This window comes from Candoia aspera, chromosome 1 (assembly GCF_035149785.1).
Source record: "Candoia aspera isolate rCanAsp1 chromosome 1, rCanAsp1.hap2, whole genome shotgun sequence".
Taxonomy (NCBI): Eukaryota; Metazoa; Chordata; class Lepidosauria; order Squamata; family Boidae; genus Candoia; species Candoia aspera.
Genome location: NC_086153.1, coordinates 35987193 through 36109088, shown reverse-complemented (window position 1 = coordinate 36109088; position 121896 = coordinate 35987193). Strand labels below are relative to the sequence as shown.

Sequence of the window (121896 nt, the reverse complement as noted above, 5' to 3'; positions counted from 1 at the left end):
ATTCATATAATCGATTTATCTTCCCACTGTATGTACACATATTAGTCATTGACTCTTACATAAATTACTCTTTCAACACACACACTCACACACACACGGCTGTGGAAATCTGGGCTCAGGAATCATAAACCACTAGATGCTTACTTTACATCAAGTCCCATGAGTTCACTGAAGTTCCTGGGAAGGATGCATTGGTTGCTGCTTTGTTTAGCTGATCTATTTAGCTCAGCTTATTCCATATAAACTGCATTGCAAACTGGGGAAGTGGGGTACTGATCTGTTTTTTCCTTTCAGTTTGCAAAAAGGAAATGGGATGTGGAAGTCTGTGCACTGGGCTATAAGCACTCAGAAACCTATACATGCTTATTCTGTAGTAAGTTGTTTCTTCCACTCCCAGATATGTTTGGGACTTAGGTAGGATACAGTCAACATGCTACCATCATTCTCCTCTCATTGTACCTCATGACTAGAGGATGAGTGCTTGCAATTGAAAGCCTCTTTATCCATGGCAACCTCCCACTGATTGAGAATCCTAATCTCCCATGGTGCTCATTCACATGAAGAGCCTTTATGGATAGAGGTGGCTCTTCTGAGCAGATCTTCACCCTCCAGATGTGGAGGGGTACAAGACCCCTTGAAGTAATGCAGTGGCTTCTTCTTGTCTTCTCCTGCCTCCATTTTAGCAACTTGCTTTCATTATTTACACCTCTAAACCATTTGTTATTTTGCTTAATAGTATATTGCTACATTCTCAGTAAGATGTTTTGCCTGATTCACAGGTAATTTAGGGAAAAAACCTTGTAGTCTTGCTGGGACATACGTATGGTATTATGGTTATCAAAATATGAACAGTGCTTATTAGAGTATACTGCAGTGCTTTCACTACATTTCATTGATGTATTTATATACCGACTTTCTAAATAAGCATTTTTTCCAGAATTCATGAATAACCAGGCTAGAAACCAGGAGACTGAGAGTTCTAGTCCCACCTTGGGCATGAAAGCCGGCTGGGTGACCTCCGGCCAGTCACTCTCTCTCAGCCCAGCTCATCTCACAGGTTGGTTGTTGTGGGGAAAACAGGAGGAGGAAGGAGTATTAGATATGTTCACCACCTTGAGTTATTTATAAAAAATAATAAAGGTGGGATTAAAAAATCTAAAAAAAACCCCAGGCATATTAAGTTAGTGATAATCATCTCCCATGTTAAATTCCCATTGAAACTATCAGGAATAGAAAACAGAAATATTGTCTATATTTCTAAAAATATATAAAAGTCAAATTTTACTGATATTTATGACTTACGGAATAAAGTGTTGGAATACCCAGTAATGGAACATCAATTTTAAAAAAATGTTAAGTTTGTCTCTTTGGACATAAATCTCAAATGAATCTATCAAAAGATTTTATTTTGAGTTTATTGGGCTCCTCATATTATATATCAGAAAGGATGGACTCTTAATTTTCTTTGTTGGTGATGTCAGAAATTTGAGCGTACATTAACCCATGGTTGGGTCACATCAGGTTTTAGTTTCTTTGGGGAACAATATTGTAACATATATTAGTATTTGTATGGATAAATGTTTTCAAGCTAAAGATGTCAATGTTATCTTCAGTTATATTCCAAAGTTGTGGAATCTGACTGTTTTTGAGGAATATTGGTAATATTGAGCATGGGGAACAGCCAATAGAATTATATTGAAAGACTGGAATAGTACTATTAGCCTGATAATATCGCTATTATCAGATAGCAAAGTCTAGGTTCAAGAAATGTGTAATTTATCCATTTTTGAAATGGCTATCAAAAAATGACACATACATTTCTATTTAGCATAGATTTCATAATATTTTACAAGAATAGACATTTGTGTGTGTAATTTAACATAAACAAGCAAACAAACAAATAAATCTTTATTATGTCAAAGACCAGCATAAGGAGGGTGGGGTACAGTCAGTTAAAAGCATAGCAAATACATTAAAATCTAATATAAAAAGCTAAAACACAAAAGTCTAAAACAAAAGGGGAAAAAAGAAAATCTAGAGGGAAGGGTAGAAGTATTAGATGGGTGTAGGGGAGCATAAAGATTAGTGTATCTGTAAGTAATTAGTGTGATTATTATCACACTAATACTCTAGTGTGATAAAATAAATGCTAGTTTATGGCCATCATCTGGTGAATTGCTGCGCAGAACCTGGCAACATTGCACATTGTAGCAGGGTTGGTATCTGACAGCAGCAGGGAGGTGTAAAATTGTCCTGAGTGCCCTGGGTATTTATACAACAATGGTAAGATGAGGCTAGTATGAATGTCTCTGTAGTACAGGCACTGGAGATGCACATGCTCTGTTGTTTCTGTGCGTCCAGAGTCAGAGGGGCATTGTCTCTCCAGGTAAGGAGTCTTCCTGTACCGGCCTTCAAGGACAGCTTGAAGGGGAGAGTGTGATGTTGTGCCAGAGTAAAGGCCTTCCGATGATTGGTACCTCGAGTTTAGTTAAATGTGTCATATGGGATGCAGAATACCTGCTGGATTCACTGGCAGTAAAAGTTGGGGTCCTGGCTAGATGCAATTGGTGCTCTGTGTCTGCTACACACTGTTTAATGAGTGCTTTGGCCTGATTGTATCCCATGCTGAGTAGAAGACCTGGAGAGAAGCCCAGGGATGAGGTTTTAGTTGCCACTGCCTCTTTCCATGTGGATTGAAAATCATCACTCATAGTTAAAGGGGCAAGGCCAAGGGGAAAAAGGGATAATCTGAGCCAATAGTTGAGTATGACCTCCCACACCCTAGACTCCACTTTCATGAGGCCTGTCTCTAGTCTCAGGGTGGCATTAGAGACACGTTTTGGGACTTGAAGGGCCTTTCTTAGAAATTTGGATTGCACAAGTTCCAATGGAGCAAAATTGGAGAAGGGGCCAAAGTGGGCACCATACAGGAGTTGTGCTATAGGTTTGGCTTCGAATAATTTGACTGCTGCAGGTATATAATCGGAGGAGGAGGAGTCTGAAGACCTGGTTCTGCCACCTCGCTTGGGGCGGAGAGGGGAATAGATCGACATGGGGATGGCTGCTATAGACTACTCCTCCCATACTTGGGCTGTTTTAGATTCTTTTGCCACTTGGACTTTTTATTTTTTACTCTTATTTATATTATTTATTGCTGTAATTTTATATTGTATATTCTATTCATTGTATTATTGTTGTTTTAATTGATTATTGTAAACCGCCCAGAGTCCCCCGATGGGAGGAGATGGGCGGGGACAAATTGGATAGATAGATAGATAGATAGATAGATAGATAGATAGATAGATAGATAGATAGATAAAGGCCACCTCTTGACTTGAGGTATTTAAGAATGGCAGATGAACTCCTCTGTGCAATTTCAGCAACAATTTAATATATTTTTATTAAATTATTATATGAATATGTGATATATTTAGGTGATTTATAGTAACTTAGTAGGTTAATCTTTTAGAATTTTTTTCTATTTGTTTTTCTGTTTGCTTATTTTATTTTTGTTTGCTTCAGTATTCATAACTAATTAATATATTGGATGTGCGTATATGACTATTTTTCTTCTAACTTGTGTATTGGTTTATCCGTATTTCTTTTTTAAAATTGCGATCACATTTTTTAAAAGAAACTATGTTTTTTGTGATAACTATGTTCTTTTGTGATGACTTCTAATTTGACTAATTTGTCCCATTAATTGCAATCCATTGATTGCAATTAATGACAAGATTAATGATTGTATTGATGGAAGACAAGTTCATCAATGAATCCCCAAGGAAGATGAGATAATATCTGAAGATTGCTTTGCCAGTTTTGGAAATTGGAGAATCTTTTCCTAGGCACTTTATTTGTTCAAGTTAATATTTTATTTTGCTAGGATAGCATTTATTTTTAGGTCTTGAATTGTAATTTTATGTTTCTCAGAAACATTATTAAACATTTATAACTTTATATGATGATGTAGTAAACATCAAGACTTTACCAAATCAGCATGGTATCAAATTTAACCAGCATAAACTAGTAAAGTTAGAAAAAACACATTCCTTCACACACATACCCCTTTAAAAGTCCATATCTTTTAAAATATTATCTTTGGAAATGGATTCAACTGGGGATAACAGACTAATGCATAGAAAAGTGACTGTAGAATGTGAGCCGCTTTGTTCAGATTTTGTTTTTCTAATGCAAAATGCACACAATTGTAGTTTTGACCTACGGTATAAAGTTCTCACCACGTTACCCTTTAAGGACAGAAGAACAAGCCTGTCTACTTGCTGTGCCGTAGTGCAGAATAAAATCTCAGGCAACCTCGACAGACATGCCTCCACATACATGGTGAGATAAATGGTCAGTTCTGATTTTCTTTCTGGGATACTCCCATTACCTTCCATCGTAAAAACCCACACAAGTCTTCCCTTCTGCTTCAGTGTTTTTTTTACAGGCAGCCATGAAATCCACTACTGCATTCAAATAATGAGTCAGGAGCTGGTTTTCTTTCTTTTGGATGCCTTCTTGGAGTGATGTTTTGGGAGACCTTTAGAAAACAAAAGTAAGAGAAAAACTAAGCAGTGCGTGACCTGAACATGGCTATGAATGAGAACATGTAAAATCTGAGAATTAAGGATTTTCTGCTTTGCTGTGGGAACAGCTTACATAACCACCTTCTACATCATGAATGTTTTACTTTTTTTCCAAACAAAACAAACAGGAATGCCTTTCCTGCTGCCTGCAACTTCATGCAGTGCTCTAGAAACTTAGCCCCTTCGTATGCATTCTTGGAACTGCTGCCCATCCTATGATGTCAGTTTATTTGGAGGGCTGAATCATGGTTATTTTGACTTTGCACCAGTTTACCTGGAATGAGAGCAAAGCTGGACATTTTGGCAATAGAAGAGAATATATGTAACTCATGGTTGAAGAACGTCATCAGTGCTAGTGAGCGCAGGGTTTGCTCCCTGTTTATATAGTGTTGGGGGGTGTGGTTTTCTCCTTGGTGGTTTTTTGGTTATGAACCCAGTGGCTGGGTTCATGCAACACAATAAACCCTAAAACTTGATTTATAAACCACAGTTGCTGTGTTTACATAAAATGCTGTGTCTGAACAAATAAACCGTATCCTGCTCATTTGAGAATGCTCATAATATGGTTCATAGAGATGCTAGTACAGTGGCTGGTGGGGTTTTACAATATGCTGAATCACAATCAACCCAGCCCCATTTAACCTAGTGAAAGTATATTGTATGAACCCAGCTGATCCAGTTCCAAGCAGGCCTACCCAAAATTGGCCTGAAGAGACAGGAGGCAAGTATAAATCTCCTCACCATTGCATTCTGTCCTTTTTCCATCTGTCCTGCATCTTACCTATTTGCACTGACAAGATTGAAATCAGCAGCCTCTTCTCCAACATAACAGATGGGCAGCAATTGTAATTATACAGTACTTAATTCAACGATGGTTAAATGAAATAAAATTTTCAGATTGAATTAGTTCCTTAAACCATAAAGTAACCATGCTGGCTAGATTTGCACAGTATAGTCACAAACTAGCCAACCATGTTTTAGAGTAAAGTATTATGCTAATCCATCCAATGTTTAAAGGAACATGCCTGTGGTCAAGGCTGATTGTTTTGCTACAGTATCTTTTATGTGCTTTCTGGGAGAGCCATATCATAAATAACTAAAGGACCAGGATTTGAAATGCATCATGGATGAGATCCAACAGTATTATATGGAAGTCTCTGTATGTTGCCTTAATTTCAACCTAACTTATGGAGTAATTTAGATAGTACCCCAAAATTCCCTGGAAATTTCTTGTTCTAGGCTCAGATGAAACATGCAATTTAGATGATGGGAACTGATGAAACAGTATGGAAAAATGGTTCAGCCAATGGACAGGGCCTGGAGAGATCCAGATTCAAATCTCCATTTGATCATGGAACTTGTTGGGTGACTGTGGGCTAAATTTCAGTTCAATATATTTCATAGGGTTGTTGTGTTGGTAAAATAAGGGAACCTTCTTGTGTGTGATGTTTGGGTTCCTAGAGAAAAGGCAGGATATAGATTCAATACATCAATTTTTAAAATAATATACCTATGGTTATTTGGATCCAATGAATGGTATATTCTAGTTTTTCTTATGTCTCGGATTACATCTCACGTAACCACCAGGCTGGAATTTAAGTCCATCACATTTGGAGAGAGCCAAGTGAGAAAAATTGAATTTTGCTGTCTATAATCTGAGTCTTCAACATGGCACCCAGTGTCACTTATAGTGGTAACACTCACCCTACTCTTGGTTCCTTGGTGTACTGCAAAGCACCATTTGCAAGCATAACACAGACTAGGGAAGTATCCTTAGAAAGTAAATAGTAGGTGGATGCAGTTTATAGTACTTGTTGAAAATGTGCCCTCCTGCTCAGAAAAAAAAGTAAGCCAAGGTGGAAGAGAGGCTGGAGGACAAATTTTATTAGTTTGGTTTATGGTAAAATGGATGTTCTGTATTTGGTCACACTCACCCTAATCGTTCTTTTGTTAGAGTCCTCATAACGTATTTCAATAAATTGAATCCACTATTTGGGGGACACCTTGATTACCTTATCTGGAATAAGAAAGCATGCATTTATTTATCTCTGCATTTGTGGAGTATGGAGTCAAGTAATACTATGGGGCACTGAGGCCTTCAAATCTGCTGAAGCCCTACCACCTTTGGGAATGTTTCCAGATTTAATCCACTTGGTGGGGAATTATGGGAATTGCAGGTCCAACACATCTGGAGGTTGCCAGATTAGGGAATGGTGGGTTTATATGCTACATTCTTGGGCTCATTAACATGGAAGGTTTCTGGTGCTACCAATCAAAAGTTTTTATGCAGCCATTTAATCTTTTCTTTCACAATATATATATTTTTTTTAGGGAAGGAAAGAAGAGGCAGGGTTGTAACTCAATAAAAGCCCGAAAGTGTCCTCATCTGGCACTTATTCTCAAAACCAAGAAGATGAAGGTGTTATTAGTGGCTGGCTAAGAGAGCATTTCTTCAGCAAAGGATCATTACCTTGTCGTGGTGCTGGAGCTTGAGCACCTCAATGATGCCATGAGCTAAACCGTGAAGGGCCACCCAAGACGGGAAGGTCATGACAGAGAGGTCAGACTAAATGCGATCCCTGGGGAAGGTAATGGCAACCTACCCCAGTATTCTTGCCGTGAAAACTAAATGGATCAGTACAACCAGAGATATGTCGGTATACCATCGGAAGATGAGACCCCCAGGTCGGAAGATGGTCAAAATGCTACTGGGGAGGAACAGAGGATGAGTTCAACTAGCCCCAGACGTGATGACGCAGCTAGCTCAAAGCCGAAAGGACGGCTAGCGGCCAACGGTGCTGGTGGTGAACGGCGAATCCGATGTTCTAAGGATCAACAGACCAGTGGAACCTGGAATGTAAGATCTATGAGCCAGGGCAAATTGGATGTGGTTATTGGGGAGATGTCAAGATTAAAGATAGACATTCTGGGCGTCAGTGAACTGAAATGGACTGGAATGGGCCACTTCACATCAAATGACCACCAGATCTACTACTGTGGACAAGAGGACCACAGAGGAAATGGAGTAGCCTTCATAATTAATAGTAAAGTGGCTAAAGCAGTGCTTGGATACAATCCAGAAAATGATAGAATGATCTCAATTCGAATTCAGGGCAAGCCATCTAACATCACAGTGATCCAAATATACGCCCCAACCACAGATGCTGAAGAAGCTGAAGTAGAGCAGTTCTATGAGGATCTGCAGCACCTACTGGACAACACGCCTAAAAGAGATGTTATTTTCATCACAGGAGACTGGAATGCTAAGGTGGGCAGTCAAATGACACCTGGAATTACAGGTAAGCATGGCCTGGGAGAACAAAACGAAGCAGGACATAGGCTGATAGAATTTTGCCAAGACAACTCACTCTGCATAACAAACACTCTCTTCCAACAACCTAAGAGATGGCTTTATACATGGACTTCACCAGATGGACAACACCGAAATCAGATTGACTACATCTTTTGCAGCCAAAGGTGGTGGACATCTATACAGTCAGTAAAAACAAGACCTGGAGCTGACTGCAGTTCAGATCACAAGCTTCTTCTTGCACAATTTAGGATCAGACTAAAGAGATTAGGGAAGACCCACAGATCAGCTAGATATGAGCTCACTAAGGAATATGCAGTGGAGGTGAAGAATAGATTTAAGGGACTGGACTTAGTAGATTGGGTCCCGGAAGAACTCTGGACAGAAGTTTGCAACATTGTTCTGGAGGTGGCAACAAAATACATCCCAAAGAAAGAGAAAACCAAGAAGGCAAAATGGCTGTCTGCTGAGACACTAGAAGTAGCCCAAGAAAGAAGGAAAGCAAAAGGCAACAGTGATAGGGGAAGATATGCCCAATTAAATGCAAAATTTCAGAGGTTAGCCAGAAGAGATAAGGAATTATTTTTAAACAAGCAATGCGCAGAAGTGGAAGAAGAGAATAGAATAGGAAGGACAAGAGACCTCTTCCAGAAAATTAGAAACATCGGAGGTAAATTCCAGTCAAAAATGGGTATGATCAAAAACAAAGATGGCAAGGACCCAACAGAAGAAGAAGAGATCAAGAAAAGGTGGCAAGAATATACAGAAGACCTGTATAGGAGGGATAACAATATCGTGGATAGCTTTGATGGTGTGGTCAGTGAGCTAGAGCCAGACATCCTAAAGAGTGAGGTTGAATGGGCCTTAAGAAGCATTGCTAATAACAAGGCAGTAGGAGATGACGGCATCCCAGCTGAACTGTTCAAAATCTTGCAAGATGATGCTGTCAAGGTAATGCATGCTATATGCCAGCAAATTTGGAAAACACAAGAATGGCCATCAGATTGGAAAAAATCAACTTATATCCCCATACCAAAAAAGGGAAACACTAAAGAATCTTCAAACTATTGAACAGTGGCACTCATTTCACATGCCAGTAAGGTAATGCTCAAGATCCTGCAAGGTAGACTTCAGCAATTCATGGAGCGAGAATTGCCAGATGTACAAGCTGGTTTAGAAAAGGCAGAGGAACTAGGGACCAAATTGCCAATATTGCTGGATAATGGAAAAAGCCAGGGAGTTTCAGAAAAACATCTATTTCTGTTTTATTGACTATTCTAAATCCTTTGACTGTGTGGACCATAACAAATTGTGGCAAGTTCTTAGTGGTATGGGGATACCAAGTCATCTTGTATGCCTCCTGAAGAATCTGTATAACGACCAAGTAGCAACAGTAAGAACAGACCACGGAACAACGGACTGGTTTAAGATTGGGAAAGGAGTACGGCAGGGCTGTATACTCTCACCCTACCTATTCAACTTGTATGCAGAACACATCATGCGACATGCTGGGCTTGAGAAATCCAAGGCTGGAGTTAAAATCGCTGGAGGAAACATTAACAATCTCAGATATGCAGATGATACCACTTTGATGGCTGAAAGCGAAGAGGAACTGAGGAGCCTTATGATGAAGGTGAAAGAAGAAAGTGCAAAAGCTGGCTTGCAGCTAAACCTGAAAAAAACAAGATTATGGCAACCAGCTTGATTGATAACTGGCAAATAGAGGGAGAAAATGTAGAAGCAGTGAAAGACTTTGTATTTCTAGGTGCGAAGATTACTGCAGATGCTGACTGCAGTCAGGAAATCAGAAGATGTTTAATTCTTGGGAGAAGAGCAATGACAAATCTCGATAAAATAGTTAAGAGCAGAGACATCACACTGACAACAAAGGTCCGCATAGTTAAAGCAATGGTGTTCCCAGTAGTAACATATGGCTGTGAGAGCTGGACCATAAGGAAGGCTGAGAGAAGGAAGATCAATGCTTTGGAACTGTGGTGTTGGAGGAAAATTCTGAGAGTGCCTTGGACTGCAAGGAGATCAAACCAGTCCATCCTCCAGGAAATAAAGCCAGACTGCTCACTTGAGGGAATGATATAAAAGGCAAAACTGAAATACTTTGGCCACATAATGAGAAGACAGGACACCCTGGAGAAGATGCTGATGCTAGGGAGAGTGGAAGGCAAAAGGAAGAGGGGCCGACCAAGGGCAAGATGGATGGATGATATTCTAGAGGTGATGGACTTGTCCCTGGGGGAGCTGGGGGTGTTGACGACCGACAGGAAGCTCTGGCGTGGGCTGGTCCATGAAGTCACGAAGAGTCGGAAGCGACTAAATGAATAAACAACAAGAGAGCATTTGGTACAATACTTAATGTTTGTTATTTAAGGGGGGATTTGAAGTATAATAAACATCCACAATAACTTGGAGACAATAGTAGATTGTGCAGGCATTATAGAAAGAGATAGAAAAAAGCTCTAAATGGACCCCCTTCCAAAATATCAGACTTCAAACAGCTCAGATTTATAGAAAGAATGTTATTCATTTTACAAGTGGAGTACCTTCTACTTCACTGTCTTTTTTTAATCCAGTTATTCCCATTAAAATGAATGCATAATTGCAGAAAGTTTCTACCAGGCAGCTTTATTTGCTGTGGTTCCTTAAGTTTACACAGTCAGTTGAAATGATAAGTACAAGAGTCATTTAAACGCATTCTTGTTACGGAATTGGGATTCCTGCAATGGGCTAATTCAAGGCTGCACAGCTAGTGAAAAAGGAATGCTGATTCTATTAAAAGAACATAAATATCTCCTGTGAGATCTGATCCAATGGGAGATTTAATGCAGATTAAAGTGTACTTCTGCCTGGGTGGGAGACTTCTAACACTGAAGCTATTTTACACAAGGTGCATCTCAGTAAAGGAAGTGTGCCCTGTCCACTCTTCCCTGTTGGCCTAGCATGGAACCAGGATCTGGACTGAAGGAGGAAATAGCTAAAAGGAAGAAATCTGGAAAATCTCCTATCTCTTTAAGAGGTTTGCAGTCACAGAGGAACATATTACTAACCATCTGATCATCTTTCTGTAGAATAGAATAACAGGGGCCAGGGGGTCACTCTTAAATGCAGCAAGCTAAATATCTATTTCCCTTTAGTACCTTTCAGATGTACAGTACTAATAGCTTTGTACCAGTATAGCCTAGCAATCAGATAGAGGAAAAGCAGTTTCCTCAAAAGCCCAGAGTCCCTCTGGTGGGAGGAGATGGGCGATGACAAATTTATAAATAAATAAATAAAATTATGCTTGGCTTGGGGGAGTATATAGAAGAGGTGTAACATGTTCTGCATTTTATAGTGTGCTGCTACAACAGGCCTGCCCTGATCTGCTCTCTTATACTGTGAGAAGTCTCTGTTTAAAATGACTTATTTGACAGCATTGAGCCTTTTATTGCTAGTGAAGGAAGTTTGTCAGGTGATGAGCTTTGAAAGAGCAAATTTAATTTTTTTTTAAAAAAAGCTATAGGACTAATACAGAAGCAGATTCTCCAAATTGTAGACAAAATTGTAAACCTTTTTTAAGAAAGGAAAAATGATAAATTCCAAGTTGTATTATTATTGCATCTTTGAAGGCAGGGTTCAACCTTGGGATGTGGGCAACAACAGTGATAAATAAGAGCCATATTTCCCTTTGAGAGTAGGTTAATTTTCATGGAAAATCAATCAGAATTTTTTATTTCAAAAATAAAGTATTGCCTATGCTTCCAAGCTTAGAAAGAAAGAAGTTTTATGTTACACCTGTGCAAGGGGTATCAATTTCCTATATACCTGTGGCTCTCAGGAGAACTGGAGACTCTAAGGGATATCACACTAAATATGGCTATTTAATAATATGTTTTACCTAGTCCTAGCTCATCAGTCTCCAGTTACCTGAATAATTTTTAGCAAGTAGTGGTTGTTTCCATGTAAGAAGGTAAAGGTATTTCAAAATTCATGCTTGTATATTCTTGCATCCTTCCCCTCCCCTCCCCATTAAGTTAAAGTTGTGGGCATTAATTTAAATGGTTTCATGTGCAAGACTAAGTTGTGCTGATGGGTGAAATATTAGAAGTAAATAATGCTCAAGGTAGTAATCATGCAGCATCTTTCATAAATTTCATGCATTGCAAGCCCCAAGAGAAGCCACCCCTTTAAAAAGAAGTGGGAAGCATATAAATAAATATTTAATTGTGGTTAGTTGAATAAATAGTTCATATTATGTTATTAAGATCTTTGTGCAATTATGATGCATTTAATAAACTATCTTACATCATTTGGACTAATATTTTTCCTTCTACTACATGCACCTCACCAGGAAAAATAGTTTGAGAGGGCTTAAATCATGCTAAGTGGATTATACAATATTGGTTTTGGGGGGGACAATGGTGGTGACCTCCTTGGACTCCAATAATCAAAGAAGCCCCAGCCAAAGTATGCTTCAAGAAGTGAAATGATTGGGTGGCTCAACATTTTTCATTTAGGGCAGTATAATAATCAAGATATTATCCCTATTTATTTCTGCATACATTGCACCATTTTAGATTTCAGAAAAGGGCACAAATAGATCTTAACTGGTAGGGAGATGGGGAAAGGGCTTAACAATCTATTTTTAGATCAAACTAGAAAGGAAGAATGTAAAAGACAAAACATACCCCGTGATGAACCTAGACATTTGGGTGCTTCAGGCAAAGGATATAATGGGAAATGAATTTACATCAAGGTAGATACATACCTAAACCACTGAGGTGAAGAAAGCAAAGCATTTTCTTGTTAAAATCACTGAAGAATGGCTATGGTAGACTGGCACTAGTAAAAATGCATCCATGGGTTGTACCACCTACAGTCGCTATGGTAACAATGAGGCTATTGTTGTGTTGCACCCTGCGTTCCACATATTTTGCAATGATATTCCTTCTTTCTCAGGTCCTTTGCATCGCAAACTAACTGTTGACCCTCAAGGAAGGTCACCTGGGAGATCCAGAGCATGTCTTACCCTGTCCATGTCAGGGAAAGAAGGGGATTTGCAACCTCCCCTTTCACAGGGTCTCACTCATTATGGTTTCAATGAAATATTACTTTAGGTTCCTGATGGCTGAAGGTTGGATGGAAGATGTTTTGCTACTAGGAACAGTGGCTTTGTTTTTATAAGTGGCCCTCTGTGTAGGGAAATCAGAGCAAAAAAAATCATCCTATTTTATCCTCACAAAGGCCCTGTAAAGGAGGCTGGATCAGCAGAAATGAGATGTCACGGAGAGATTTGAATCTAGGCTTCGTTCAAAACTGTCCATTGTATATCTTTCCTTTACTGCTTGAAGTGTTTGTGAAATATTTATATGCTTGCTTATTCAGTTAAAAGTATGTTCAGCCTTACTGTTTAAACAACAACCAAAACAAAACAGAAGACAATAATTAGTGACATTACAGTTTCAGGCCAGTTGGCAAGGGAGACAGCAGACATCTCTTCTATAAATATAAAGCACAAACCCCAAGGGAGAAGATTACAATCCAGCACAGAAGTGGAAACCTGGATCTTCGGGTGCTTGTGGGAATGATTCCCGGCATCCCAAATGTTTGCCCTGCTGGCTAGGGCTGCTGAGTGCTATAAGAAAGCAAAGGGCCAAAGGTTCTAGACAAAACATGAAGGCACAGTTCCATACTGTGTTTAATCCTGATATTACATAGTTTATACAACTAGCAAGTTTGAACTCAACTTTGCCACTTGGACTGGGCTGCATTTCTTTGCTGAGAGCTGGGTTTATTCAAAGTAAACTGGTTGTGGGAAGAGCCAGAGCCAAGTATGGTTAGCTATGCTTCTTTTTGTGCTACTTCCTGCTTCCTATCCCTTCCTCTTCCTGTGCTGATCTATACTGAGCAGTAGTTCTCCAAGTGATCAAGCAGATTTTCTCCTGCATTTCCTGGAGGTGGCCAGGACCTTCTGATATCAAATGTAGGCTCTGTAATTGCCCATATTCTTGTGTGGGGACTTCTTCAAAAAGCATCTCTAAAGGCTGGTTTCATTTACAGGCTTTAGATTAGGTTTTAAATGTTGGGCAAATTAAAAATGCTTAGGTAACTGAAAATTGATTCATTTGGTGGTATTCAAGAGCATACTTAAATGGTGCAAGGAACAAGCTGGCTTCCACTGCAGAAGATCATGCTGTGAACTAATCTTTACAATGTATTATTGAATAGAGCCTTGAATTCCAATGAGTGCTGAGGATCAATTCCATCGACTTCAAAAAGTCTTTTGACAGCGCACACAGAGAGTCATTATGCAACATTGTCAGGAGCTATGGCATTCCCCAGAGATAGGTCAATATTTTCCAGAGTCTCTACCTGAATGCCAGTTGCTGCATAAGGACTGACAGAAGCACTATGGAGTTCTTCAACATCAACACAGGAGTTCAACAAGGTTGTATTCTGTCACCATTTTTGTTCATTTTGGTTGTGGACTTTGTTCTGAAAAGAGCCATGAAGCAGCCAAACTTTGGAATTCCATGGAAAAATACTTCTTGGCTTATAGACCTCAGTTTTTCAGATGATATTGCACTACTAGCAGAAACCAGAGAATGCCTGCCAGGCTTGACTGATAAGCTGGAAATTGAGGCTTCTAAAGTTGGGTCACAAGTTAGTACTGCCATAGCAAAGGTGATGCAAGCAGGAAATGGTAGAGGGACCCCACAATTCTTTGTAGGATGTGAACACATCAAAGAGATAGAGCACTTCACCTCTCTGGGAAGCACACTTTGCAGTGATGGAGATGCTGAAGTAGACATTAAATCCAGTATTGGAAGAATTTTGGCAGTATTTCAGCAGTTGTGCCTAATTTGATCTATGTCAACTATTAACATCAAGACAAAGCTCTAATTCTACAACAGTATTGTTTTGCCAACTGCAAAATATGCCCGTGAAATGTGGAAGATGACATAGCAAGTAGCACAAAGACTCAACATGTTCTAACAGTGCTGTCTACGAAAGATCCTTGGTATTACCTATCGCAGTAGTGTTACCAATGCTGACATCTTACAAAGAAATGACTCACATTGGATTCAAGACAGTGTGGCAGAATGCTGTGTGACCTTGGGCTAGGCTTAAGAAGAAGGCACCACCACCAACAACAACAACAACCCCACAATCCTTTAAATTGGTTAAACTGATGGACACCGATTAGTCCAAAAATACACAGTAGGTTTTTGACTGAATAAGGACATGAACTTGGATCTTGCCAGTCTTAACCCATCCCTTGAACCACTACAACAAAGGTGGGCAAGCAGCAGTTTCCATGCAGTCCCTGCATCCCTGAAATTCAGTAGCAAAATGATTGTATTTTAGCAGCACTATTTTAGAAGATTGTTCAATTTTTGCCAGGGGTGGTAGTTAAGGGTGGACATCCCACTTCCATTCTCACCCTTAAAATCATAAGAAAATGCCAGAATTGAATAATTAATTAAGCTGTTTTAATTTTCATTTGTGAAAAAATAATGCATCACTTTTCTAAAGATTGCACTATGTCACTGTGGTCTTCTAGAAGGTTAAGGACCTGAGTTATAGTCCCAACCACTGAGAAGTAACCCATCTTTTCAACACCAACATCATTAGATTGGACTGTGAGCTGGCTAGAACATGTGCTCTATTTTGGTTATTTTTTAAAGATCTGCATTGGAGAAGGAAGATTCAAATTTGAAATCACAATATTTTACAAAAGCATTCTCTTCTGTTGGGATTTGTGCACTAGCGAATCTAAGTAGATAAATATTGTGCTACTCCAATATATGTTTCTAGATAAGGCTTTTATTGGTGCAATTCTCTTGTCTCATTCATCGTTTCAATTTGTAACCCTCTTGGGTTTTCCCATAAACAATCCACTGAGGAGAGAAAGATGGAATAGCTCAAAAGCTAAAGATGGAATAGCACCACAAACTAAAAATGCTTTTTGGTTTGTAGTGCTAGGAAATCCCTTTGAAGAAGCTCTGCTACCACCTTTGAAGACTAGGTGGTTGCTAAAAAGGCTGGATATTGTTCTACTAGATTGCTATAGTACTGGACTTCCTTTGGGAAACTCATTTATCTCCTGAAAGATATGAGGGCTTCCCATTTTGAAATAGTTTCTTTAGTAGCATGATGTTTTATTATAATTTTGTTATGCATCTAATCTAATGTTGTGCTAAAATCTGTTTTGTAAATTCTCAATAGTTTTTTTTTCCTTGTGAGAGGATATTCTATTTCTCAACTCTTTTGTCTATGTGCTTGAGAATACTTTCCATATGTCTCTTCTGGGTGTTTTTGATCTTATTTGGCCTCTTACAACTAAATAAGTGCAAGAACTCTAGGCCCACCATACCTGGAATGCAAAATCCTATGTGACCACTAGAGAAATTCTTTGCTGCCATATAGCAGTTGTCCAGGTTTTTGCAACCTAGATATGGAGGTAGACCTAAAGAACATGACATTTGATTTATCAGGATTTCACCAAAATTTTCTTCTCCCTTGGAAAAAAACCATGAATGCAAATTCTCTTCCATTAAATGGCATGGAAATTGGGGGTGGGGGGGAATGCAGGGTACTTTTTCTGAAGAACATGAGTTGAGTCCAGTAGTGATTTTGTGCCTGCAGAAAATGAAAATGGAGGCCAAAACTTTTTCCTAGATTTTCCAATGCACTGCAGCATTTTGTCTCATCTTCATTATTTTTCTTGGAGTTCAGGGGGCAGCAGCTTTATGGAATCCTCACAGAGGAGGCAATTGCAATGAATAAAAGGGTTTGGTTTTAAAAAATGGTGCCCTCCTTTACACAGCTGGAAGCATGTGAGAATGCATTCCACTTTATTTTTAAATTTATTTAACAGAGATAAACACTGATTTATAATTCACCTTGGGTTTTGTGCTGGAAAAAGGGTAAGGGAAACAATAGCTTTAACAAAAATAAGGCAGATCAGCCATCATTTACCACTAAGGAAAACTGTCATGTCAACTACAGTATGGATGTTATTCATACATTCAACTTGGTGTTACTAAATGATGAAAATGAAGCAAAAGAGGGAGATAGAGAGCAAAAACTGAGGCTTAGTCCAATGCAACATGAATAGTAGAATACTTTCTTCCCAAATTCCATTAGCTGGTAGCAGTATGGTGGAATATTACAATTTATGCTAGCTTTGCTGGATCAAGAGCTTGTAGATGGTTCTGTTCCTTTACTGTTTATTGAAACTTCTGTTGCTCACAGGTGCCAATGCTGGCTTTGTTTTGCTTTAACCTCTGTACAAGGAATCACATTTCTAGAAGGAGAGATATTTAATATTTCTTTTTTATAAAGTGGTCAAAATCCAGGCTTCAGCACTTTGTGCTTGCCTTCATCAGGCACACATATTTTTTCTGGGTCAAGGGCACTCTTGGCCTTTCAGGGACAATAGTGTTGGAAGAAACCTCAAGGAACTGCAGTACATGAAAGGGCCCTAATTCACTTCACCTCACCTCACCTCACCTCACCTCACCTCACCTCACCTCACCTCACCTCACCTCACCTCACCTCACCTCACCTCACCTCACCTCACCTCATGTCACTGTACTTTACATCTTATGCCTGAGTGTGTATCAGGGGATTGCATGTATTTCATGGTCAGTGGGATGTGGGCAACAGTGTGTTGATTTGCAAGATAGTGTCTGAATTAGAGATCCTAGCATGCATGGAAGTGTGCATGCTAGGATCTTTATACTTGGGATAAAATTGGACTTTGTTTGCACTTGTGGCATAATGGCTAAAATATGCCCTAATTTATTGGAACTGCCATTATCATTAGCATGTGGCATGGTTACAACTAGGAATGGTAAGTTAGTTTGCTTCTCGATCTTACTAAAAAGTGTTATTCAAAAGCCTCAGTTGACCAAAACCAAGATGGGCAGTGGAGGTCAATACTAAAGGCCTTCCATCTGGTGATGCAAGACTGCTGGGTGGAGTTATGTTAGAGATATGTATGGGAATGATAGTGATGGGTTGAAAAGTGGAATTGAAACAAATATTAGCGTTTGAGAAAAAGGGATGAAAAATAGAGCATGTTGCATGTAAAAAAAAAAGAAGGCTGCAGGTATAACAAGTGTAAAGGGAGAAATGTTAATTAATTGATTAATTTAACAGTGAAATATTTGTTAAAAGAAAGTAAAATGGATATACATAGAAGCAAACTTTAGCCTACTTTGTTACACAGAAAGGAGAGTTGGGTATGTCAGGACAAATAATACAAGAGCTAGAAGGGGCCCTGGAAATCAACCCCTGTGCAATATTCCTTGTGGAAAGCCATACAGTCTCCACCACCTTCTCAGGCAGTCTGTTCTGTTATACAGTATCACGGCTCTTACTTAAAGGTGATGTTCAGTTGAAATCTGCTTCGTTGTAATTTAATCTCATTGTTCCCTGCCTCAGGTTTTGGAACAACACTGAACAAGTCTACTCTGTCCTCCACACGATAACCCTTCAGATACTTGAAGGCAGCTATCGCATCTCCCACTGAATGCACTGGGAATGGGTTCTGAAGAAGTGTGTGCGGTAAAACAAGAAATGAGAGGATAACACATGCATTGGTGCTGTATGAATGCAGACTGAATACAAAAATGAATGATCAGTATGAAAAAGTACTTCGAGGTGTCTTGGTCATATAGAAAGAATATTTTGTGATTCAGTAATCATTCATGTTCTCTGTATGACCAGAGAAACTTCTTTCTTACTGGTTACTCACTTTTGTGAGGGAAAATAGAGTGAATGGATTGAGAGGAAGGTGAAGACTGAAAAAAATGTGTTTCGATAGAGGTCATGAGATCCTTAAAAAGAGAGAGATGAGAAGTTTAAAGAACAAAAGGCAATCTTATGCCTTCATTTCTTTCATTTATTATTTCTTACTCCTCTTCTGCTCTTCACATAATATTGCTAAAACTAAAAGAGACTATAGGGTGATAGTTAACTATCCATGTAATTTATCAAAATCTTTTACCATATTTATTCCCCTGGTAGTTGAGGAAAAGTTCTACTGTTGCGATTTTTTTCCTCCTGAGTAAGTATGTAGAAATTTAAGAAGATATACTAAAGTATAAACAATCCCTATGGTTTGGGCAATCCTACTATGAAAGAGGCTTCAGGTTCAACCTCCTTGCATGTGTGACACAATAAACAGAGGTGGGATTTCAATCACATGGTTATAGCCACCATCTCAACATTTTTGACCCCTCTTGTGGATGCTCTTGGGTAGATAATATTATACTAGATGGAGAAATAGCTGGACCTGCTATAAGGCAACTCTCAGTGACAAAGACTGATGGTCACATACTAATAACAATTTTCTAAATCAAAATACTAATACCCTACTACTTAGTTGCATTACATGTCTGGTTAAATTCAGGTCAATTGTGCTTTGTAATCCCAGCCAGGTTTCTTGCATTCTTTAAATGCTGTCCACTTATTTCAGTCAATGCTGGATTCAAAGCAGCCTTCTGAAAGAGCAGAAATGCAATGCTTAATGTACAGCAAAGGCTGTGCAATCCACAAAACAGCAAAATCAAGACAACCCATGAAACAGATTCTTCAGGTATTCTGGAAGGAAAGAAACAACTCCTGTGTTATGGCAAGAAAATCAGATTGGTGGAATTAATTTTGCTTTCTGTTTTGTAGCTTGCTATTCAGTTTTTTTAAAAATGTCCTTGTGCTTTACATTCAGTGTGAAAGATTCCACAGGCTGTTGGATTTCCTGTAGCTGTCAAAGCAAAAGACATCGCCATCCATATTGGCAGTAGGAGTAGATAATGAAGACAGCAGGTGCTTGGAGCTGTCACCTTGGTGCAAAAAATTGTAGCCTGCAGCCTAACATATTAAAAGAAGAACAGTGGTTGCAGGCCAATCTGCAAGACATTTTGGAAAGACTCCTTATGTTATGGGAAGCTGTACAAGAAATGAAATCCAGACAAATTGGGGCTGTAGTAGAAAGCAAAGGTATCAGTTAGTCTGTGAGCACCTATGATGCTAGGGACCCAGTACAAATCATCCTCCCATGCCTTGATTTTTATAAAGCCCTTCATGAAACCAAAGGTTGCTTGAATATTGTTACCTCTGGTTTGGCTCACCATGCTATACAGGTTTTCTAACTTAATGCAAGCTCTGTATAAATGCCAAACTGGCCTTGGGTATTCACATATTGATAATCAGTTTTCATTTCAAAACAAAGAAGCTTCTACCCGTTAAGTTTATTAAGTTTGTAAGATTTAATAGACACATGTGTTGGGAATGGCCCTATTTCTGATTATTATTACTGTTTATGCTACTGCTCAGGGAATGTATCCCATTATTATTGTGATATACTGTACTTCAATATATTGTTATTGTATTGCAACAGGTTCAGGTTGTATATTTTTAAAAATCCTATACCATTTTAAAACTGAAAGTATGCCATAGGATGTTAGGTGTTCTCTTTGTTAGTTGATGAGATAGAGAAACCATAAGTGATGGAAGTCTAGAGAATTTGCAAAAAAGTTAAATGAAGGAAGCAGATGTGGCTTGAGATGCCTGGATGAGATGGCGTCCCTTATAAACTTTACCATTGTTCTTGAGAAAGGGTAATTTATCCAGGATGGGCACAAACTGCTGAGCATGTATGGATCAATCATGTGATGAGGGTGTCTGATTAGGGCTATGAACTCTACCAGGGAGAAAAGGAGGCCCAAAGCAGCCAAGTAGTAAGCCAGGATGGTGGAACTGGCAGCCTGGATGTAGGGAAGATAAGAAGAATTGTATTTTGGTCAAGGACCCAGAGTTTTCTCATCACTGCAGCAGCTTCCATACATATTCCCCTCTCAGCAGCACCCCTGTTTCCTTTATCAACATTTCCAACTCAAGTCACTGGGATTTTAGTTAGATTGGTCACCTAGCTCAATCCTCAAGCTAGTGAGCCCCCTCTTCAAGAAACCATTGCTGGATCCAACTCTTCTAGACAGTTATCCTGTCTCTAACCTTCCCATTCTTGAGAAGGTTGTTGAAAAAAGGTGGTTGGACAGTAGTTGCAGAGGCTGTTGGAGGAAATGGATTATCTGGGCCCATTTCGATTAGGTTTCAGGCCAGAATACAGTAGGGAGACAGCATTAATCTTTCTTGTTGATGACCTTTGGTGGAGCTGGGTTGGAGGTAGTGTATCCATGACCTGTTCAGTTGTGGAGTGCCTCAGGGCTTGATGTACTTGTCACTCCTGTTTAATATCTATCTGAAACTGCTGAGTGAGGTCATCCATTAGTTTGGGGTCCAATACCATCAGTATCATCCGCACGATCCAGATGATGTTGCCAATGTCCTGACCCAGTATCTGGAGGCTCTTTGGGCCTGGATGGAGAAAAATAGACTCAGGCCCAATACCATGCCTTAGTCACCTGATGAACTGCATTAGTTGTCAGTTGCAATTCAAGGTGCTGGTTATCACTTATAAAGCCCTTCATGACATAGACCCTGATTGTTTGAAGGATCTCCCATCTCTGTAGTTTCTGCCCATCCATTCTGCTGCTCCAAATCAGACAGAGTGGAGATGTTCCAAGTCACTACTATTAAACAATGTCATCTAGTGGACCCTAGAAGCGTACTTTCTGTATTGCAGTGCCTGCCCTCTGAAAAAGCACCCTCCCTGGAGATTTGCATGGCTCCTACTCAGCTATAATAAAGAAGCTTGGCTGGGGATATCCCAATGCTTGAATGCAGATGATGTTGTTAGAGACTGCAGGAGTCTGATAATTTAATCAGCCAGACCTATGACCCTTAGAAAGACACATAAAAACCAACAGAACAGAATAAGCCAGAAAGATAACTGGGAGTGACTAATTATATTTGGAAGCACAACATAATAAATGAACCTCTGGCTATCAGTATGCTTAGAGATTGGTTTGGTCGAATGATTAGGCATTGGGACAAGCTGTTTTGATCTAACACTTACTGTAAAGGTAGCAGTAAGAAAAGCAAGTGCACTTCCACTGTTGTCCATGCATGGAATTTTATTAGCCCAAAGCGATTACCTTGAAACTTCAGGCATGGTTATGCAATCCTCAGTTCCCATTTTGACCTCCCCCCTTCAGTGCACCTCTAGATTACCCTTCCAAATTTAGAGAATGAAGTAAGTATTTGGTGGTGTGATTTTCTTCTGTACTTTCCCCACAAATTTAAGAGTGGAAATGAATGAACTAAGCTTCTGTGAGGGAAAACACTTCCATTTCAACCATTACATTGACCAAACTCTCCAATAATTCCCCCAAAGTCCAATAATTTCTAGGACTAATCATCTTGTGACATTACCACGTTGAAGATCCAAATATAATCTTTAAGAAAGTGTGTTTCCCAAACCAAAATGTTTGTCTATCCCTGGGTCTTTGATCTTGTGAGACTTCATAGAAAAAAAGGGAAGGGACTTGGTTTGATCAGGGAGTGAAACTTCGCTGCACAATTCCTTTGCTGGCCAGCCAAGTCCGAATGAATCCAAATGATGTAAGTTGGCTTAATTTCCAGTAAAAACAGATCATATGTTTACCCAGTTTTGAACAAAAGTAGCAAGCGAAAGAAAGTGATTAGGAAACACATGTTGTTTAGTAGCTGACCTGGTCAGTGGAGGGCCAATTTCAAGCACTGACAGTTCAGTTTAGAAAAATGTTCATGTCTCATGGTTCCTAACCATGGTTCTGCACCAGAGGATGGTCAACATGCTAGGGCAAGTAGACCGGTCTTTCCTAACCTGCTGCCCCCCACAACCTATATATAGAGCTAATCAGCATGGCTAAAGAAAATATTGGGAGATCTAGTCCCAATGTATCTGAAGAACATCAAATTGGGAAAGGTAGAATAGAACATACTGGGTAATATACACACACAGTGCCTGAAGTCAAAGATAGCATCTTAAGTACTATGCTGGAAAATCTGATTTCTTTAAAAGGTTGTTTGGGATCTCAGCAGCATGAAATAGACAACATGGAACACACCCACCCTTAACAAAAGTATCCATTGGTTGGAACGGGTAGGCAACTTATTAGATCGGTGCACACACAAGGTCTCAGCATATGTAGTTTGAGAAGATCAGGTGAACATTTGCCACTGAAGACACTGCATGAAAAGAAGATTGTGCCAAATGGCTGCTAGTTTTAATATTAGCATAAATTAAATTAATTAGTACTAATACAATCAGTGATACTTGTGTTATTGCTTGAAATGATGATAAATGCTCTTTGGCTCCATTCTACTGGAGCAGAAAATCAGAAATCTTTAGACATGTGCATATTAAAGAGAGTTTTGCTCACTGGATTTAAAGCTGGACTTGAATTTGGAGTTCCTGAGTTTCAGTTGCAACTCTCAATCTATAATGTAGGGTGAAAAAGGAACTGTCTTGGAGAATTATTATACAAATTTTACTTTTTAAAAAGTGTTTAAATAAATAGAGTGCATATCCATATTTCTTTGCATCTCCAATTCATGACCTCTACATAGAAACAAAACAGATTTGCAATTGTTTTGAACTACAATTACTTCATTTTCATCCTTTAAAACAATTAAACTTTTTCTTAGCTTAACAGTATACTTCAGTACATTCCCCTTAGTCAACGATGCACTCAATTCTATCAACTTCATATTATGTGTAGTGGCAGTTAGCTGGATGCGGGTAATAAGAGTGAAAACCCTGCCTCCTGCTTATGAGTAGCAGCAGGGGTATATGCAGGGTATGGTCAAAAAGTCAAGATGGCATCCATGACATTGTGACTGCAGCTTGGCCTGTTATGATCCACATAAAAACAGGAGGAGCTTTGACTGCACCATCATGGATGCCATCTTGACTTCTTTTTACCTTGCCAGTGGGCACCCCTGAGGATCAGTTAGGGAATGCCTCAAAGGATGTGGCAGGGAAGCATCTCTACCTCTACCACTGTGCAACCAAGTGCTTGCTGGCTGACTAGCCATCTTCTGCAATAGTCCAAGCTCACAGAGTGAAAGGCTGGCTAGTTAGAAATTACATGCTTGCATGCGGTTATTTGAGGCTCCTCCTACCTTCAACACCACTGGGATGGCTATGACTGAGGTTGGGAGTTTGCTTCTTTGCTTCTTGAGTGCTCTGTAATCTCAGTGGTATGTACTAGTGACCTGCTTGGTTGGCCAATGATGATTAATTGTTGTTCCTGACACTACTGGTGAAAGTATTACAAAACTTAAGAGGATAAATACTCCTGCACCCCTCTTTAAAGGCCTCTTTAAAAATCTTAAATAAACAGCTTTTAAAAACAAGCAAAACATAAAGCCTTCCAGAAATTTGCCCTTGAGAGGTAATTAATAATTTTTAAAATATCATTTTATTAAATAAAGAATAAGAAAAAGTCTTCATGTTAGAGAAGGTAATTTCAAAATTTCTACCTAGAATCACTCGTTTCTGCCAGTCTATTGTTCATGATCGCTAAAGCCCCAACTCCGCCTGAAAAATCATTTTGCCTGGTGCTGATGCAGACGTTCCGGGGGTAGCCATTGGCTGTCTCCGATAACTGCTTCTGCAGAAGCGCCAGGGAGACTTTGTTAGAAGCTGTGAGATCCCTCATGGAGATCATCTCACCCGAAAGCCTTCTCCCCTCTGTGTCACTATCATATTGTCCATCTGTTTCTATAGAGAAATTGTGCCGGCGGAAGCGGGATCCAGGTGTGATGGCATTGCGCCGCCCAAGGCGGGCAGTTGGCTTATTGCAATCTGGGCAACATCTGCACCGAAACTTTCTTAGCATCCAGTTTAAAACCTGCTTGATTACAATTGAGATGACGTTAAAAAGAGAATATATGCAGCATACCCCCATTAATATAAATGTGAAATTCCCAAATCTGTATAATCCCTGATTTTGGTAGACAGCATTTTGACTGCTCACCAGATCACCAAATCCGATGGTGCTGAAGGTGACAAAACAATAGTACAAGGAGTCAATGTAATTCCATCCTTCCACAGCCGTGTACATGGCAGAGGCACAGCAAGAAAGAGTAATGGCAAAGATTCCCAAAATTAGCATCACGTGATAGACCGATGGCTTCCACCCAACCAGGCTGTCCACATCAGACACGGTGGAGCCCCTTCGGCAGGTTGGAGGTAGAAGGCCACTTCTTCGCAGCTGTCTCTCACGGCAAGCCTTCATGACCAAAGCCAAAAGTGAGATAATCCGTTCTAGAAAGAGATTGAAGAACAAGATGGTTCCAGCACACCCAAAGAGACCATAAATGATAAGGAAGGCTTTACCCGCTACTGTTGCTGGTGTGGACATCCCAAAACCTGGAAAAGAAAAGAAATAATGAAGCTGAATAAACAGATGTGGTCTAAGATCACTTGATTCTTGAGGCTGAGAAGTCCATTGTCCATTATTTTATTTGTTTTTATCACAGAGAGGTAATCTGCTGCTATTTAATGGCATTCCAAAACTATGGCATCTAAGGCAGACTGGCTATGCAGCCATTTCTTGTAACTAAGGCCCTCACTCAGTGACAAATTGTAGTCACTTGATTTGAGAGGATTAACAAATTCATTAAAGCAGCACATGAATCTTATTGTTTAAGTCAAGAGAAGGCAAGCGTTATGGGGACAGTGAATGTATTTGGAATTCTGTGTAATTCACATCCTCATAATATGGCTTCTGGTGTGTGTTGTAATTGTAAGTATCAGCCAACCAGGGATGGGTTTAAGGATTAAACACATTCAGAGACTTTTGGAAGAAGTCTTGCCATTTGGAAGGCGTTTTGGAATTTTCCAGATTTAAGATAAAATGTGGGAGGTGCCACTTCTGAGATCATTTAACGTGCCAGAATTATGACTCTGATCCATTCCATCCCACAGAGGTCTTAGCTGACCTGCACTTTAAGATGTAACCTTTATAGTGAAGGATGGTCCCTTATTTCAGAATTTAGTCAGACATCCCTCTGCAGCATTTCTTACAGCTAGATTCGTATCCGGCAACATTGCTATGTTTTTTAAACAGTGACAATCCAAATGCTTAATTCAAGAGGTTGTTTGTGCTTGTGTGGCTGTTGTGGGGAGGAACGGGAAGTCTTTAATAACACCCTGGTGGTGGATGAATCAAAACATGCAGCTAACCCCCATATTGAGGAAGCAAAGCTATGATAATACACTACCAGGGAGTCACACAGCTGTAGTGACTTAATGCTCTTGGGGGGAGAAAAATTACACCCTTGTTTGACCTCCACACCAATCAAATTCTTTTCTGTGGTGCCTAAACAACTCAAGGACAGTTAAAAAAAAAAGGGCATTGCCAATTATGTTTTTGGATCTTTTACTAGTAAATCATAGTGTGAGTCTTCAAAAGCAGCTTTATATGCCATGATGGAACTCAAGAACGGATTCTAAGAACTGCAAACCACAGAGATGTCTCCTAAAGGTTTGCTGCGTGACAGCTGCAGCTGCAAGGAGGAGTGATGTTGTGTAAGTCTCTGACAATGTTGCAAGGCAAGTATAATTCCCCATATCAGATCATTTCAGATTTGCAGATTTGGCAGTAGGTCTGCCCTTCAGATTAGACCAGACTAGGGAACCAATGCCTTGCAGGCATTGTACTACTTCTATTGTAAAGCTGTAGTAACAGAACCTTGAAAGTCTGAATGTACTTCCCCATTCCCTCCCTTTATCTTCCTGTCAATTAGGGAGGGTTTTGTCTGAGACATTTACTCACGTTACATTCTTGGCCTGGGCTCAGGCCCCTTTTATCTGACTGTTGCCCTGTCCTTCAAGACCATTCCCTCTGCCCTCTACCTAGTGTAAGGAAAGCACTTTATCAAGTGATTTGAAATTTCAAAACCCTGCCATAATACAGGTACCACATAATAAGCCTTTAGTGGTTATTGATTTTCAAACTCCAAGCTCACATATTAGCTCATTGCAAGCATGGGAGTCACTACTGTAAAACCTGATTCTATGATAACTGGTCCCATCATATATGGTTAAAGGAAACATATGGGATGAGTGCCTGGTTTACTATGCTTGCTTCCATGAATCTACAGTGTTATACCATGGAAATCAGCTGATTCACTGAGAATTCCACTTCCCTAGAAAAATCTGGGTCTGTTGTTATATAGTTATATAGCTCAGTGAGAGTACACATGCTTTGCATGTAGGAAGTGCTTGGTTTAGTCCCTACCATCTGGAGATGACATTGAGAAAGGTAAGGATACAAAACCCTGAGGGAGTCATTGTTATGCAGTGTGAAGAATACTCAGCTGAATTGCCCAATATTCATTTATTTATTTATCCATCCATTCATTCAATTTATATAGCCACCATCTCACATGTATGCCTCTGGGTGGCTCACACAATTAAAAACAAAAAACTAGTTACAAATAAACAACTAAAATGAAAACCATTAGAAAAACCAATTAAAACAGTTTAAAACTTCTGATTCAGTGTAGGAAGGCTTCCTCTAAGCCAGGGTAGGAATCTAGAAAAAATAATTCGTGGAACTTTCATCACACTGTAAATTAAACAGTACAATTTGAACCCTAATACTCATGAAATGGAATAATATGCTTGTTGTGCAAGTAAATAACCAACGATAATAAAAATGTATCAAACAATTTTTGTAAAGGGAACTGCTAACTTACAAATCAAATATATTCAAACAAGCCTAGCCTTTATTATTTTATTTATTTTATTGCTAGGTTTGCTTTTTTAATCATATGAAATTGTGTTCTTTCTTCATCAGTCTAAGGTAAGGTCAGAAACCTCTTCTGCTTTTTAAATTAGTCATGAGGATTCTGAAGAAAAATCAATCTGACCACTCTAGAATTAGACACAACTCCCTGACTTGTTTTAGAAGTAGCAACCAAGCCGTGTGGCAACATGAACAATTTATAATCATGGGAAAGCAGACCTGTTGGTGGGCCAGTTGTTAGAATGAAGGCACAGTAGATTAACTTCACATAGCCACCAGGAAACAGAGAAATCAGAGGCAAATGTGAAGGCTTAGGGCTTTTCCCTACTTCTGAGTTGAAATACTCCCCTTCCATCCTTGAATCAAGAGAAAGTTATACCAATGTGAAATTTGTTCTCCCTGGTGTTAGTTCCTTTCTGGTCTCTATTGCCTGAGTTCCCAGCCAGTACCAGTCACTTGACCTCTCCAAGATAATGAGACACAAAATCTAATGGATTTTACACACAATGAGTCTGTTGGTGGTGGTGTTATAAAAACTTCTGCACAGCTAAGGACAGTTTAAGACTATCATAGTCATGGTTGGATATGAGATGAAGGCAATGCCAAGGGGACACGGTAGGAAAAAATACATTGCCAGGGCATGTTTGTGTTGTAGATAGGTCCAAGGGGGGAAAGATCATTAGGGTGCTCAATGGGACCAAGAAAATGGTCATGGCTACCATGTTGATTCACTTTACCATAATAATTTACATGCATGCTTTTGGAGAGCCACTTTGTAGTGGTTAAGGCACCAGCTGAGAAACTGGGAGACCGTGAATTCTAGTCTGACCTTAGGCACAAAGCCAGCTGGGTGACCTTGGGCCAGACACTCTCTTTCAGCCCTAGGAAGGAAGCAATGGCAAGCCACTTCTGAAAAACCTTGCCAAGAAAACTGCAGGGTCTAGTCCTGGCAGTCACCAGGAGTCAGCACTGACTCAGAGGCACATACACATGCTTTTGGAACCATTCGTATAGAGGGAAAGCTTTTTTGGGAGAAACTGGAGAGAATTGGTAAGTGGGGAACTGCTCATTTCGCAGTTCTAAATTTCACCCTCCTTCAATACCTTTTCCTTTCTTTCTACTCAGCTTCAATTTTGTCTCAGTCTTCTCCAACAAAGCTGTATGTTTTACCAGGCACTTGGAGAAAGCAGAATGAAGGAATGGGATTGAAGTCTAGGACAGAAAAGACTAGAGAACCAGATGCCTGGGACAATGAGTCAGGGAGAGTTGTCCTGTGTCCTTAATTGTTTATGCTTAAATATCCATGTTTTATAAATTAAAACCAATGATCACTATCTCTGAAGGCAATATTTATGAAATATTTATTTCATATCTTAGGTGGTACCTGACTGTTTTCATAAATACTGGATTGGTGTTGGACTTGCTATTTATTGTGAAAAAAGGCGAAAGGTCCCCTGTGCAAACACTGAGTCATGTCTGACCCTTTGGGGGGGGGGGAACACCACTTTTGTGATGTTTTCTTGGCAGACTATAGCGGGGTGGTTTGCCATTGCCTTCCCCAGTCATCCCCTTCCCCAGCAAGCTGGGTACTCATTTTACTGACCTCAGAAGGGTGAGAGGCTGAGTTGACCTGAGCAGACTACCCAAGAGAGAATCCAGCTTCTACTGGGATCGAACTCAGGTCGTGGGGAGAGTTTCAGTCGCAATACTGACGCCTACCACTCTGCACCACACGAGGCTCGGCTATTTATTAGGCCTATCTTATTTGGGCTGCTAAACTCCAGATTACTAAATGGCATCAAAGAGTCACTCAATGGCCATCTAGATTTTTGCTACACAAATATGATAGCCTTAATAAATAGTCCAACACTTGAATTTTGTGAAAGCTGCATCTTTCCAGGTTTGTAATATTGTAGTAACTTTTGGTAAACAACAGCAGCATCCTTTCTGCTGGATTCTCTCTGGCTTTCCCAGTTCCACTTTATGGAAAATGTCTCCACTATGGAACACAAGCCCTCAGAACTAATTTGTTTTTGCATATATTTTTGGAAAAGATAAGAGAAATTTAACTCAGTGCCAAACAGCTCATAGCATCTAAAATTTGCGCTGTATCCTTGCATATAGCAAAATGTTTGTTTTATTCTTATGAAACGATACAATTGTTTAAATGCTCCAAGCTAAAACTCTTCCTGAGGAATTGTGAGATCTGGAATCCTGACACTATGATTTAAGCACTGAATCAGGTTGAATTGAGTTAATTTTCCAAATCATTGAGCTGATTTGAACATTTCCAGTTTCATGTAATGATTCAGTTTATTTGGAAAGACTATTTAATTCAAAGATCCAGTCAAATTGACTTCAGACCAAATCTTCTAAATGAAGCCCTACTAAATCCCCACAACCTCTAGGTGTGACGATCCCAGTACCAAGATCCTACTTAGAAATTCTCCAGACAGTCCATCAGAAAGCTTAAAGAATTCTTTATTAAGGATCCGATTAACACAGGATAGTAATCAAAGCTCCAAGTGAGATTTTGGCACCAAGACATTCAAAGTGATTCTTTCCTTCCTCTGATCTCATCCCACCTCCCTTTCTTGCAAACAAGCTGTTTCTCACTCCTGAGTTTCCCCCTCCCATCTCGGCAGTTCGTTAGAGTGATTAACAATGCAGGTGTCTTATCAGCAGCAGAGCATCCTTGGCTGAAATGGCTGAGGCAAAGGAATGTGAAGCTAACATAGGTTGGTTCTCTGGGAATGCTGTGAATATGTGAAGCCAGCTAACACATGTAGAAACCTTTAATGGCAGGTGAACCAAGAGAAGGGAGCCTGGCACTAGGTTACAATAGTTAGCTTGCCTGTAGGAGCAATCTAAGACTTTTCACCTCCATAGGCAAGAAGGCATCCCCCTGCCTGCAAATCCATATAAACTAACCAGATTGGTAACTGAATTGTACTTCAATTAACATTGTCCACTGCATCTAAGATAACTGAGTAGTTTAGAGGATACAGAATAAGCTGTAGTCACACACAACTGCCTTCCTAGAGCTTCCTGCTGCTTTCCATCCCTTCCCTCCTATAGATACAGTATAATCTAAGTGGGATGCTTCCCTCTGCCTACTGGAGCATATCCACCATCTCTGCTGCATCCCCAGTCATTGTTACTCGACATATGGCCCTTCTAATACAATCTGTGTTTGGTCCAATAAATTGGCTGGAATAATTTTGCATTGGCTGTCATGTTACTACAGTATTTATGCTAAGATGGTTTAATGGCCAATAAAATATCTTTACTATTAGACTAGAATAGTAACATGTCCAGTTCATTTTCCAACTGCATATTAAATTTCTTTGTGTGTAATTTAATCAATGACAGAGCATCCACCCACTCAAGAGGTCTAATTAAGGGAGACAAGTTAGAAGCCTCTAAGGAATCAGGCCAGATTGGAAGGTACAAAAATGTTCAGGATATGACACATTTTATATCTGTCACATTTTAATTGTGTTAATCAAATGTCAGCAAGATCAATGATTCAGTAATGACCGAAGCTTTCCTATTGTACTGTTCCCAGTTAGGGTCAGAATTCTAAACTACGTCTTGGCCATAAACCTGACTATATAAGGCTTAATTTGTCTGCTGGGCTCAGACTTAGTTGAAGTTTCTGGCAGGATAAGAATCTTTATTGCAAACTAAAATGAACAGTTGATTGTTCTGGTTATTATAATAATTGAATATTGGATTGTTGATTATACTGTATACATTGTTGGTATTTATTACTTTCTGTTGATATTATTGTTATATATGTTAACTTTTTAAAGCTGTTTAGATTCCATTGCTTCAAGCAGCACAAAAACACCTATAATAAATATAATAAAATAAATAAAAAATACAAAATGTTAAAATCTCTCAATTGCCTTTGCTTCACAAAGAGGATTTTCAATCTGCCCAGTTGGAAACAAAATTGTTTGAAGTTTTGTTTCATTTTAAAAAGGTGACACTGACTCATGACTTTACATGTAACATGTCATAGGTGGGCATTCAGAGTATCCCTCACCCTCTGCTATGGTCATGCATGGATCAAGTTTAGCCCTTTACACCTGGCACATTTTGCATGAATTGTGCTTGAGACATATTGTGTCTTTCCTTCTTAGACAAAGGACTTCTACTGTTCCTGATATTTTAATTTATATATGAAGGCCCTTATCTTTCAAGCTTCTTTCTAAGGTTTTGTTTCCCAGACTAAATTAAGTAATACTGGTAACATTAGCCAGAGACATTGGGAAGCTGTCGCCAGAAAAGCTAGACTTGATAAATCCAGGACCCTAGATGTGATGGGGCTTTGAAGCCCAATGGTCAAATCTAATCTAAGGCAACATTTTATGCTAACTGCAGAAAAGTGAATGAGCATTTACTAACATCTCAGCAACCATAATTGAATATCTCAACTGACACCTTTAAATTTCTCCTAAGATCATGGTTAAAAAAGTAAAACTTGTATACTCTGTCTCCTCTCTGAAGTAGCTGAGTTGCTTGGAAAAATGCTGAAAGTTTGTTTGGATCAGATTTTTTTTTTTTACTAGGTACATGTTCAGTAGAATTTATTTCTGAAACAGAAATTATTCTGGGACAATTCAGACGAGCTTCAAGGATTCTCTATATACTTGCCATCCAGGCAAAGTTTCTTAGCCAAATCATTATTAGTTTCCCTTTTTGGTTGAGGAGAGACACATTGCCTGCTCTCATCTTAGGTGGTAAGATCTGGGCGTATTTAACAGCACAATTACTACACTTAAAAACTACACATTAGTTACTGCAGTTTCTACAGTATTTGCAGTAGCTGCTTCCTTTATATTATGCAGTAATTATACAGGTTTTCCCTAACTGTCTTAAATAACAAAGTTTATGGATCAGATTGTTAAAACATATTTAAATCCAAGAGAAAGAGGGCAATCAGGAATCTAAATATTTGTTAAAATTCACAGATTTACATGTTTTTTGTGGGCAAAATATTCATCTGATCAAGCAGTGGAAGATTGCACCATGCTAGGGTAGGATTTTAGGGGGGAAAATATTGGCTTGACATTATATAAACTCCTCCAATTACTAAATTACAACTGCCCCCAGTTAACAGATGGATCTTAACAGTAAATATGCTGCTTGCCTTCAATTTCCATCTGCAGAACTTCACCCAGTATCCATTTCCCAATTTATAAACACTGTTCTCTTTCATGCTCGTTCTACAATAACAGCAAACACAATATCTCCATAACAACCAAACACACTACCACCTCTTGAAAATTAGACTAGCACTATTACAATGATCTATTTTACAATTCTGAAAGTCTCAACTCTCCCTCTTAACTGCTGCCCCCACTCCAGGCTTTCTTTAGTTCCAATTGTTCTTCCAACTTTTCTAAATGATGCAGCTGAATCCCAGAGATGCTAAATAAGGTTAGCAGAACATACTAGATCAGTCTAGATGGGAATTATACTCAGAAGTAGAAACTGTGTCCAGAAATAGCTCAAGAAATCCCAGGAGAAATCAATGGCTAAGTAAAGCAAGTAGATAAAGGAAACATAGCAGACTGGAACAAAATCAGACCAGCATATTAAAAAATGATGCTCTGAGAAATATTTTTGCTGCTTTACTGCCAACTCCTAATGATCTGCTGAGGGACCTACCCATTTTATACATGCTGTGTGATAGACCTCATGAGGTTTCAAATAGAAGTTATGTTTACAGAGTCTAGCAGGCTCACTGTTGGTAGAAAACTGTTCAAAAATTGCTTTCCAATGGCTGGCAGAGATCTGGAGAGAGCTCTATTGTGGAGTTTGAAACTGTTCAGAGTTTTTACCACTGACTTAGAGACTTTCCTCACTAGGCCTCCTTAGCAGGAATCAGTCCTTGTGATGTTGCCCATGGCATGTATTTCCCACCCTCATTCCTAAAATAAAGTCACCCATAACAATATCATCTTGGAATGTGAATTGGCCAATCAATATATTTCCCTAAAAGGTAGAGAGAGACTATGAAATGTTCCATCCCTGGTGCTATGGTGGCTTAAGGGCTTAAAGACAAAAGGTTGAATGTTCTCCAAAATTTGAAACCATGGGATGAGACCACTTAAATTAGGAGAACTGTCAATGTCATGTGAGTTGGGCAGGGGGGAGAAACTGGGCTGTTCAGATGGCAGTGTGAATTGCAAATGCAGGCAAGCTCTGGATGAAGAAGTAGAGGGAGTCATTATCACAAATGGGACAAATAGCTATAGAACTGAAATGACAGTAGCATGGAGAATTGGGCCAAAACTAACACCATGGAATTTAATAAAGGCAATTGCAAAGGTTTACTTGAGCAAACAATAATAATCCTTAAAAACAAAAAACACAGGTCTAGGATGTGGTGGTGGTGGTTGATGGGAATATCTGCTTGGCACAATGCAAATGAAAAGGATTTCAGGGCCATAATCACAACAGGAGTCATGAGTCTGATGGAACTGCAGAAAAGGCTAATGGAATTTTAAACTGCATTAATAGAAAATAATTTCCAAGTCAAAGGAAGTAGCAATTCCACTTTATCTTAGGCTAATCAGGTGAACTATATACAGGGCAGGGATCTTTATTTTAAGGAAGCAAAAATCAGAAAGGAATTGAAAAAATAAGAAAGGAACCAGAAAGGAATTGAAACAATGAAATAATTAAAAGGAATTAAAAATCAGGAATTGAAATAATCAGGGGGCATGGAAAACAAGAGCAAAGAAGAGGGTGTATTGATTGTGGGGAAATGAAGATTGAAGACATAGTACATTTAAAATATCACCAAAAAAGAGGTTAAATGAGGCTAGATCTCATGTGCTTATTTTATGAAAGAGTAGATTTTATGCACTGAGATGCTTTGAATGGGGAAGCAGTATATAGAATAAACCAACCAACCACAGTTTTCCTCAACCTGGTGCCATCTATATATGTTGGACTACAATTCTCTTAATCCATAGAAAGCCTGGATAAAACTGAGGCTGGTAAGAAGTCTATTATGGCCCAATCTGCAAAATATTTCGTTGTTATATAAGCAAATAATGAGAACCACTTCTAAGAGTCCAGCATTCCTGCTTGACCACAAGATGCTGATGAAATGCTAAAAAAACCCTACCCAGTGTCTGCTTTGCTTTATGTAGGCCACCAGCTATATGGTTGGTGTGTGTTCTCACATTTAAGGTGGCTGATTCCTCTCTACCCCTTAGTTTTGCAGTTCAAGGGCAAGGTACCCATGTTGTTAAATTGTATTTGCATGTAAAGACTCTATTTTTATTGACAGGAAGTCTTCCAGTAGTGCTAATGGGGAGTATCTTCCCAGGACCAAGTGCATCTTCAGAGGAGGGTCCTTCAGATTCCATCAAAAGGCAAAAAGCCCATCTCCGGTCCTCAAGTACCCCCAGATTTTAGGGAATTTTGGAATTTGGGATTAAGGGTAGAATGGGAGCCATTGTTTCCTAAAGGTATCCCATTCCCATTCAACATAATGTTCTCAATGTGAAAATAAATTACAAGTAGTCCTCGCTTAACAACCACAAGTTTTGGTTGCTAAGCGAAGTGGTCATTAAGTGAATCTGACCTGATTTTATGACCTTTTTTGCAACAGTTGTTAAGTGGATCAATGCGGGCATTTAGTGAACCATGTGGTCATTAAACAACTCACATGGTTCCCCATTGATTTTGCTTGCCAAAAGCCAGCCTGGAGGGTAAATGTGGTGATCACATGACCACAGGATGCTGCGATAGTGATAAATGTGAACCGGTTGCCAAGTGCCCAAATCATGATCATGTGACTGTGGGGATGCTGAGATGGTTGTAAGTGTGAAGACCAGTTGTAAGTTTTTTTCAGCACTGTTGTAAGTCTGAACCATCACTAAACAAATGGTTGTTATGTGAGGACTACCTGTAGTTGAAAAAATTGGCCTCACCTCTTCCAATGATGATTTAACATCACCAGACAACCTCTTGTAGCCCTCTGGAAGATCAGGAGACCAAGTTGCATTTCCTCACCACTCAAATGGTGCCTACTTGGGTCTGTACAAACTACATTCAGCCTTTAATTAATGAATTATATTTTAATTAAGGGTATTTTGGGAGCTGAGCTATCAGCTTGTGAATTCCAAAGAATTCCAGTGTTATGATCTTTGGTCATCATAGAATGATGGGCTGACTAGTACACATCTCCAAACAACAGAATTTAAGATTAGGAGAAAAAGAAGGTGGCAGCCACTTATTCAAAGCTAGTGCAGAGAAGGAAAAGGGTTTATTTGTAATATTTCTAAGAAGTCTGGAAAAGGAATAGAAGGGAGAGTAGATATAAACAATCAAGAGATAGAAAGTGAATACAATTTCTAAGAAAAAGTTAAAGAGATCAGATGAAATTATTTAAATCAGTGTTTTTCAAACTTGGCAACTGTAAGATGTGTGGACTTCAACTCCCGGAATACCCCAGCCAGCATATAAATATAAACAATATTTCAAGACATGTACAAATACTTAAATAGTTGTTAATGGCTGGGGATAGTGGAGGGGAAAAATGAGCCATTCAACATTCTTCCTTATTAAGATTTTTATGTTTTACCTTTTTGTTTCAGTATCTCATTTATACCCTTTATTCTTTACTATCAGCTTGAAGAATGTAAAGTGACTATATGTTTATAATAAAATTTCATGGTTTTTTTTTAAAAATCAAGAGATAGAAGGTGAATTGGTTGGTGGCTTATCTTATAAATGGCAAGCTGGCAAGAAACCCTGGGAAGAAGCATTTCAAATCATTCAAAGAGACCCTGCCACACTACCAATGAGGTTAGAAAATTCCTCTTACAGTTTCCAGAACTCTCTGTCCTAACAAGCAGGAACCACGCCAAGACGAGGAATAGGTCTCTAGTGTTTTATTACTGCTACAGTAGACAGAAAATCCTACCAAACTGAAGAAGCATGAGAAAACCCAGACAGATAAACCCCAAAAGTCAAGGCAGGTCTGTGCTGTGTCTCTTTGAATGACAGTTCAAATTCTCTCTACTACGCATGCGTTTTCCCCCATGGATAGGGGCCCCCTCCTGCTCACCATCCGTGCTCATGACACTCTTTGTATTTACCTACAGATTAGCATGAAAGATACCTTACTGAATTCCGTGTAGTTCTTGCTTCCGTGATCTTGCCCAGCTGTGTGCAGCCTGACAGGTATAAAACTAATTGCTGAAATGTTAACTGTTCAACTGAAACTGCTCATTTTGAGTAATCAAATCAAATCTTTATTACGGTCATAGACCAGCATATCTCATTTTGAGTAAGTTTGCAAACATGTCACAGGAATACTCAGTAGGTTAATTTTAATTACAGTTTGCTGTCAAGTTACTGTCAGTGAAAACTCAGCTTTACTGGGTGAAATATATGAGGGCCAATCTAGACAAACAAAAGTGATATACAGTAATACTACTCCTTCCTAGAATGGTAGAATTTCTAAGTTGTGGTTTATTCAATTAACCCAACCTCCCCTTAATAACTTCTGGGGGAGATTTATCTTGCTTGCCAGCAGGTAGCTTACTTGGATCTTTTCTGGATAAATCCAAGTTCTCTGAGCACTGCAAGTGACAACCTGTTCTAACCTACAGTTGGAGATTTGTTTGGATGCCACAAAATTCCTAAACAGCCTTTAATGGTGCAACTATTTGACAAAGTTCTGCTACTAAAATGGATGCCTGCAACTTAGTAGAAGAAATGAAAAGGGCCCTAAGGCTAACACACCAGAGTAGCCATCTCACATGGGAAAGCAAAGACATACAGAAATATTTATGGAAACCTTCATGAGAACATGGAGAAGCAGAAAAGAAGATTTATTGGAGTATTTATAGCAGACATAAGCAGAACAAGAAGATTTATGAGCACATTTTCAGAAGGGATAGGAGAGGGATCAGAATATGGTGTATAAAACTTCCAGTTTGGATTGTTCCTTTTTTTAAGAAATTGAGAAGTTGAGCTTCAGCCATGCCCTTTAATTATTTAATTAATTAGACTGCCCAATTCCATAATGACTTTGGGTGATAAGTCATTATGAATATATTCTAATAAGCAATTGGATACTTTTTGAGAAGTGGGGAAAATCTGCATAATTGGGTATATGGGGAGTTAAGAAAGAGCTGTGTTGTTTCTTTAAAATAAATGGATGAAAAGAAAAAGAAATGGAAATGAGTACTGTATTAATACTCTATTCTTTTTATTCTTTTCCTGATTTCATTTGATTTAAATAATTTTAGAGGATGGGCTGTATGTATTCATTCTAGTCATTTGTGAAAGAAAGGAAGGTGAGAAGATTAGAGCTCCAAACATCATCCAATTTTGTTGAGAGTCAAGGTGCTGTTTAGTCTCAGAGTCTTGGAAAAATCTGCTTTGGCAATGTATTTGGCAAGACTACTAAATACTATTGGATTTTTATTCTATTTTAATGTAATGTATATTGCCTTTACATTGATTTTTAAGTATGAAAAGTAGGAACATATATGAAGCATGACATCTTTAGCCTTTTCTAGGCACCTACTATGTTCTTCTGCAAACCAATTTATGCAGGCTGTTCTCTGATTTTTTTTTTAAGTGAAAGGACTGTGTCATGAATCCTTTCCCCCTTTCTCTTTCTTGGCCATTTCTCTGAACAAAGGCCATGCTCAGAAATGACCTGAAAAAAATCTACATGATTTCACAACTTAAACCATCTTCCTCCATGACCCATAGAAAGTGAGCATTGCAAAAATGGCCTAGGGGAAAAATTATACAATTTCCAGAGCTGGTTGGTGCTTTGATTCTGATGAGCAAATGCTTATATAAAAGGATGTGCAAACTGCCAAATTCTCCAGAATTCTTTATCAAGCAAGATGTTACGAAATAACAACAGCAACAAGCAGAGAGTAGGAAATAAACAAGGAAGTCTAACAATTAGTTGTTTCCATGAGGAGGCTTGCCATATTTTAATGTCAGTCTCAAGATGGGGTTTGTAGACTCAGGGCAGAATCATTATTAGGTGTTGCCAGTATCAGATTGCACCAAAACTGTTGGCTTTCTACAGCTCCAAAAATGCAAACACCTCAATCCTTTGTTTCATTGCCTTTTGCCCTGCCTGCAAGTGCTGAAAATGTCCTTCACAGAAATATAAGCACTGGCAATCCCTACTTCCTACAGCCACAGTCCTAGCAACTAGTGCTACCTTTATTTACAGAGGAGAAGTCATGTAAGGATAGAGACTGGTGGTGTTTCCCTTCCTTCACACCAAATGTCTCCAGCCGACAGGAAACATTCACCAATCTCCTTAACGTGACTTTTGACTGGGACTAGGGGCGAAGTTTGGCAGATGGATACACCAGTGGGCTTAGCCTCCTGTCAAAACCAGTACTGTTTTTTCACAATGTTTTGCATTCAAAGGAAGCCTGATTATCAGTTGATATTAACTGATAACTGGACTACTTTTGAATATGGGTTTAGCGCTCTTTCAGAAGTGGTACAGGGAGAGTTGCATCATGAAGCTGTCTTTCTCTCTCCCCCTTCTACTTCACCCTGCAGCCCCCCTGCTGCCCCCACTGATCAGCTGCTGTACAGGCTGAGCCAAATGTTTGAGCCAGGGATTGGTTTGAAGACCTGGTGGATACCATGGGGAGCCTAGATTGAAAGAACTGGACTCTCCCCCTGCCCAAGGCAGGATGGTCTTGGAAGGCAGTGCCCAGAGACCAGAAAGGAAGAGGCATGCCAGCCCCAGCCTATAGTGGCTGGTAGGCACGGTGCTCATGTCACGCCTAGGAGTCACCTGGCCGTACCACCAGCAGGATGGTTGGTGAAGGATGTCAGATTGTATGCTCAGCAAAACCTCTATCAGGATGGGAGGAGAATACTGTGTTGCTGACTTAAGGCTGCTTCAGGTATGGGGATCAGATGAAGGTGATGTGATAAGGACCCAGTTGAAGAAAGAGGCTGCCGGAGCATGTTTGTGCTGCAGTTAGATGCAAGTGAGGAAAAGCTCTTTTTCCCTGGGTGGAAAAGAGTGATTAGGAATGACTGCATTAATTAATAATAATACGACACTTTTTAGTGTTGGCAGATATACTGCAGCTTGTCTCCAGTGAGCAAAATGGGTATTTTCTGCAAATAGATTTTACCATCACCAGAAAAGTTCTTAACTGGATTGCAGGAAGCAAAACAGTCAATTTCATGTGCAGAAAAAAAAAAGAGCACTTCAAATGTCAGGAGTGCTTTTTAAATATCACATCAGCATTCTTTTTTTTTTGCACTAAACTGCTCAAATGTCTTTCAAAAGGAACAAATGTTCATCTTGTTTGGGGCTGCCATTTCCTACCAAATGCTGGCTTAGTTCCAGAGATTTTCACCCACGAGCAGCAAGTAACTTCTTACTTCTTTCCCCTCTGTAGTCTTCCCAACAGTACCTTTTTATTAACTGCTTTCCAAAACAGATAATGAACCTCTACACTTAAAAAGTATCTTTAATGCAAAGGACAGTGGGCTAGGGTGCTTTCCCAAGACATACTGCCCCTCTCCCAGCAGGGTCTGTGGGAAGGGATCAAAATTGGCAAGATGGCAGACAGAGCATTTAGTGCAACCTTGCCCCTTTTGAGCATGTAGACAATACTGACACATGTACAAAAGAAGCAGGGCTTGCACTGCAATGCTCTGTCTGTCATCTTGCCAACTTTGACCCTCCCCTGTGAATTCTGCTGTTGTCTCCTCATCCTCATCCTTTATTTTTTAGTCATGTTACTGACAGCAACATGGTCAATCTTGCCCATCAGTATCTCAAATGGAGTGGTCTCTTTTTTAGGACAAGGGCAAGACATTATGACCTTGACATTATGGGCAAGATGCCCATAGAAACTGCCTCAGACCTGAGGGGTACTCTACAGAGTTATACAGCTGATGAAACAGGAAAATATCTGGCGTAGCAAAGCTCTTGGGAACACCTGCATGGTGCCTTCGTGTCCTTCCTGGGAACAGAGTACTTGGCTCACTGACCACTCCGGTAGCTGTGCTGTGGAAGAAAAATGTTACCCTCTAAAAATAAAACCTGTTGCTCCTAGTGGCAGTCCCTGTTTTCTACCATGACACTATGAGGTGCTATGATAACCTGTGGACTTGGCCTATTTTCGTACCATTGTCAGTCTCTGGAGGAGATGTATTCATCCCTTGGTTAAGAAGCTTCTGTCCCTTCTCAGTCTTCTATTTAAAGAAAAAAAGAGAATGAAAGAAGAGGGGGGCATCAGAAAGAAAAAGGGAGAGGAAGTATATCTCCACCCACTTTGGGCTCTTGCCCCAGCCACTCCATGCCAGGTGGCCTCCAATAAATACAAACAGAAAATGGCTGCTCATCTCTATCCAAAACAATGCAATGCTAGTGGCAATGTGAATAAATAAAGTGACAAGAAGCAGCTAGTGAAGAGATCTCTCTGGTCCTGGAGCACATATCTGGACCTGAATGGCAGAAATAAGGAACAAATGAGAGTTATGGAAAGAGATGATATATATATTATCATGTATGTATGTGTGTATGTATGTATGTACTAAGTTAGATGATTAGCCAAGAAAAGGAAAAAGGAAAGGAAAAAGAAAGGAAAAGAAAAGGCTGATTATTATTATCCAGCTTAAAATTGCAGAAGCAGCACTGACAAGTTTTCATTTTCTTTTTTATCCTGTCCAATTCTTGGAGACTGCCTGGACAAGTTCCTGCAGTTTTCTAGGCAAGGTTTTTCAGAAGTGGCTTGCCATTGCCTCCCTCCTAGGGCTGAGAGAGCATGACTGGCCCAAGGTCACCCAGCTGGCTTTGTCCCTAAGGCAGGACTAGAACTCACAGTTTGTCAGTTTCTAGCCTGATGCCTTAACCACTACATCAGACTGGCTCTCCATTTTCTTTTTAGCTAAGGCCTTATTTCATGCAATAAATAAATGAAGCCCCTCTCCACCTAAAGTCTGAAAAACAACAGCAGTAAAGTTCACAAGAATTATTTTAGAAGCACGCACAGTCCTACTAATCTGGCTGCATTTGCTTAGTTTCCAAAGCTAAACAAAGCTAGCCAGGCGCTGCCACCTATTAGAATAGTTTGATTTATTTGGAAGTGAGTTTAGCTACTGTCCATTTTGAAAGTCATCCTGCTAATACAAGAGAATTCCACCATTATATTAATTTTATTATATCCCTAATATACTAGGAAATAATTAATTGAATATTTTAGGGATGGCTGTTAAGAGGTTGCTAATAAAGATGCTTTGCTATGAACTGTAATATGAATTAACCTGAAAGAATGTAGTTATAGGACTGGAACACACAAAGTAATGGGATACAAACAAGTTTACAAAGCTTAGGAAGTTCTACAGAATCCAGAGGATGACACACCACAGAAATTTAGGAAGTTAAAAACTGAGGTTGAGTTTCTTAAATGGTTATCTCTGAAAAGTGAGAAAGTTATAAGAAGCATTTTGGATGCATGGGCAATAAAAGAAAAGGACAGAACATCCAGGTACCATTTTCCAGAAAATAAATAAATAAATATGGGAAATAATGTTAGTGAAACGAGATCTTGAAATGTGTCATAAACAGAAGGTATATCCATACTAGTGATTTATACTGTCATCCAGCAATTGCTATGGGGATATATCACTAATGTGGCAAGCTATATATTGCTATAGTGATGGCTAGATAATGCTATATATGGTTAAAGCGGGAAGCCTGTTGGAGTACCAATTGGGCAACAATGAATGCTGGAACAGAGCTGATGATACAGAATGAATAATTAAGACTGTAAAGATGCAACTGGAAGTTTGGGGAAATTTGAATTAAGGGAGGTTCTGCCAGATTCAGGTACAGTCTTGATGGCTGGGAGAAGTCATAACTGGGGTTTATCCTTCTGCCAGTGGAAATCTGAAATCTCAAGAAGTGGACTGCTGCTTTGAGGTGGTGAATGCAACTACAGAAATGTATCACTGGCTGGGGATTCTTAAGTCCTCCACCTCCCAGATCCTAGCAGTATGCTAGCATGAATAGGTGAAGGAGTCCAAAGAAAGCAATGCCAACATAGCAGGAATTTAGAAGGGAAACACGCTGACTCCCAGGGCAAGCACAGAAATGGAAAAGAACATGAGTAGTTTATTCTCTACTCACAGGTGAAGTGGGAGAAGGAAGGGAAAAAAAGCTGCATTAACTTTAATTAGTGGATTTCTTAAAGCAGTTGTACCTTTTCTTTTTCCAGGCTCAGCCAGAAGCTTGAAAAACAACAGGCTTTTAAAATATGTATGCGTGTGTATGTGTATGTGTATATATATGTAATATTTATGTGCAAAGTTCATATTAATTATTTTGGAAGAATACACAGCCCTATGAATCTGGCTCTATCTGCTTAGTTTCAAAGCCAAAGCTGGCCAGACACTGCCAACTAATAAAACATGTTGATTCACACACATCAATGTTCCCTGGTCTGGTCCTCTCCAGATGTTTTGGTCTACAATTCCCAGTAGTCACAGCCAACATTATCAAAGGTTAGAGATGGTGGGATGTGCGGATATTAATATCTGCCTACAGTTCATATCATCCATAACCATCATGATTAAATGGACATGCTATCTGGGGTTGATGGGAATTATAGTCCTGTTAATCTAGATGACCCAGGTTTTAAAAGGCTGGCAATTGCCACTGTCAGATGATGGAAGTAATGTGCTTCCTGTTGCTCTTGAGCTAGGACTTAAACAATTGGGTTGACAGTACAAGGAAAAGAATGCCAATTAAATGTTAGAATTTTTTGACAAACTGAGCTGTGGGTTTATGATTAAAACTGCCTTAAAAGTTAATAGTTTCTCCTTCACAAGAGATCTTTTAAGCAGAGGTTGAATTGCTACTCCTTACTAGGGTGTTCTAGCAGTAATTTTCCTGCACAGATACAGTTGGCTTAGATGATCTTTGATGTATCTTCCAACTCTATGATTCTAGAAATAACTTTTTTAATTTTAGAAAAAGATAAAGGGGAACTAGTTCCCAAAATAATGTAATGGAGGCTGAATATGTTTAGTAGACATGAATGCTAACTAACAGTGGGCTGGCATGGAAAAGCAGAATAGGGAATGGAATAATCAATCATGAAAAAGGGCATGGTTTTTTGGCTGGAAGCCCAAAATGTAGCATTTAGTTGAAGGTCTCTTAACATTATTTTGATTGGTGAAATATTGGTGGGCCTGGAATACAAGCAGATACAACTTTTCTTTCCTCTGTCCTACAAACTGATTCTGACTGGATTTTCTCTACAGTTCCATTTTTTCCTTAGTGATATTTGATGCATGAAAGCAAAGATGCAAATACTTAACGTTTGTTCTATCTCATTTTTCTCTGTCCTTGTCTGCTGGGTTTTTGTTTTGTTTTGTTTTTGTTCAGACTGATGGGCACTTCAGAATAAAACCAGAAGCAATATTCTTTTAAATGATGAGACTATAATTCTGTTTTAAGATTCTGCTGTCATTGCAGAATTTCTTCATTGTTCTTCATGATAGATATAGTGCCCTGTAGTTCATAACTTCCTATCCGTTGTTCTGCATGCCAATTGATAGCACATTTGGAAGAAAGATTCTGACCCATCTTCTTCCCAATCTTGCTATTTTTCTATCTACAGTGAATTTTTACAGCAACATTCAAATATGACAATTGCCTGCCTTTGATTTGACTTGATAAAAATCTCCTTTGCCACCCTAGAACTCTCTACTATTGTGTTGCAACTTTATTATACTAAAAATGTAGACAAGGCAGAATTGCTGAAATGTTTGAAAGATCCTAACCGCAGGTCACCGAAGTTGGCAGTAGATAGTTAAATAGGGAAAGCTTCTTTGGGTCAAATTCATGGACATGTCCATATGGTTTTCTGGGTAACAACATGGAACTGGTGTGCTACTGTCTTTTTTCAGGATTTTTAAAAAACTTTCAGGCTTAGCCTACAGCCCTGGAATTTCCTGGAGGTCCAAATACTAATGCAAATACTAATCAGACCTACTTAACTAAGCTTCTGAGCCCAGACAAGTTTGGTTGAGACACCTTTCAGTACCTCTGCCTTTTAAGGATGAAGCAAGAATTACAATAGCCACTTTCTCATTGCCAAAACAGTAAGTGCATCATCAGACAAGAGGAAAAATGAGAGACAAGATTGTCCATCTACTATAGAAAGGCACAGTACTGCATTGGTTCTATCTTTCCTTGATGGTAAGAAAAATAAGGATGCTGGGCAATGCATTCCAGACTGTCCCTGATTTTTATTATTATTTAAGTGGAACAGCACATTAATTCACAAAACACATGGTGACCAAATGTGTTTGCACATTATCATAATGTGTATTTATGTGAATGCATTTATAGCATAGAATGGCCGGATTAGGATGGGCGCTTCTTCCTGATGCATTTTGTCCCCTCAAGTTGCCCAGCCTTTTTGCTCCTCTAGCAGGACTTAATGATAGTTGAGAGAAATATGAAGGAGTTGTGGGGATTAAGCATCTCTCCAACCATTCCCCTGATTCTTTCCCTATACGCTGTATTACTACCCGACAATAGATACTAGGTTGGGCATGTGTACTTCCACTCTTGATGTCATTACAATATGAGTAAGAGAGAGGTGACTAGCTGTGAATAGGAAGTCACTTCATTTGTAATGGTTTCTGAGAATTAATAATTAGGAAGAGGTCATGCCAAACTTATTCAGATTAAGTTTAATTTAAGGCATGTTTGCAATCATTTCAGTGGGAGTTCTTTTTACTGATGGGCTTACAGGAAGAAAGCTTTCAGGATATGTAAGTGGAGCAGGCTCTTTTCATGATTAATACAAAATAACTCATTTCAAAATACAAATAGACACATATGTGCAGTGTTTTGACTCAGATGCCATAGCTATTCATATAAAAAGTATGTGTCTGGGTGGGTTCCTCCTCCTCCTCCTCCTCCTCTTTTCTCCCATCAAATGAGATATATAGTTGAAGAGAGAAAAACCAATGCTCCGTGGACTCAAACAAATTTCTCCTCAGTCCAAAGTACTTCTAGTAACAGAATTAGGCTGTGAGAATTTCATGGTTGTAGGCTTCTCCAAACTGGTGACTTTCAGATCAGTTCATCTACAAATTCTCAGAATTCTGAAGTGGTATGGTCAATTCCTGTTGGCCATGTTAGGTAGGAACTATTTATTTATTTATTTATATTTCAAATTTCGTCACCACCCATCTCACTCAAAGAGCGACTCTGGGCAGTTTACATTATGAGAATTAGTATCCAACATATCTGGAAGCACCATGTTATAGAAGATTAAATTGATTCAAGGGACATCTTAAAGTAGGGAGGTGAGGAAGAATATAAATCTTCTTACCCACACCTGAGCTACCAGCCAGTAAAAATCGAATCATGGCTTTGTCAGAGAAATGCCAGTCAGAGAAATTTTCTTGCCCTGTTTTTATCAGTTTTCATTGGGTTGGATGAAAAAGAATTTACTCTAGAAATTAATTCAAAGATCATCATTTTGGTGAATTATCATAGATATACTGAGCCGTAGTTTCATTTATTTAAATATGGGAGGGCCAAAAGGTATGTGTGAATGTCATGTCTTTCCTTGTAATTAATCTCCTCTGTGTTCTTTTGCCTGCTTGGCTTCCTACATTTTTATTAAATCCCAAAGAAAGATATGGTGGGCAAACTTTTCCAATAGATGCCTCTGCCCATTACATCTTCTTTAGCACAAAGGGCAAGGAGATCTGGAGGTTGTGGGTCACATATTATTACCTCTTTTTGGATCTGTGAACAAGGATTGTGAATATTTACATCTGAATAATTGCTATTCCTCATTAAAAAACTTTATACTTGTTTATTTGCAGACTGATTTTTATTTTCTCTGAATGACAACTGATAACAGTCCCATAGCCTCTTAGATCCTCAAATTATAATCACTTGCAGTGGATGGATGGAAGGGATGGATGGATGGAAAGGCAGATGGCAATCCAACACCGTCTTTGTTGTTAGGGAATAAACCCTGTTGAGCTTTCTCTACAGGAAACCCCAAGTTGAAGCCCAACTACCTCTAGCAGAAAAGATCTCAGGTAACAATGCTAATCATTCAGGAAGCCTGAAGAACCATGGCAGATAGTGGGACTTGGCTAGCATAAATTAATTTCATATATTCAGACTTGCTTCTGAGCAAATAGTAATGCTTATTAATGTATGCTGTTGGAGTGCTGGATCAGGCTTCTTTGGGTACAGCCTACTTGGTTCCAGTAGCAAAGCCCCATTATCCAACTTGGATGGGTGCTGATATGTATCTAAGCTCTTTGCTTATAGCTCAAGGAGGTCTATGGCCAGGCGAGTAAAGTAGCTGGATTTGTCCTTAGCTCTAAAATCTTTCTGCTTTAGATTTTACTTTAAAAGCAACCATGTCTAACAGCACACTTCATTGACCATGACAAATGATATTTTTATCAAATGACATCAAATCTAACCACCAACATGCCAATGCCTAGCACTGATGAACAGTAAATGGAATTAAATTTTAGTTTGACTATTGTTCTTTGGTTTGTAGGTGTTTTTCATCAAACCACATGAACCTCTTTGTTTGAATATGTCCTGTGAAAGTAGACAAATGGCTTCTCCTCGAAATTCATGGAAACCAGTAATATTATTTAAGACTATTCAGTAGCATTTGTTTTCTGCAATATCTGCCATGCTGTTCTTTCAGCAAGAAATGGGTAAAATTAGATTTCTCACTCTCTTTAATTATTATGAGGGTCTTCCAATAATACAGAATTTTAGGCAATCAATGCAGCCAGACCTTGGATGGTGTGTGTGTGTGTGTGTGTGTGGAGTTTAAGAGAGATTTGTATGTGAGTGTTGAGCCTTATTACATTTGGAGGCAACAATAAACTCGATGTAACAGCAGTTTGAAAAGGAACCTGAATCTTGCAGCTTGCATTTCTATCAAGATAGGGTGGAGAACCTATCAGGAGCCCACTCCTCAGTTAAAACAAGTACACTTCACCTACTACTTATGTAGTGCAGATGTATGTATATTTATCTAGTAAGGTTCTGTTGACTCTAAGGGGCAAACGATGGCAAAGCCAGCTGTGAAAAGGAAAGCCATGCAATGAAGGGGTTGGAGCCACTCCTCTGTGTGGCAGAGTTTCAACTTTCGTGGTTTTCTAGCTTAGGAAAAAGACAGGAAAGAAGAAACGGTAGCACTGTATAAAATGTAGCATGCTGGGACATCTTATTCACATTCCCACATGGAATATCCTGATATGGATATTAGTTATGGTTGCCAGATACCTTGAAGTCTCTTGATGCATGGCCTTTGCCATCCATTAAACTTCTATCTGGCTTGTTGCACTTTTATCATCTTGTAACTTGGCTAGTCCTTAATATTGAAAGATCAAAGACAGTTGCATAATCTTCTAGTTTATGTCTGTAGAAATTGATATCAAGAATGAGGAAATTTTCTACTTTGTAGAGCTTGGCATGTCAGATGAGAATCAGGAAAGGCCCGAGTTATCTCCACACAGCTATGAAGAGAAACACTGATTTGAAAGGGGCCATTTAGGCTATCAGCCTCCAGCTCAGTGCAGGAATCAAAGCCTTCTAGAGGGATGGCTTCCCAGCCTCCACTTGAAAGGCGGACTACCATCTTTCTGGGAAATTGGTTCTATTGTTCTGGAGCTTGTTATTCCTCTTAGCCTAATCTAAATTCACAGGATTGTTGTAAGGATAAAATAGGAAAAGAATCACATACCCCTTTGGCTTCTCGGGAAAAAGATGGAACAGGAAGGAAGGGACAAGCTTAAATATCTAGCACCACCATTTGTTTTCCTAGAATTTAGGGGCTGTTAGGTAAACTAGTCTTCAAAAAACCCCACGCACTTGAATTCTTTTCAAAACCAGATGTAGACCTCATGTAAATGAATTGACCTTTGAACAGATATAGTGTTCTCCTATAATCAGTCTTTATAGTCAGGTAGAAATCTCTGCTGTCTTTTTAGGCCCAATATCACTATCCAGTATGGTCAGGTAAATGCTAGGACCTGCTGGATGTAATATTGGTAATTAACATCTGTTTCTTTTTTTCTCTCTCTTTCCTTCCTCATTTTCTCACAATATTTCTGGACAGCAGACACCACTTATGCCCAGAGGCATTGTGGAAAAACAGGAGGTGTCCACAGCTTCAACTGGCATTTAACTGACAGTATGTAAGGAAGACTGGCTGGCCCTACCAGCCAGATGGCACAAAGACATTCCACAGGACCCTTGCTAGGGGACTTCACAAATGTGGCACTAACATTTTTGTCCTTTCACACATTCTTATTTAAGGAAAACAGTGGGCCACAGGACAACACACTGAGATACATGTCTGTGGATAGAGCAGAGGTAGTGGTTGCAAGTGGACAAACTAATATATAAGTGAGGGACAAATAAAACCCTTCAGTGTGTAGCATAGTAATTGAATACTGGTTTTCAAATTTTAAATAGTGTTGGGAGTTAATGAGAATCAAGCCACTTAAAATGTGGTTAATATGTAGTGAAATAACACCAGCCACAAAACACAAGTTAAAGCAGCTTGGGGATAAATCCCCCTTCATGACCTGTATGCATCTCTTCTGGCTACCTTTGAACAGATCCTGTCTCTTGTGTTTACCAAAAGCTTTTCCCTTTTTACACAGTCTTTTGGGAGAAGACTTGTATTTTCTATATGTGTGAGCAAGAAGGAAGTATGTGAACATGTGAGAGAGTGTGTTTGTAACAAAGAGAGAGAGTATGTTATGCTTGCCTCAGGCCTGACCCAAGTCCTAGATCCACCCATTCTTACCTTCAGTCACACTCCCAAATACCATGCAATACTTCCATCCCAAACTACCATCGATTAACACTGCAGGCAGTACTGAGGGATGGGGAAAGGCCATTCTCTCCTCTAATAAAATGAAATATTATATAGTACAGCCCTGTTTTCATGACACACTTAACTAGGTGATAGGCAGGGATTAGTATATCATGTGAATACCTTACCCAGATAAGTGATCTAGTCAAATAACCTTGAGGAGGTCACTTTTCTAACGTCCCTCAGTCAGCCCTGTCATCAGATGGCTTACTGGGAGCAAAACTCAGCCTTTTCCCATCCATGACAAAGTCATACAAAGGGCTTATGAAAGAGTTGTCCTTAAGCACTCTGGTTCTGTTGTCATTGTAGTCTTCATCCCTCTGTGAAGTGGGTGGTGGAGGTGAATAAGGGGCAAAAAGGAGTAGGAGGTGGGAAATCGCCAGTTCAACTGGTATTAACCTGCTCATACCATTGCAGATTCCCCCCTCCAAAAAAACAAACAAAAAACCCCACAATATCCTAGGTCAGATATGTTTTATAATCCAGGACTACTTTGTCCTTGCCAGTATGATGATTTGCATAAAATCTCCAGTATGACATTTTTTTCACTATTTTGAGGGTTTGGTGCATGTGTGGTGGGTGTATTGGTATAAAACCAACACATTTTGGCAGTTTTTGTAGAACTATAGTACAGTACTATCAGGTCTCTTATTTTAGCTGGGACTAACTTCCAGAGTGTATCCCTGGGCCATAAATGTATCTAGCTGAAAAACAGAAATGAATTATGTAGTGTTAAAAATATTATAACATTATAACATTAATAAGCAAAGTCATAATCATCAACATATTTTGCACCCCAGAGATGAACAGCTTGATTGATAAAAACACTTGCAGGAGCTCACAAAATAATAGAGCAGCAGAGCTCTCTCTCTCTCTCTCTCTCAATCCCAGGATTGTCAAAACATAATTTTGAAACTGCTCATCATTATCTGAATTTGACAACAATATTTTCAGGTAGTAAAAATATCAGGTAGGATTCCTTAAAGGTTTTGATTACATTCCAGCAACTTTACTCGTTAGACATGTAAAATAGACTTTTCTTGAGCTTCATTAGCAGAAGTGCCTTTTTAATGGCCTTTGATAGTACTGGCTACTCCATTATTTGTTTTGTTCCTAGAGTGCCTCATAAAACATATTTCACTATTAGAACAATTCTGTTTATAATGTAAAATAATAGGCAATACAAGAGATCACAATAAAATAATTCTAATACAATATAAAATTAATAGGTATACACGTTGAATAAAATTCAGTATGAATGCGAAAACTAAAAAAAGCAAACAGAAACTGGCTGCTCAGAAAGGAGCAAACCAGTGTAGAACAGTGCCCTCAATTCCCAACCATGCAGGCAGTCCAGAAGGATACCAGGATCAATGATATCTAAGGCTGCTAACAAGTCTGAATGGCCAAGAGAGGTACACTTCCCTAAAAAGGGAAGGTTGGAAGCCATATAACCTTTCTTTAACATGGTCAGAACCAGGGAGGACATCTTTAAGAGTGGGCACACCACTACCTCCTTCAAGTCAGCTCTCCTCCACCTAGGGATTGACCACCTCTGCATCCAGCTACTCATCCCTTCTTGGGCTTCCTGAAGGAGCCAAGCTGGCCATGGATCAAGCTCACAAGTAAGAAAGCTCATATCATCAATCACCCTAATTACTTCCTCAGAATTGAGAAGCTGAAATGAATCCCATATAACCTTGCAAGGTGCTATCTCACTTACTTCCTTAGACCTCATCCATGCAGACTCCAGACCTGAGCTCATTTATTTATTTATTTATTTATTAAATTTATATCACCGCCCATCTCCCCCAATAGGGGACTCTGAGCGGTTTATGATAAAATGACACTAAAAGCATAACCACCTAAATTGCCATTAAAATAAAAATAAAAATAAATGTAAAATCCAAGTGGAGAGGGAACACAATCACTAAGAGGTGCTATGGCACCAGCCATCCCCAGGTGGAGCTATTGCTCTCCCCCTCCCAAGCAAAGTGGCAGAACCAGGTCTTCAGTTTCTTCCGGAAGTCCGAGAGCGAGGAAACCCGTCTCAACTCCGGGGGCAAGATATTCCAAAGGGCGGGCGCCACGGCAGAGAAGGCTCGCCTCCTGGACCCCGCTAGATGAAATTCCTTTACTGATGGGGTCCGTAGCATGCCCTCCCTGCCTAACCGGGTGGGACGGGTCGATGTTCTGGGGACGAGACAGTCCCTCAGGTACCCTGGTCCCATGCCATGTAGGGCTTTAAAGGTGATAACCAACACCGTGAATTGGACCCGGAAGCAAACTGGTACCCAATGCAGCTCGCGTAACAGTGGTGTCACATGGACTGATTTTACAACACCGGTAATTTAAGCAATTTTACCAGCATACATATTCCCCAGTGGTTCTCAGTATGATTTTCGTGTGCCTCACCACCCAAAAGGGAGTAAGTTACCTTAAATAGTATTGCTGGGGCATAATCTGCTGTTGCAATAAGGACAGAGAAGAAGGCTTTGCTGTTCTTATTGCCACAGTATAGGCTCAGACATAAGATCTTCTCCATGCTCAGTCAAGTTCATTTCTGGTCTTTCTCTACCAATGCTGTCTGTGTCTTTTTTGCTGCTTCATCTCCCAGAGCTCTTTGGTAAACTCAAGAATCCCCTGAGATTGGTTAATGGAGAGAGGCCACTTGGGGACAATCTTATCATGGGGTTCTCTATTTCTGAGCACCCACATCATATAAAGTTTTATTGGTTCAAGCCAGGGCTTTGGATTGGGCCTGCAAATGGAGAGAAAGAATTCACAGGAGAGAATCACAATGTCCAGTTTCAGTTAGAATTCTTGGAGCCATGTTTTGCAGTAGGTGATATTTCCATATCATCTTCCGAGACAGCTTCTGTAAAGAGCCAAGGAGATGACCTAAGGAGGCAGAGAAGGCAGTTGCAAAAACATGCTTGAAGCCTGGGAAGCAGAGAAAGCATGGAAAATAAGCTAAGGCTGACTCCTCCCTGATTTACTGGAGTGTAAGAGAGAGGGAAGTGGAAACTCAGTCACGCTTTCAAGATTCTGTTGCTATAGCCTGTATCAATAAAGTATAGTGTGAAGGAGAAAATCAACTAAGAAGCAACTTGGCCTAACAAAATGGCTCCAGGTATGCTTTACTAAAAGCCTATCAAAATGCTTGAAAATATAAGGTACAAACAGCTTACTAAAGGGGAAGTCGACCCCTTTTGACAGTTACTTAAGGCTCGCTGACTAAACCAAAGGCTAAAAATACAGGGTTGCTATGAGGGTGGGTTCTGTTGCCAAGGGGGGCTACTGTCTTTTTCATGTAAACAAGGTCACTATGTAAGCTTTTGCCTTGTCCCCTCTCAGTTGGCAGAACCTTGTGTTCTGTCCCCTGTGCAGCTCAATAAACCTGGCTCAAGCAGGTTGTGTGGTCTCCACTCATCAACTGGGCTGGGGGATTTTCCCCTTCAGGTGACAGCCAGACTTGTGGAATCTGTTTCCTGACTTGGTCTATCTCAAAAGGCTGACAGCTTCACATAAAATGTGGTACAACAACCTTTACTAATCTGGTGCCCTCCTCATAGGTTTGCTCTGCAATTCCTAGAACTCCAAATCAGTACAAGGTTGGGAGTTGCGGATCCCATACATCTGGAGGCACAGAGTTGGAATTCCCAAAAGGGGAGACCACTTCCAGCATTTTAGGTGGGGTTTTTTTCAGGATAAAGAAGAGAGTTCATTGTGTTATCAATGGCAATTAATCTATAACGGTGTTTTTTGAACTTGGCAACTTTAAGATGTGTGGACTTCAATTCCCAGAATTCCCCAGCCAGCATATATATCTATAACATTTCAATGGAATCTGCACATATTTATAGAGACAATTAACCATTCCTTCAGGATGTGAATGCCATGACTTTTGTGGTCAAAATGGCATAACATATACATAAGAATAAGCTGTTAACTTCTGTAATTCTTGGAGGCCCCTTAATCAATATCTTGTGGACTGTGTCAGCAGGATTCAAATAAGGACACTCCAAGATTTGCAGAACTATGAAAAAATGCCTAAGAGGTGGAGATGTGTGCACAATGACTCAATGAAGACAGAGTATTTTCGTTAACTATGGAATGCTGATGGTTTAAGAAAAAGAAGAATAGGGGTAAGTTCTTTGAATATTAACTGTTGTAGACAGAATGGAGGATTATTACTGTACTTTTAGGTCCTCTTTCTGAGAACCCAGTCATCTGACTAGCCCAATTTTACCCAATCTGGCATGCTCCTGCTGTTGGGCTAGTAATCACATCATCCCAAAGCTGTTGTCCAGCACATCTGGAGAGCACTAGATTAGAAGAGAAGGCCTAACTAGCACTGGAAACAAAATGCTGAAATAGAGGGTGCTCCCCATCCCCACCCCTGTCCTCGTTTGTTGTTTAGCCCAACAGTGCCCAGTAAAGCATCTGGTAACTTGATGGCGTACCGATAGGCCTGGACAGATGAAATTCAAATTTGTTTCCCAAAGACTCTTTCCTATGTAACCTCGTTTACAGAAAGGCAGAACAGGTGAAAACCAGAGTGCGTAAAGGAAGGTAGGTTTAGCCCATAGATAATTTTTGATTGGCTGACTAGATCTAAGATAGTTCATTATCCTTGACTGAGCAAAGCAACAATCAGTCTTCCCAAAGAGACTGGCTTATAATTATCATCATGTTCTGTAAAACTGAGGATAAATGCTCACAGAAGGACCAAGAAGTAGTAGTAGTAGAAGAGCCTGCCAATGAACCTCCAGATATGATGCCTAAATCATTTATTACCAACTGTCTACTCTATGGTGAGCATGTGCTAAAACCCTAGAGATTATTCAAGAGATAATCAGTAACTGGTTTATCTAAGTTGACTATACTGATTTATTGGAATTCTGTGTGATTGTTGTCTTCTGTTCCCCTCCCTACATTTCCCTTTTCCCAAGAATTCCTTTCTCTACCTATAGATTTGGTTTTATAAAGAAATATCTCATTTCTATTGTATGTGTGTATAAGACCACATGCTTAGATAGCTATGCTGTTCATTCAGGATCAGCACAAGGCATGTTAAATTCTGTAATTCTGGACTTCGAACAGAAAGACTTTTCCTTTGTATTTTTCTAGGGTTGGGTTGAAGGGAGAAGCTTCTGGTAGAAGAGCTTCCCCAGCCAAATTTAGACTGTGTGACAAGATTAATCCTGAGTGATGACAGCCTATTGTGATTATATTTTACTGAGGAACCCTTAGAAGAAAGGATCTGGTTGTTTGTTTGTTTGTTTATTGGGCTTGTATATCACTAAATCTGAGCAGACTTGGGGCAAATTACAGAATCAATCCAAGAGAATTTCTGAAGATGCTCCCTTCTGGCACTGACGATGTTGCCTAGTTGGGCAGTGAAATGTCTGCAAGAAAACAGGCAAGCTCAAAGAGCACCAAGGACTCCACAATTACAGAATCACAATTACAGAATCACAGGTTAACATGAAACGTAAATATTCACAATAAAGCTTAAAATGAAAACAATAAATAACACGCATCAAAAACAACTAATGCTAACATTTAAAACCCACCATAACATTCTGATACAGCCATTAACTAACAATATTAGCACTCCGAAATTATTCCCTTTCTGGTTTGGAACAGATAACATTTCAGTCTAATCTACTAAAACAATTGCTATGTTCTGATTTTGCCCCAGCAGGGAAATGGGAAGTGTGGAACAATATAAAAATGCAATGGAGTCATGCCAAATAGCCAGTGATCCACCTTCTTTTACTCTTTTCCTTTGCCTTTCCTCCAAGTTGCACTATATTGCAGAATTCACCTTTCCACTCAGCTGAATTGGCTGTTCCCTATGAATAGCTATTAGAAGCAGCACATTTCAGTTAATGTGCAACCACTGTTGCATTGAGTGAGCAAATCATTTGGGAGCTCCAAAAGTGCCTTTTAGTTTTAGTGGGGCACATTCCAGGCAACATTTATTTACAAAAGCTGCTGCATGATGCTAAAATACAAGGGGTTGAGGGGTTCATGCAGTTCTTGTTATTTTTTATTAAAAAATTGACATTTAAGAAAAGTCCACTGAATACAAGCAGCAATAAACTTCATACAATTATATAGTTCAATTGACTCCTTTTTGCCTTCTGTTTGGGTTATTTATAAAATACTTGTACGATCCTATTACTGCCTTTTGAGTCAGGAGTATTTTCCAGACTCATGAAAGTTATTGTTAACCACTTGAAAGGAAGGGTTGCAGAATCTTAAGTACAAATGCATGGCATCCAAACTATGTATATTACTATAATACTGATTTTTAAAAAGCAGAAGGAAAGTAAGCTTTGGAATCTCATTCATACACTAATTTTACATGGGTAAATTATATGGATATTCACTAAATGATATCTCAATATCACTGAGTGGATTTTAAATATTAAAATATATAGATCCCATCTTTCTATAGCACATACTGTAGTATACAAATACACAAGGCATCTCCAACCAAACTTTATTCATTAAAAAAAGCACTTCAAAGCTACATAATTCAATGCAACTTTACAATTATTGTAAATAAGAATAATTATAAATAAAATGATATGCCAATTAAAAGAATAGCTGCAGAAAAAATTGCAATGCCAGCAAATAACAAGAAGGCAGTAAACACTTTTCTTCTGTGGCAGATATGTTGGTCCATGAGAAAGAGAAAGAGAGAGAGAGAGAGAGAAAGAATAAAAAAATCCATTACTGGCAACAAACTTTTAGGACCAAACACAATGCCACCAAAGTTCGGATGTAAACTTTGCAGCTCTCTGGAACACTTTGTAAAGATTAAGTGTTACAAAAACAGGGCCTAAGTGGGAAAGCCAATTACTAAGAGATATTGCAATTAGTTTATGTTTAGTATTCTGTGATAAAGCAAGGGGAAGTCTCTCCTCTGCCAGTTCTGAGGATTCGAAAGAATTCTACCATGTGGATGCCAAAACCAAGAAGGCCCCCTGTTTCTCTGTGTCTATGAATTTCTTGCATGTCTATCTGTGCATATGCTCCAGGTCCCTTCTATTAAACACTGTCATCTTGCTGGACCAAAGAAGTGTGCCTTCCCTGTCATGGCCCCTGCCCTCTGGAACAGCATCCCCCCCAAGAGACGGATGGCACCCTTTCTGCTGGGTGTCATGTTCATCTGTTAGGGTAGGCAATTATTACACTGGGGTTCTGAAAAGCACGGAGGGCCTGGCTTTGGCCTCAGGCCTGGGGTTAATGTGTTTGTAGGGTCCCTGATTTGGTTTGACTTGCTATTGTTATCATTGCTTTAGTCCAGGCTGCTTGTTGGTACTGTATGTTTTTAACTGCTTTTATTGGTTTGGTGTTTGTCAGCAGCCCAGAGTCTATGGGAGTGGGCAGCTATAATAAATTTAAATAAATGAAGTGTGTGCATGCACGTGTGGAGGGGGAAGGAAACAGTAGCCTCTTTATTTCCTACTCTCATTGGGTAAGAAGAAAGAGAGGGAGGGAACAGGAAAAAAATTGGAGATGAGGGAGCTAAAGATGGTTGCTTCTTGCTGGAATAGCTATCACTTCTGTCTGTTCACTTCCTCCTGCTCCTCACTGGATGGTGTGAAGGACTGAACCCAATGAAAAGTTGAGGCAGCTGTACCTTCTGATTAATCTGTACCAGGGAATTGTAATTTGGTGCAGATTTTTGTAGAGTTTCTACTGGCTTGCCCAGCTCTCAGGGTTTCCCAGGAAAAAGATATACTGCTAAATCAGTATCTGGTAGTGTGGATTGCTGTGAAAAAGAGAAGAATAAGATCTAGAGGAAGTGAAGGAGAAAAAGGAAAATATAAACCTTGAGGGGAGGGGGAAGGGACTCTGTGTTGCAGATCGGAGTTAAAAGAGGTTCCCTAGGCTAAAAAGCTAGAAAACTAGAGTCAGAAAGATAGTTGCAGATATCTGGTTTAAAAACTGAGGAAGGATTTAGAGGTGGATCCGAAAATTATTTTCATTTTATTCTAATCATTCTCCTAGCAACTCAGAGTAGTACACATGGTACTCTACACTACCTGTAATAGGTTATTCTGGGTAATGATGACTGGCTCTAGAACACCTAGTGAAATTCATTGATGACAGGGGGTTTAAATACATTTATCCTTGGCCTTCGCCCAATATGCTAACTCCCACATCATTTCAGAAGCGATCTATCACCCACTTCACAATGCTGAATGTGTTTCGGGAAGAATTCAGACATGCATTCTCTTGACTTAAATGGGACCAAAGGATGCACTGAGAAAACATTTCTTTTTCAATTTAGTTGTTATATCAAGAGGAAAGTGCTCAGGGCTGTCTGTGGGCATAGATAGGGGTTAAAAAAAGTCTAGATGGCAGCTTTGACTGTGCAGTTAAAACCCTACCCCTTTTTCATGTAACATGCATAAAAAGGGGGAGGCAAAGTTTGATTGTGCAGTTGTGCCTACCATCTTGACATTTTTTACCCTCCCTGCAGATGTCCTGGAAAGTACTGGGGAATACAGTGAGAGATCCTGGAATATAATATCTTCTTGTGAAGATAGAGGCAGTTGCTAACAGGCAGCTGCTAAACTCATGATGGTCAATACGTATTGTACTATCACCCTGAATTAATTGTTCTTATGATTTAATGCTATATTCTCCTCTATGCTTACTACAAAGTAGAAGCTAGAATTAAAAGAAGTGTGGCCATGCTGTTGAAAGGGAGAGCAACTTTCAACACCAGTATTTCAAATTCTCTACATTTCAAAGAACAGCACAGTCTGTTATTTTATTTGTGAAGGAGAATATATAGGCATTAAAAAAACCAGTTCTGGTTACATCTATGGAAACTAGATATGGGAGGCTGGCCAGTAGATTTTGACCGATCATGCTAGTTCATAAAGTGGTATCTGTTATGAAAAAATAAAGAACATTCTTTACTGTAATAGCTTGTTGGCTATATGTGACAAAGTCAGGCACATCTGCTAGTATTCTCTTCCCAGATACAATAGGTAGCTAGACAGGGGTGGGCAGGAGGTAAATCTGAATCTACTGGTACATCACTATGTGGTCTGTAATAGATCACAAAGTTTGGCTACTTCTGTATAGTATAAACCAGCCAGCAAAGTATCATTAATGAAGCACTTTTAGCATCACCTAACTTTCAGGGCAATGCTGGGAAAGGTGAAAGGAAAGAGAAGAACAGAATAACCAGCAGCAAAGTGAATGGACTCAATTACAGCAGTGATGGGTGCCCTGTTGGAAGGCCTGAATGATCAAATTGGGACCAGGCTGTCCTGGAGAAAATCTATCTATGTGCTCACTGACTTAATGGTACATAATTAATCAACTCTCAGAGCAGCTGCAGAAGCCTATAGATGGACAATGAAACATGTAAAATTTTTGCGCAGATTTTACGCACATTAACTCTTGGAATTCTTACCATCACTACTTTCCTAGGATACTAAAATATAAGGAACCAGCAATCCTCAAAATGTAATCTACATCTCATTTCATAAGGTGCCATTCATTTCTTGATTTTAAATACAGAGATTTAATTCTACTTCACTTTGGAGCAATGCAAGGTAAAATATCACGCTTCCTATCACTGGGTGGGGAGAGGTGATGGGGGAAAAGAAGAAAATCCAAACTGTAATATTTTATTGGTACGGAATAAAATTCCATCTTGAAGGAATTTCCATAGAATCTATACTTGCTATCTAATTCAGTCTGTTTTAAATTTGTCATCAGAAAATACAGAACTATTTTAGCAATACTAACTTGATAACATATACAAAATCAAAGATAATGCAGGAAACAGGAACTGGCCATTTTATCTCACCCACTCTACTTTTGCTTTAGAGCTAAAACACAATTAACTGCTCACTGTGGGGAGACACCAGCTCTGTTTATGGAGGCATCCTGACTTCCATCACTTTCCAAACTTCAGTTGCTATAGCAACTTAAGAAAGCTTTCTAGAAAAAGAAACAACATCACTTCTGAACTTCACCCAATCTACTTCATTAAAGTGTACCAGCTGTTTATCTTTGTTTGGAGTATTGAAAGGAACATGGACGTGGTATGTTATTCAAGTCTTGTTTCTTTATGGAAAAATAATTAAAGCCAGCAACAAAATGTCACAGATAGATTAACTGCCAATCTTTTTGAGTGCCAAAAAATCCTAGTGTTTCCCCATTCCCACATAGGCCTTTCTTTTGCATTTTGACTATTATTTTCTTTCACACCATTTTTGCACATCATTAAAAAGTGCATTTCAGCTCTCATACAATATCTGTGCCTTGTGTGAAGCTAATTGACACAGGAAGTAATAAAAAAAAACATATTTGTGCATTAGTAAATAAGTTTTATTCTGTTTAAAGGCTGATTTGCATACTGATTGTAACCTTATATCTGAAAATGCCCTTTTTAGAAAAACCGTTGCGTTGGTATAGTTGATAATATAGGATATCTATTTTTGTATGATTTTGAATACAAAAACATAGGTTTGATACTTTGGCTTTAAAAGAATAACCATTCCTCTTCTTAGCAAAATTCAAAGTATACTTTTTTCATTATTCCCCAACCTAATGCCCTCCATGTGCTGAAGAGCATTTCCTTGCATTTCCAGCCAATGGTGTTGACCCTGCTGATTCAGTACATCTAGAGAAAACTAGATTAGGAAAACTTTATGTCTACTTGCTAAAATATATGAAGATCTTGTTATACTGTGATTGATTTCCATTTATTGTGTAGTAAGCCCCTTGAACTTTGTGACATTTAGTTACAATAGGGATAGATTTGTATTTTTAATTGTAGCTGTTTGGGAAATAAGTTCCTTCAATCTTTCATTTTAAAAAAATGGGTGGGGGAGGAATGGTAGAAAACAATGTTGGTTTAGTGGGTTTTATGATGTCTCTTCAGCTATACATTTATTATTCTAAAATAAAATGTGAAATGCCTCAGTTTTAAATAGGAGGATATGTCCAGATATATGGGGTCCATAGTCAGCATGACCAACCCTTCCGTTTATTTGTTGTTGGATTTATAACCTGCCTGTCCTGAAGGAGATGAAGGCAGCATACATAACATTTCCTCCTCTATTTTTCCCCCCCAACAACACTGTGAAGTAGATTGGGCTGAGGGAAAGTGACTGGCCCAAATTTGGCCAATGAGTTTCCCTGACCAAGGGTGAACTTGAAACTGGGTCTCCCTGATTCTAGTCCAACACTTTAACTTACACTTTCTGGAGGACACCAAATTGGGAAAGGCTACATTAGGTATATGAAAGAAAGAAAGAAAGAAAGAAAGAAAGAAAGAAAGAAAGAAAGAAAGAAAGAAAGACAGACAGACAGACAGACAGACAGACTTACCTATTGTTGAAACCACTGTGCCCACAAAATAGAAAGCTCCTGTGAAGTCCCATCTTGGTCGGAGGGCATCTACTCTAATACCTGCAGCCATGGCTGCCTCATAGCTTCGTAAGAAGGCCTTCAGCTCAGGGAGGCTAATGTTGAAGATCTGGCTGAAGTTCTGAAGAGTCCGGTTCCAACGATGCTGCGCTTCTGCTTCAGATGGGCTCTCAATGGCTGAGAAGATGGTAGCTCCAGCAGTCAGGTATGCCACAATGAGCACTGCTAAAAGGACAAACCTGCCATTGTCCTCATTGAAATGTGACATGCAGCAGCAGCCTTTAAGTCTCCTGACAGACATCATCCAAATTTCAGCACCACAGAGGTGATGGAAAATGACCAACACCTCATTGGAGGGAGTGGCATGGAGATATTACCCAGTTAAAGAGTCCAACAGGGGAAAAAAATAGATCCTTCTTTTGAAGGGTTTCCCTTCTGAGTCATGGGTATTGGCTTACCATGCTTATGTCAATGCAGGCTTCCATTAACTTGTATTCCACCAGGCTCCCAACACCAGCCTAGTCATATAGATTTTCTCAGAGCTATATTGGGAATTCTGTTGCTTCTGAAGCCCACCACCAAGCTCTTGAGTGCTCTGGCTGTGGCTTGTAAGAAATAGCTTTTATCTCCCATCTCAGATAGTTGCACTTGGCCATATTCTTTGTAGTCCAGCCTTTATCCCAATCAAAGGCATCCAGGTCTGGTGGAGGAAAAAAAGTGTTCAGTTAAAACTAGTGGTGCTGATGCATGATCTGTAGAGCCAATATAATCCCAGGTACTCCTCTTCCTAAGGGATATCAAATGTTCATTTCACCTCCCATCATCTCCTTTTCATGCTTGCCTCCAGCTTTGAAATGAATCCCCTTCAGTCATGCATAACCAGTATAGCTCTTCTCTTCTGAGTCCCTTAAACTGTCTATGCAGGTAGCATTCTCAAGTATTGAATACACTTGGAAATCTACATGAGGCAAAGGCTGAGCACAGAAGACAGCTGCATTCAACACAATTTATAGAGGAGCGTAAATGCTCAGCACATTTGCTCAAATGACACCACTTTATATTTAAGTTGCTTTATCCAACCCAGCTTTTTCCATTTTTGTGTGTTTCAACTAGATGTGCACTCATCATCTTCATGGTTGAGAAAGACCTGAATCAACGAGACAACACCCATGCAACTTCATTTAGGTCTCCACTGAATAAGCTCGCTTTCTCTCTTTCTATACACTCCAAATTGATATTTGTTCAAAAAAAGGTGGGGGGGGGGGTTTGGAATATTCATGACTGCATTTGTTTGTGCTGCATTTTACTTTTTTTCAGTCAAGCAAAGTTATTCCTTCCCCATGAACCTGAATTAAAATGGGAAAACATTGTCCTTCCGTATTCAACCACCATTGGATATGCATTTTAGCATGAAGATATTTTATAGCAGAAAGCAGGCTAAAATGAGAGGGTGAAACAGACCAACTTCTCTAATTCCCCAAGACAGATCCAGCCCGCCCGCCCCCCACAGCATAGCCTTCCCCAGTCAGCTCATTCCATGTAGATTACAATATATGAAAAAGCAAATGAAGCAAATAAGCTGTAGTCTGCCAAAGCATACTCTTCAGTGTTGTTGTTGTTTTACCTTTCTTTTGATTCAGGTGAAGTTACCTTCTTGGGACTCTTCTTTCCACCTCCACTTGAGTAGCTGATTTTGCCCTTCGCTCGCAGTGTCCCAGCCACCCACGCCAAGCCTCACAACCCCAGCCTTGCTTCCCTCGAATCTAACCATAAGCAAACATACACCATGTTCTTTTATTCACAGCAGTTCGGAGTCCTCCTGTAACATGCACTTGTAAGTCCCAAAGTGAATGATGGCTGGGGGGTGGGCTGGCGTGGGGGGTGGATCGCCTTCTTTTCTTGAGCGGCTTGGTCGTGGCGATGGGGAGAACAGCTGGGAAAGGAAGTGCGGCTGTTCAGCACCACGGATAGTGCACTGCAGCTCCGCGTATGCCCGCGACTCCTCGCTCTGTCCCCGCCTCTACTTGAGCTTCGAGGGCTGGGCGGGAGCCGGGGCTGCTCCAGCTTGCGAGTTGTTCAATGACCGTCCCCGCCTTTTCATTGCCTTCTGGGCATTCTGTTGACTGCGGAACACGCAGCGGAGCGCTCAGCCCGAAACGGGGGCGGGGGTGGGGGAGATTTATTTCTGCCTTGCCCACTACAGTAGTCAGGAGAGCTGTTTGTTGGTGCTGCTGTGCTTTTGCTCGGCGGGTATTTTCGATACTCTCCCTTTCCCGGGGTTGTGAAGAGAGGCTGATGCATTGCTGAATGATGTCCAAAAACCACAGGGAAAAGAACAGCCACAAACCGTTCGATTCTGAAAGAGGAGTCGCGTTTTCAGATCCTGCAAAACGGGACCAAGGTTCGCGACTTTTCTGTCCAAAGAAAGTCCAGGAGAGTTTTCAGGAATTTTTCTGTCCCTTTACTTCTCTGTTTTCTCTGATTTAAAGAGATATGCCTCACATAGATGCTTGTGTGTCTAAAACGTGTATTGAAAAAAGTGTATTTCTCTCTGTATGTAAACATGTAATGCATGATCTGACAGAGATCATAGTTGGAAAGCAAAATCCTCATATGTCCATGGTCCAAAAACTCTGGCTGGAACTCAGCTAGAACACCTTGTACCTTCAGATGTGTTGGACAAAACTCCCATCATCCCCAAGGAGGTGGGGAAGTGATGGGAGTTGTAACTTGCATCTAGGGGACCCCATGTTAGGGAATGTCTTTTGTTAGTCGGTTGGTTGGTTTGTGCATTAGAGTCAATGTTGATTCCTGGCTGAAGAAAGCCCCATTATTTGTTGTGTACAATAATTCTACTATTAAAGAGATATGGTCAGTTTTGTATTTTGAAAATGCAACAATGGAAAAGAAGAAATTTGTGCATGTACACTGCAGGGTTGGTCTTCAGTTCTTAAAAATTTTTCTCAGTCTTTTATGATGTACACAGGCAATTAATAAGTCAAAACTTATATGAAAGGCTTATATCAGAGCAGAAACTGCAGGTCAATTTCTCTCTTTTCATTTTATCCTCATAGTCCTATGAGGTTGGTTGGTTAGTTGAGGAGGTAGCAACAGGGGCAGAGGGATATAGGACATGACATAGTGCAGTCATGATTTGAATTGAGATTACCCCAGGTATAATTTAAGATCTAACAACTACACCTCATTGGTCTGTATGGCAGAGAGAAGCAACCTAATGCAACCCATGGAGTTTGGATTACAGGATTCATAAGTCCTTATTTTTAGCCATGGCAGCTGATGAAATAGGCCAAGAAGAAATTCCACATTTTTCCATACACTGATTCCTTCTCTGCTTCAAGTTGCACCCTCTCCTGTACTATCCAGCTTCTCTTTGACAGACTAGACATTCCCTGAGTGGAAAGAGTACTTAATGAATATTAAAACAACAACAATCCAGTAGTGCCTTGAAAAGATGCTCTTGTGTTTCAGCCATGGAATGAGATAGAAAATAATGCCAATGAGAAGAGATACCATTTCTGTAATGTTTCTGCTTGCCCCCACCATTATTAAAGATAATAATATCACACAGGAGTCAAGAACAGGCAGTGTTAACATGCCTGGGCAAATCCAAAGCAAGCAACCCAAATGGTATTTCCTTTCCACAAGGGTCTCCTGCAGCAATAAGCAGCAGAGATCAGGAGGTGCAACAGGCAGCAGAAGGCACAACATTGAGGGAATGGTGCGGATCTCCATGTGAGCTCACACAGTTTATTAATGAAACACAACTCTCCTTCCCTACTGAATGACAACAGTGGTTTTAAAATGAATTTATATAAGAAGGTTTGTGTGGAGGCAGCCATGGCCTCTGTTTGGATCCCAGGATATCCTGGTGAGTCAAGAGACCTCTTAGAGACAGCACCTCACTAATCCCACACTTTCATATGCCTGAGTCAATTCTTCCTAAGAATGGAAGATGAATCCTCAGGGATCAAATCGAAACCACCTTGATGCCTTCTGGCTGTTTTGGATTATAGCTCTCATCAGCCACAGCCATTATGGCCAAAAGCTATGGGATATGTGATATAATAATATGATAGAATCAGGGGAGGGGGGATGTGGCAAATGGGGGCCATGATTCTTTTTAATGTTTTGTACATGATCTCCCTTACAATGAAGGACAAGCCAAGACAAACCTAACACCGCTGGAGGAAAGATCATTGCCTACTTTCTACTGTGCGGTTTTTCTATTTGCAGGGAGATTTTCCCATAAGTAAAGGCTTTTAAAAATTACTCTTGCCAGCAATCTGTAACAAGACCATCTATTTCAGCTTTCCACAACCAAGCTGGCTGAACATTACTGGAGCTGAAATTTAACACGTCCAGAGGGTGCCAGATTGGGGAGGGTGATCTGTTCTCTTCCCTCAGGACTCATTACCCTCCATCCTGATGTAGGCATAAACTGATCCTCACTTCCTTGATTATACTTCAGCAAATAAATCCAAGGGTTGGCTTGTTCTTATCATAGGGTGAGCAACTGTGTAAACAAGCTTTGGCTAATCAAATGTTATAGTGGTTTCCTCTGGCCACTTGGACAAATGAGGTTATAGAGTACAGACCAACAATAATGCAGAATTAACTGGGCCATATCCATTACTAATCAGGTTGGGCCTCAATTCTGCAAGAAACAAGTTCTTCTTCTGCTTATTCTTGACTATTTTTAATCAATCATCTTATTATTTAAACATGTTTTAATGAAGGACCAAACATAAGCAGAACAGAAGCTCAATTTCCTGAGTTTATATACACTGTGTTGACTTTATTATTATTAAAAAAAAGAGAGAAGAGACCTGGTCTGATGAAGGGAAATTGTTAATGGAATAATAAATAGTATTAGCTTGGCTGTTCGGAGCAATGTGTATGGAAAGAGGGAGGGAGGGAGGGAGGGAGGGAGGGAACAGACGTGCATTTAGTAGATATTTAATTAAATCACCAAAGCAGTTCAAACCCCAGAACTTGTACTGCTTAAAGAAATACAAATTTCCTATTGCCATTTTTAACTGATGCACTAACACTTCCTTGGTAGGTGGAGTTTTCAGGAACCACTTTTCTTCTTTCAAAGACTGACAGATGAGCTTAGAGCAAAGGCGTATTATAATAAGATTAGACAGACTTCAAGCTTGCAAGGATCTACTTTATTTTTCATCACAATCCCCAGATCTACTCACTGGAGTTTGGTTCAGAAGACATACACATAGACTGAGTTTACACATAGCATTCATTCATGTTTTTTTTAAAATATGCATTACTGAATAAAACAAAGTTGACTAGTTCATACAATATGCTGAGTGGCTAAAACTATGGTTTATCACCTACAATTACTGGTTCACGTAACATATTATGTCAAAACTGAACAAACTGCATTTGGACTTCACAGATAGAATTATATACTCTTGGACAAATTTCAGCTTTCTCCTGTAAAACTAATCCCCAATATCCATTGTTCCCTTTCTTTCCCCAGCTGATTCCTGATATGGAACTACAGAAACACTTAGGGGAAAGATCTCTTTGTCTACTCTTGCAATCCTATGCCCACTTGTCTGATTCTAACCTCCCTTGAAATTAATTAATATTTACAGACATATATGTACTACAAATATCATCCTCTCCTAGTCTCAGGTATATGAGTTTCTCAGATAAACAATCAAGATAATCCATCATCTGTCCCAATGCTAACAGTGATTATTTCACATGTGCTAAGTCATAACATGCTGTTTCTCAAAGGGCTGTAAAAGTTTACAGGCCCAGAAACTTGAGAGGAGATGGGCTCATTCATCCATTCATTCACACACAGAGACCCCTTAACAGTTTACTCACAAGCCTCTATGCCAGTATTCCAGGTCTCTGGCTAAGGGAGCCACACTCTGATGTTTTTAGGAATGTGCATAGGCAGCCTCATCCTACACAGACCCTAAGCCTACAAAAATGTGGGTATATAAGAGAAAAGAAGGAGAAGAAGACAACAAGTAGACAAGGAAGCGGGAAGTGATGTCTGGGAATTTACACCTATTACAGGCAAGCATAAGAGCAATCAGTTAACTGCCAGAACCACAAGTTATGGCAAGCGGCCCATTGTGGTGTGAGTCCTGCCTGGACCTTGGCCTGGAGCTCAGCAGCAACCAGGAAAGGAACAACCACACTGAGCCAACACTTAATTCTAACCAGTGCAAGAACTTTGGGAGGGAGGCAAAGGTTGTATGCCACTGTACAGACTTGGAGACTTTTGTTGTTTTAAGGACTGAGTACTAAAGATGTATTTATGTGGCTACCTCAGCTTGCAAGGCCTAGGAGGGTGGAGTTAACCCAGAGCAACAGCCTATTGTTGGGGAAGCTGTGTGCCACAATAAAGGATTGTGTATAGTTACTGCTATTTTTATAGTTAGTTATTAATACTGTGTATATTTTTATATATCGTATTGTTTTTATTTATGGTTTTAAATTGACTACTTTTGTTGTAAACCACCCAGAGTCCCTCTGGTGGGAGGAGATGGGCAGTGACAAATTTGATAAATAAATAAAAAAATAAATAGTTATCTTCTATGCTGTGGTGTGTCCAGCCCTTGGAAAACAAAGAACCTTCACAATTCCAATTGCATTTTCCAAATGCATTTCAAAGGTACTGTAGCCCCACATAAATCTATGTGGGGCTACAGTACCTTTGAAATGCATTTGGAAAATGCAATTGGAAAAATGCAGTAGCAAAATAAATGATTGACGCTAGGTTTAGGGGTGGGGGCGGGGAGATGATGTGATTCTTCTGCCACACCACTGTCACTGACTTCCTGAACCAATACATTCAGTTCCAAGCTAAATGTTACCTTTAAAAGCCATAAATGACTTGAATTCAGGATATGTCTACAAGCCTGGGCCAAGAAAGCTGTTGCCATCTGTGCTGATAAGATAATTACACATGTTTGGTAAGAGAAATCTATAAAACACGGCACTTCTACAGCAAAAGCACCAATTTCAGCTCCAGAGGTGAGAGAGCCCAGAACAGAAACTCAGCTGCAGATGTTCCTAATGCAGTGTTTCTCAACCTCAGCAGCTTTAAGCTGTGTGGACTTCAACTTCCAGAATTCCCCAGCCAGCTGTGCTGTGCTGGGGAATTCTGGGAGATGAAGTCCACACAGCTTAAAGCTGCTGAGGTTGAGAAACACTGTCCTAATAGGGCAGGATCACATGGGAGAAGCAGTCCCTGGTTCTGCCTTGAAAAGGGATGATGCAGCAAGGCTTTCTGAGACTTAAAAAATGCTACCATTCTGTGCCTCTTTAAACTCTTTCCCAGATAACAGTGTTATGTGCAGTGTTTCTGATAATATCTCATTTAAGCCCTTACTTAAACATTAGTAAATGGAATTAGACATTTCAGCTTCACATTTTTCATTATCAGCATTCTTGTAGCAATCAATTTAAAAAGAAGTTTTATCACTTCCCAGTCATCTGAAACAGTCTGTTACAATTACCAAAGAAGCTTTCCTCAGCCTGAAAGCCTCCTGCTATGTTTGGACAACAATCTCCAGAATTCCCAGCTATCATCGACAGTGACTGGGAAATCTGGGAACTGTAGTTCTGGCACACTGGGTGGCTGGGGAAGATTGTATTAGTGGATCTATAGGTGAATTCTGTAAGAGCTGTTATTTTAAAAATGAAACATTTGCATAATCATTTCCCCAGCATTTTCCTTCTAACAGAACAACTACCAGCAGAGTTATAGGTCAACACCATGATTTCAGTTTGCTGGTATTTTTTTGCCATTTTTAGAGAATGGATTAACTACTATGAGGATTTCATAACCTCCCTCTCTATTCCTTTATAAATGCACAATAGAAGATCATCTGATATATTGCTGGTAATTACATCTTCATTAGCACTGATGATTTTTCTAATTTTGTTCATTTGTCTTCCACAGATTAAAAAGCAGCAAAACAGCAGCAGCAAAATCGCTTAAAAGTGTCAAAACATTGTAGTCATATCCTTATTGTAATGAAGGAAGACTATAGTCAGCTGTGACTGTAGTCAACCACTCATCCAGCAGAGAAGACTGCTGCTCCATCTACAGCTTGTGCCAGACTCTGCATGGAAGCTGTCAGTTGAAGTCAGTATGAAGGAAGGGCAGGAGATCAAGGAAATCAAAAGTCAGCAACATTGAAAAATTATGTAAGAATTACCTCTCTTACTGTGCTTGTGAATACATTTTGTAACCTTGCTGGTGGAGAACAGGTCTGTCAAAGGCTTGAGCTTCAAAAGAGGAAGTACCATAGCTTTGGCCATAGGAGCTTCCATGGTATATCAATGGTCCTTGCTTCAACTCAGGGCATTTCCAGAAAGGTAAGATAAGACTCCTGCCTGAAACCATAGAAACCTAATCTTGGGCAAAATAATAGGGAACTAAATGGATCAGTTTTCTGGTTGGTATAGGCAGCTTCCCATGTCCCTCAGGTCTCCCCAAGAACTCCACTCAGAGAACTCTTTCATTGGAGAACTGAGAGTGTGTGTAATGATTGCCTATTCCAATAAAAGGAGTCTCATCAGTAGTTACTAGAGAAAACTAATTTATTGAATGAATAGTATGCAAAGTACGAAGAAAGCTGAGAATGAGCAAAAGCGCGCCAAATACAAACTTAAAAAGCCTTGCTCCCGTTGCAAACCCTCCCCTCAGGCTAGCATAGCAACCACCCACCCCAGACACTAGCAACCGTTAGAATCGGCCTGAGAAAGTAACCTTGAACAGCAGAGATAACCCAAACATACATTCCAGAAGATCACAAGTCAGCACAAAGGCAATTTACCAGCGTGGCCAGGCAGGCACGCAACTGCAGATATGACATGTGAAACGTTACGAGGAACCATAAACATCGGAACGGGAACATGACAGTGTGTTAGGCTACCCAGAATGCTAAGGAAATGGGGAAGCAGGATAAGGTAGAGTGAAGAAGATATTTGAACAGTGCTTGAATTATTTGGGAAGGGTGTGTGACAGGAGTGAATAAAACTCCTCCTGATAGACCTTAGTGAGTGGAGCCAGAAAAGGGGTGAATGGAAGACCAGAGTGTGGTCCCCTTGATTCTCCCTGGTTACAGTGGGACTGGAAGAGGAGGGTGGTTAGATTGGTGGCTGTAGAACTGACATTGACATTGTCAAGTTCAGCCAGGGGAGTGGTTTGGGGGAGTAGAGTGGAAGTGACTAAGGATGGGTGGAGATGGATGGAGAGGAGATAGGATGGTTTAGTAGCAGGGACACCCTATGGGAATACCGAAGGGAATGGGAACAAGGGATTCGGAGGAAGCTTCAATCATTAAGGAGGCAATAGGAGAGGGAGTGGGCCTCTGTTGTGGAAAGGGGATTGACTGTCTAAGGCAAATCCCCTTTTCTGTCCTCAACCCTAAGACCAGAGTTGATTTTCAGACTCCCTGGCTTCTGGCTGTTGTGGATGAATGCCAGGTCTGCCTGTGATAAAGTCTGCCTCTTTCACAACCTTATTGTTGATGAGAGAGCAGACCAGGCTTACAAGAAGCGGGCCTATTAGATTGGTCTGCCCAAGAGCATAATGCAGCTGCTTGGTTTCCAGAGGCACTTGGGGATGGTGGGCAATTCCATTGAGGCCATAACTGTCTGCTAGAATAAGGAAATGCCATTAGCCAAAAACAAATTTCATCTGAATGTCCTCTCCCAGGACACCAATCTGGGCCTCCCTTGATTTTCTGAGGCACTGTGGGAAATGAATGAGCCAAGAGATGTCTGGAGTACCAGGTACAAGCCATCAGGGTGATCTTGGGCCAGTCACTTTCTCTTAGCCCTAGGAAGAAGGCAATGGCAAGCCATTTCTGAAATCTTGCCAAGAAAATTGCAGAGAGTACTCCAAGCAGTCGCCAGGAGACAACACTAACTCAACAGCACCCCCCCCACCACCAAAAAAAAGTGGTGACAAGAGTGGTGAAATGTCAATATTTCTATACTCTTATCATGTCCACCGATTGCTGTCCAGGACTCTTTTGAAAGTGACCCAGACCCTATTGTGTTGGGATGGGCAAAAGGACCATTTAAGGGGCTGCTGTGAGGATTTTTTGAGGTATTTGGAGGATAAAGTCACTCAGATTCACTCAGACCTTCATGCAAACTGGGCAGGTCCAGAGGAGGTGGCTGAGGCTTCATCTGGTGAGGTTATCTGGAATGAATTTGATCCTGTGAGTCCTAAGGAAGTAGATGGGCTGATGGGGTCCTCTGCAGCAGCAGCTCAGCAACTCTAGTCTAGGCCCCTGAATTTTCTGGTGGGTGAAAGTCTCCAGGGAGATAATGGGGAGCTGGGTCAGAGAGATGGTAGATGTGTCACTGATAGAAGGTACATTGCCACTTTTTCTGAAGGAGACAGTGGTCCGCTCCCTCTCAACAAGCCAGAGCTCAACCCAGATACTCTGGACAATTATTTGTCTCCAACCTCTCATCTGGGGAAAGGTTGTGGAGAAAATTATTGGCCTGCATCTGCAGAGGGCCACAAAGGAAACAAATTACCCAGACCCATTTTAGTCAGGTTTCAGATGCAGGGTCAGTGTGGAGACAGCATTGATTGCATTCCATTGATTGCACTCCAGAATCTCTGGTGGCTCTTGGATAGGGTGGTGTAACTCTCCTGGTTCTGCTTAACCCCTCAGCAATTTCAGTACCATTAATTGTGGTATCCTTGTGAGCTGTCTCTGAGGGCCAGGAGAGAGGACCATTGTTCTGCAGTGATTTGCCTTCCTGAAGGGGCAGTTTCAGTCAGTGGAGCGGGGAAAGGAAGAGATCAAGTTCTAGACCCCTCAGTCATAGGTATTTCTGACCTTGATGCTCTCCCCACTCTTATTTAACATCTATACGAAACTGCTGGGTGAGGTCATTTTGTTAGCATGGGCTTGGGCTTGGGTTTCATTAGTACATTGATGTACCCATCTGTACATTTGATCTCATGGCCGAGTAAGTAATGCTGTTAAAGTGCCATCCAGGTATCTGGAATCTGCCCAGGTTGGGTTGGGGAAGAATAGGTTGAGACTCAGTCCCAGGAAGATGGAGTGGCTTTGGGTTTAAAGGCCTGCCAATTCTAGTGAATTTCATCATAAACTCTGATTGGGGTTGCATTCCTCCAGGCAGAACTGCTTTGTAATTGGGGAGGGGGGGAGTTGGACTCACAGGTCCTGCTTGTGGAACAGATGGTAGCTGTGACCAAGAGGGCTTTTGCACATCTGTATCTTGTGCACCAATTGCAGTCTTTCCTGGAATGGGAGGCACTATTCATCATCACTCATGCATTAGTTACCTTTTGATTGGACTAGTGCAGTGCACATTACATTGGGTTGCCCTTGAAGAACATTCAGAAATTACAATTGGTTTAGAATGCAGTGGCTTGAGTAGTTACCGGTGCACCTTGAGGCACCCACGTAACATGTCTACTTTGAGAACTGCACTGGTTGCCTTTTAAATCCCTTCATGGTTCAGGGCCTGGGCATCTACAGGACCACCTTCTCCCAGTAACATCCATTTGCCCCAGTAAGATTTAATAGGATGGTCTTTCTACATGCATGCACCAAATTTGGAGATTTGATGACTTTCTGAGTTTATAGTGTACCATCTGTTTCCAGTTTTCCTTTCATATAGAGGAAAAGCTGAGGGCAGACTCTCTAATAGTTGGCCAGTGAGTTTCATAATCTCTGCAAACGCTGCCTATAGAGATTTGGGGATGTGCTATTTGGTGGTTTGTCTCTCATTCCTCTGTTAAAATTTGTTTAGGAAGTGTGACTTGGGGGAACTGAGAAAAGGAGAGGCTCAGATTTATTCAGTTGATTTTTCTTGATCTGGTTTTCTCTTTTTGTGTGACCCTTCCTCTTTCCCAAAGCAAACCCTTTCATCATGCCTTAAACTCAGTCTGATCTGCAGTATAGTCCCTATTTACCTCTGTGTTGAGTATGTGCAGTTTTTCTTTTCTTTCAGGGCTTCTTTTCATTCCTTTTCAGGTCCCTTTCATTCTCACTTTCCCTAAGAAAATTTAAATTTTAAAAAATCTTGTTTTCTTTATGCTACTTGTCTGTCCTGTCCTTGTCTGCTTTGTTACTAAGTTTTCTTCTTTAGTGAGTCTGAGGTAGTGTAATTAAAGTTAGATTATTATGTATAGTACAGATTAATTATTCATCTGTTTATATCATATGTATGGAGAAGTGTGTGTGTATGTATATGTATATGTATATGTATGTATATATGCAGACTTTTAAAAAATGTTGTACAAGCAACACATACGTATCATTCCCAGAGGAGGCTAACATTACCAATATGATATGCCAATAAACTTACCAGCTCAGAAAAACAAAAGTGCAGAGGGCAGAAGACTCTTTCATCTTCAGTAAGCTTATTTTTAAACAGTTTTTGGAAGGGTTAGTAGATTATTTTCTGCATTGGTTCAGCATAACTTCTCTAGAGACTTTTAGCTGGGCAGTCTGGTGACTGCTGTGCTATGCTATCTTTTTCTCATTCTTACTATCACTGCCTCAAAAGAGGTCCAGAAAAATATTTAAGTCTGCTGCTGTGAAATCTTTCAAGCTATGCAGCCAAATTTTGCTGCATTAGTGCTATCTAAAGAATTTGATAACAGTGTTTTGATGCCTCCCTATTATAGCCCATAAATCTTGTGTGTGTGTGTGTGTGTCTTGCAGTCAGTGCTGATTTGAAGTAAATTTTTTTCAGTAGAATCTTTTCCTAAACTGAACTTTGAGTCTTGAATCTGTTCAGATTTAATCCTGTTGTCTTCATATCTTGAGCCACATATTCAAATCTTAGCATGCCAGTTCAGACTGGATATTGGCAGATCTGCACATCTCTATTAGATGGACCTATGGTGTATCTTAGCAGTGTTTTTTAACACTGTTGATTGTTTATAAAAGTCTCCTGGTCTATATAGATGTCATATTTTGAAATTATCATTTTGCCCTGCAACCATTTTATGAATTGATCTTAAGCTTTTTGTTCTGTATTTCAGCCATACGACACTCAAAGGTGGATTTTCTAAGATGCATGTAAAAAAAATGTATTGAATAATCAAATAAAAAAACTTGAGAATGAAAGAGAAATAAAAGTGGCAAGAAATATCCCAATAATGTAGAAATAATTAGTCCAGTAAGATGTCTTGGCAACCCCCCACCAAGCTCTTCAAAAGATGGATAAAATGTAATATAGATGATCAATTAAATTTCTTTGTGGAAAGGCTTCAACCACCTAGGTACCATTACAGAGAAGGCCATGTCTTCATTTTCGCCAAATGTGCTTCAGTACAAAAAGGAGCACGGTTGATGCTCTCAATAGTCCGTCAATCTTATACGGGGGTGTTAATGAAGAAGCAATCCTTTAGGCATCCCTGTCCAAAGACATTTCAGGCTTCAAATAAAACAGTTGGGGCTCCTCACAATTTATACTAACTGGAGCAATAAAAGAGTTACTTGATCTAGAAATCTACAGTAGCAGCAGTGACACACATTCTAAATTCAAAATGTTGTGCCCTCTGAAGTTCCCAGGTGTTGTTCAAAGACAGGCCCACACAGAACACATTAGAAGTATGTGTCTGAAAGGAAATCAGGACCTTAATGACTCTGAAGAATGGACAAACATATTCCTTTCCAGTGCACAACCTTTCTCTCTTAATGGGTAAGAAAACTTTTTCTCTTCCCCACTAAGCCTCCTCACCCCATTGTGAGGTTCCAGCCAGCTTCTGACTCAGAAAACAAAACTCTTTCTGAGTCAGAAGGGGAAACAGAAACTTACCAGGCAGAAACTGGGAAAGCAAAACCCAGAAGTGACTCAGCAGTGCAAGAGAAGTTATAGACGCTGATTGGCCAGTCTTCAGAGGAGGATTTGAATCCTCCAGTCAGCGTGCAGGAAAGACATGCAGAAAAGCGCATGAAGGAGAAGGCAGCCCAATTGGCTGCAGAAGGGAATAGGCGTGCAAGGGATCGGCATAAAAGGCAGATGCATGGAGAGCAAGCTGCCGGAGACAACTGATCCTTCAAGCTCGCAGCCCCAGTGGAAGAGTCCTTACCTGTGTTGGAAGCCTCGCCTGTAGCCAGAGGGGAATCAGTGCCTGAGTCTCCTATCGTAGAGGACCTGCATCCTGTACACGCTGCCACAGAGGATCTTCTCCCTGCCAATTCTTGCAATTTCAGCCTCGCATTCGGTTCCAGACCTCGCCACCGCCATTCAGCACGTTCCCAGCCTCATTCCTAGCTCTCAGCCCAGGATCTCCAGCTCAGTCTCATCGTGCTTCAAGCTCTCAGCCTTGCCCAGAATCTCCAGTCCAGTCCAGTCTTGCTTCAAGCTCTCAGCCTTGCCTCAAGTCTCCAGTCCAGGCCAGCCTTGCCTCAAGCCCACAGCCTTGCCTCAAGTCTCCAGTCCAGGCCAGCCTTGCTTCCGGTTTTCAGCCTTGCCTAGAATATCCAGTCAAGCCCAGCCTAGCCTCCACGTGCCAGCCCAGTTCGGTCAGTGTTCCGGATTGCGGACTCTCACCTTCAGTTCAAGCCTTGCCACATTCCCTGGAATCATCCAGTCCCACAGCTCGGGTCAGCGAATTCTGCCCTGCTGTTTTGCCACAGTGTGATTCTGCAACCTTGCCTGTTCTTCCATTGTTACCTGGGTGGTCTTGATCGGAAACCAGTATTACCTCATTTATCACATGGACTATTTGTTGTAAATAGTTGTCTTAATAAAGAGTTGTTTTAATAATAGTCCTGTCTGGCCGCCTCATAGTCTGAACAGGACACCCATTGCTAGTGAGCAATTTGCCATACTACTCCAACTGGTCTGGTTGGTAAAAGAAAAACTCAGGGTGGCCATTTACACCTGGACGAAAAAGAAGAAATGCATTCTCATATAAAAGGATAACAGTAGGTACAGGTCTGTATAGGTGTGCATATGGTAATTGTGATGAACTGAGTCTCAGTTATTAATCCAAGAACTTTCAGCCATTCGCCAACAGGTGAGGTAAATAAGTCCTTTATTAATACAGACATGCACTCTCATTCAATTCGAAGATCAGTCTGAAAAAAAGCACCCACATAAGCTGAAGTAAAATCTTCCTTACAGTCCTCACCCCTCCCAAAAGCCTGCAAACATCTCCATACATCGAACAGCGGGAAAAAAACCAAAACCCCTCTTTCCTGCTCAACTAACTAACGTAAAATTCCATTCCATCTTCTGCCAGTTCTCCCCCTCTTTCTCAGATTCCACACTAACAAGCCCTGATAACTCCACACTCCTGACCTTGCAGATGCTCAGGCCCTCTTCATCCCCCTGCAACTACGCAGCCCCATTGCTGCTAAAACAATGACCTCAAATCCCATTTCAAAATTTCTAACCCTTAAAATGTCACACCCTGACAGTAATCTATATTTAGATGCAAATTTTGGAGGAAGGACAGTCATTTAAATACAAATGTAGTACGCTTCAGGATAATGGGAAAAACTGACCAGAGATGCTGTGTGCTGGTGCATTCTGCTGCCTGATACTAAGTGCTGATGAGAATTTGAGCATGAAATAGGATACATGGTCATCATAGCAAGCTACTCTGATTAAGCCTACACTTACATTCACACACATAAAAGTAGTATGAGGGATATTTATAGTTGCTAGCTTTTGCTGCCTTTAAAATTAGCTTGTTGTTGTTGTTTATTCGTTTAGTCGCTTCCGACTCTTCGTGACTTCATGGACCAGCCCACGCCAGAGCTTCCTGTCGGTGGTCAACACCCCCAGCTCCCCCAGGGACGAGTCCGTCACCTCTAGAATATCATCCGTCCACCTTGCCCTTGGTCGGCCCCTCTTCCTTTTGCCCTCCACTCTCCCTAGCTTCAGCATCTTCTCCAGGGTGTCCTGTCTTCTCATTATGTGGCCAAAGTATTTCAGTTTTGCCTTTAATATCATTCCCTCAAGTGAGCAGTCTGGCTTTAAAAATTAGCTTAACAGGCAGGTATTAGCGGGTGAAAAAATGCGTTTCTTCCTCTGTTTTCTGCAGATCCAACTGTGGTTAAAGGTCCCAGAGAGGACCTTTCAGTAAGAGTTCTATACTTCTCATCCAGACTCCAAAAATCCATATGACCACTGGATAGCAGCAAAGAATTAGAGTTCCTCTGTCCCTTTGCTGGTATCTAGTATGATCTAAGAGCACAGTTAGGATAAGCATATTCCCACTCCCCTTGTACTTTCACAAGCAGGGAAGATGAAGAGAGCAGGAAGACTACCATACGCTGATCACCCAATAAACCTGGCAGTCAGGTTTATTGGAAGTGTGAGTAAGGGCGTACATAGAACAACTAGTTTCAGGTAGCTGAACCGGAACACACACATTTTAAACCCTTGTTGTTCATGCAGAGGATGAAACAGAGCTGTTGTGTTTGGGAACAGCAAGAATAAAGTCAAGGATAGTTGGGGGGTGTAGAGGAGGAGGAAAAGGAAGGCTCTAGGAAGATCAGATGCAAATGGGCTGATGGGACATCCCATGTTAGAACATCATGCAGGAACCAAGGGGAGGATGGGAGGTAAGGGCTGTTGGTTGGATATGCCATACTGGGAGCAGCTGAGAGGAAGTGGGGAGAGAAAAGGTGCTGTCCATCATCCTTGTCCTTCTTGTCTATCTAGATCAGGGTTCTCCAAAGTCAATATTGACCCCCAAGTGTCGATAGGACTATCCATTATTTTTGTTGCTATTATTATTATTATTTACACAACAACGGGAAATCACAGCTGCCAATTCTTTAGCTGGTGTCGGCCTTCATTCGCATCAAGTTCTTCCCAAGAACCTAGGATGTTGTAAGGTATCGGTGTAGCATATGTGCTGATCCAAGCAGTGTGGCCCTTCGTAATTGGCAGATGGAAATTTTGTCAATGAGCAGATTTTCTAAGTGCTGTCCAAGGTTTATTGGTCTGGCACCCAGTTATTATTATTATTATTATTGTTGTTATTATTATTAGTAGTAGTAGTAGTAGTAGGGTACTATTAGCTAAAGTAGTATTTATTAGATTATTTTCATATAATAAATGTTTGAGGATCGATGAACAATCCAAAACTTCATGAAGGGGTCAATGAGCTGAAGAGTCTGGGGACCCCTGACCTAGATTTTGGTTTGTCCAAAACCCAGAACAACTAAAGCATTCTGCTCATTTGTGGCTGATCTGAAATATTTCAGGGGAACCTCAGTGATTTGTTGTGGGGCTGGTGGCCTTCTGTGCCATCAGCCCCCAAGGCAGCCACCTCCCTCACCTCCACCATATTTGCATCACTGGTCCCCAACGTTTCTGTTTGCTTGTTGCAGACAGATTGCATAAGGACGGAAGGAGAAAGAATAGTATTTTACTGCTTTTGTTTTTAAATCATGTTTCTCTGGCTGTTGAGATGAGGTCAAATGCAGAACCCTCCCCTTCTGATCTTGTATTTGGAAGAAGTCCATTCCAGCTGTGAAGGCATCCTTGAAGGGGAAGAAGACTTTCTGAGAAATCAGTGGTTTGAAAAGAAAACCTCCAGACTGGAAATAACAATATCTTTAATATTAAAGGGTTAATTCTCCCCACATGAGAATTCTCTCCCTTGTGCCTTCTGAGGCACTGTAAAGATGTTTTATGCATGAAGCAACATGTGTAACAAAATTACTGTCCCATTGTATGTATGTATGTATGAAAATAAATTAGTCAGGATATCCAGAACTTTGGTGTCCTTCCAAATAAATGATGAGACAAATGGGCATAGGATATTTCAGAGCAGTGAAAAGAATGAACAGGCGTGTATGGACAAGTTCTAAGGGGGGACTCATATCTAGTGCATCTGTTATGACCTTTAGGACAAAGGTGGGATAGCCTTTATCTCTGAAGACCAGTGTCAATGCTGTATTTGTGTGTGTGTGTAATTAATACAAGATGAGCCAGAGCAAACCATGGGCAGAGAGAAATAATAGTGGGCAGAGTATGTGGTTTTGCAGAAGGCTAGAGTACCTGAATAAGCAGCTTAAATCCAGTGAGTTAGTAATGTCCAAAACCTTTCCTGATTATATTTGATTATTCATTACATTTATATCCTATCTTTTTTCTGGAAGCTCAAAGTGGCACACACATCAGAGATTCTTTTCATTTTATGCATATAAGAACCATGTAAGGTAGGTGGGACTAACCGAGGAAGAGAGTGTGTGATTGGCCTAAGTCTCCCAGGGAGCTTTGTGGTGGCAAGGAGACTTGCCCTGTGCAAGTCTTAACTTTAACTGTTGCACTGCCTTGGCTCAGAAATAAATCAGTTCTGTGGATTCAACAATACTCCCCTCCCCGTTTTAAATAGACTGTTCTCTTAATACAGCAGAACAAGCAGTCTTGAGAGCAACATACTGTATCTATCACACACTATACACAAAGCACCCTATTCAAAGGGTAGACCCAATTTACACTGCAATGGTAACAGACTGCTCCCTCTATCTCAGTGACCCATTGCAGGTCTTTGATTCTTCGACTGCCATTAGTTTTGTGGCTGAGGGCCCATTATGTTCCCTGAGTTGCAAGGTTCCCACCTATTATGTAATAGAGAGCATATGCTTGTATAGCCTTTGCTGCATAAAAATTTAAGCAAAAAGCTGAATGAATCCAAATCTGAAAAGGGCAAAAGATTGTATGTATAACTCTGTACTCCAATTTAGTAGGAGGACATCCAATCTATTGGCAATTAATTTTCAAGTGGCTAAACTATTTAATGGAACACTTCCAACTCAGTCTTATTGGTAGCCAGTGGGACTAACGTCATGCTAAAACAAAATGAGCAAATGGAAATTTGAGCAATTTATATTCTAGATGAAGGTGCTAAATTAATACAGGTACATATTTGATGTCCCATTTTGTCTTATCACATTTGGCTTATGGTGAAAAATGAGAATTTGGCTTTAGCAGACAGTGGGCTTCACTAAGCTCCAGCTCAAGAGCCAAATGGCTCTTTCATGTCTTCTTGCTTTCTGAGATCCACTTTGCTAATGATGCTTGTATTTTTATGACCAACTTTCTAGCACTCATGACCCCTGACTTTTCAAAGTGACAAGCAGGGATTTGAGCTGCATGACTCCCCTTAACAGAAATCAGCTCATACATCATATGTTGCTTGGAAAATGAACTTGGCAATCTCCTAATTATGTGGAGTTCATTGCTCAACAGCCCCATAGGAAGGAGCATCAGCATGAGAACACATTCCATTTCTGCCTTCAGAAGAATCAAGCCCAATAAACAAAGGAAAGGAAGATCACAGCACTCTAATGAGAAATGTGTTTCCATTGACAAGTTTGTGTATCAAAGAAGGAGCATAGCCCAGAAACAGAATGCATGTTTTGTATGCAGAATGCCTTAGGTTGCATTCCTTGCATCCCCAAGTAGACCAATAATTGGACTCAGTATAAGGCAGCTTTATATTTATACTAAAAGATTAAATCAGTGTTTCTCAAACTTTAATACCTTGGATTGTTTTTCAGAATCTGTTCTATCTTTGATCAACTGAACTCAGCAACAACCACCTATATTTTGGGTGTGAAGGAAAATCATATTACATAACTCAAAATCATAATGTTTGAAGGATCCTGAGACCTTCTGCTACACACCTTGATTGGATGGAATGGAACTGGCTGAATCTAAAACCAAGCAAGATGGTGTTGCTGTTCATGCATTAAGGCTTGCTGTCAGCTCCAGTGTTCTCTCTTGATGGGAAACCATTACCCCCAAAGAAACAGGCCAGCAAATTGGGAGTCCTCCTGGACTTGCAGCTACTGCTTGTTAAGCAAGTGGAGACCAAGACTGGGGGGAGGGGGTTCTCTCCAGAATGGCTGGTACACCAGTTGCAACCTACCTGGAGTGAGATCCCATCGTCACTTGCCTGGATTACTGCCATGTGGTCTGCATGGAGGTGCCTCTGAAAACCCCTTGGAAGCTGCAATTGGTACAAAATATAGTGGCTCCATTTTTTAACCAGCACTCTGCAGTGAGGCCCCATTATACCTTTGGTTTGGATCCTGCCTTGGTTCCCAATAGGCTTCCAGGCACAGTTCAAAGTGCTGTTTTCCACCTATAACCCTGGACAGGTTTGGTACCTGGTCTGCTTTCTTTCATTATCAACCTGACTGACATAATCACCCCAGGAGATACTGCAGTTTGTACCCCACTTCCATGAATCATAGAGATGCTGCTTTTCAATAGCAGCACTTGCCCTTTGGAATAGCTTCCTGGTTGAGATCAGGTGTTATGTGGGAATGACCTTGGGAAACAGGAGGAAGAGCTGCAGCCTAGACAATGGTCTGCTAAATGATATTTGAGTCCAAAGGAGGAGGAGTGGTGAATGCCTCTCAGGAGGGGCCCTCCCTAGTTTTCAGAAGAGTAAAGGTGAAGGAAGGGAGGGGTACTTTCAGACTTTCAAGATTCTGTTAATGTAACCTTACAATAAAGATAGAGCTAGTACTCCTGGGTGTGCTTCTTGTCTGGACTACTTCACAAGGCTAAGATCAATCTGTGTCACAGCCCAATGGGCAAACTTACCCTGCAGATCACTTAATACAAATGGAAGAACCTGCAGAGGTTCAAGTGTCCTTCAGGGAAGTTCCATATTCTAGGATGTTCATTAGTGAAAAGAAGATGTAATCCATTATTTGGGTCCCTGGAACTTTCATGTGAGTTTATTATTAATGAAAGGTGCACATTAAGGATAATATCACTAGTGGAAATTGACAGTCCACAAAGACAAATAATAAAATTTGCATTTTGTTTCTTGCAGAACTCAGCAGCTAACTGAGTAACATACTGTTGTGAATTGTGCCGTCTGCTTTGTTAATATGCAAAGCCTCCCTAGACAGAAGCTTTGCAAAGGGCATTCATGGACTACTAGAATGTTTTTTTCCAAAACTAGATGGTACACGATTCCTGCCATCTTCCTAGAGGAAGAACTCCAATGAGTTTTGCTAAGATAAGAGGATTAAAATAGAGTACCTGTTAGAAGGGTAGAGTTTGACTCATAATTTATGTTGCTGTTCAATATTAATTAAATTATTGCATCCATGAGAAACCTTGACATAGTTAAAGACTCTATGCTTCATGATACAGCAAAGGCAACATTTGGGTACTTTTCAACTGTTTCCAGATCAGATCTAAAATGATTCACAAGTTGCTACCCTTGACCAATGGTTCTCCTTGGGTTCATGAATCTCTTGAGTTTATCTGGCTAGGGTAGAAGGAAGTCAGCATCAATAGGCAATGTTGTGATCTGTTTTGGATGGCTTAGAGTTTTGATTTCCCCCAGTGACCTTCATGTAGAATCACTCCAGGGCATTATGTGAGTTCTAGTTAGCCCAGTATGAATCAAGGGCAACTGCCTGAGGATGGAACATGTTGTCATCACCCATAGTAATTATAAACATGAAAAGATGTATAACTTTATGTAACATGGATCTATTCTCTGAAGGAGGCAAGTGTATCTGTTAAAGGCAAGGGTACCCCAAATCTGTTAGCTTGAAGCTACACTAGATCCTATGTGACATGCTAAAGTAGGTTGCCCTGGATTCAAAATGGTCCTGATTTTAGGGAAGGAGTTAGAGGAGAAAGCCTTAAAGAATTTTGCCTTTTAAAATCCCCTTGAATCCCCAGTATGAAAATGTGCCAGAACCTTTGGCCCTGGGGAGTGCTGGCTGCACTTTTCATCCTTCTGGTTTAAGCAGACACTGATGAGGCCATGTCACTTTCCTTCATGTGCTTAAAAAAGGGCAAAGTTGTAATGTCAACTGAGTTCTCTAAGTCTGCATATAGACAGTCTATAAATGGACTTCTTTTCACTGTGAAGGCAATTTGAATAAAATAAACTTCTTCTTAACCAAGATGGGGAACCTTTTCCCATGAATGGTTATTGCTCTTTGAGAAAAGTCAAATGTTTTTCTGCTATCTTCAGGAACTCTTACAGTCTGTATATTGCTACAGTCACTCCACTTCTCTTAATGATGAGAAGTTCCAGGAATACAATGGAAGGAGACTGAAATATGTTATAGAAATGTGTTACAGAGTTTCCAAAGAAAATAGGGGGACTGATTGGCATCTAGGATTTAGTTCCTGCCTCTGCTGTGTGATTTTTCATTATGATTGTGGTTTTTTAAGGCTGGGTCACTATCTTGAAGCAAATGCAGATTTATAGCCCATTGCTGCAAAAGTGAAGTGCTATTGTCCAGCAGGGCCTGTAGGACCCACTTGTGACTCCTTCATCAGTAATCCCTGTGTTGCTATGGATGAAGCTACCAGAAACACGGCATCATATAAGAAATTCAGATGGCAAAGCAGAATGGGAGATCACTACAGGGAACAATTCTGGGGAAAAGAAAGGGAATGACAGAAATGCAGAGAAACCAACTCCATACATACAGAATACCTAACTTTAATACAACATGTCGGTGAGAGGGCATTTATACGTAGTAGCTATTATAGAAGATTTAGCTTGTTGTTGCAAAAAAACGTATAGCTGTTCTGGAGATGGAAGTTATTAACTGAATATATAGTGTAAAGGGTTAGAAATGATGTTACTATAAAGCTTTCAGCAGGCCATGGAACTGCAATTTTTGTTTTTTATTAGACTTTCACCAGGCTGACACAGCACTCCATTTTCTTTAAGAAACAGAATTGTGATTTGGAGATTGAAAGCTTGATAAACTGATAAAGTTTCCACCTCCCATCTTGCCCCATCTCGCCAGCAGTTTCTACCACAGCCCAGGAAAACCACATTGGATTTCCACCCATGCTTCAAATAGATGCCTACGGCTGTTTATAGCCAAGGAGAGGGATGAAAGAAATAGCATACTGGAGCCCAAAGGGTCCGATTTTTCTTTCTGTACCTTGGCAGGATTCTCAACTATTATTTCTGAAATCCTGGGCAGAAAATTCTGATTGATTTGTAGAGGGAGATCTGATGAATTGTCCAATCCAATGTTTTGTTGACTCCTGCCCACAGGTCAAAAAGAAGAAAGAAGCAGGGGTATTGCCCTCTTTCACTCTCTCCCTCCCACCCACCCCCTTTTTTTCCCTGTGCCTCTGAGTCAGCCTTGACTCTTGGTGACTGCTTGGACTAGTCCCTGCAGTTTTCTTGGCAAGGTTTTTTGGAAGTGGTTTGCCCTCGCCTCCTTCTTCCTAGGGCTGAGAGAGAGGGACAGGCCCAAGGTCACCCAGCTGCCTTTGTGCCTACGGGAGGACTAGAATTCATGGTCTCCTGGTTTCTAGCCTGGTGCCTTAACCACTACACCAAACTGGCTCCCCCCCTCACCGCCCCAGTACTTTGAATGATTTCCCTCCCATTGGTTACACTGGAAGATACGTTATGTTGCTGCAGGGATAGCTATGTTTTCCCCAATTGTAGGGGTGTTTCAAGAAAATAGGAAGACTACTGGTTTGCCCTGACCTGTCTCCATTTAATTATCACTTTTTTTGCTTCTACTAACATTAAAGGGATTTGCAACATTAAGATTTGCAAGATCAAATCATCCTCTCCAAATCTGAAATTCTGTTTTGCCTCAGAGTGGGAGAGCCAAAATATTCCAGTTATCCTGAATGCCCTTCCAGGGAGGGAGGGAGGGAGGGAGGGAGGGAAGGAAGGAAGGAAGGAAGGAAGGAAGGAAGGAAGGAAGGAAGGAAGGAAGGAAGGAAGGAAGGAAGGAAGGGAGGAAGGAAGGGGAGGTCACCAGGTTGTTTGCCTGTGCTGCAAACTTTTACAGGTTCTCCTGCTTTAATATTCTGTTTTTCTTTTTGTGAAGATACTCGACTTTTCTGGATTGCTGGTGATTATTCATTATTTTTTCATTTATTATTTATCTTCTTAATTTTGGACACTGTTTGAAAGTTCAGCATCTTTTGACCCCCATCCCCCAGTCCTGTGGTTTTGGGATTAGAAAGTCTATTGATTAAGGCAGGACATATTAAGCAACTAAGAACCTGCATTGATTTAAGTAGAATTACTACCATAGTTCCAACAGAAAATATCTGTAGCTCAGGGTTGAATTGTGGAGTTCTTGGTGCCCTCAGAGCTTGGTTGTTTGCTTGCAGATGTTTTATTACCCAACTAGTCAACATCATCAGTGCGAGTGAGTGTGGGGTTTACTTCCTGTTTGCCCTGCCATTGGGGGTGGGGGTGTGGTTTTCTCCTTGAGAGTTCCTTGATTGGGGAATTGTTTTCTGCTTGATTGTTTGTCTGGTGTTAATTCCTACTTATCTGGTTGCTGGCTGCTGGAGAGGATGCATTCTGGTCTTTTTGTTTCTTTCTTAGCTTTTTTATTGTCTCTTTTGAATGGTGTGTAAATATGGTTTATTTCTATGTGTCTATTGATAGCTGATGTGTCTGAGTGGAAAGCTTCCAGGAATTCCCTAGTGTTTTTGGATTTGGCTTGGTCTAGGATGCTCACAGTTTCCCAGTTGAAACTATAGTTGAGTCTGTCCATCTGTTGTGAGATTAAGGAATTTTCATTGTGTGTTCTGACTGCTAGTTGGTGTTCATAATTAAAAATAATAATAGAACACCTTTCAAATCTGTCACAGAATTTATTCTGCACTGCTGAAGACTGAAATGCTATATTTTGAAGACTTGCCTGAGCTTGCTAGTCTGAGACTACAAATGACACATGACAGCTAAAAACACCTTGAGATCTGACACTGATAATTTTTTCTTCTTCGAAATGTTTTCTTCTAAAATGTTCATTTTATGGAAACAGCATGATAGTCTAAAAGATACTAAGCCAGTATCTGCTATGCTTCAAATACAAGTTTCAAATCCACCCAGAATCAACTAAATAGTATTTCAGCATAATTACATCACCTTTGATTATTTGAAATAGAAAGTTCATAAGAAAAAAGGCAAAATACTTTAGCTCCTGCAATACTTTGTGTAGCTGATATTTTAAATCAGCATGCTTTGCCTAACAAGTCCACCTTGATGCTATTGGACCATCATCCTCTTTCTGTAAAATCCTTAGAAAAAAATCTGACAAGTTAAGTCCAGTAAAGTTAATCTCTCCTCATTAAAATAAATAAACCCATCCATCACTGTGGGGGAAAAGAGACTTCAAAAATATCTGGCTTACAGAGCAGAGCCTACCAATGTAGTCCTCCACCTATTTACTCAGAAGTGAATACACTACACTGAATGGGATTCACTTCCTTATCAGTGTTATAGGATTGCACCATAGGCTGCATGTCTATCTTAAAATAAGTACCAAAAGAGTAAACATGCCTGGTAGTGCATTGCTGTAAGTCTCCTTTCCATCTGTAAATATCATCCTAATCTCAAAGTGAAATTCAGTTAGTTCCTGTGCATAAACCAAACTGTTCCTCAGAGTTTGCAGCTGTTCAGCATTTTCCCTGACAAAGTCATTTCTTACTGCGGTGTTGTCCTGTGCTTAAAGCTGCAAGAAGAAAGGAAAGCCAAATCACGTACTAAAGGAATGGTGGAACAGTGAAGTCAGTAGACGCAGTATGCATTAACAGATTGGTTATCAGGTTTTGTAATGTGTTTAAGATCCATGTTCTTTTCAGGGGAAATTGATCAACATCAGAACAGTAATAGAAAAGCTGAAATCTGCACTGCAGTATAATTCAGGTTCTAGCAAAACTTCCATGCAACAAATTACCTTGTTCAGCACTGATACAGGCAATAAGTCATAAAAATTCTCTCTTATGACAGATGCATTATTATTATTTTTATTCCTTTCTCTATAAAATAGGCCAAAACAGATCAGAAGAGAGTAGCCAATTCCATCTTGGCTGTAGAGGGAAACGTTAGGGAGCCCCCTTGCCAGCACCAAGTTAAACACCAGCTTTTGCTACACAGACTGATGGGAAGCTAGGCAAGAAAGGTTAGAAAATAAAGTTAGGTGGAGTTCAGGAATTATACCTCTGCTCCTGGCCAGCTCTGTTAAGAGATTTTTTGGAAGTCAGTTTTATCTCCCTCACTATTTAACATCTACATAAAACTTCTAGGGGAGATTTATTTTATTTTTTATTTTCTTAGATTTTTTTATGTGCCACAATCCCAAGATTCTTAGGAGTTTAGAGTGTCAACACATGAAATGAAACTTCCACAGTCAAAATAAAAAATCATATAGGCGTAAAGGAATCATATAATTATATAAGCATGAAGTCATCCATCCTAGGCATCATACCTCACTGTAGGCCTTCTAGAACAACTACATTTTCAACATTATTTTAGAAGGACAAAATCAGGTAGGTCAACCTTTAAGCCATTAGTGGACAGCTAGGACCACTGAATGGAGCAGAGCTTAACACAGCAGAGAAACTGCACACAGAAAAAGAATATTATCTTAAATAGCTTTAATGAGCATGTTAGAGAAACATAGGTTATTGATCTTATACATTTAGCCCTCCCAAGCATAAAGAATTACATGCTTAGACAAAGTAGGTTTAAGATAAGTAAAAAGAGTCTTACTGACTTTATTCTTGTTTCAGTTACATCCATCTTTGGTGCAAAAATGAAGTTCCTTGTTTCTTCTGTTCTTTCCCTATACTTAGTCATCTCTTAGCCCTATAGCTGCTAAGAGCTGCATGGAAGAAAGGGACAGCCACATGGCTTTAGGCCCAAGATGGAGAGAGAAGCAAAGCATGCTTCTTCTCCAATGGTGAAGGAGGAAGAGAGAGAGAGAAGAAGTGGGAGTGGCAACAAACAGCTTCCTCAGAAGCACAAAGAGTTGCATCATGGGACAAACTCAATTTACATGCCGTCTCGCCTGGGGCGGGAAAGCGAATAACCATTCTTGGGGGTGGCTTGCACCCTAGAGTCCCTCCCACCAGCCTGGATTTTATATCTTTCTTGGATTTTATTTACTTACTGTATTTTATTATAACTGTTTTATGTGATTTTAATGTTTATATTTTGTGCTGGATTTTATTGTAAACTGCCCAGAGTCCCTCTTTTGGGGGAGATGGGCGGTGGCTAAATTTGAGCAGTAAATAAATAAATAAACAATTGAGGCATGCTGATTTGCTAACATCTCCAACAAACCTTACTTCAAGCAGGTGTCTGTTAAAGAGTATTGGCACTGCTACAGAAAAGCCGCATGTACAAGCCCCCGTAGCGCTTACCTTGTAGAAATGGGAGATTACCAGCAGTTTCTCCCCATACATATTGATTCCAGCTGGAGAAATTGCACCTGAAGACACCTCAGTGCCAAGCCACCCCCTCAACTGACTGATGTCTACTTCATTTAATACGTATGCTACCTGAAGGGACCCCACTCAAAGTACGATGTAGCCCCAGGAACACTTCACCAGTGCCACTGAAATGGAGAAAGGCATGAAGCAAGGCTGCATATTGGCCCCACTCTTATTCAATTTCTGTATCAACTCCATGGTGGGCCACCACCTCAACATGAACTTTCACTCCTCAAAACTTGCTGGGAGACACATCTCTCTTCTGCGGTATGCAGATGATGCAGCAATTCTTTCAAGAACACCTGCGGGCCTTAAAAGAGCACTGAGAGCCCTAACTCAGTACTGCAAGGAAGACTGGCTAGAACTCAGTGATCAGAAAACTAAAAGCATGGCATTTGCCCAAAGGCCCAAGAGCCACTCCTGGAGCATAGATGGCCACAAGACTGAGTAGGTCTCCTGTTTCAAATACCTGGGGTAGTCCTTCATTCTTCCAGCAGTAGGAAAGCCCATGGGAACTTCAGTAGTCCTTGGTTAATGATAGTAATTGGGATTGGACTTTCCATTGCTAAGTGATGTGGTCGTAAAGCGTGACATCATGTGACTGCATTGCTTAGCGATGGCAATCCTGGCAGTCCCCACTGCCATTGTTAAGCAAGAATTGTGGGTCATTAAACAAGGACCTCCTTGCAACTTCCTGCCAGCTTCCAACAAGCAAAGTCAATGGAGAATCTGGCAGGAAGTCACGAGTCCCAGGTGGCTCGCAAGCAGGCCAGTGGGTGGGTAAGTGGCTGCCATGGCACTGTGCAAGTGTAGCTGGGACGGGGATGGCTGCTGCTGGGGGTGGGAGGGCAGGCAAACCGCTCTGTGCTCCACCGGTCCTACCACCCTCAACTGACCTTCACCGTCTTCTTCCTCCAGCTGCTGATGAGGCACAGCTGGCCTGGCTCTTCATGAGGCAGCTGCTGGCCATACACTTCTTCAGGCCTTTTCCCCTTTGGCCTTGCCCCATTAACTATGAGTGATGATTTTCAATCCACATGGAAAGAGGCAGTGGCAACTAAAACCTCATCCCTGGGCTTCTCTCCAGGTCTTCTACTCAGCATGGATACAATCAGGCCAAAGCACTCATTAAACAGTGTGCAGCAGACACAGAGCACCAATTGCATCTAACCAGGACCCCAACTTTTACTGCCAGTGAATCCAGCAGATACTCTGCTTCCCCTTTGACATACGTAACTAAACTTGAAGTCCCTAAACACCGGAGGGCCTTTACTCTGGCATGATGTCACACCCTCCCCTCAGCTGTCCTTGAAGGCCGGTACAGGAAGACTCCTTACCCAGAGAGACAATGCCCCTGTGACTCTGGACACACAGAAACAACAGAGCATGTGCTTCTCCAGTGCCTGTACTACAGAGACATTCGTAGTAGCCTCATCTCACCATTACTGCTTAAGTACCCAGGGCGCACTGGATAATTCTGTAGCTCCCTGCTGCTTTCAGATACCAACCTGTTACAACATACAGTGTTGTCAGGCTCTGTGCAGCAGCACTCAGAATTTGTTGGATGATGACCTGTGCCATAAACTAGACTTAATGAGAACCTAATTTGCCATGTTAGAGTGTTCTGTAATTTGATATAGTCTTCCACATACCTTGGAAGGAAATACTTGGAAATACTTTGGCCACATAATGAGAAGACAGGACACCCTGGAGAAGATGCTGATGCTAGGGAGAGTGGAGGACAAAAGGAAGAGGGGCCGACCAAGGGCAAGGTGGATGGATGATATTCTAGAGGTGACGGACTCGTCCCTGGGGGAGCTGGGGGTGTTGACGACCGACAGGAAGCTCTGGTGTGGGCTGGTCCATGAAGTCACGAAGAGTTGGAAGCGACTGAACGAATAAACAACAACTTCCACATACCAATCTTTTATGCTCCCCAACACCCATCGAACGCTCCCACCTCTTCTTTTAGATTCCTATAAACTTTTATATATACTTTCTCTTTTAACATCTTCTAGCTTTTCATAATTTTTTAATACTCTGATGTATCTTCTATGCTTTTTGATTGACTATACCCCACCCTCCATATGCTGCTCCATGACCCTAATAAAGGTTTGATTTGATTTATGTTTGAGTAGAAAACTTACATATATTACATATGGAATTGTGCTAGATGAGTTCAAGGTCTTCCAACCTTGAAATTCTATGATTTTGATGTTTATCTAGGTAGTGCCTAAAGAATCAGAAATGAAAATGAACAGATATCATTCTTTGGTTGTGACCTGCAATGTCTGAGCCTGTTTTGTGTTTCTGCTGAAATTAACCTGGCCTTATTTGAAGAATGCAAGTTTGTATCATTCCTTGAAGAACAGGCAAGAGATTGGAGCAGTGAGTGGTCCCACTTTAGTTCATAAGAGAGAATGAAGATTTATTAGATCAAAATAGGAGGAATATAACAGAGGAAATAACTCTACCCAAAGAAGAGACATGAAGAAAGAAGCAATGGAGGATGAGAGTGACAATCAGAAACAAGATATGTAGAGATATTCTGAACTGTCATAAACAGCTCTGAAGCTCTTGCAAAAGAAATGGAGAGAAAACACTATATGTACCTGAAGAGCAGATGGGAGGGGTACTGCTGGGCCCTACAGAAGACAAAGCTAAAACATATTGATAGTTGGTGACTCATGATTATAAAAGCATGCCTCAGGAGCAAAATATGAGCCAAGAGGCTGCATGCAGGCACCATAACATTATTGGGACACCAGGGATGGTGCCCATGGAGATTGTGAGTGTAAGGGTCCTATCCCTTAGGCTGCAGAGCATATGGGCTGCAAGTATACCTGTGTGCAATTCCAGGAATGAAGTCATGATTTTATTCCTTCTTTTCAGAACAAGGCAGCATTTTCTGTCAAACTGATTAGCCCAACAACATTTCCCACTTCTAGAAAAGTTTTAAGACATATAATTCTAAGTTGGACTTTCAAATTACTTTTGTTATTTTATTGTTGTTGTTTTAATGCTTTTAGGATGGTTTTACTTTGATTGGCTTTTCATGATAGCATTTTTTTGCTGAGCTTCGCCATGGCAACTTCCTAATATAAAAGTGCAATAACAATGATAATGATTTAGATGATGATGATGATGATGATGACAATGACAATAATAATAATACTTTGACACACATTGCGTCCATGAAGTGATGTTATTTGATTATATTTAGCATGAAAAATTGAAGTACATGTTTTAGGACAGGTAAAATAGATAGTTGAAGAAGAAAAACATGGGTTAAATGATTTCATATTTAGGCAAGCAAAAGACAGTTTGCATAGAACAGTTTGCAAAGAAAACATCCTGAAAGTAGCAGAAGCAGAAAATGACTGTAAAATTGAATTGTTGGAAAACTGTTCAGAAAATTGGAGAAGTAAATACATAAAAGAAACCAAAAATAAAGTAGACAAGACTCTAAACTAGCAATAGTTACAAGTTTATTTATTTGATTTATTGATTTATTTGATTTTTATCCCACCCTTATTGGCACTATCAAGTAGAAAACAAAAGGATTAATTTTTACACCTCAAGAAAAAGCATTAGAAACAGGGATTCAAACAACGGCAAATGCAGATTTTGTAAAAAAAATAAAAATGAAGCCACGGATCACATAAATAGTGGTTGCAACAACTTGCTCAGACTGACTATAAACAACATCATGACAAAGTGGCCACTATGATCCATTGGCATCTGTGCAAAAGTTATAATTTCTGAGTTTCCTAAATGTGGTATGATCACAACATTGAAAAAACGGTTTAAAATGATGCTAAAGTCTTACGGAATTTTTGCATGCAAACTGATTGCCATCTAGAACACAACACGCTAAATATAACAATACTGAAAAGAAAGAATACTTTTTGTAGAAATGGCAATACCCAGGGGTAGAAGAACTGAGGAAGAAGAATGTGCAAAAATTACCAAATATAGAGATCTAACAATCAAAATGGGTAGATTATGGAAATGGTCTTGTGAAATCTTCCCCACAGTTACTGATGCATTCAGTGGAATAACAGAGAAGAAATCTTCACAAGAACTAAATATTAAGGCTATATCAACTGTGGATTTACCCCCCCCCAACCCCCCCCCCCACCACCTTGCTGGGCATATATCATATGTTAAGTTGCTATTTGGATAATTTCTAGGTTCCTGGCTGGAATTCACATTTCCAAAGAACACCATTCAAAGATGGGATTCTTTTTATTTGTTCTTTGTATTGTGTCATTCCTTGATGAATAAAAACATATATCATCATAACAATACAGATAGATAGATACAATCCTCAGTCCAGGGCCAGGCCATTACATTTTCTTTCTCTTGAGTTTACCACAGGTCATCCTCAATCACAGCCCTTCCTGAATCATTTGAAAGTGTTTTGACTGCCTCTGAATATTTAGTGGAATTTTCCACTTCATTTTAGAGAGAAATAAAGAGAGGAACTTCTACCAGCTATAGCTGATTGTCACAACAAAATTGCCATTCATTATGTGAATTTTTGGAAATGCAGTTCTGACTTATTATATATGTAAGAATTAATCTGTAGATGACTGATGCTAGTTGAGCTCACTGAAGTAATTTATAGATTCTGGTAAATCATGCCAATGTGTATTTTTAGGCTGCTGACATAATTCTTGTAGTACTTCATCAAGAGTTGTTGCTATTTTACATAGTCAAACTAACCAAGGATAGAATGTTGACTGGACTTTTCTTCCTGGCCATGTTAACCTGCATGTCTCAAATCTTTGAGATAGTAGAAAAGTAAGTTGGCATAGATTGTGCTCCCTCAGAACTCAGCTCTAATCTTTCCCAGTAACAAGGCCAGTGAGTGGCACTATCCCTACCATTTTGATGCGGGACAGGTTCAGGACAGTGACTGGTGGATTTTCCTGTCTGCATTTTCCCTTCCACAGTGTGACCTTTTCGTGGTAAAAAACACCATCACCTGCTGTGTGGTGGGACAGGGTTGGGCTAGTATGAGTAGGTGCCTGGAACATAGGGTTTAACTACCCTTTTACCAAATGAAAGGTTGCTGGTGGGGCAGGGGTATTCTTCAGCTGGGACCTGTCCATCAAGGTATTATTGAACATATGGCTAGTGGTTCTCCTCAAAGAGCACTAAATTGTGTACCAGTATAGTTTGGTTGACCATGGTCACACAATAGAGTGGGATGTGACAATGTTCCTTCCACTTCACCTCATACTCTCTGCTTCCTCCCCAGATTGTCGGTGGCACTATTTTGGAGGATGGATTTAGTGTTAATTCAGAAGTACACTACAAATAGACTGGTAAGTCACAGACAGGAAGGAGGGTTTGCGAGGAACATCAGCAGAGATCCCTCCAGGCTCATCCCACATTCCTTTGCTCCATCTGTGATTCCTCACTTGGGCTAACTAGGAGAATAGGCAAAACTCTGGTCAATTTCATTCCAGCTTCCCTGTATTTCCCAAATTGCAATGTGCTCAAGGGCATGGCAGTTCTGGTAGCAAGTGGCTGTGGCCAGTAGTACCTGGATATACTCTGTGAAATAGGCAGAATGGAGCAAGAAAAATGACACCCCTCCCCACAAAAGTAGGGAGTATGGCCACGTGAAATCCCTTCTTAGCAGAAGCAGCCAAGAACCTGTAATGCTTTCATTTGTTCTGCATTTTAAATACAGATCTAGTGGCATTTCAAAAGACCATTAAATACATGTTTAATGAGGAGTCTAGTGCTCTTTCAAACTAAACCTGCATATATAAGGAACCCCCATGAAATCTGACATGTGCTTCAGAATATGCTGGTCAGATATGATATGGGCAGAACCCTCTATAGGAACTGGGTCTCCTGCAATCCAGCAAAAATGGACATAAAGCACAATGACCAGGGGCCAGAGGAGAAAGATGTGCCTGCAGCAGCCAAAATAGCAGGCCTCAGCTCCTGTGTCATCATCCACATATCACTGAGGTATCATGACTTAGTTGTATAGCAAGACTTGTGTCAGGAAACTGGGAAAACATTAGTTTAAAATTGAAACCCCTGAATATAAAGGTAAGCTGCCTCCATGATGGGATGGGAATGAGGCAAAGGTGACATCAGGGCTACATGTCCTATAAAAACTATTAGTGAGACATTCTTGGCTAGTGGAACGTGTGAATAAGCCTATTTTTATCCCCATTGCTATTTGTACTTTTAGTCTTATCTTGCTTAATGCACTGAATTCTCATTAGTGTATGTTTTTGTTTTGTAGTGTTTGTGTTCAGTTGATGGTATTTTGCACATCACCCAGAAGAATTTCAGTAATTAGGCAGATTCAAAATCTAATAAATTAATAAATGAGGATAATGCTCACCATGGCAGTGGCATGTGTAAATTGGCTAGGTTGGCTTGGAATTATGGGAGTCGGAGGTGTCAACACTATTGCCAATTTCAACAACAGCCATTTTTTGTTAACCCATATGAATTCCACCATAAATAGTTTTCATTCTACGGAAATCATCCTAAACAAGCAGGTTTATGTGTAAAGCGCTTCCTCCTTTTCTGCACTACCATCCATTCATCTTCCCCTCATCAGCTTCTACTACTACTTTGATAAATAAATACAACAAATGTTTGTTCTCCATCTTTTCTAACTCAGCTTTTGGAAGAGGTTTCAGTTATGGTTCATTTCCTGCTGCAATGCAGATAAATCCACAATCATTTCATGGGGAAGGTGGGGAGAGAGAATGAAATAGCTCTGCATTTAATCCTGAGTTGTGAGTTGCAACAAAGAGCGTTGTTGTCTGATGCTGGGATAAAAGGAAAGACCAAAAATAAATAAATAAAATCTCCCTGCATCCAGGAGACTAGGCCCTTTAGAATCCCCTGATGCGGAAGACGAAGGATGTGCAAGCACCCTATCTCAGAGCTACCTACATTTTAATTTGGTTCCGTAAGACAATTTTCCAATTCTCTACGGGTTTCATTCCGGAAGACATCTGCCCTGAATAAACGGCGTCCTTGACAAGCTAAATACTCTCTGGGTATTTGAGACAGCTTGCATAACCACAGAGTTTAGCTCTCTCATTCTCTCGTATAATAATAACTGTAACTTAAAGAGAGGAAGAGAAAGAAGTAAATTTTAAGTCACTGAATATTGAAATGTCAGCAGCATGCCCTGGAATTTACCAGCCCATCTGGGAGCTAATTGAGCCACCAAAGCTCAGTTTGCACTGCTGGAATATGACAATCTCCTCTAAAAACAAATTATGTATTTAATTCTATGAGCAGGTCAGAATAGAACACATGGAGAAAGTTATAAAATGGGAAGAAATCTTTTCCTTTAGGTGGATAGATCTCAGCTCTTGACTACCTAAAGATGATTTGAAGCTTGTCATGAGGATGCAACATAAAAACAACAGTTCCTGGGCATGTCCATGCTGCAGTGAGAGGGAGGTGAAGATAAGTCTGTAGTCCTTTCAAGCGGCAATAAACCTAGACAACTCTTCAAATGCTTGTCCTATTCAACTAGCTGCATCAATTCAGATTACCTTCAACCACTGTCTCCACTCTATTTGTTCAGGACTTTCTTTCAGCCGCACTCAAGCATGGGGAGTGTACTCAGTGGTTAGCTAGTAGCCACTGTCCATCAAAGCCCAGTAGCCAGTGCAGGACTAAAGAAGAGTGCATTTAGCAGATGCAGAAAGGATTCACATAACAATAGTGATTCCAGCTTCTTCTGGAAATATTCACCAAGAACTATATCTGTCTCCAGGCTCCTGTGTTGCTGGAGGAAGAGCAGTTTTTCACGGGAGTATTACAGAGGGAGCACAATGTCAAATAAGACAGATGGAAATATTTCACAGTCTGTCAGCAATCAGGTAAAAGCAACTGCCTTGCTTTTCAACTGATAAGTGCAAATTATGTTAAAATTCCTGCAATGTCTTTGGCAAAGAGAATAGGAAGGATGACATCATTAATTCACAGTAATTCTTTGGTTTCATTCACAAAAGTTAAAGACCAAATCACTTAAATTGGATTGACTAGAAGAGAATGAAAAAAGGTAACTAGTGAAGGGAACAAAGCAAAAATTAAGCTTACCTTGTAAAACAGGATTTGGCCATTTTTTCAGATGTTGACACCATTGCCTGTTCATTTTGCCAACCTATCCTGGGTTTTTCTCAATCTCATCTCCCTCCCCACCAAGACCTCACAGAACTTGCATGCAAGAATGCCCACATATCTCCATTCTTGTATGAAATCTTGAGAGATTCTGGTATTCTTGACTAAGATCTTGTGCAAAAATACTCAAAACTCATGAGTTTTGACAATTTCTTCAGATTTCAGACCTTTTGTTACATTATTTTTTTTTTTTTAAGTTGTTAAATTTTAGACAGGGGTGTCTGCAGGCGGAGGGTCAAAAAGTCAAGATGGAGCCATAATCAAGTGGTCGGAACCCTGCCCCTTTTTTACACATGTCACAATGCATGTAAAAAAGGGACAAGGCTCCAATTGCATGGCTATGGCTGCCATCTTGACTCCCCCACTCCCCGCAGACACCCCTGGTCAAGGTAAATCTTGATTTTTTTTTTACCTGTCCCCGAGCACACCCCTGATTTTAGAGGCCTCCAAATTGCCTCTAAAATGTCACAGACATCCTGGTGCCTGTAGACTCCTCCTGTATTGCTGGCTTCTATAATAAAGTTTTCCCCAAGAGCTGTTTTCTCTCCCAAGACATAAACTCTCCAACCACGCTATTTGTTGTCTTGATTCCTACGAAGGGACAGACAGATCAAAGGAGATGATACCGTTCTTTTTAGAACCATTTGCTATAAAAATGCCTGACACAGCCTTTTAAGTTATACAGATTCTTTGATGGAAACACAAAAAATGGAGACCTTCTCTTGCCTGCAGATTTACACACTGAAAAATACATGAGATATGAAAATAGCAACTCCAAATCCCTCCATTCTTTTCAGTAACATGGAATACAGTAGAGGGTGATAGAGGGCAGTAGAACTCTTCCTTGTTATAAGTGTCAGTTTGTTTGTTAGTTGATAAATGTGTAACTCATGACTTTTTGCATTAGGCAGTTGAAGTGTCTGCTCTTATCCCAAAGTGATTTACAAGACAACCCTATTCTGGTCTACTCGAAATAAATCCCTATTGAATTCAATGGCAGCTGCTCCCAGGTAAATGTACAAGGGATGCAGCCTTAGTTTTGTTGATATCTAACACATTGTGACATTTACTTTTAAATGTTTTATATCTCAGAATGTTATGAGTTTGAATAAATCTATGTTGTATAATTTACCACACTATTTTTTTTAATTGACAGTAGATCTTATTAATCCTTGATGGAAGGTGTCTGTTAGAATTCACAAGCAAAGTTTTCCTTTTTAAAATACACTATCTTAAAACTGAAAGCAAACTCCAGAAGCTGGGGAAAATGTCCAGCAGAAAGAAGGACTCAAGAACCACCAACTACAGTCAGTGCAAACATTCATTTGGTTTTCTTTCTTTCAACTGTGCACAAAAGTCGATATATACTTCAAACGTCAATGTCATACAAATGGAGTTGTTTCTCATTCTTAAAACACTGCAGCTGCATAGGCTTTTCCTATTTTCTCCAGTCTATTTCTCCAGTTGTCTATATCTATGTTTTTGGACTTTAGTTGTGCCTTTTTATCACACAGTCTTCCACCCTAGAGGCTCTCCAAATGTTGCTGCTGAACCACAAGTGTCATGTGACCGAAGAGGGACATTATCTGCATGTACTGTAGCTCCAGGTTTAATACAGTTGCTGGTCCTGAGTTTGACAAACTGACCCACCAGATCTCCCAATAAGATCCCTTCTGCTTCCATCCAAGTCACTATAAACAATCCTATAGTCTCCAATGAGCAGCAGGAGTGTAAAGGGCAGTTTCCCCTCTTCCTCCATGGATCCAGTAAGAGAATTAAACCTCTCATTATGAACATACAATAACAACTGTACTACTTGAATTAGCAGAACAATAACCATAGAGACAGGGAGTATTATTTTGTACTGAAAAGTACATTGAACCAGTACTACAGAATACAGGTTCAAGAACAACTTTGAACAACTGTAGTTATTGCACTCAGTGGGAGTGGGTTCCTCTCTGTGTTCTGAAATGATTGCTCAGAGCTAGCAGGTGCCTTTTCCCGCACATAATACAATGACCAGAGTCCTTAAAAGTGCAGGATGTTTCAAAAGCACAGCATGTAGCAGACCAAACCAACTTTCCTTTCTCTTGCAAAAAACCCCACAGTCGCTGCACAAAGTCTCATGCAGCTGCTTTTCTCGCATTTCCTTTCTGGCAATTTGGCCTCTTTCTTGTGGGTTAGAGCTCTTCCATCCTGGCCTGTCTGAATTCGGTCTGCTTTTCTTCTCTTGGCCATGTAAGCTACAATTCTCCCCTCCACTCATCCTAATAAACTGGGCAATGCCCTTGCTGACCCAGCTTGTCAGCCTTTCTATCCATGTTATTTGGACCGCCCGCTTCCCTTGTTGGGAGCTGGTCCACCAGACAGAAAATCCTGTGCTTCATCCTTTTCTCTCTTACTCACAAGTAATCTGCCTCTGTTAATTTACAGCTTTGACTTACTTCCTTTCTCTCTTGGCTAACAATTTCCTTTACTTTTTTCCTTGCCCTGCTTTCAAGCTAAATTTATCTCCTTTCTCCCCTGCTCATGTGTGTATTTGTGTGTATCTGTCTACATAAAATTTGCCCAGAAGCTGTGTGGATTGATTGCTTTCCAGTTGTGGGGTATCTGGAATCTCCACAAAGCTAGTCCTTTTCCTGAAAGCACTGCAGCTCTGCAGAGCTTGTGGGCACTCCAGTCTCCCACTGATGGGAACTCTTCCCTCATCTTTACTCCTGGCTGGAGTACAGCATGCTGGCTGGGGGAATTCTGGGAATTGAAGTCCACTCATTTTAAAGTTCCTGAGGATGAGAAACACTGCCCTAGAGGTTCACTAATAAAGGCAACCACAGGTCAACCTGAAGCTGCTTTGCAGGGTTTGGAGTATGGAAATAGGAGCAGCATGTAACTGTCCTACAAGATAGCTTGTCGATAGCTAGTACTATCTCTCCACTACCTTTGATGGTATAATTAATTGGGGTTCTCAACAGACAACTAGCAGAAGCACCAGGGAAACCTCTAGACCTTAAAATACTCTCAATATGGCCTTGTAGAATACAGTCTATGCATATCATACAGCAACAGCTAAGCTTTAGCAGTTCAACCATTTGAGTTTTAAAAGCCCCTGCTTCCCTGGAATGGAAGAATCTGTCTTGGCAACGATTGTGTTAGTTATCAAATGTACAGACCACCATCAGCAGAACTAGGGTACCAGCCCCAATGATGCACTACATACTTTTCTAGAGATTACCCAATGCCTACATCTCCTGTATTAAACTTTGTATCTTACAATTGCCTTCCATTTCCTAGCTCTGGGACCAGCTTCTAAGTCCTTGTCCTTAGTAATGGTAAATCCTCTGTAGCATTTACCACTAGATTCTCGACCTGCAAAGAATGTGTTAGGGGATTCCTTCCAAGGAGTGTGAAGGACTTCAGATTTTAAGGTGAGAAGATGCTTCAGGGTGGACAGGGGTACCACCTGTCTACAAGTCCTTAAGCAAAATACAGCTTTGCCTGGGAAGCTGCTGCAGAGGGCAGTGACATGCCCTCAGGAGAAGATGCTGCTGTTTTAAGAAGTTGCAGACGAATGCTACAGGCGTTCCCCTGCATTCTCCTCAGTACCTGTTTGCCTTGGAACCCAAAGCACTCACAGCCCTATTCCTTCCTGTTGGCAGGATTGAGAGGAAATTCTTAACTCCACTGACTGACACCTTTCATTTTTCTGCGTTTCCCTCACTGCCAAATTCAGAAGGAAGGGAAATTAATGCTCTTGCTGCTGTTTCTCCAGGGACAAGGAGTTTCACCAATGAATGTTCCAAATACAGGTGGGCTACTTTTGCGTTTCTTTTCTGCCTGAATTGTTAGCAAGTGAAAGAATGCTGTGCACAAATGGATAAGTAGATCAGGTCTTGTCCTATGTCTGAATATCACTGAATATAATTAGGCTCTTTTCTTGCCATTATTTTCAGAATTTATGCTTCTGATATTTCCATTCAGCCTTTTTTTATTTCTCTGGTGCTCAGGAGTTCAGCCGGAGAATGCCGATCATGCCCACCACCCAGTAAGAGAGATCCAGAACAGGTGATATCTCCTTGGCCTAGCAGGCAGTTCTCTCACAAAAACACAGTTTCATGCAACTTAGCTAAAAAGGGAAAGACAAGCTTTCTTCCAAGTCTTTGCTTCTACATTTTTTATTAACATAGTGTATTAATATTTTATCTGTGGGGGTAAGATGGACAAAAGGATTATTGGGTAGACAAAGAGTGAATCTCAGAATAGAACATTTTTACCTCAAGCAATGAAGAGACTTAAGACTTGGAGTTAAATTAAATATTTAGAAACATGCAAAATAATGGGAGCTGTAAAAGGCTGCAATTTTTCATGTCACCTCCTGCTGTTGTCCCAGAAAAGCCCCTATCCCCATCAGTAAAATCCTTTCACTTACTTTTCCTAGTCTGTCATTTATACCTGAGAGCTGCAGGAATCTTGCAAGGGGCTAGTAGCTATTTGCAATGAGGACATTTGCTTACTGCTTCCAGTGGCTGATTCTGGTGCTCTAGATTCCACTCTAAAGCTATGAATATGAACATAGAAACATGCAGAGATATGCAGAGCAACTGGAGCACCACAGCCAAAACAAAACTGTGAGTAAGGAAGTCCTGCTTCAAGCTCAGATGCAGCAGGAATTCCCTGCTGTCCTGTTGTAACCTGCCACGGTTGAAAAATATAAACATATAGTCCTCAATGTCTGTCTTGTTTTGCATGTCAGAGTTCTGAATTAAAGCAGACAAAACGAGAGACCTAGAACAATTTGTGCAGATATTTCTGGGCTGTACTATGCCTCACCTTGTTCTGCAGTCTCACCACAAAGGTGGTCTTTGCTTGGATCATTTGTAGAGACAGATGCCTAGCCACATGCCGGATCTTAAAATCTGCTCTGGCTTTCTTACATAGCAAAGTAGATTCTTTCTACTTTCAGATTCTTCTTTCTTTTGTCATGAGGAGGGTTGTAAAGTGGGTCTTTATGACACCTCCAGTGTAATTTGTTGTTCTTATCCATCCAAAATCTAGAGACATATACAAACAAATTCAAGTTAACCACTGTGCTTTTCAATTCCGACAACTTCCAGCAAACTTCAGCATTGGCTAAACTGGCTGGAGTTGCTATGAGTTGCTCATTAATGAATTCAGCAAACCAGTGGGAGAGGCAATCTTGCAGTTTGAAATGAAAAACAGATGTGTATACAGATCAGATTGACCAAAAGATTGTCTATTGGTAACAGACACTATCATAATTTTAGAACTTTATATGCCATCAAATACAACACTGCTTTAATCATAAATTTTGGCTCAAGATCTTCAGTGGGTACTAAAACAAAAATGTAAAATGTCCTTAATAGCTAATTTTTTATAATGCCATTTATAATATCATATTCTGAGATGACAGAAGTAAGGAGAGATCATCTGAGACTCCTTTGAGACTGTGACACCTGATGAAATGGATGGGGTCCTCTATGGAATGAGTTCAGGTACCTTCAAATTAGACCTATGCCCCTTGTGGCTGGTATGTGCAGCCAAGGAGTTGATGACAACACTGATATGAGAGGTGGTAAATATATCCTTTAACGTGTGTGTGTGTGTGTGTGTGTGTGTGTGATGCAGCTGGCCTTAATGGAGAAGCTGGTGTTCTTCCTCCTCAAGAAACTATCATTCAGTCAGGATACCTTAATTATCAGCCAGTCTCCAACCTCCCATTTTTATGGAAGGTTATAGAAAAAGGATTAGATGCTACAACTACAGAAGGCCCTGGAATAAACCAATTATCTGCATCTGTCAGAACCCACAATCAAATAACTGATAGATCATTTGATTGTGTTCTCTGTCATCAGAGTCAACGCGTGTCAAGAATCAGTTGGGAGGGGGGAGATTTGCTGAGAGTGGGAAAAAACACTGTTTCATCTAAAGATGGTGTTCAAGATTGTATCAGTTGGAGATGGTTGGACTTGGAATGCTGAACTGTTGGTGGAAAGGGGGAAGGAAAGTGGAGGGGGGTTCTGGCTTGCCTGTGTACTTTTAATTAGGTAGTTTGCGTGGGAATTTTTAGTTGTGGCTTTTTGCTTCCATTCTGTACACATCTACAATAAATCTGAAATCTGCATTTTACATGAATGCATGAGTCAGGTCATTATTGAGTCAATTGTGGCAGAACCTTACAGCATCCCTTTTGGTCAGAGTTCAGGCCTGGGCCTGGGCCTGGAATAGAAACTGGTTACTCTTGCTGACCACTCGTGGTGGGGTCTGTATAGGGGTGATACACTTTTCCTGGTCCTGTTTGATCTCTCAGCAGTATTTGATATCATTGATCATGGTATTCTTTTGGGTCACTTCTGAGGATTGAGGAATGGAGGCACCATTCTGCAGTAGTTCCATGAATGGAAAGCTTCACTGTTACTGGGGAGGAGGAAGTGAGCCCTTGGTCATGCCAGTGTGAGGTGCCTCAGGTCTCATACCTTCGCTTCCATTCCTTTCAACTTCTACATGAAACCACTGGGGATAGTAAATTGTTGGTTTGAGGTAAGGTATCATCAACATGCTAATGACACCCAGCTTTACATCTCTACAAAAGCCAAGCAGGAGATGTGGTGGAAGTCTTTACCTGGTACCTGGAGTCTGTGGAAGACTGGGTGAGAAGCATACATAGTGAAACTATAGAATCCTGTCTTTCTACAGTACCTGTAGTTCTCAGAGAATTCAGTGTGTGCATGTATATGTGCCACACATATAAAGACAGAGACAGAGAAAGGAAGGAGGAGGAAGAAGAGGCAGCTACTTAAGGATTTGTCCTAGTTGTACCTAATCATGATCTGAGCATGCTGGGAACCTATCTTTCTCCCAATGTCCTCATGACATTGCCATCATCTCATCCCCACGCATACCCAAGGCAGCTTAAAAATGATCTGTAACTGTTCTGATATTAAAATAATGTTTTCCTTTTTAAGCAGGTAACGAGGCAAGGCAATTTTGCTGTGGTTACAATCTGAAGCACTTCACCAACTATTTAGTCAGCATTACAGACTGGCACTTATTGACCACCTTAGGTTGGTGAAAACATAGCCCCCACCCCACCCCCCAGTCACCTGTGCAGGGACTTCAAGGAACATTTTGCTTCAGACCGGGTTCTCCCTGTGTACCCGTCAGGTCTTCAAGCTGATCCCTAAATCAGAGATCAGCTCTCTCTGTTGCTTCATGGCACATGGGCTTAGTGATTTTTCTGGAATATTCCAAAATAGTGCTATTTCAAAACACCATGAAACCCATGCTTAGCTGATATCAGCTGATTGTTTGGCTCTCTTTGAATACTTGCTCAGATTTTGTGCAGTGCTTGCCTCCTTCCAAGCCAAAATTCCAGCGCACATTAAGAAGAGTGATTGATGGATGTTATGCCACCAAGTGCTGATATTTGGTGGAATGGGAGGGAAACAAAACATGGGGAATCCACCAATCAAGAAAGTCAACAGTTTGCTGGCACCATGTCTGTGGCACAACAGGGGTCACCGATGGGGACTACAAACTTTATGTCAATGTACTGTATGTTCTGCTCACTTGAATGGACAATATTTTAACTTGGCCAAGTGGAATAGCTCTGAGATAGGAAGTGGGATATTCGGAATAAGAGCTAGTTCGGAGAGGAAATCCGATTGCAATCAAGAGAGAGGGTGAGGGAAGCACGTTATAGGCTGAAAAGACGAACTGGATTCAATTTCTTCAAGTATAACAGTTTTCATCAAAATTAATATAGTACACTATATGCTGTATTAAGAGACCACAAGCAAGCATCATAAACAGAATTCTTTTAAGAAAGAAATGAAGCAAAAGCTTGAATATGCTAGTAGACTATCAAGATTAGACATTGGTCTTAATAACATGCCAGATAATTGTTTGAGTGCAAGCTTAGAAGAGGTTAAAACAAAAACAAATAGTAAGTGGCATTCAATACCACACAAATGAAGGTAACATTTTCCAGATTTATTGTTGGAGGTCCTCATATTTTTGGTATATGCATATATCAAATTATTTTGGGAAACTTTCTTATATAGTATTTATATTAGTTATCATCAAATCCTAGCAATACTCTTAAGTTTAAAAGAATCTGTGAAATCTGAAGACCTCCAGCTAATGTTAGACTTGTTGACAGATGTTAAATTAAGTACTGCACAATTTTGGACAGTCTGTGAAGCACCAAAACTTGTGACTTGGTATAGGGAAATATGGGAATTACTATTCTTCATAAAGTTAGTCTGTATTTTTAAGGGAGAAAAACTAAATCATACTTTTATGTTAAAATTATCATTACTTATGGGGTTTCAGAATGATAAATGTCAGGATCGGATCCACTTGTCCATCTCTTTCTCAATGACATAGTAACTATAGTTTAACATTATTTATTATTTGTTAACTCAGGATGTATATTTTAGAGTGCAGATCTCAGGAAGGTGGCAAATAAATTATGAGAAGAATTTAGAAGACAAGGGGATTTTTGTTAAATGAGCATAAGAATCACATTCTTGAGAAAATCAAAATCTGATTGTTAGAAAGCAAAACTCTGGGATATTAAAAAATTAGGGTTGTGTACATTTCGGATGCTTCTCACAGGGTACAAAAACAGCTCCCCTCTGCAACTCTTTACAGCAGCTGAAGATGCAGACAAATGTGATGTTCCTGCCCCCATGCGCTTCAAAGCATCTTTTTGCAATCAAATCCAAAGTACTGTGCAGTCCTATTGAAAATGGACTCTGTACAGCCTGGGAATATTTGTAGAAGATACTGGACTAGCTCCTAGTTTATTTGTCCAAGACCTCTTTGTCTTAACATAAAACTTATATTATTAGCTATATAGGTAGGAAAAAAAATCCAGAGTCTAAAGTGGCATTTCATTCAACAATGGAGCAGCAAATTTCCTCTTGTTTGTTGGTCTCATATATATGGTCAGTAGCTCTCCTGACTGAAAAGCCTTGGCATCATACTGATTATGCTGTTCTAGGCTTACATGTTGATGTAATCCTGAAACTGATATATGATCATCATGTAATATTATTTCTATATTTCTATATTCCTTTATTTATTTATTATGTTTTATTAAAAGGAAGGAAAAATGCCTTTGGCCTCAGAGAATAATCTGAAAATGAAATAATGTACAGCTGAAACTCCAGGAAACCTGTTTGATAGAGGACTTCACACATATCTAAAGGTGTCATGTAACTATTAAGTTCATGGTTAACTAAAACAGCATAATGTTATGATATCTGCTTGAAAACAGAACAATTTATTTATTTATTTAATTTATCCCCACCCATCTCCTCCCATCAGGGGACATTCACAAACTTGCCTCACAAAACAAATAAAGACATTGGTTCTCAGAAATATTGTTGTTGTTGTTTATTCGTTTAGTCGCTTCCGACTCTTCGTGACTTCATGGACCAGCCCACGCCAGAGCTTCCTGTCGGTCGTCAACACCCCCAGCTCCCCCAGGGACGAGTCCGTCACCTCTAGAATATCATCCATCCATCTTGCCCTTGGTCGGCCCCTCTTCCTTTTGCCTTCCACTCTCCCTAGCATCAGCATCTTCTCCAGGGTGTCCTGTCTTCTCATTATGTGGCCAAAGTATTTCAGTTTTGCCTTTAATATCATTCCCTCAAGTGAGCAGTCTGGCTTTATTTCCTGGAGGATGGACTGGTTGGATCTTCTTGCAGTCCAAGGCACTCTCAGAATTTTCCTCCAACACCACAGTTCAAAAGCATCGATCTTCCTTCGCTCAGCCTTCCTTATGGTCCAGCTCTCGCAGCCATATGTTACTACAGGGAACACCATTGCTTTAACTATGCGGGCCTTTGTTGTCAGTGTGATGTCTCTGCTCTTAACTATTTTATCGAGATTTGTCATTGCTCTTCTTCCAAGGATTAAGCGTCTTCTGATTTCCTGACTGCAGTCAGCATCTGCAGTAATCTTTGCGCCTAGGAATACAAAGTCTTTCACTGCTTCTACATTTTCTCCCTCTATTTGCCAGTTATCAATCAAGCTGGTTGCCATAATCTTGGTTTTTTTGAGGTTTAGCTGCAAACCAGCTTTTGCACTTTCTTCTTTCACCTTCATCATAAGGCTCCTCAGTTCGTCTTCGCTTTCAGCCATCAAAGTGGTATCATCTGCATATCTGAGATTGTTAATGTTTCTTCCAGAGATTTTAACTCCAGCCTTGGATTCCTCAAGGCCAGCTTGTCGCATGATGTGTTCTGCATACAAGTTGAATAGGTAGGGTGAGAGTATACAGCCCTGCCGTACTCCTTTCCCAATCTTAAACCAGTCTGTTGTTCCGTGGTCTGTTCTTACTGTTGCTACTTGGTCGTTATACAGATTCTTCAGGAGGCATACAAGATGACTTGGTATCCCCATACCACTAAGAACTTGCCACAATTTGTTATGGTCCACACAGTCAAAGGCTTTAGAATAGTCAATAAAACAGAAATAGATGTTTTTCTGAAACTCCCTGGCTTTTTCCATTATCCAGCGGATATTGGCAATTTGGTCTCTAGTTCCTCTGCCTTTTCTAAACCCAGCTTGTACATCTGGCAATTCTCGCTCCATGAACTGCTGAAGTCTACCTTGCAGGATCTTGAGCATTACCTTACTGGCATGTGAAATGAGTGCCACTGTTCGATAGTTTGAACATTCTTTAGTGTTTCCCTTTTTGGTATGGGGATATAAGTTGATTTTTTCCAGTCTGATGGCCATTCTTGTGTTTTCCAAATTTGCTGGCATATAGCATGCATTACCTTGACAGCATCATCTTGCAAGATTTTGAACAGTTCAGCTGGGATGCCGTCGTCTCCTGTTGCCTTGCGTTGTCTCAGAAATATAACTGGCTTTTAATGCATTATAACATAGGGCTATGATGATAAAGGAAAGTTTGGGCTCATATGAAAATTATGGTCAAAAGAATTTGGAGGACAATGTCTCTCAAATCTACTTTAGCTACAATTATAGAAAATTCCTTGGAATGCATAAGCTACTGGCATGTCACATCAGTTAACTCTAATCATGTCAAGCAATACCTTTCATCAAATGATTGGAGAGAGTATGATGTTAAACTGTGTGTAGGTGCTTCTCTGCTCACAAGTAGGAGGATTACATCGCAGTGAGGAATGTCAACATACATGGGAGTTCCAGCCATCCAAACATCCTCCTGCACCTGGATACTAGAAAGAGCTCTGCAGTGAGAGGGAGATCAGAATAGAAGTTATAAGCACATCCAGCTCAGTGCACTTACAGAAGATACAATAAGACTTTGGTTTTCTTTACTGCACTACATGAAAACCTTCTTATTTGCATAGGCATGTTGCGGTTGGCTTTTAAAAATGCTCTTTTTATTGCTAAATAAGTATCTGCCACTATCTGCATTTCCCTGCATTAAAGAAGCCAAATGTGCTTGGACAACTGAAGTCTGGAGATCCTTATTTTGATCCACTAGCTCTCCTAACTTCAGCAAAGGATCGTTACCTTGTCGTGGTGCTGGAGCTTGAGCACCTCAATGATGCCATGAGCTAAACCGTGAAGGGCCACCCAAGACGGGAAGGTCATGACAGAGAGGTCAGACTAAATGCGATCCCTGGGGAAGGTAATGGCAACCCACCTCAGTATTCTTGCCGTGAAAACTAAATGGATCAGTACAACCAGAGATATGTTGGTATACCATCGGAAGATGAGACCCCCAGGTCGGAAGATGGTCAAAATGCTACTGGGGAGGAACAGAGGATGAGCTCAACTAGCCCCAGACGTGATGACGCAGCTAGCTCAAAGCCGAAAGGACGGCTAGCGGCCGACGGTGCTGGTGGTGAACGGCGAATCCGATGTTCTAAGGATCAACACACCATCGGAACCTGGAATGTAAGATCTATGAGCCAGGGCAAATTGGATGTGGTTATTGGTGAGATGTCAAGATTAAAGATAGACATTCTGGGCGTCAGTGAACTGAAATGGACTGGGATGGGCCACTTCACATCAAATGACCACCAGATCTACTACTGTGGACAAGAGGACCACAGAAGAAATGGAGTAGCCTTCATAATTAATAGTAAAGTGGCTAAAGCAGTGCTTGGATACAACCCAAAAAACGACAGAATGATCTCAATTCGAATTCAGGGCAAGCCATCGAACATCACAGTGATCCAAATATACGCCCCAACCACAAATGCTGAAGAAGCTGAAGTAGAGCAGTTCTATGAGGATCTGCAGCACCTACTGGACAACACGCCTAAAAGAGATGTTATTTTCATCACAGGAGACTGGAATGCTAAGGTGGGCAGTCAAATGACACCTCGAATTACAGGTAAGTATGGCCTGGGAGAACAAAACGAAGCAGGACACAGGCTGATAGAATTTTGCCAAGACAACTCACTCTGCATAACAAACACTCTCTTCCAACAACCTAAGAGACGGCTTTATACATGGACTTCACCAGATGGACAACACCGAAATCAGATTGATTACATCCTTTGCAGCCAAAGGTGGCGGACATCTGTACAGTCGGTAAAAACAAGGCCTGGAGCTGACTGTAGTTCAGATCACGAACTTCTTCTTGCACAATTTAGGATCAGACTAAAGAGATTAGGGAAGACCCACAGATCAGCTAGATATGAGCTCACTAAGATTCCTAAGGAATATGCAGTGGAGGTGAAGAATCGCTTTAAGGGACTGGACTTAGTAGATAGGGTCCCGGAAGAACTCTGGACAGAAGTTGGCAGCATTGTTCAGGAGGCGGCAACAAAATACATCCCAAAGAAAGAGAAAACCAAGAAGGCAAAATGGCTGTCTGCTGAGACACTAGAAGTAGCCCAAGAAAGAAGGAAAGCAAAAGGCAACAGTGATAGGGGGAGATATGCCCAATTAAATGCAAAATTCCAGAGGTTAGCCAGAAGAGATAAGGAATTATTTTTAAACAAGCAATGCGTGGAAGTGGAAGAAGACAATAGAATAGGAAGGACAAGAGACCTCTTCCAGAAAATTAGAAACATTGGAGGCAAATTCCAGGCCAAAATGGGTATGATCAAAAACAAAGATGGCAAGGACCTAACAGAAGAAGAAGAGATCAAGAAAAGGTGGCAAGAATATACAGAAGACCTGTATAGGAAGGATAACAATATCGGGGATAGCTTTGACAGTGTGGTCGGTGAGCTAGAGCCAGACATCCTGAAGAGTGAGGTTGAGTGGGCCTTAAGAAGCATTGCTAATAACAAGGCAACAGGAGACGACGGCATCCCAGCTGAACTGTTCAAAATCTTGCAAGATGATGCTGTCAAGGTAATGCATGCTATATGCCAGCAAATTTGGAAAACACAAGAATGGCCATCAGACTGGAAAAAATCAACTTATATCCCCATACCAAAAAAGGGAAACACTAAAGAATGTTCAAACTATCGAACAGTGGCACTCATTTCACATGCCAGTAAGGTAATGCTCAAGATCCTGCAAGGTAGACTTCAGCAGTTCATGGAGCGAGAATTGCCAGATGTACAAGCTGGGTTTAGAAAAGGCAGAGGAACTAGAGACCAAATTGCCAATATCCGCTGGATAATGGAAAAAGCCAGGGAGTTTCAGAAAAACATCTATTTCTGTTTTATTGACTATTCTAAAGCCTTTGACTGTGTGGACCATAACAAATTGTGGCAAGTTCTTAGCGGTATGGGGATACCAAGTCATCTTGTATGCCTCCTGAAGAATCTGTATAACGACCAAGTAGCAACAGTAAGAACAGACCACGGAACAACAGACTGGTTTAAGATTGGGAAAGGAGTACGGCAGGGCTGTATACTCTCACCCTACCTATTCAACTTGTATGCAGAACACATCATGCGACAAGCTGGCCTTGAGGAATCCAAGGCTGGAGTTAAAATCTCTGGAAGAAACATTAACAATCTCAGATATGCAGATGATACCACTTTGATGGCTGAAAGCGAAGACGAACTGAGGAGCCTTATGATGAAGGTGAAAGAAGAAAGTGCAAAAGCTGGTTTGCAGCTAAACCTCAAAAAAACCAAGATTATGGCAACCAGCTTGATTGATAACTGGCAAATAGAGGGAGAAAATGTAGAAGCAGTGAAAGACTTTGTATTCCTAGGTGCAAAGATTACTGCAGATGCTGACTGCAGTCAGGAAATCAGAAGACGCTTAATCCTTGGGAGAAGAGCAATGACAAATCTCGATAAAATAGTTAAGAGCAGAGACATCACACTGACAACAAAGGCCCGCATAGTTAAAGCAATGGTGTTCCCTGTAGTAACATATGGCTGCGAGAGCTGGACCATAAGGAAGGCTGAGCGAAGGAAGATCGATGCTTTTGAACTGTGGTGTTGGAGGAAAATTCTGAGAGTGCCTTGGACTGCAAGAAGATCCAACCAGTCCATCCTCCAGGAAATAAAGCCAGACTGCTCACTTGAGGGAATGATATTAAAGGCCAAACTGAAATACTTTGGCCACATAATGAGAAGACAGGACACCCTGGAGAAGATGCTGATGCTAGGGAGAGTGGAAGGCAAAAGGAAGAGGGGCCGACCAAGGGCAAGATGGATGGATGATATTCTAGAGGTGACGGACTCGTCCCTGGGGGAGCTGGGGGTGTTGACGACCGACAGGAAGCTCTGGCGTGGGCTGGTCCATGAAGTCACGAAGAGTCGGAAGCGACTAAACGAATAAACAACAACAACAAGCTCTCCTAATCTTCCACCCTCCAGATATGTGGTGAATCCAATTCCCAAAGTCCTAGCCAATGCATATGGAACATCCCAGTTTAGGAAAGGCTCATGTGTCTTCATAACTGAGGAAGAAACTATACCCCACTTTTTCTCCTGGAATCTGCATACCGCTAAATGTCCACAAAAATATAAACAGGCTAGAGGAGTTGCAGCAATGTAGTGACAAAACTAGGGATTCAGTGGAAGATCTGAGTGTGATGACTGTTTCTCCTAGAGTTCCAGTAGGGAGAATAGGTAAAAATGGGCTTAAGCTGTGAGTATCAACTTGTATTCAATTTGTGTATGTGGAAACAAAGGCAAATAAATACAAATTAACAGGAAAGATCCAGTGAATTCATTCAAAGGAAACTAACCCTGGAAATAAGGCTCGGAATCACTGAAAGTTCAGGGGTTAAAAAATGGGATATGCTTCAGCAGCCCCATAGGAGTCTGGTAGAACCAAGATGATGCCATGTACATCAAGCTTACACCACACAAATGTCGTGAGCTACGTAATCTGCCTCAGTTGTATTGTGATGCTATGGCATGAAGGATGTATGGTACATAATTTGCATAATTTGCCTGATGATGTCATGATGGACGTGACATTATTCGTCCCCTTGCTCCCCTGTGGATACCTGTGCTCCTAACTGCCCTTGGCTGATTTTCAAAAAGTGAAGTATGATCAGACCTGGTTTTATTTGTTTGTTTGTTTATTTAAGAGATTTATACGGCCACCCAACTCACTCACAGTGACTCTGGGCGGCTTATAAAACCCCAAGTACAAAACCCACTATACCTCCACCCCTATTACTTGCATAGGAGACCACCAGAAAATACCAGGGCTGTAGATTAGGCTGGAGAGCTGAAAAAACACTCCAGAAGAAGGCAATGGATCATCATTTTTGTACTGTTACCAAGAAAACTACATGGACATCAAGCCATGCAGTCATCAGGAACTAAACTTGATCTTTACCTCACCGTATACTTACAAACTAAATATAAATAAATCAACAAATAGCTACTGTCCATCTCCCCAAAACTGTATTCAGCTACCTTCATGGTTTATATAATATTACTGAAAACTGACAGCTACTTAACAAAAGCCTTTCATGTCCCTGCTTTTAACTTTGTTTTCTTTTTTAAAGTGCAGATAAAAGGAGTTAGAACTGCTTTTGGTAAGGGACAGTAGCCAAAATAGTTGCAAGCAATAAAATGATTACATTAATGGCTCCATGAAGAAATCTCCAACATTCTTTGGAGCAACATTTCAAAGATGTGGATACAATCCTATAATAGGACACTTGGAAAATAGTGGACTCTGGGGATGAAAATGTCTGGTCACAGATTCATTAATTCACCAAACTGCATTTTTATGTCTCTTCAATATTCATCAGAACTGTATTAAAATTAATAAATAATTTAAAGTGAAGTTTGGTAGACCATTAGGGAGATCTATATTTCTATGCAAGTGGCCAACACTAAATTGCCCTCCTCAACAAACATAGCAGAATAATTTCTTGGTACACATTTGGAGGAGGATAGACATGTAGGGAGGAAATGAAGAAGCACTCTGAGATAAGCTTCCTTTCCTCCATCCTGCCAAAAGTAAAACAAAATCCTCCTGTGAGAGAGGCCTTGTGGTGCAGTGGGAAGGGGAAAGATTATGCTGGCTACTGAGCTGAGTTGCTGTGCCAGTTGCAAAGGGAACAGAGATCACTCTGGCTCAGCCACATACGAAGGCCTATGAACCATTCTTTTCCTGTACAATACTTGGCCTGTTCAATGGGTTGTGTTCTTCTAAAGAGGTGGCTCCAGAAATATATATGGAGGGAGAAGGACAATATGCAAAAGGTCACTGGATCTTGAGGTAACAAGCTTTGTCCCACCTAGTAGATTTCCGAAAGACAAATAGCATATTTTACTTTAATGATTCCCTCCAAATTATGCTTTTTCCTCCACAGTATGTTCAGCTGGTATTTAAATCAGTCTTCCTCCCAAATGTGAACTTCCCCAGCAAGAATGCACTTTGCTGAGAATCCTGGGAGTTCAAATCTGCTCATCTGGAAGATCAGTCAGAGAAGAAGAGCAGGAGAGGAATCACTTGGTCTGGGCTTGCAAGCTCAGAGGGGGCCTCTAATTTAGACACTTGCTTCTTTTCATTTGTGTTTACTCACAAATATTCACTTTCCTCTCTCTCTTTATCTTGTTATGTTTTCATGCCTTGTTATGTTTTCATGGGGCATCCTTTCTTATTTTTATTATGGTCAGGAGCCTCAAAAGCTTGAATTGGCCCTGGACTCTTTGGGTCTCTGAGAAGGTGTGGTAGAAGGCATCCAGCTTAGGAAAGGTCTACATAAGGACACTTTCACTGGGGGAGGGGCACTGCTCCCTGAATGATGCCAAGCTCCCCTTATTGGCATTATCATAATTTGCTATCCAGTTGACCAAGGGCACAGCCAGATGGACTTGTTAAAGTGCAGCCCGGCAGTCCTTGAGCCAGCTCATCAGATGCAAAGAAAGAAAAGCCACCTTGTCACCCCATATTAAGTACAGTACATACATCTGAAAGCAGATATAGTGAAGCCCTCCACTTCACCTATTGACTGGGAATGATTCCCAGTAGGCCCAGTGGGCCTCCAAGAGAGAAACTACACTCTGAAAGGAAATTATAACTTTGATTATACTAAACTTGGCTTTATGGTACAGAAACCTGGATGCTATGAATTTCAGGCAGCAAACTAAACAACCTTGCTGAATGTTGGAAATAGAAGTTAGCAAGGAGTCAAGTAGAAAATATTGTGAAATGATCCTTCATAATTTGTACCAATGTTTCAAACCAGGAGGTAAGGCATGAAAGAAGATGAAACAGCTGGGCTTTTTAATGAGGAGGCTGAGTTGGTAAAGTAGAGATTTCATATTCAAATATGGCTCCTACTGAGAGACATCATGAAAGTGGCTGTACCACTGGGAGAGATAACAGCTCTCTTAACTAAACAGCAATACTGGAATATTTTTTATAAATGTCTATTAACACCACATACACACTCACCAACAAGCTAATGAGGACAGAAGTAGGATCTGTGGGTTAATTTTCTTTCTCTACAGAACTGCATGCTTGGGATACTATTGATAATTTGATTTCCAGTGTGCTAACTAAGCTGTGCATATATTCCCACACATTCATTCATTCATTCATCAAATGTAAAGAAAGAAAATTCAATTGATAGCCTGCCTTTCCAGCAGGAGCTCAAGGGAATCTATATAGCACTTCGTCTTCCATTGTTTCCCCATAACTTTAAACTATGTGAGGTAGATTGGCTAAGAGATAGAGATATCATCATCATCATCATCATCATCATCATCACCATCACCATCACCATCACCATCACCATCACCATCACCATCTTTTAAACTTGCATGCCATCCAACCCTCAGTGACTCTGGGCAGCTCAAACAATCAAACAAAGAAACTACAATACAATCAATGAAATATAAAGATAAAATACATAGATAACCCTGACAGCATCCATGAGCACAGTTGAATCTGGGTCTCTCAAGCTTTTGTTCCTAAAATTATAAGAAAGCTAGTTTCTTTCCCTTTCCCACTGTCCCTGCCCTTATTCTGATCATGCTAGTTGGAGTTTCTAGGAGTTGGAGTCCAACAACATATGGACAATCAAGGATCACCATTCTGTCTGTATTATGCAGTAAAACAGACCAGGTCTAATTATGAAGCAAGATATGCTTGATGGCTGGAACCCTTAAATTTCAATAAACAGTCTTTGATTCTAGAATGTTCGGGACCAAAGACGTACATGTAAGCTCCTTTCTGAATGTAGCCATCTCTTCCATCTCACCACTGTTGCCACTATCCACTTGCCTTTAGGCTGAATCTCCACATCCATTCATCCATTCACTCATCTACTGTACCTATTTATTTACAGCCTTTGTATTCTATTTCCAATATAGCTCTAGACAGCTCATAAACATAACTAAAAACACAGATAAAGCAAACAATAGAGAACCACAAAGGCAGCAACAGATATTTGAGATATTAAAAAAGCAGTTGGAATAAAAGTTAAAAGTAGTAGAATTATGCACTGCAGACCATTCTAAAAAAGCCAAGTTCTGGAAAGCTAGTGAGAAAGAAAGGTGAGAACTCCAGAGCCTGCCAGAGAGAGAGGAACAGACATTCCTCTTTCTTGCTCATCTCCCTGCTGACTCTCTTGAAATGACAAGGGAATCAGGCAGCAACAGGAAGCAATCCATGTTTCTTCAATCAGAATGCCCTCCAGAGGTGTAGACTTCAGTTCCCAGAATTCCCCAGCCAGCATGGCCAATTCTAGGAATTTATGTTCACATATCTAGAGGGCACAAAATTGGGAAAAATGTAAGTAGCTAAATAATGTAGGGTAGAAGTCTCCTCTAGGAGAAATATATCAGCTAGTGCCCAACAAGAACTGCTGTACCCCCTATTAAAATGTCTTGTGCAGGAGAACTTCCTAGCACAGTGGCTCCCACGTTACATCGAAAAAGAGACTTTACTTGCATTTTTCCACCATAATGACACTTTCACCATATTAGTGGATATTTTCTGTTTTTGATAGTGTCGAATTTACAGGAGCTCATTGGACATATGGCCCTAGATGCTCCCTTAAGTGTCACTTGATTCCCCTTTTTAACCTACTCTGAGCAAGGCTACCTTCATCTAGTTCCTTCCCCTTGTTCATCACATCTAAAAAGCTGTAACTGAATTCAATTTTTTGACTGAGGGCACTTTTCCTCAAGTGTTGCATTGCTCTTTTCCTTTGCATTGCTCTAGAATCAGTTTCTTTCCTCTGTGTTCTCCTGGCACCAAGCAGCTGAATGGATTTCTTTCTGGCTCAGCTGAGGCTTAACCTAAACTGACTCCCCTCTACCCATCTCTGAAGTTCTGCAGAGCTTTTTGATGGTTTGTTTTCCCACTGTGAAGAATGTTTGCCTCCACCTGCCACCTGGTTCCTGGGCTTCAGCTGACATGGCATTTTGTTTGCAGATTGTTGAAGATGAAAGATGACAAGGATAGTTTGACATATCCTCTCCCCTGCCCAAAGAGCAACCATTCTGATTGCTTGGAATATAACCTGGAAAATAGACATCATCCTACAGAACTTACTTTGCAACACAGCTGGATTTGATTTGGGTTGCTTTGACTGTTTGCAGTTCCTTGCACTGTTCCCAAAGGTAGACTCAGAGAAAGAGATGAATTAGATTGAAATTGATAAGAATCCCCTCTAGTTTTTTTCTTGTCTTTGGCAGGGAGCCAGCCTTGTGCACAGCATCAGATTTCTTGTTTTATTTCTTTTGAGGGACTGTCTTGTAGATGGTATGTGTGTACAGAGGGGAACATTTTTCCCTTTCATTCCCTCTTGCATTAATTGAGGGTAAGGGAATTTTTGTTTCTCCAGGGCCAACTCTCACACACATGCTCACACACTCACACTCCACATAGATACAGCAACCTTCAGTTTTATGCCCCCTCCATTCCAATCACTGCTGCATGATGTAACCATGACAGCAGCTGTTAGGAAAATTGCCTGGTTGCAAAATTGTTTTCATGCTGTCTTTCCACCTAACCTAAGGCTTTTCCGTGTAAAAAAAGGAATGGTGGCTTGGCACCTTTGCAGCTATCTCTTTATACTAACTGTTCAAGTATTTTGGCAGATAACCAGACAAATGCACACAACAAGTACAATATTGGAAATTGGGGGGGTGGGGAGAAATGTTTAGTGTTGTCGGGGGGAAGGAGTATTTGGCTTCACCGGCCAACCAGAATTTATTTATTATTGTCTCCCTGTATGCAGCTGACCTGTAGGGAGATGCAAATGTATAGTTAAAATTAGTTCCATGTTTGCTTTGTTATTTCTGACAATGATACTTTGCAATTTAATATAAATGAGGAAGTTGCCTGTGTGTTGATTAACTGACTGAATACATCAAGTTCCACACTGGCAGTTTTTAACTGTCAGGAACACCCATTTTAGTGGGGGAAAGAAGTTAAACAATTGCATTTGCTGCTGTGAATTGTGGAACAGTCTTTGATGATGGAACCATGTAATGCCTTAGCAGATCAGTGATCCTTCCACCCCAATTCTGTTTCACCTCCCTAGAAGAATTCTTCCATGGTTATTCTGAGCCCTGCCACCCATGTTCCCTCCAAGCAGGGCATGGTAAGAATGAAATCTGGGAACTTCTTCATGGAAAGCAGATTCTGTGCTAAGGTTTCTCTCTCCAGTATAATGCTCCTTAATCACTGCAGTTCTCCCAAGGCGAGCTTCTAATATCTGAAGAATTTGCATAAATCAGGGATGGGCAATAAGTGGTCTCTCTAGATATTGCTGAACTATAAAGCAGTTTAATTCTAATAATCAAATGAAATGTGAATTCTTACTTTCTAAGCATATGGTCAGATTTGCACAGAACAAGCAGAGAAAAAATCAAGACAATCCTGGGCTATTATTATTCCACAGAGGGCTTGGGTGTACTGACCCTGCTTCTCTCTCCTTGCCATCAGGAGCAGCTACAGTGACTAACCAGAAAGAAAAACACAGAGTTATACCTGAAGAGTTTCATCATTCTCCTAACAAGCCCAAGTCCAAAGTCACTACTGGGATTAGTTCCCAGTTCCTGTATGCAATCATTCTGTTGTGGATGAAAGTTATTTACCAGCAAGCATTTCATAGCTGTGCATCAGCAATCCTTGCTGATCAGCTGCAAGCCATCTAGAGCTCTAGCTGTGGATCCTGATCTATCTGCTGCACACATTTTATGTAGAGTGATTATGTGATAATATATAATTGACGCAGTAATGGGCATGCCTCGGTATGCCCAGGTGACACTCCTGCTTCTCAAGCTGCTCCAGTTGCCAGTTTGCTTCCAAATGCAACTCAAGGTGCTGGTTATGGCTTACAATGCCCTACATGGCATAGGGACTGCCTATCTCCTGTGGTGTCGGCCTGGCCTGTTTGATCTGACAGGGTTGGCACACTCTGGGTTTCTTCAATCAAGCAGTGCTATCTACCAAGACCCTGTAAGCATGCTTTCTCCATGACAGCGCCTGACCTCTGGAATGACGTTCCCCCTGAGGTCTGGTTGGTCCCCAGGGCCTTGAACACCTGGCTCTTCTCCCAGGCTTTAGGCTAGGGTGGTAGAGCCCCTTGCTGAGGGCATGCATGTTGCTGTTGGTGGATTCGTCATCTTGTTTATTGTTTAATTTTATCTGATGGTATATCGCTGTTTGTTTTTATGCTGTTAGCTGCCCAGTGTCAGCTGGAGTCAGGCAGTATCCAAGTTGAATGAATGAATGAATGAATGAATGAATGAATGAATGAATGAATAAATAAATAATAGCACGCTAACATTGAGGTATATCAATTTAGTGAAAAATCTTCCATTCTTGGAGCAGCCAGAGTTCCAGCAACTTCTGAGAAACTATGAGGATAGGCTGCCAGACCTGTTCACATTTTTCCCTAGTTAAAAGAAGCATCTCTTTTATGACTGCTTTGGGTTAAAGGTGTCATGAAAATAATGAAACAGCATTTATATATAGCAGATTTTGAGCATCCAAAATATTTTATCTTTCTAATTAGAAAAGGATTGTTATCATGTTCACACTGGAATTCTCAATAGCTTTATAGAGGCCTAAGACTGTAAAAAAAAAAAAAAAAAGAGCCAGTTTGGTGTAGTGGTTAAGAAGCCAGGCTAGAAACCAGAGTTCTAGTCCCACCTTAGGCACAAAGCCAGCCAGGTGACCTTGGGCCAGTCACTCTCTCTCAGCCCTAGAAAGGAGGCAATGGCAAGCCACTTCTGAAATCTTGCCAAGAAAACTGCAGGGACTTGTCCAGGCATTCGCCAGGAGTCGAGACTGACTTGGAGGCACCCACCCCGCAAACGACTGTAAAAACAGGGACATTGTTACAGAAGCTTATTGTCTTTCTAGTTGTTATTGTTGGTGCTATTGTTTCTTATCCAAAGGGATAATACCTATTGTTCAAAACTTTAACCTAATCATGGAGCTACTTTCAAATTTAGATATAACGTAAGTAGAGCTCAATTTCTTTGTGACTAACTTGTTTTATTTATTTCAATTTTTGTTGGGAATTGTTAGGTATTATTACATTGACGTTTTTATTTCTGTTTGCTGCCCAGAGTGCTTGCGTGAGATGGACAGCCATATAACTAGAACAAATGAATAAACTTAAGCCCAATTTATCTCAACAGATTTATTCCAAGTATAGCTAAAGATGGATTGAACCCTTAATTATAATTATTCTACATTTCTACTGTTAGCTGTACCTAATTAAAACATTACTGTATAGAGAATTACTATATAGGAAAATATTTCAAGCATAAAAATTTACACTTACAATAGCCTTGGAAGAAAGATCTGCATTGCATATCTTATACTGCAAAATCAAAATGTTGAGATGCAATGGCTTGTCTAAGGTAATTTATTGGCTTTCAAACCAAGAATCTTAAAATTCAGTTTTAGCCACTGTGTCCGTTTAACAGTGTTCCAGTATGTACAGATGCTTGAATGAATACACTCTACTCCATAAGGAAAGAAGTGGTTTCCTACAGTAATTACTTGTTGATCATTTGAAGATGCTTCAGGGAAAAAATATATATCTATGGAGTTAGTCCATTCAAAAAACTCCTGTAAATGTAATGATATGTGGGAATGACCTTGGGAGACAGATGGAAGTCCACAGAAGGAATGTGGCATGGCAAATGTCACAGAAGGGACCCTCCCTAGCTTCTTGGACTGCAAAGGCGAGGGGAGAGAGATGTACTTTCAGACTTGCAAGATCTATGTCAGCTTTATGAGGTAGTCCAGACAAGAACTTTATTGTAAGGCCACATTAACAGAATCTTGCAAGTCTGAAAGTAATTGGAGGGGGCCACTAAGGCCACCAAACCCAAACCCCTGCTCAGTGCAGGTTCCAGATCAAAGCATTTCCAACCAGTGATTGTGCAGCCTTGGCTTGAAAGTGTGCGTCTGCTTGATATGTATACATGAGTAGAACCAAGTAACTCCAATGAAGTCAGACCCATTCACTAGGGGAATTTTCTATGTCTACTGATATAAGCACATAACCCCTTTCTCACTGTTAAATTTCTTGCTTTTAATGAAGTTGGACACTACTTACTTTCAAGTAGGTCCAAATTCCAGACTGTTTACTGAAGAACAGGCAAATAGAACTGAATAGGAAAATACAAGTAAGAAATAAGAAAAATCAGGAGGTGCCATCTTTCACTCCAACCTGATCAAATGAAGATCTTTTACACTCATCCTGGCTGAACTCAGTGGCACACAGCAGGTCTGCCACAAGCATCAGTAGCAGCAGCTGGGGCTAATACTCCGCTTTCCCATATCTATTCAATTTAGTTTGGGGATTTACTTAAACCTTTTCTTCCCATGAGAGAGGAGAATAAAATATCACTGTTTATTATTTTATTTTAGCACCAATTTAAGAGCATGGCAACTTTATGATTCTCTTCTTCTAGTCTTAGTTTCCAGGACTGTATTGTATTATCTCCTGACCTAAAGAACCCATTATCTTAAAATATCAGAATAGCTGGGGAAGCTGAGAAGATGGATTATACTAAATGTTGCTGAAAATGAGCAATTGAGATTCAGAATCCTGTTTTGATAGCAAAGAACCATAGCAACAGAGAAGGCAGCTCTCAAGTGCCATCATTACCGGCTGTTTGGCATGATCAGAATAAGGGTGCCTTCATCATATTTTATTCGTTTGCTGCTATTTTCCCAGCCTTGATCCTATAGCATTAATGGCAGAGCCAGAGGATGCTCTGAAAGCAGAGATCCCAAGCTGACTCTCAGTCTCTCTCTCTGTTCCACCCTATATGCCATGAGTACTGATGGCGAGCAGGAGGGGGCCTCTATCCAGGGGGGAAAACGCATGCGTAGTACTGAGGAGTTAACTCCTAAGCAGCCATTCAAAGAGACACAGATCAGACCCGCCTTAACCTTTGGGGTTTATCTGTCTGGGTTTTTCCCACATTTCTTCAGTTTGTTAGGATTTCCTGTCTAATGTAGCAGTAATAAAGTACCAGAGACCTATTCCTCGTCTCAGCGTGTTTCCTGACTGTTAGGACACTATAAGCTTTTCAGATGGATAGGAGCCATATTGCACTAAGCTCGTTGGATGTAAAATATAATAATAACCCTGGAGTTAGAGAGTTTCCTCTCCCCGGAGGCTTGCTCTTGCATCAATGAACTTGCTTTGTTGGAAGGTTTAGCTATCTCTGCAGATATTTTTAAAGCATACTCAAATATTAAATTTCCTGTGATCTTTTTTGCCTAAGGAAGCCAAACTTTTGTTACACACTGCACCCCTGAATTTCCACATTGTGATAGTGGAACACACCTAATATGAAGGGCAAGTTTCAAGCATGACTTTATAGCCAACCAGTCTAAATGACAGAGACGTAGCACCTGAGTTTCAGTCAGCATAAACATGGAACTTCATTACATTACAGAGTCAATCCCCCAACCCCTTTCTTCCTGGATAGAAAGAGATTTGGTCTTTTGGGAGACCGGAGCCAGATTTCTGGGGAATGGAAAGAAGCAAGAAGCTGTGTGCCATGGCGGGATAAGAGAGTTGAGACTTTTCTCTTCCAGCACCCATTTATAATGGAATTTCCAGTTAACCATTGGAATACAAGCAG

General features: G+C 40.4%; 1 protein-coding gene, 1 long non-coding RNA gene and 1 other non-coding gene across 3 annotated transcripts; 2 read left to right on the top strand and 1 right to left on the bottom strand.

The window, feature by feature from the left end:
* Positions 1-248: 248 nt before the first annotated feature.
* On the top strand, positions 249-370 carry LOC134488699 (small nucleolar RNA SNORA17). The gene has a single exon (XR_010067017.1). It is a non-coding gene; the product is annotated as a small nucleolar RNA SNORA17 (small nucleolar RNA).
* A 23928-nt stretch (positions 371-24298) lies between these two features.
* KCNK12 (potassium two pore domain channel subfamily K member 12) lies at positions 24299-61519 on the bottom strand. Its single transcript, XM_063289881.1, has 2 exons — positions 60929-61519; positions 24299-25219 (listed from the first exon to the last, which is right to left on the bottom strand). The coding sequence occupies exons 1-2, from the start codon at positions 61269-61271 to the stop codon at positions 24324-24326; spliced, it is 1239 nt and encodes a 412-aa protein (XP_063145951.1). The 5' UTR covers positions 61272-61519; the 3' UTR covers positions 24299-24323.
* Positions 61520-99939: 38420 nt separating this feature from the next.
* On the top strand, positions 99940-105630 carry LOC134487803 (uncharacterized). The gene is made up of 3 exons (XR_010066892.1): positions 99940-100206; positions 101822-101990; positions 105552-105630. It is a non-coding gene; the product is annotated as an uncharacterized LOC134487803 (long non-coding RNA).
* The last annotated feature ends 16266 nt before the right edge of the window (positions 105631-121896 follow it).

Bases quoted from the DNA above. Each gene is read 5' to 3' on its own strand.
- KCNK12 (XM_063289881.1), bottom strand. From the start codon at position 61,271: ATGATGTCTGTCAGGAGACTTAAAGGCTGCTGCTGCATGTCACATTTC. The intron at 25,220-60,928 runs GTAAGTCTGTCT...TTTCTTTTCCAG, and splicing joins CACAGTGGTTTCAACAATAG to GTTTTGGGATGTCCACACCA.